The 123237-nt window shown below is 40.9% G+C and overlaps 1 protein-coding gene and 2 long non-coding RNA genes across 9 annotated transcripts in view; 2 read left to right on the top strand and 1 right to left on the bottom strand.

Annotated features, from left to right (window-relative positions):
* Nucleotides 1-9868: 9868 nt before the first annotated feature.
* Arhgap29 (Rho GTPase activating protein 29) lies at nucleotides 9869-81953 on the bottom strand. 7 transcript variants are annotated; one of them, XM_039102436.2, is made up of 25 exons: nucleotides 81788-81953; nucleotides 73706-73774; nucleotides 73164-73251; nucleotides 51717-51953; nucleotides 44158-44292; nucleotides 36383-36479; nucleotides 35991-36063; nucleotides 34604-34652; nucleotides 33767-33904; nucleotides 32918-32982; nucleotides 32418-32528; nucleotides 32237-32317; nucleotides 31914-32102; nucleotides 31151-31288; nucleotides 22928-23088; nucleotides 22190-22329; nucleotides 21271-21375; nucleotides 20151-20249; nucleotides 18986-19125; nucleotides 18195-18383; nucleotides 17842-17979; nucleotides 15876-16108; nucleotides 14392-14722; nucleotides 13775-13883; nucleotides 9869-11954 (listed from the first exon to the last, which is right to left on the bottom strand). In XM_039102436.2, the coding sequence occupies exons 4-25, from the start codon at nucleotides 51919-51921 to the stop codon at nucleotides 11065-11067; spliced, it is 3816 nt and encodes a 1271-aa protein (XP_038958364.1). In that variant the 5' UTR covers nucleotides 51922-51953; nucleotides 73164-73251; nucleotides 73706-73774; nucleotides 81788-81953; the 3' UTR covers nucleotides 9869-11064.
* Nucleotides 80923-90969, top strand: LOC108350286 (uncharacterized). The gene is made up of 3 exons (XR_001837021.3): nucleotides 80923-81255; nucleotides 89850-90077; nucleotides 90716-90969. It is a non-coding gene; the product is annotated as an uncharacterized LOC108350286 (long non-coding RNA).
* Nucleotides 90970-114386: 23417 nt separating this feature from the next.
* Nucleotides 114387-123237, top strand: part of LOC134485959 (uncharacterized) — a 44431-nt gene continuing 35580 nt past the window's right edge. The window contains exon 1 of the long non-coding RNA XR_010064414.1: nucleotides 114387-115106. This is a non-coding gene — a long non-coding RNA (uncharacterized LOC134485959). The remainder of the gene's footprint in view (nucleotides 115107-123237) is intronic.

Genomic DNA, 123237 nt, shown 5'->3' with positions numbered 1-123237 from the left:
GTTGAATTTAATCAAACCTGTGTGTGTGTGTGTGTGTGTGTGTGTGTGTGTGTGTGTGTGTGTGTGTGTGTATACATCCATGCCAGGGTCAATTTTGGGTCGACTCCACTTAAATTTTTTTCTTAATGCATATTAATATTTTGCCTTCTCGTGTGTCTGAGAACCAGGTTTGGAGGAGGCCAGAAGAGGCATTGGACCTCCTGGCCCTGAGGTTTGTGCACTGACAGGTGGGTGCCTGGAATGACTTAGGTTCTCTTCAAGAACAGGAAGTGCTTTTCTTCCCCATGAACAATTTACATTTATTTGCTGACAACTTTAGTCAAACACACTTCAAATACAGCAGAACTTAGAGACTGTAGAGTGGAGTCTGCTTGCCAATGAATAGGTGGTCCATGACAAGTGACTTGAAACACATCTTTAGGCTGAGGCCCCAGCTCCAGGCAAACAGACTGAATGGCCGACAGGGATGTGGTCCTTCTGGCTTCTCAGGAGCCGAGAATGAGTCTTTGTTCTCTTTCTTGTGTTTTAAGTGCATGAGCGAAGGTGCTGGAAGAAGAGGGGTTCATTGCCACAGTGAGGGCAGGGGTGTGGGGGTGAGGAGCAGCAGGGAGTCTTGGTCAGTGCTTTTAACCACTGGGCCATCTTTCCAGTCCCTTCCCACTGTTTTTTAAGACATGTTTCCTCACAGTCTGGGGCTCCTGATTAGGTGGGGCTGACTGGTCAGTGTGCTCCGGGGATTCACCTGTCGCTCCTCCGTGGTACCAGGATTACAGTGGACGACTCCGCCTGGCTTTTTACAAGGGTGGTGGGTAGGTCCTCATGTGTGTGCGTCAAACATTATACCGAACTTATACCGAACGAGCAATCTTCCCAGGCCTCAAACTCTTTTTATAATTTGCACGAATAAAGACATTTTTCTCTCTTGAAGATATGTGGGCAGTTACATACATGGAACAGTTTTTTCAAAAATGTATGGTAAATTGAACTAAGCCAGCAAGAATTCAAATGAGTTCTTATCTCACTTATTCAAATGAGTGTAGTCAGAAACTACACTGTTCTTTCCTAGTTTGCTAGTTTCTTTTCCAGTTAGCAGTGATGTAGGCCTTTCTTTGTTGTTGTTGTTTATTTATTTTTGTTTTCTTAATGATGTTTGATATTGAGGTATAAATTCTGGAAGAATTTATCTATAATTTCATCTTTTCCTTCAGACAGCATTTCTCTGTGTAACAGTCCTGGCTGTCCTGCAACTTGCTCTGTAGACCAGGCTGGTCCCATACTTACAGAGTATCTTTAAAGCTTTTAAAATAGCACACTCAAATTTTACTAATAAACAAGGACTGTGCAGATTTTCCATTTTTAAAATTGTGTTGCGTTGGAGCCCCAGAGCAGGCGCAGGCGTGCACAAACGCAGAGGCCAGAGCAGGACACAGAGGTGGTCCCCTACTGCTTTCTACTGGGCTGCGCTGAGACAGTTTCTCAGGGAACCAGAAACCTCACTCAGGGTAAGGCTCGCCAGCCAATGAGCTCTCAGGATATTCCTGTCTCTATCCCAGACGCTGGGGCTGGTTACAGGCAAGGGAAACCATGCCTGGGTTTTTATACGGGTATGGGGGATCCAAACTCAGGTCTTCAAGCCCTTATCCAAAAAGCCATCTCCCCAGTTCATTGCTATTGATTTTTGTCGTTTGTTTTTTGTTTGTTTTGTTTTGTTTTTTCGTCCTTAATTTTGTTCTTTTTTTTTTTTTTTTTTTTTTTTTTTTTGGAGCTGGGGACCGAACCCAGGGCTTAATTTTGTTCTTATTCGAATACTTAAACCTGGGTCGCTCATTCTCATATTCTCAACGGTCAATTATCTGGGGTTAGTTTTTCCATTCCAGGTGTTATTTTTTTTAAGATGTTAATTTTACTAGTTTATCCAGTTTCTTGGGCTTTTCAAAACCTAGCTTTATTGTTTTAAAGTTTGTGTTCTATTATGCCAACTTCTACTCTTTTATTTCCCTTTCTACTCTTTTCTTCTACCGTGTTGGGCATCTTGGAGTTCACATAGGCACTCTTCTGGGGAGCTGCCTTCATCCCCAGACCCTTTCTGGAGATGCCCTTCAACTGGTTTTTACCTTTTAAATTTCCTAGTGAATGTAGGTAGGTAGGGCTTTCTGTTTCTCTGTTTCTGACTCAGCTGCAGCCCCAACTTTCCGCCTGACTCACCTTAGCATCTGTTTTAAAACCCTGTTTCTTTCTTCTGTGAGCCATGAACTAGAGGTGTGTTGTGTTCAATTTCTAAGTAGTTTAGGCAACACTGAAGACTCTAGCTATCTTTTGTTACTAACTCTCAGTACATTTCCCCTGAGGTTGGAGAGCATAGTTTGAATTATGGAAATCTGAAATGTCCCGAGGCTTGTTTATGGTCTCTCTTGCCGGTTTCCTCAAGCTTTCAACACAAGCTTCAATGGAATACAGACCTGCCCGGTATGGTCTCAGGGTTTTGTGTTTTCACTGCTTCCTGTCTTCGGAGCTTTGCTACAGCGCTTGGCTCTGTGACTTTGGGTTCACCAAGTTTTCCTCTTGGCTGTCCTCCTTGCCTCATACACTGAGAAACGGTGTTATTTAGATTTATGGGGCTGTGGTAATGTGTTTCATTTAGAGTTTGGTTTACACGACACTGGTGCAGTTGAATGTGCTTTAGAAGCTATAACCTGCGTCTTTCTGTCCTCTCATTTCCCGGGCACCTTTATCTAGAGGGTCTCTTATGAACAGGTCTTTACCCCTCTCTAGTCCAACAAGCTTAGGTTATTGGAGTATTTACAAAACTTGATCAGGTTCAGTCAGTCATTTACGTGTGGTTTTCTCTACCACCCCACTATTTCTGTTCTATTTTCCTTTGCTTTGATCTTGCCTTCTTTTGGATTACCCAAGTAATCCCATCCAAATTAAAGTCTTCAATTTTCTATTACTTGGCAGCAAGAAGAACTTACTTTTCTCCTATTTCAACTTTTGAAATATTACAACACAAGCTTTGATTTTTAATACAAACCATTGCTTTCAATGCTTCCTTAATGATGACAGAACATTTTAATATTTAACCGTGTCTTCAACCTTTGCCATCATGGTTAATGTGGTGGTTTGAACAGGAAGGGACCCCATAAACTTGTGTGTTTGAAGGCTTGGCTCATGGGGGGTGGGACTATTAGGAGGTGTGGCTTTGTTGGAGTAGGTGTGGCCTTAACAGAAGAAGTGTGTCACCATGCACCATAGCTCAAGCTATGCCCAGTGTGGCTCGAAGTCTCTCCCTGCTGCCTGCAGATTAAGACGTAGGACTCTCAACTCCTTCTTTAGCACCATGTCTGCCTGCACGCTATCATGCTTCCCACCACGGCAATAATGGACTAAACCTCTGAACTGTAAGCCAGCCCCAACTAAATGCTTTCCTTTAAGGGAGTTGCTGTGGTCATGGTGCGTTGTCACAGAAATAGAAACCCAAAGTAAGACGGAAGTTGGTACCAGGAACTGGGATATTGATAGGTATATGACAGGCCTGACCATGCTTTTGTTGGAAGGAATGTGGACGTTGGGACTTTGGATTAGAAACGCCGTTGAATGGTTTGGCCCCCATAGACTTGTAGTTCATAACATAATGTAAAATGCATTTAGTCCAACTTCAAAAGTCCTCATAGTCTGTAACAGTCTATAACAATGGTTAAAAGTCCAAAGTTCAAAGACTGAGACTCATGTAATCACTTAAGATCCCTTGTAAAATCAAAATGAAATAGCAGATCATACACTTCCAACACACAGTGGGACATACATACATTACCATCCCAGGAGGACATGCTATACATTACCATCCCAAGAGGACATGAAGAGAGGGAGCATGGTGAGGAGATACTGAACCAAAGCAAGAGGAAAGTAGCTGGGCAAGCTCTAAACTCTGCATCCCCGTGTCAAATACTCTACAGATCTCCAACTCCTTTCGGCTTCTTTGGTGGCAACACGTCTCCCTTGGGCTGGTTCCACCCGTCGCTTTCTCTGGCAGGTGTTTCACAACTCTGGCATCTCTAATATCTTGGGAACCGAGGCAATCCAGGCTTCACTCTGACAGCGTCATACGATGGCTTCTCTAGGCTTCATGCAGAGACACCCTGCCACATGTCTGGCCGTAGGTGCTTTCCTTAGTTACAGAGGGAGACTTCATAACCTTTCTTCTACCCTTGATTCTAAAGCCAGAACCGTGTGGTTGATGGTGCCAAGTTCTGCTGCTTGCTGGGCTGGGACATGGCCCCCTCCTTGAAGTCCATCTTCTTCCAGCTTTCTGTTTTTTATGGTTTCCTTTACTGTCTAAACTTGGCTGTCCTGGAATGAACTCCGTAGACCAGGCTGGCCTTGAATTTAGAGAGAGATCTGCCAGCCTCTACCTTCTGAATGCTGGGATTACAGGCATACCTAGAACGGAACTGTTCTTTAATTCCTTTTCACAAAGCTCCTCTAAGAGTGAGGTCTTGCTCTAAGGTCAGCACTCCCATCATTCCATTTAATATCGGGCTTCTCTTAATCTGCTTATCCCCTTGAACACAGGACTTAGCTCTGGCTAAGGTACACCAGCAGCCTTGAATTCTTCCACTGACAATATCCTTCCGGTTCAGCTCCTGACTAGCTGGGATTATGGGCAAGTGCTGCATTTGGCATCATGCGTGACATCACACATCCTGGTGCCTCTTCCTCCTCAATCTGTACATTTTGTATTTTTATGTGCTCGGCTTGCCTCTTTTCATTATAAATCTTCCTGAGAATGAACTTTAATAACCACAGGACAATCAATACTAGGCTGTTTTGAGATTTCCCTCTGCCACTGGAATTAATCCAAACCTCTTCACTTTAGCCTCAGACAACTTTCAGACAAAAGCAAAAAGCAGCCATGTTCTTCATCAAAACATCACAGGTACAGTCTCTAGGTCACACGCTAAAATTCTCCTCTGAAACTTCTTTACCAGGTCCCCACACTTCAAATTATCCTCAACACCTGTCTTCCATGTTTCTAATAGGATGGCCCATTAAGCCCTACTTAGAACATCAACTGCTTTTCTGATCCAAAGCCCCGAAGTCCACCTTCCTACAAACACAAGCCTGGTCAGGCCCCATCATAATAAGACCCCAGAGTCCCTGATACCAATTTCTGTCTTAGTTTGGTTTTCTCTTGTTGTGAAGAGACACCATGACCATGGCAACTCCAGAGCATTTAACTGGAGCTGGCTTACAGTTTCAAAGGTTTAGTCCACCACTGTCATGGCGGAAAGCATGACTGTGCATGCAGCCATGGTGCTAAAGGAGGAACTGAAAGTTCTGCGTCTTGAGCAGCAGGCAGCATGAAGTGAACTCCTTTGAACTTCTGTGACCTCAGAGCACACCCCCACAGTGACACACTTCCTCCAACAAGGCCACGCCTCCTAATAGTGCCACTCCCTATGGGCCAAGCATTCAAACACAACTCTGTGGGGCCATTCCTATTCAAACCACCACATTTGTCATGTGCTAGAATTCAACATCAAATTCCAGTGTCTATTGCATTTATGTTTTTCTATAGATGTCTTTATTCTTTCCTGCTTTTCTGTATTTCTGCCTAGAGTTATTTTCCTTAAACCATTCGGTTTTAATCTTTTGCTTTCCTTTTTACCCCAAATGGAGTTCTTGCTACACGGCTGGCACCTGGCCTTGACTATTTCCACTGAGCAGAGTGTTTTAGGAGAGCAGCTGGGATCCCAGGCAAGTGCACCTGCATCAGGCATCACTTAGCGTACTTGAAGAGAGTACATTACGGGCTTCCAGGACACGCCTTCTTTCTTCTAACCCACCCAGTTTTACATTCACAATGGGTCACTAATTTCTGTTGAATAATTTATAAATAAACTATAATTTACATTGATTATCCCAAAGATAGTGGCCTACTCAGGGCTTTTCTTTGTCACTTGGATTGCTCTGACCCTTTTTCTTGTGAGCAAACATCCATCTTGGCATCTTGTTCCCTCTACGGTTAAGGCCTATTAGCCTTGCTTCCCAAACTACTCTTTGGGGAGAGAATGGAGGGGTTGGCTTATTAAGTCTGTCATCTGCTGTGTTTTCTGGTTGAGTATAACCTGCTCAACTCACTGTGACTCAGGAAAACTTAGATATTTTGAATTTTGCAATCATTTTTTTATATGTACACATTAAAAGTGAGCTCAGAGTTGGGATGTACTCTAATTTCAGTGTCTAGGAAGTGGAAAGAAAAATCATCTTTAAGTATGACCCTGTAGCTAGCTACCTTTGTTTTAAAAAGATCAAGTTTTAGAAATGAGACAATTTATTAGATACCTGAGTCCACTTTTTGCTAGCTATATAAACTTTATTGAGACATTTGTTGTCAATTTGCTTGTGTGAAAAGGCAGTTAAGCCTGTCTCCAAACTATTAAATAACTACAAAGTGGTTTTTTTTTTTTTAAAGAATGCAATAAGAAATAAGAGAACTTAACAGAGAGAAACTATGATAGCAGGCTCTGGGCCGCAGGCTCTCAACCTGAGTCATGACTCCCTTGGCAAACCTCTATCTCAAAAAAATATTGACAATTCATAAATTTGTAGTTGTGAAGTAGCAATGAAATAATTTTATGGTTGGGGGTCACTACAGCATGAGGAACTGTATTAAAGGGTTACAGTGTTAGGAAAATTGGAAAACACTGCATGCTTACAGCTATTACTAAGACCTGACTGTATAGTAAGGTACAGTCTGTACCTGAGCTCTACAGCTCAGAGCAACACTCACTTACCACTGAGCACTGCCTGGAAAGGAGAAGGTCTCAAGGCTAGTGGCGCTGTTATGGTTGGGACCTGTGAAGGTTTGCTCCTCAGTGTAGCCTTGTTCAGAGGTGACTGGACCATGGAGGCTCTTATCCACTGACAGCTCTATAGCTAAGCAGACTATTAGGAATCGTGACACAGAGGAGGAAGGGCCTGGTAGGAGGTAGTGCATCTCGAGGCATACCACTGAAAGACTGGCCCATTGCTCTCCGTCCTGGATGCCACAAGGCCAGCAGCCGCTCTGCTACATACCCTCTCTGTTGTGCTAGTATGTCCCAGCTCACACGCAACACAATGGAGTCTGTCAACCATGAACCGAAACCCCTGACGCCAAGAGCTCAAACCTTTCCTCTTTCGTCTGTCTCAGGCATTTTGTTACAGTAACAAAAAGCTAACACCTCCCATTCTTTTTCACATGGGAAGACTTAAACTAGGGCTTTCACTGAAAAGCTCTCTGCAATCAAAGGTTGTGAACTGCTTTCTTCCCTTCTGTGTGGGCCTGGAATTCCACTAACATTGCCTGGTGAGGTCAAGCATTCAGGTCAGTTAGTGTGGTCTGGGAGGATCTGGTAGAGATCAGAAGTTTTGTTTTTGACACATGGTTTCTTCTGTGTAGCCCAGGCTGACCCCGCCTCCTGTGAGCTGGGATTAAAGGTGTTCGTTGGCCATGATGCCCATAAAGTTTTGGCATGCTTGGGTTCAGTGTGGTCAAAACCAGGGCAGTCTCCATTGAGGATTTATTTAGCACAGATGAGATGCCTAGGGAGGAGGGATTTCCAAGTATGGAAAGACTAAATTAAGGGCTCCAAAAACTAAATTTTATCCAAAGGGGCATGAGATTTTTGAAAAATGCCTAATTTTTGGTCCGAGATATGGAAAAGGGCAGGCGAAATGATTATAAGGATTAACATGTCTTAACTTAAAAACCTGTACATGAGGCAGCAAAGGCTTCCAAAGTCACTTTGAGAAGACTCCCCCAAGTCAATTCTGAGGAAATGTCTGCTCTAGAATGAAGGATGGTTTCATAATCTGCTCTGTAAAGAAGTAATCCAAGTCTCTACTGATGGAAATGAACAAAAGAAGGACACCATCCTCACAGCAGAAATTCAAAGCCACAAACACACCATTTGGCAATGAAAATAGTGATTCAGGTAAGGACTATCAATGGACTCAATACTCACCACTGGCAAACCAGTGGAGAACAGAGTTTCTAGGAATCTACTGCCAAAGGACCTAGGGTTTTCATTTTTTACCGCATGGGAAGAGTATGGGTGAGGGTCAGAGGATGACTATGGAGTTGCTTCTCTACGTCCACTTTTACTTGGGTCCCAGGGATTGAGCTCAGATTACCAGACGTACACTACAAAAGCATTTACCTACTGAAGTACTTCCTAATGACTAGCCTACAAAGGAATAGCTTCCTGGGTATTAACTTTCACCAAGTGACCAAAGATGATAAATAGGACCAGGACCAATGGATATCACCCCTCTCCTGGAATAACCTAGATAGATAACCATTCCTGTGATGTTTTTGACAACACCTGTGTTCCTGACTCTACCTGTGAGGAAGCATCTTATGAACCCAAACTGAGATAACATACATCAGTCTGTGCCCCTTAAGGGTCAAGGTCATGAGGTCAAATGCCAAAGAACTGTTCCAGAGTGGAAACCAAAGAAACTAAGTGCACCAGCTGGTCTGGGAATGGGCTGTTGGCACGGACAGGAACATTAGTAGGGGGCAACCAATTGTGGATTGTTGTCTTTATGTGGGTGAGGGCTGGCATAGGATGGGGCAGGGCATACGACTGGACAGTAGAAAGGGGGTGGGAACAGAGTTTTGGTAAGGGGAGAGAAAGGAGAACAAAGATGGAGGCAGAGAAGGACCACCCAGATCCCTGTGGCCTTACATGGCCACAGGTACTTAGGAATATTTAAGGGATGGATTTCTATAGGTCAATCTATCTTATCTGGGTGGGTGGTTTATATCACTACCCTCAATTGGTCGTGTTTACTGTGTGACTGTTTTGTGGATTGAGAATTTAACATATAAATCTGATTGCTAAATTGCTAGCATCTGGAGTTTTGATTTTACCGGGTGGTTGGGAGTTGATACTATAACCATTTGGGGGTGGATCCGTGGAATGTGAGCAGAGTTCACAGTACTAGAGATAGGCAGTCTCTGCATCCAACTGGCGAGGTAGTGACCCGCCTTGGGAACTAGATGGAGCAGTCGCTGCTGGGCTCAGAGAGTAGCGGAAGCTTGAGACAGAGATTGGGAGCTTAGTGAGTGAGACGCTTGCCACCGCAACAACCAATATAACTTGATCTATAGAAAGATCTACAATGGAACTGTCACTTGGTAAGTGGGGTACAGAGGCAGCTTTCCGCTACGATATATTCATTGGCTGGGCTGTCTCCATATACTCAAGCTGGAGTTAAAACCACAAACCTTATGGGATAGTAAGGAAATTATGGAGATAGTAAATTATGCACACCCAATAACAATGAGAATATATTTACTGTTCCTGAACCACATGTGCAGAAGTGATCACAAAGTGATCTTATTTTCGCAGTATAAGGGGCATTTGTTATTAAGCACTTTTGATACTTAGTTCTATCACATGGTCACTGAATACACCAACCATCAAAATCAGAGAGCCGTGTGTTCTATATTAACTCTGCTGCTGACACCAGTGGGACAGCAGGCTCACCCACCCACTACAGGTTGCCAGGAAAGTATATGTAGGAACTTTAAGTTTGTATCATACAGAAGGGGCTCAATAAATGCTGGCTGATTTCATTCTAGGTTCTTACAATTACAAATAGGGTGTGTAATAAAAAACCAAGCTTCCATGAAAAGGCTGCTTAATTTCTTCTTACTTCTTAATGGCACAGAGACTCCGACACAACTTGTCACAAAACACTCCATGGTATAGTTAAGGGATGCATGGCCCTAAGCGCTGACCCCTAAGTCAACGGTTAATTACACTGAAGATCACAATGTAGGAGGCAATATTATCAGACAAGCCATGAGAACCTGAAATAATTTAAGAAGTGGATATATACATATATTTATCAAATATAACAAGGTCATACAAAAGCATAATATAATTCACACATACAAAAGGCTGCTGTATTTGTTGTCCCTTTTACATCCTATCTTAGACAAACAATGGTGCAGAGAATGACAGGTTTGCACAACATTCTGAAAACTAGGTTGTTGGTTTTTGTTTTTAACAAAACAGACCTGGTCATCTACACCTTCTCTCAAACTTCTGAAAAGAGGCTTACTGGGGTGTACCCTTTGGATCAACTTAAATAAATCTTCACTCCATCTGAAAGAACTATACATTTTCAGTGGTTGAAAGTCAGGTAGAAAAAGAATATAAAATGACCCATAAGTCAAAACATTTCTTATAAAAGAAAGTTTAAACAAACCCAGGTAGCAAAAAGGGGAAATGTACTGAATTTAAAAACTTCTGAAAATAGCATCTTTCCTGGACCACTGTACAAAATGTGTTCAGAACTGTTGGAAACAGTTTATACAGACAAGACTACGGGATTAAAAAAAACAAAACAAAACTCCCAACCCCTACCAAATGTATTAAATCCATTTAAAGTCAAATAAGAGGTAAGAGAACTACACAGTTCAAGTTTAAGTGCATTTTTGGGGGTACAATTTAACTGCCATATGTAAAAATTGGCAATTAAAATGTAATTAAACACAGACTGGCAAACCCTTTGGCCATTATGTAAATATTAAAAGGTGAATTTCCAATTGAAAAATCAAAGCTGACTTACGATTACAGAAGCACAAATGGTCAAAGACGCCCTGTGAAACTGTGGGGAGACACAGCACATGGACACCCGCCAGGCTCTCGTGGTCAGAAATACTTTATAAATATGCACTTGGTCTCTCTCTCCTCACTAAAGCTGATCTTCCCCAATCACACCTACTGCTAAAAACTACCATACGTCAGTGATGCATTTAAGTGGATCATTTTTTGGGAAAATCAACTCTAAAAAACATGAACCCACCCATTTTCTTTACAACAAGATTATTCCAGTGAGGCATAAAGGGAGCCTTGTCAGAACACTCTCCTAACCCACATGATCAACAAACAACACACCTGACAAACAGCTTTGGCAATCCTATACACAAGGGCCCTGTCCAAACATCCTCTCACAAAATGACACCACAGAACAAAATAAAACAGAAACATCTAAAATTTGACAATCCTACACAAACTGTGGGATTTCATCTTCAAGGTCTTCAAACTGCTGCATTCGTTTTAGTCGAGGTCTCTGGCAGGTTGGAGTCCCCTCAGGCAGGCCGGGCTCCTCAGAGCTCTCTTTAGGTTGACCACTTGTCTGCACAGGACAAGCCAATGTGGCCTCCAAATCTGGGTCTGACTTTGCCACATGACTCTGGGGAGCATGCACCAGGACAGGAGGCACAGCTGCTGAGGGGAATGCTGTTTTCTCCTCAGTGCCCCTGACATTGAAGGTGGGGTTAGGTGGTTTGTAAAACGTTGTCCAGTGCTGGGGCTGCAGTGTTCTGGGTGCTCTGACAGCAGCAACAGGGCAGGAGTCAGAGGAGCTGTGCTCGGACGTGTCTCTTGCAGACCTGGCGGGGTCTGCATGTGCTTTACTAGGCTGGGCAGCACCACTGGAATGGCCCCTGTTGTTCCCCGTGCTCACTGCCAATCCCTTCTCGGCATAGGCACTGGGGATAATCACCGTAGTCTTGGCAGTGAAACTGTTCCGCTCATTCTGTTTGTCCCAGGATTTCTGTACATTTTGCTGGTCAAAGCCATTAACTTTGGAACAAGTAGTATTTGAGTTGTCCTTTCTATGGAGTCCTTCAAAGGCGGCATTCTTGCCAAACTTGTCTGAGTCTGTGTTTCCTGTATTCCGGCTGCTTCTCTCAGTAGGAGACCCGGCAAGCAGCAGCAGTCGATCCACAGGCAGACTTACAGGTCTTAGCCTGGTCCTCGGAGTCGGTCTCTGCACACTATTTGCTACCCTATCAGATCTCAGAAGGAGCAGCTTAGGGCTTTTACAGGTATCTTCCGTCTTGTGGGATGCTGACTCAAGCTCTTGGTCAAAAAGCAAATGTACTTTGTTATCTGAAAAAGGAAGTGGCACATGATAAACACCAGAATCTGAGTAAGACAGACAGACACTGGACTACAGAAGGAATTCTATAAATGTCCCCAACACAGCACTGTCTATGCAGAAGACCTAACTGTTCTTTAAAGATAGATGGAATTTAAAAGTTCATTTAATTTTTGCATACATTTATGCAAAAATCCAATCACAAAACATTTTACGAATGAGTTAAAAACAGAACAAAATACAAAACCTGCTTGTCTAGTAATTTTTTCTAAATGTGCTCCCCATGAACAAGTGTTTTCTAGGTCAAAAAAGTCAACAGCCCTTCCCCTGCTCATACGTAGCCAATGTGTAGCTTGGTCTTCATTGTGGATCATGGACAATGGGCTCAGGGGCTGTCCCAAAAGCTGTGGGTGTGGGCCTGTCTGTGGAATCTGCTCCCCTAACTTGGCGGTCTTCTTGTCTGGCTTTAGTGACAGAAGTGCCTAGCCCTGCTTGATGTGCCAAAGTAGGGAGATAACGGGGTGGGGTGGGGGGGTGTCCCCTCCACTCTCTCAGAGAAGGGGAAAGGGATTGGGGGAGAGACTGAGAGAGGGTCAGGAGGAGTGAGTGATCAGAATATAAATTAAAAAAAAAAAAGTCAACAGGCAGACATTAGTGAGTTGACTCAGAAAAATTACACCACCTTCAGCCAACCAAATGCAGGTGTGCCCTGAATACCAAGAACTTAAGATACCTCACTTGATCTGTTTTTAGCCACATTCAATCTACAGTGAAGGGTGCTCATCACAGCTGCTCTGCTAAGAAACCAGAACGTCTGCTAGGTCAAACCAAGGCTGCAGAACTGAGCTCTAGGGAAAGCACTGTCATTTCCGGGTGCCGGGTGCTCCCACATTTACTTTCCTCTCTCTCCAGCAGTCTGGTCCCATGGCCCTGTGTGTGGCCTGAAGCATCTGCTCCTGGTCCGATCTCTCCCATTCCTGGGTGTGGTGTGTATGGATACAGGTGACCACCAGCGTCACCTGTCAGCCACCATCTCCTCGGACTTCTAACTCACCCTGGACAGCTAACCTGTTTGTTTATTAAATGTCTCTGTGTACATGGGCACAGGCGCCCTCAGAGACCAGAGATACAGGACCCCTTGGGAGCTCTAGTGAAGCTGCAGGCAGCTGTGAGTGGCATTCAGAACTACTCAGGTCAGTTCAGCAAGCACTCTCAACCAATGAGCATCTCTCCAGCTACCACATGACCTTTCTTCCCTGGGCTCCGAAAAATGTTCCTGTCATCTACTTGCCTGGGTTCTTCCCCACATTCCCAGAATACTCCAAGGACCTGGCTCATTGCAGTTGGCCTGCCAGAACTAAAGGACACGTATTCCTTCAGTGCTGCATAGAAGAATCATTAGCATAGAAGACAGTGTGGGATCTGCAGTCAGTTGCCCGGGTCCTAGTCAGTGCTTGACCCTGATGTGCACTGGGTAGGCCTTGCACTGTCCTACCTGCCTTCATCTGTCATATAAGAATACATGGATCTGAGTTGTCGTGTTGGTCTAAATGTTCTAACAAAAAAGGTACCCAGAACTCTCTGGTAAACAATACATACTAAAAAGTATCTACAAATTCTTTATGTTTATTACTATTTCTAATTAGGAACCTAATTTTATGAGGTAGTGAAAAACAAAAAAAGTAGGTTAAATTCGTAAGCCAGAGAGTACTGAATTCAAACCCTATCTGAATAATCTGTGGTAGTAGACTGGGGATTGAACCCAGTGCACTTGCCTTGGCCTTTAACAACAGTTTACTTCTGTACCCAGCTTTTTCACAGTGCTACTCACCAAGGATGGGAGCATCACATTTTCCCAATGCATTTTGTTTGCGTTCTGATTCTTCAAATGATGTAGTTAATTCAAAAGTTTTGCTCTCACAATCCATAGTACGGATATCCTGTTAATGGAAGAGAATTTTCACACTTGTAGAAACAAAGCATATTTCAAAAGAAGGAGTGCAAGACCATTAAATTACTGACACAAACACCACACAGCTCTAACACAATGCTGTACCGGTCACAGCTCTGCTCAGCAGGTAAAGGTGCTGTTCACAAAGCCTCGCAACCCCAGTATGATTCTCAGAGCCCATAAAACAAACCACCAAACAGACAGACAGACAGGCAGACAGGCAGTTGTAGTAGCATGCATCTGTAATCCTAGAGCTTCTCCAGTGAGGCATATACCTTGGAATTTCTCAGAAGCTTCTGGACCAGCTAGCCTAGGTCACTCTGCACAGTAGCAGAAACAAGACAGACCCTGACTCACACGGTGGAGGTGAGAATCAACCCTTCAAAGTCGTCCAATGACTTCTACCCAAGTGCCATGGCAAGCACAAGCCTGTCTTGTCATGTGTGTGCATGCACACACACATACACACATACACAAACAAATTAACGACGACTTACTTCCTTTGAAGAGAAGAATAGTTGTTTCAAAGAATGATCCGAGTCTCTCTCATCTGGTGATAAGAGCGGTTTTGGATGACACCCGTGATCGACTTGAGGTGCAATAGCACCTGTGTTAGCTATGACACCAGCTTGAGGCTGGAGGGACCCATCGAAGATCTTCTGTGCGTAAGTAATGAGGAACTCTACTACTCGTGCCTGACTGGAATATTCAGCAAGGGACGAGATGGTGACAGGAGCCGTTGTAGGCCTTGGCCTAATGAGCGTTGGGCCAAATATCACCCCCAAGTTCTTAGAATTCATCTTGTTCTCTTCTGCATGGTCCACCACCCTGCAGGTCAGAGCACAAAGCCTTATGAGACTTGGCCAGTAAAGTTCTTCAGTGTAGTTTACTATGGGTTGGGAAGAGCATTCATATTTCCATCCAATTTTCCCAGCCAGAGTCCGGCACACAGGAGGCACCTGAGGGACCGTGTTGGCTGCCTGAACACACAACACAGGGTACTAAAGTCTATGAAACTGTCAAGAGTCAAGTTGTGAAGGAGGTCTAAGAAAAATACATACTTAATTAAAATTTTAACCACAAACAAAATTTGATTTAGTCATATTTTTGTATTAGGATAAACACCAAATTGAAGGAATTACTGGCCTTTTTCCCGCAGAAACAAAGAGAGACCCTTAAAGATTACTTCTGTATAGAGTTTTAGGTCTTTATAACGGAAAGGGAATACTACTGTCAGTCTCCTTTAGCCAAGGCTATTGTCAGACCCAGGAGTCCCTGGTCTCTGTCTACACTGCTACTCTCCCACTTTACCTCCAGCTCTTATCACCTTTTGTTTCTATGACAACACCTCCCCTCCAGCCCGCTGTCCTTGTCTTTACCAGGAAGATGTAAGAGGCAAATCTGAACATGTAAAATTCCTGGCTCAAACATCTTCAGTGGGCACAGAAGCAAGACGGTAAACTCCGCTGTCAAGCATGCAAGGTTCTATCGGGCTCCACTGTTCTGCCGTAGCGTGGCCTAAGCACATTACCTTGTTTCCTGACCGTGAACTGCGCTCACCTACCTCTGCCTGCTACCCCCTGCCTGGGATGCTCGCTCCTCTGAGCATTCTCGGGCTACTAATCACGCCTGAGTTCTTTAAGGCCGACGAGGCTGCTTTCACTGACTTACCCCATCTTCCTTCGTATGCTGTGATAACCTATCGGACAAAATAACGCTCTACTGTGTATGCATGCAGGTCTGTGAGCCCTCAGATGACAGACTCCCTGTTCCTCCAGCTACAGCCAGCCTCACAGGACACATCTGAGGATGATGTTGGCCCAACAAACATTTGCCCTCTCTCCTCTAACCTTGTGAGAAATTAAATCCATTTCAAAAGAAAATACATGAATGAACTTAATACTACTATGCTAAAATGGTGAAACTAAAAATACACTAAAATGGTAAAAGCGCTATATTTTATTTAACAAAAAACTCTTACCGCTTCAGATGGACGATGAGGTAATGAAGACTGTTGAAGTTTGATGCTGGCAGCTGTCGCAGCAGGTCCTTGCTCCTCAGAAGGATGCGGTTGATTTCTATGCTCACGTGTGGGTGCTTTTTGTCTTCGGGGCTATCTTTTTTTGCCTCTTGTTCTTCATTTACATGTTGTATCTCTTTTGCAAGGTCTATAAATTCCTTGTACAATCTGAATAAAATAAATGGTTCTGGAAGCTAAAGAGATAAAATTACATTATGAATATTAATCTTTTTTCCCTGCTAATGTTAACGGTTATTGATAGCTACACAATGGTTCACCACAACCTCTTAGGTTAACAAGATTTAAAGCAGGTCTTTAATTATGTATGTTTGGAGCTGGAGAGATGGCTCAGTGGTTAGGGGCACTGGTTGCTTTTTTAGAAGATCCAGGTTCTATTCCCAGTTGGCTGCTCACAACTGTCTGGAACTCCAGTTCCAGAAGATTTGATAAGATTCTGGCCTCCCTGGATACCACCATGGATGTGGTACAGACATACATGCAAGGGACCATCCAGGTACATAAAAAAGTTTAGATGTTTATGTTCGCTATAGACATGACCTATTAAGGTGATCTGAAATCACTGTTATTAATTAAATAATTAAGACAGTAACTCACAGACAATAAAATTCTAAACCTAAATGTTCCACAAGGGATTTTAAATGCTCATCTATGTGCACAGTTACATTCATTATGATCCCGATGTTAGCACCAATGAAAACATACCCACTAATACAGACGGCGTCAGATGAGGCAGAAAGACCAGAGCCCCAGAGCTGGCAGACATTCAAGAGCCCCCTAAGGAGACCCAAGTTCCCAGCAGTGGGAAGAGTGAAGGCTGAGCACCAACTAGAAAGCCTGAGAATGGACAGAGAAAGGACAGGGACTACAGAGCAAAGTTAGGCACTTACTATCTGCTCCTTAACTCCATCGAGAGAATATAAAATAAACACACAGGTGAGTAAGGCCCACCTTGTTCAAGGATTAGACATGAGCAAAATCAAAAAAGACAGGAACAAAGAGAGGAAATTTTCTTCACAGAAAAACAAACAAACAAACAAAAAACCAGGATGACAGCTATATAAACAGACACAGGATCCAGAACGGAACCCTGGAACTCCAGAGACTGACATGTATGTTCAGCACTACCAGCACTAGAACGCCATTTGGGCATGACCCAAGTAGCTTTTGTACCTGACTCACAACATTGTGCTAAATTCTTATCACTTAACCATAAGCTTCTGCCTGAGGCCACTTACTTTACTCCATAGATATAGGTTTTTTGAATTTGCTAACACAAACTCCTGATCCAATACTGAGCACAGAAACAGACAATCTAGGCTGGCCCACTTCCTGACCATATTCCTGTATATCCAGCTTACAGGATAGCTCCACTTGTTGTTGCAAACGTGCACTTTAAATTTCCTCCCACTGACCATCCAAATCTATTCTGAAATCTTAGGGAAGACAAAATCAAACTGATCCAAACACTGCTCTGCTTGGGGAACAGTTCAACACTGGCCTTTCCTTACAGAGCTAAACTACACTTTCAAGCTAAGTTTCTAAAACTAAATATAAACACTTCATGTTAGTTTCTTCTTTATGCCCAGGAAAACTTGTACATGGTTAGGAAAGAACTTCCATATGCAGTGAGGAGGCTGTAACTTGGAAAAACACATGGAGGAGGTCTTTTGTAAGGTCTGTGTTCTCTTCTGTGAAATGAGCGGTGCTTTATTATTATTATTATATGTTTTTAATTGTATGACTAATTTGTACTTTTACCTATACATTAATATTTATGAGACATCAGTATGGTCTATATCAATGAAAATGTCTATGTACAAAGGTTATGAACTGAAAAACAAAGTATGAATCACGTTTTTACTGTATCAAATATAGTGGTGATTGGTTACAAAAATCAAAACTTTACCTGTCGCAGGTATAATTTCAAGACATCACAGATGTCATGTGAACTGAATTCTGAAATGTCTACTAAGTGCATTCCATTTTCCAAAGCTTGGCACAGTTTTTCAGTTTTTATTTTGTTTCCACAAACACGATAAATTCCCTTGAATGGAGAAACAAATTCTGCTTTAGTTCAAAAGGCCCCTGCAGAAGTGTAGACATAACAGATGTGTCTACTTTACTTATTTTCACTATTGCTGAAACAACAGAGCTGGGGCAAACATTTTTTAAAAAAATATAAATTGGAATAAAATCAGCTATCCCAAACTGGCAGAAGAAATTCTCTTCTCATTACACAAACGACACACACATAGGTACCTGGAGACACAAGGCTCTACTTTCAATTTCTGAGGCGCATATTTTTAGCACGAAAGGGATGCCATCTGGTTCCTTTTTTGCAACTTGTATGAATTCTGCTCCAAATATGTGCATTTTCCCCTGAAGTTTTTGATGACCACAAACAATGACTAAATTCTCCAAACACTTTCGGTGACAAACAAGGAGACACTAAAGGAAATGACATTTAAAATCAGTTCATTTTAGATCTAGTCACAACTGAGGAAGCTATGGACAGATTGGTAACATAATACAAAACAAGTTTATAGTGCCTTATTTGTAAGGTCTGAAATGGACCTAACAAGAGAACAAAATACAAAATAATAAAAGATACACTGTGCTATGACTTATTAAAAACATATTTGTAAGGCTGGAAGAGATGGTTTAGCAGTTAAAAGCACTGGCTGCTCCTCCAGAGGACTGGCTTTCGACTCTCAGAACCTACAGGACAACCTTCTCTAACTCCAGTCCAGGGTATCTGACATCCTTCTCTGGCCTCTAAAGGCATAGCAAACAGTTAGTGAAGAGATATGCATGCAGGAAAACCATCAATATACACAAAATAAAAAAATAAAACAAAATATATCAATTTATAAAAGAGCCTAATAAGTAAAATCCTAACAAAAATAAAATGTATTCGTGAAAAAAAAATCCCAATATTTAAATGACACAACACAATCTACCATTTTATATTCTAACCAAAAATACTGTAAGTGCAGAGAAACCAGCCGACCAACAAGTGTGAGGCCGATGCACTTGCAAACAGATCTCACCTCTTCACACTCGACGCCCGGGAACATTACGATGCCTTCACAATCCCTGCACTTTGTGGGGGATCTCAACTTGCGAAACTTGTGAGTGAGAGCTGCCTTCGACATCAAAGTTTTCTTAAATGTTCCGAGGGAATTGGGTCCTTGTAAGGGAAAAAACGTACACGAGAATGGAAAGATGAGAACATTCTTACATATTATAAGCAATCCTTAGACTTTTCAGCCATCTACATATTACAAAAAACTATTGTCTGGGGTTTCTAACATCAAAAACAACATATATATATAAGATATATATATATATCTCCACACTTCAAATGCTATAATGGTCATCACCAAGATGCCAAGACACAGTATCTGCAAGATAAACAAATGTGTGCTTTATTACTATGCTCTGTGAAAAACAGTGTGTTTACAGGTGGCATTACATGCCTAAGAAAACCCAATCACTACTTAAAGAGCTGGTTTCATGAAGCTAGCATGTGAGCAATATGTCCATTAAAGATAGTACCATCATAAAACTACAGATTAACACTAGCTAGTTATATTTTTAATCATAATGGAAGTCAGATACCCTATTAATTTGTGAAATTCTGCCAAAAGAACAGTATACCAAAGAAACAAAAACAAGTTTATATTGGTTTAATTCAAGTCATTAAGGTAAATGATTTTTATGTCTTAAACATCCATAACTTTCCTTGTCCTTGAGAAGTACATTTATCTGCTTTTCTTCCTTGGCTTCCTGCAGTTTCTTCATTATTGTAATTGTTGTTTCGCAGTACTTGGGCTAGAAGCCAGGGCTTCGTGCACAGCAACACAGTTTCACCACTGTGCTTTTCTGCCCATAGTCCCTGTGCTATTAACAATGAGCTTTTCCAGAATTTTTTATGTAATGCCATACTTTTAACAGAAAGTCACTGTATTGGACTTATGAAAGAACACCATACATGACCTGCTGTTCACACTACCAATATATTTTAGATCCAGCAGCTTTACTTCTTATTCTTGTAGACATATTTCTATCATCTCAACAATTCATTATCAATCCATATATATACATAAACGAGCAGATATATTTAAGATACATATAACAAACTAATGATTTAGCATTATGCACTGCCACTATTTCAACTGGTTTAGTGGGTCCTAACTGAGAAGACTATAATACCAGCTTCTGAAGGTGATGGTGGCTCTCGTTCATCTAGATCATCAGCAGAAGACATGGTTCCACTGGATGGAGTTCGTGGAAGTTTCCGATGAAAGTCTCCTAAAATGAAATTGTGGATACCAACCATTACCTGACTTCACACTGAAGAACAATAAAAATAGACAGTGATAACATTCTTGGAGTTACAGAATTTGTATTATTTTATTATCTTTGATTAAAAATTTTCTTCTATTCTCAAAATCTAGGTAACAGGGGACTCAGATATCAATTCCTAGAAACATAAAATTATGTATTCTTATGAGACTTTACTCCTCAGTTCTGACAGTAAGCACTTGAGGTTACAGGCTTTACAAAGACAGGCAGCACCTTCTATGTCTAACGTATGACACAGTAGCTAATGTAAGTGGTGGTGGGTAGTATGGCCTACCATAGCAATTAACTAAACACACACACACCCCCTAAATGATATTTTCATTACTAAGTTATTACACAATACAAACACAGACAGCTATTCACAACATGGCAGAAGGAAATCAAAATTAGTCCTTTGATTTTGCCAGGCCTACTGGGGAAGAACATAAGATTCAAAGCTTGTCTTGGCTATAGAATGAGCTCAGGCTCACCTGTGCAACTTATAGCCAGCCAATCAATCAATCAATCAATCAATACATGCATGCCAGTCAATCAATCAACCAATCAACCAATCAATTAATCAATCAATAAATGTAAAAAAGAAAATGGGCTCGGGGTAGAGCTTAGTGGTCAAATACTTGCCCAACATGCAAAAGGCCCTGAATTCAATCCCAATGCCAGATCAAGAGTAAGGAAATGACTATTTTTATAGCATCCAAAAGAGGGTAAATCCATGAAATATATCACTAAAAACATTTAAAATAGTTATAAAATGATTTGCTCTGGTGGGACAGGTGATTTTTCTGTATGTGTGTGTTGTTTATATATGTATACATACAAAGGGGCTTCTCATGTACTACTCATGTTCTGCTTGCTGGGTTAGCATACACACATTTTATGTATATTCTGTTATGTCTGAGGTGGCTCAAACGGATCATTTCATCTTTCACTGAATTTTCAGTTAGACTTAAATATTTAGTTACCGTACCTGGACTTATAGATTCTGAATCCAGAGATCTAGACTCACTGCTTCCTCCAGTACTCTCAGAGTCACTAAACATCCCGAACTTCCACGATCTTATGAAAGAAGGACCTTTAAAAAGAGAATAATTAAAGACTTGCCTACACCAGCCAGTGACTGCCCCACCTTGAGACCCATTTCCTGTGAGAGCAAGCCTCTGACACTATTCTGATACTCTGCTATGTTGCACACAGAAGCCTAGTGCAACTGTCTCCTGAGAGGTTTCATCCAGCAGCGGATGGAAACAGATGCTGAGACCCATGGCCAAACCTCAGGCAGAGCTTGGGGAGTCTTGTGAAGAGTGGGGATAGAATTGAGCGAGTCAGAGTGGTCAAGGACACCACAAGAAGACCTACAGAGTCAACTAATCTGAGCCCAGAAAGGATCACAGAGTCTGATCCACCAACCAAAAAGCATACAGAGACTGGACCCAGTCACATTTGTGGCAGATGTGCAGCTTGGTCTTCATGTGGGTCCCTAACAACTGAAGCAGGGGCTGTCTCTACTCTGTTCCCTGCCACTGGATCCCCATCCCCTACCTGGACTGCTTGGTTGGGCCTCAGTGGGAGAGGATGTGCCTAGACCTGCTGGGACTAATGTCCCAGGGTGGGGTGGTACCCAAGGAGTGCTCCTCTTCTCTAAGGAGAAGTGGAGGGGATAATGTGGACTTGTAAGAGTGGGACTGGGAGGAGAGGGGTGAGCGGGAACTGTGATCAGGATATAAAGTGAATTAAAAAAATACATTATTAAAAAAATCTGCCTACAGGTAGATTTTATAGGGTAAAATACTAAAATTATGTACAAGGAAATGATTCAAACAGTGACTAATGTATAGACAAGACAGGCATGGTGGTCAGAGCGCAGTGTCTGCTCTGTGTGAATGTACCTGTCATGTCTGCACTGTTGGAACACCTGTCCTCTTCAAGTTTGTGACAGCTGTCAGGGAGGCGTGCAACATCCTCTAAAGAGTCAGCAGGTTCATATCCAGATGTCTGCGGACTGCTGGCTATTTGTTTGTTTACATTCCTGTGAGGTAAAGATAAAGTTCAGCACTAAGTTTTTTTAAATTCTTAATTTAATGAATGCAGAACAAGCTTAATGAATATTAATAACTATTACGCAGTTCAACTTCTTCTAAAGATTTAAATAATAGTTGAAATATGGAAGAGGTATGACAATAGAATATTTATGTCATGATTAAACTTTTCTAATCTAACATTAGTAGAAAATATAGGTTAAGTTTTTGGTATACTCAAAATATGTAGGTCATAATTTGCTATTCCCAAAGGGTTTTTAAAACTCAAAGAGGTGAGGTCTGTGTGAAAATAAAAAGCATCATTCTTTTTTTTTTTTTTTTTTGGTTCTTTTTTTTTTCGGAGCTGGGGACCGAACCCAGGGCCTTGCGCTTCCTAGGTAAGCGCTCTACCACTGAGCTAAATCCCCAGCCCCAAAAAGCATCATTCTTAAGTATGTTGCATCTACATTCCTTAAGTTCACAAAATATGAATAATGAAAAAATTAAAGTTAATTCAGTATAAGAAAAGACACTTCCTTATAAGCATAGACAGGAACTCAGTAAATGTTCTCTCACTTGAAACAATTTCTCCTATGCATCAATTCTTACCCGTCAACCTTTTCTTCTAATTCACTTGAGCTTGTAGCCTTCACGAATTCACTATACTCCTGACCTGGATCATAGAGTTTGGCACTGTCACAGAGGGACTGTAAACTGTTGGCGAGGGAAGCAGCCTGAAGCTGCTGCATATGAAAGAGGTTAACTGTTACCTATAATCACAAAGACAAAAGACAGACATAACTCATGAGATATAAAACACTATGTGAATGTACATGTATGTTAACAAGCACACCAACAAAAGGCCATACATTTGACATACAGAGCACTGATTACCACCATCAGCATGCCAGCTATGTTGACTGGTGGTCCCAGCACACAAACACACAACCCCCATATACACCAGTAACAAGTTAAAAGATGATGAGGATATTATTCTCCCATTATGACCATGCTTGTGTTTCTGGAAGGGTATTTTCAACATGATAGGTTAGGGAAGACCAAAGAGCTGACATTTGAAATATGAGAGAGAGCCAGGACACAGCTCCAGAGAAGGCCAATTCAAACAAAAGGCAGAGGTAGTACAGACATGGACAGAACTGGTGCTCTCAAAGCACACACACAGGCAAAGGGCTAAAGCACACTCAGGGAAGCAGAACTTCTGTTTGACTCAGGTCAAGAAAGGTCACTGGAGGTGAAGTGTAAAAGGAAGCCAGCTAAAGACTAAGCAAAGTATGGCCTCATTTATTCCTTTCTGCCATATTTATGCCACTCCGGATCTGTGTCAGGTATGTGCGAAAGGAAAAGTTTGGAAAAAATGCCACATTTTGATTGTTATCTCAAAATGACTGTTTTTTCTTCATCAGTCATGTCTTATTAGATGATAGGATGAACTCTTCATTAACCAGAGTCCAGGTGGATAACACATTTCTCTAAGGATAAGTCGGTGAGCCTAAGTAGTACTTGTAATATATATATCCAAAGGAACAGTTTGTGTCTCAATCCTTCAATTAACAAATGACAGTCAGCCTTTACTGGTACAGTTTATGTCCATGAGGAGCTAACATAATTTGGGCAGACCAATGCTAAGCTGAACTTGCCTGATCTAAAAGGGTCCCTTATATGGGTGAGCAGCACTAATCAAGTTATTTATGATCTCTTTGTACCAGAAATTTGAAAAAGTTCAACAAATCATCTGAGAGTCTTGTTCAAATGAAGACTCTGACCTCAAAATTCTTGTTCAAAATCCAAACCTCTTCATTACTTATAGGCTACCTCAGTGACGATAAGGCGACTCCTTAGACTCCCTGAGTAACGATAAGGTGATTTGTGACCCAGAGACCATACACTGGGAAGATTTTCTAAACTTGTTTCTGCATTAGTAAAATGAAGCTAAAAATATGTTTATGTAATAAGACCTTCTGAGAACTAGGTAAGTTTATATAGAGATATAATACACAGACAGATTCATACCCAATCTTAGCTATTATCAGCTACAGTTTGGGTAAAGATCTTATAAATCTTTTGATTTAGTTTACAAATCTGCAAGCTAGTTACAAACATCAATAAATGATTTATGATTTTAAGAGCTCAAAACATTTCAATTGCTCTTCACTGAGATGAATTTTTTTCCCTCCATTTGAATGCCCTGGTCAGAACCATGTCCTGGTCAGAACCATGGATTAGTGCCACCTATCTAAAGACTCCCTGGAGTAAAAGGAAGCAGGCAGACTGGGGGAGAGATGACAATTTTGGGCACATTTCTTGCTTTCCCCACTCTCATATTCTCCAGCCTAGGCTGACCCCCACAGCACTCATTATGGATATAGACAGCTTCACGAGGGGTCTTCTGTGAACCCAAATGGTTGAGGAATAGAAAATATGACTCAAAACATAGAAAGGAAGCCCTGGTTTCTCTGATCCATCCTCTCTTCCTCCGTTACTCATAGGAGCCTCTACATCCTTGGGGCACAATCCTGTAACAGTGATGGCAGTTATAGAACTGAACAGATTTCCAACTCTAAAGTGAATGCTCCTTTATGATCGGAGAATGGTGGTGAACTCTTGAAACTCCTGTAGCTTTTATTTTTCTCTTTATTCCTGCATGGCTCACCCACCTCCTCCACTTAATGAGTAAGAAGTGATGTCTTTAGCTTTCTGGAGAGCAGAAGAGTAGCTAGCATAATGCTTCAGCTTCCCACTCAGACCCAGGTGACAGGCACAAAGCTAGGAGGGAGAACAAAACTAGATCAAATGCCCCTCAGCCCCTACTTTAAAACAGTATTAGGACCCAGAGTCCCACAGAACAATGTTGAAAATACCTAGGATAGCATTCAAATTTTGTTGTGGAATGCTGTCCTCCGGGCATGACACAGCCTTCTTGAACTCTCAGCAGCTGAGATTGCCCTCCCCTCCTCAAGGATACACAGGCAGTTAACAGTTGCTGGAGTGGGGGTGGGGTACCACCAGGCCCTTCTCTTAAGAGGATGTATAAGTAAGCAGTTAACAGCTGTGAGGCAGAGATGATTCCTTTGTAATTTAGCTTCTATGGCTGCTCATGCTCCTATAGGTAACCCCAACTAGACCCCAGTGCAATAGTTTCTTTGGCAGTTACTGGTATTCTACTGTTGAGCAAACATTTGCTGACGATGTCTTCCCAGCAAAATTACTTGTCATGTAAAAATCTTCACCACTCACAAAAGACCGATCGATATCAACACTGAGTTATCTCACACTAGGATGAAGCCTCTATGGCAATTATTACAGTGGGCTGAAGGAGGAAGGGAAGGCTGGGGGGACGGAGATGTATTTGACTTGTAAGAGTGAGGATCTGAGATTGAGCCTCACACGTTTTAAGAAACAAAACACCTCCCACCTCCGCAAAATAAATAAATAAATAAATAAATAAATAAATAAATAAATAAATAAATCTATCTATCTATCTATCTATCTATCTATCTATCTATCTATCTATCTATCTATCTATCCATCCAACCAACTAAACAAGCACAATAGGTATGGTGGTGGTGTGTGCTTATATCCCAGCCCTGGAAGGGAGAAATGGATCTCCAGGGTTCCATGGCTAGCCAGCCTAGCCTATTTGCCAAGAAATCCTGTTTCAAAAGAAAAAGTGGACGGCTCCTGAGGAATGATACTATAAGCTCCTTCCATGTGTATCCACATGCACACTTACAAACATAGTCACATAAAGGGGAGAATAGTTTGGAACATGGGAAGATAAATCTTCACAGAGAAACTGAAGACAAACAAAAAGGAGAGATTTTAGTAGAGAAAAATCTAATTTCCAAAAACAAAGTAACCAAAGGACTATGTTGGAAAAGAGAAACAGAGAGGCAGTGAACTTGAAGCAAAAGAGCATGACAAGATAATACTTCTCAGCTCACTATGACTAAATATCAATAAACTTAATCCTAGGTGGAAAATTTAATATTCTAACAAGACCATTGTTAAGTTGAAAAATCTTAATAGAAGTTTTATTAAGCTAGGGACTGAATTTTTATGAAGACATGTACATATGTATGTAAGTAATAATGAAAAAGAGGTAATGAGTTTAAAAGAGCAAGAGGAGGAGGCCTACCGGAGGGTTTGGAGAAAGGAAAGGAGGAAATGATATAATTTCAAAAATTAAAATAAAGAATGAAAGAGCAAACAAATACCCTCTTCCCTACACACACACACACACACACACACACACACACACACACACACGAAGACAGGTTTGGTAAGGTTTTTTAATGTATACCCTTTAGTAAACACATACCCAGCACAACTGAGTAAAGGGCTTACACGATGCTCAGTAGATTGGGTAGAATTTGGTATAAAGCCATGCATCCTGCCATGCTTCTACATTCCTAGAACTTGGACAGTAAAGGTAAGGAGAGTTGCTAGTTTAGGACAAATAGACCCTGTATTCAAAATAAAAGTTGAAGTATACAGTTATTTCTCAGTATCCACGAGGATCTGGGTATCCATTCAGGGTAGTTAAGTCTCTTATATGGAGGCAAACTGATAATCGCAAACACAGAGACACAAGCATGCATGTCTGCATCTTAGTTCCTAGGCCAATAACTACAAATTTAGAGAAAATTAACCCAAAATATGAGCAAGTAAGCATGTTAAAATGTTGATGAACAGTTCATAATTAAAACTTAATCCCAACAGACAAAAACAAATGAAAGGAAAGGAGTTATAAATAGGTAGGAAATAATATGGTATGTGTTTACATTAAGCATGAATTCTCCAAACACTCAAAAGACTGTCGAACTAGATGATTAAAAGCAATCAAGACTAAAGTAAATGCTATTTGCAGACTATAAGAAGCTCATTTTAAATGTTTAAAAATAGGAGAGAAGGGGGCTGGAGAGATGGTGTACCAGTTAAAAGCATTTGCTGCTCTTGCAGAGGACCAGAGTTCAATCCTTGGCACCCACAAGGTGGCTTACCACCATCATAATGCCTGTTCCCGAGATCCAATGCCCTCTTTTTGACTTCTGTGAACACTAGACACGCATGTGCTACACATACATACATACATATAAACAAAATGCTCATATATTTAAAAAATTCAATCTTAAAAAATAAGATACTATGTTCAAACTAACTAAAAGTAAACTGAAATAGCCATATCATTATTATTATCATATCATGTCATATCATATACAGCATATATATCTACTAATTAAGTAGACTAAAAATAGCAAGGAAATTGACCGGGCTAAAAAGAGACTGTTGGTTAGTTGTCACTTTGGCACAAACTGCAGTCACTTGGGAAAGGGAAACCTCATTTGGGGACGTGTCTTCATCTTACTGGCCTGTGGGGACATTTTCTTGATTGCTGATTGAGGTAGGAGGGTTCAGCCCACTGTGGTTGATGCCACCACCAGGGAGATAGTTCTGGCTTATAAAAATCTAGCAGAAGCAAGCTATGAAAAGCAAGCCAGCATGCAGTCATCCTCTATGGGCTCTGTTCCTGCCCTGGCTCCCTGTGGTGTTGGCCTACAGCCTCGGAACCTTTGTTCAGCCTTTCCTCCCTGTGTTCATTGCGGTCACTGTTTTATCTAAGCAGCAGAGTGCTCTCACCTCCGCGGCGGTGGGGTGGGGGTGGTGTCATCGCTCCAACCCCTCATGTAATTCCCAAAGAGAATAAAATGGTGCTCACATCTCATTTTCAGTATAAAGCAACAGAATCAATAGGGAGACTTCAGAAGTAGGTATGTACAAATATCGTCAGCTGGTTTATGTAAAGGAAACTTAACGGAAACAGCATGGTATTTCGACCTATCCTGACTGTGCACCACAACTGCCTGGCTCCTGCTTTATTTTTAAAAAGGATGTCTGTGTGCGTGAGTGTGTGTTTTCTGTTTTCATGCACACCAGAGGGGGGAACCAAACCCATAACAAAACCCATACACATCTTAAAGATGGTTGGTTACCATGTCGTTGCTGGGAGTCAAACTCAGAACCTCTGGAAGAGCAGCCAGTGTTCTTAACCACTGAACCATCTTTTAGACCCTTTTCTTTTTTAATGGTATTTTTTTTTTTTTTTTAAAGCTAGCCAGGGAGAACTGCACTTGACCAGACAAGAGCTTGTAGAGCATCTCATCTTCACACACAAAACTAGTAAGTCCAAGTTTACAGCCCAAGTCAATGTAAATCCTACAGTGGGCCAATTTCCCTTGTCCTAAATAAAACAAGAATAAAGCATAAAGACACATGTCCTCATTCCCAAAGCTTACTGAACTGTGCAAAGCAGCCAATCCTATGGGTCTGCAGTCACTGCTCATTTTGTCTTTCTTGAGGAAGCCCCAACTAAAATCTTTCTTGTTATTATTCTACTTTGTTTGAGACAGAGTCCCAAATAGTCCAGGCCTGGCCTCAAACTTGCCACATTGCCAAGGATAGCCTTGAATTCTGATCACACAAATGCTAGGATTACAGGTGTATACCACTACATCTAATTCCCAATAAAGATTCTTACACTCAGTTAATCTGACCACTCCTGTTTTCTGCCTGCCAAAGCTATCACTTTCTTCTATGTCCTATTGGGAAATGCCCTCTTTGTGCTAGTACTTGGTATCTACATACAAAACAAAACAAAAAAACCCCAGCTTCAATCCACACCTTGCACAGAAATGACCTCAATTTAGACCATATATACAAGTGTCAAACTATACAATTTAGCACAAAACAAAGGGGAAAACTCTGACCTTGGGCTTGGTGAAACACTCTTACAGACATAACATCAAGAGCATGATCAAAACAGTAAGATAGACTTAAAATGTCCCCTAGAAGATGCTGCTAAAGTACAGAAGAAAAGTTTTGAAATGAGAGAGAATACAAGTAAATTCAATCATAAGACAACAAAAACAGAACAAAAAAACCACACAACGAAAAAATTTAAAATAGCTAAATTCTAAATAAGTCCTTGAAACTATTTTAAAGTTATTTTAAAAATTCTAATTAAAATATAATTATATCACTCCCTTCTTCCCCTATTCTGGAAACGCAAATGAAAACCATAATTCAATCTTTGCCACCCACCTATTAGAGCAGCTAAACATGTCATAATAAGAGGATCCAGAGCTAGAGTTCTCACATTGATCAGAGCCACTTTGGAGAACTGTCTGATAGCTTCTTATTGAGTTAGTGATGCATCTGACAGTGACACTCCTATATATTCCTATAAATATAAAATCTATGTTCATCAAAATCTGTCAACAATTATTCTTGGAGCTTTATTCATAACGACCCAAACTATAAACAACATACATGCCCACCTGGTGAATGAATGGACAAACGCTGACACTAACACAGTAGGCTGTCAGCTACCAAGACAGAGAATGGAGCTACTGACACACCCACAACATCCAAGAACCTCAGAGGAGTCAGAGGTTAAAAGCAGCCTGTCTCAAAAGGCTGGGTACTATGAGTCCATTATGAGACACCTTGGAAAAATAAGGAACACTTACATGCAGAAAAGCTTCTGCTAAGGTCTTTACAGCTAATTACCAAGATGGAGAACACATGAGTGTCGCTAAGGATTCCGCATGGGTGTGAGGACTGACAACAGATGGGCAACACTCCTGAAATTTCCTGATTCCAACTGTGGTGGCAGTTAACAGGGATTGATATATGCATTTTGAATTGTTAACTCATGCCAACTAGGCCTATTAAATATAAACTCTATCCAATACTCAAGAGACGTGAATGAAAATGTGATGCAGGATGCTTTGTCTTTACATAAATCACTCAGTTCAGTTTCACCATCTTTTTTGTACTTAAATTCCCAAAGCTATCTCACAGCAAAGTCCGATGTTTTGGGGTTTAAATCAGTTTTACAAGCTAAGGCAAGAAAGGTAGTCAATTACCAATGCTCACATTTAAATTTAGCCAAGCAAATCATCATCAACTCAAGGTATACAGTAGAGAGAAAGAAGAAAAGTAACTAAAAAAACCACAAAAAAAACCACAATAAAACAAGGCACAGTGGTGCATACGTGTTACATACAGGATACTTGATCACACTGTGAACCCCAAGATGGTGTTATTTGCTGAAAAAACTGTTTCTAGTTGTGTGCCTCAGCCTTAGCACACACCTTTAATTCCAATCAATGAAGGTAAAGTTAGTTTGTAGAAGGATGCGGCCATGTTTGAAAGTGATGTCTAATTGAGTGGCAGGAAAAAATGACAAATCAGAGGAAGATCTGACATAATAGGACATTCCCCAACTCTCATGAGGACAGGAAAGAGAATTTCTATTAAAGAGAGCAGAGAGAGAAAAAGAGGATGCAGTTTTACCAGGACAGTTGAACAGAAACAGGTTACAGAAAGAGAGCAAGCTATACACAGGGGTAGATAGAACAAGCCAGAGAATAAGGAGGAGCCAGAAGATGAAAACAGGTGGTAAAGTTAGTATGAGGCCAAGCAGAGCAAATCAGTTAGAACCCGAAAGAGAAACCAGATTGACAGTCAGCATGGAGAAGCGTAGACTTATGAGCTGAAAGCCAGCACAGGCTTCACAGCAGATCCTGTCTAGAATCCGGGGGCGGGGGGTAGCGTGGGGGTGGGATGGGGGGTGGGTGGAGAAATAGAGAAACAGAGAAAAAGGTAGCTCAAATTACAGATTACTATTAAAAACGGAATCTGTCTGAATGTTCTTTTGAGTCTCAGGATTTAAATATCTATCTCAGCAATCAAACTCATCAGACCTCAGGACTTTCTCCTGTGCTTTCAAATAATGAAGAAACAACTCACAGCTTTAAGTGTAAGGTCACACTGGAAAACAAGTGTCCGGAGCTGTGTTAAAATTTCTCGCTTCGTATTTTCTAGATCATTCCGTCTTTCTTCAACATTTGTTACACAGACTTTGTAGTGCTCATTTGCTTCTTCTACCTTCAAAACACCACAGAAGAAACAACACTAATCACTAAATGCATACTTAAAAGCTTACAGTAATTAGAGCAGTATTTCAAAAAATGGGAAGTCTTTATGAAGAAAAATCTAAAATATTTTAATTTTCAATATAATACTATGAAATGAATTAAGTAAAATAATTTAAAGATAAATAGCATTTTATTTAGCAATTTAAGAACACTAGATTTTAATTGCTGGGGTAATTTATAATTACTATATTATTTGCACAAGAAATAGTCTCCATTTTTAACAGAATTTGTCAAATTATATTTCATAAATGATATAAAACCTCGCCTTATTATGGTTCAACAGGAGTGTAACACAGAAACTTGCTTAAACAGTAGACCTTATAAATAATCAAGTCAAAAATAACAAAGTACTATCCTAAGATACTCTGTTAACACTCCTTCGCATGCCCACACAGTGGCTCTCAAGTGTGGATTTAACCAGGGCACTGCCGTCGTGCCTAGGGACTTGTCTGCTCTCACTGTATAAGAAACTCACTGGGGAGGACCGAATATGCCTTCCTGGTGAGCCTGACTCCTGGAGAGTCAAATCTTTAGCAGAGTATTACTAATTCAAGTTTCAAATATCAAAATATTACTTTTTGAAGCGCCTCTTCTTCCAATCTCCGCCTTTTTTCTAGTAGTTTGTTGAGATTTTTTCCCAGTCCAACACTTGAACTCAGCTGCTCTTCTTCTGCTCGAAACATGGATGATTTTGCCTTTTCGTATTCATCTTGCCGTTGCATGCATAACAGTTTTGCCTTTTTAAGAGCCGTCTCTGTTTCAAGCTACCCAGAAAAGAATATTAAACAGATTATTAGATGACATTTTAGGGAACCCAGAGTAAGACAGGTGGTTTATATACCGCGGGTGACGCTGGATGTTCATTAACAGGCAAGTGAGACTCCAGTTCAACACTAACCAATTTATTCTGCTGCTGCTTCCAAAGTTCTTTTATTTCTTTCCTTTGTTTCTCCATTTCATTCTTCCTCCCAAGTAGAGGCTTTTAAGAATATTAAAAAAAAAAAAAGTAAGTTGTTTTATATAACCCATATTAGTATCTAAAAAACAAACAAATATATGCTGTATGTAATAATTTTTACCTGCACGAATTTGTTGGCTTGGAGAGCTGCGATTGTCTGTTGTAAAAGGTGACTGCTGTGTATATCATTAAGGAGAGCGTTGGTAAAGAGAGACTGCAAAGGCATAAACTCCTAGAATTTAAAGGTGAAAGGTAAGTTTTATAACAGCACAGTATAAGAGGAGGCTCAATCCCTAAAACTGGCATTAGAGAAAAATCTGTTGCTAGAGTTCTAGATACATCCCTGTTCTCCAAAATACAACTTTAGATTTTCTTCTCTAGTAAAATGACTTGTGTCTATATGACACATATATTGAAATTATGAACAGTTAGCAAAATTAGCATTAAATTAGGTATTTGTATAAATCTTAAATGCTCTAGTTTCATTCCTAAGGAATAACCATTTAAATTATTTTTTCCAATACAAAGGTCGACAATTATGTCCTTTTTTCTGTGAACTGACTGGATGTTTAACAAAGTAGTCTCTTATTTCCGAGCCCAAGGAGTTCACAGACTACTCACCTGTATTCCAATGCTAGATCTAGTTGCCTCTGCCAATTTTACAATATTTCTAGTGGACTCCAATTCTGAAAAGGTTAAAAAAGACAAAAATTAGCATTTTTCTCTAGATATACACTAAAGTTATCTGTGTTTCTTCAACTAGGAGGTCACACATAGTGTGCATCATGCTATTAAAGGAAATAACTTTTAATCCGACTGCTCATCAGAATCAACTGGGGAACTTTCCATACGTGCATGACATGGCTCTCAGCTGTCAGAACGAGACCTAAGCCAAGTCTGAGCACACGCATTGATGAATCCTACTTCCCTCCAAATGAGCCTCACGTTCACAAACAAATGATGTGTGCCCTTGAGGAAAATGGGCATAACAATCGTGCCCTGCTTACTTTCCAAGTGTCAGGGCTTAGGAAAGATAATCAATAGGAAAGCACCTTCTCGGCTGGGAACACCGCTCACTCACACTGGCTGCTCAACTGGGAACACTGCTCACACTGGCTACTCAGCTGTTTCTGCCATGCGTTCTCTCTCTCTGCTTATGCATCCACTGCTGCTCTTCTCTCCATTCACCTCACTCCCTGATTGTACATTTCTACCCATCACAGTAGGGCTTCTTCAAGGCAGACATAGTGCTGCCTGCTGTTATGTGCCTACATCCAGCAGTCAACAACAAATGTTTAGTATGTATGTCTAGTATATGAAAGCCTCGCTCAAGAAAAAACTACTTCTATTTATTAGTGTGAAATAACCACTAATTATAACTCATAATACCTATATTCTGTAGAAAATGAATCACAAACAATTTAGCTCTAACGTTTCAAAATTAATCAGATGCTTTAACAGAGAACTCACCCAAGTTGAGCTTTTTTTCAACCCAGGACACTATGTTCTTGGTATATTTTGACCAAGTTTTAGCATAAGACAAAGCCAGTTCTATAGAGTCAGAGTTCTTTAACAGCAAGTTGTCTAGTTCTATAGGAGAAAAGTTTCCTGAAAATAAAAGCATCAGTATATGTTAAGTATGAACACACAGTAATTCTTTAAAAAAGTACTTGGAGGGGTTGGGGATTTAGCTCAGTGGTAGAGCGCTTGCCTAGCAAGCGCAAGGCCCTGGGTTCGTCCCCAGCTTCGAAAAAAAGAAGAAAGGGAAAAAAAAAAAGTACTTGGATCCTTAGGAATTAATCAATAAAACTGGTTAAAAATTCAAAGGATAAGTATATAAACTGCCAGTGTTTATCTTTACGATGTACTTATTTTTACTTTATGTGCATGTATGTTTTGCATGTAGATGTGTGTCATTCATGCCTGGTGCCCACGGAGCTAGAAGCAAGAGTCAGGCCACAAGAAACTAGAGTTTGGATGGCTGTGAATTGCCTTATAGGTGCCCAGCACCCAATCCAGGTCCTCTACGAGAGGAGTGAGTGCTCTCAGACATAGCCACTGTGTCTCCAGCCCATGGTTTTTAATCTTAGTCCGTATTTCTATTATTTGTTGAGCTACGATGTGAATGTAATTATGATCGGTTTGCATTATCACATCATCTACTCAAATTTTATGTTTTACATGTAAAATTTTCTATATTTATAGTAAGAACGAATATACTAGATCACAAAGCACAAAGAGATTAAGCGTATCAAAATACTTAACAAAAGAAAACACAAAGCGTTCAATAAAATCTTAAACACTTACCTTTTTCATGAGGTAAGTCCACTGAGTCCATAGAAATGTTTTCAAAGGACTGAACACATAGAAGAAAACAAATTCAAGATTAGAGCAGAAAACAACAGATCGCTGCTTCCAAAAATTCTGTTCTGATTTTATTACTCTGACGTAATTCCTGCTAAAAAATTTCAAGTATTTACAACTCACAGGCCTAAGAAGTCTACTTAAATACCATAACAGTGCAAGAATTATAGTTCCCAAGATTCAACAATAAACAAATGCTTTAATCTGATTAGGTAAAAATCAATGAACCCATATTAAACTTCAAATCCACAAATCTAAAAAAGACTCAGAAGTTAAAGAAGTAGTTACAAACTCAAGAGACTACAAGCTTAAGAGAATGCCCAACCATCTTTTACCATTTTATCACAGGTACGTGTGTCAAGTACAAAATTTCCTGTGATAATAGAAATGTCATGCATATTGCATTTTATGTATGTATGTATGTATGTATGTATGTATGTATGTATGTATGTATCAGATACCAGCTACATGTAGCTACTTCAACATTTGGAATATGGCCATTAACCACATTAAGTAATGGTTACATCTATTAAATAGTGTTTAAAAATATCATCTTAATTGTTAAATTCTGTTTGATTGGTTTTTTTAGGTTTTTGTTTTGTTTCCTGGTTTCTTGGAAGACACACTCTGGCTATGAAGCTCAGGTTGGCTTGGAACTCACTATGTAGACCAGGCTAGTCTCAGAGATCTGTCTGCCTTTATTTCCCAAGTGCTGGGACTAAAGCATGTAGCTAAATACTTAAATAAATCTAATCTACATGGTTGGGCAATACAGGGTTTACAGATTCAATGCAAAAACACCTTTCAACTCTATTAGGTGTATTGGGCTAATAGGATTTACCAAACCTTAGTTTGCCCTTCTCTAAAAAAGGGAATAGAATGCTGTTTTCTATGCCTATGTCTGGCCTCCACCTGGACAGGTACCCAAACCCAAATATCCACCTCCCGTTATCCACAGCAAAAACAATCTTCACTAAAGTTTTGGACCACGCAACATAGATTCATGAAGAGTCAGGATGTTTTCTTAATACAGTATCACTTAGAGAGTATAACCAGGGGTTGGTGATTTAGCTCAGTGGTAGAGTGCTTGCCTAGGAAGCGCAAGGCCCTGGGTTCGGTCCCCAGCTCCAGGAAAAAAAAGAAAAAAAAAAAAAGAGAGAGAGAGAGTATAACCAAATTATTGCTCCAGAAACTGATCATTTTATCATATATAAAATTAACTAATCTGCTTTGTTTGGCCTCAAAAGATGAGGTAATCTATAATCAGAATAATACTAAGATCAACATGAGGAATCGGTTGTGATAGTAAGTTAAAAATAAATTGACCTACCTTACTCTCTCGAGAAATAGGCAGTCGTAGTATCGAATCATTGCCTACATCTCCCATAAGGAAGTTTGTGAGGCTATCCAGAGAGGTTAAAAAAAAAAGCACAGAAATAAAAAGGCAAATTATTACATTTCTTCTTCTCTTACTGTCAATCTTTCATCTAAATTAAATTGTTTTAGGAATTTCATTACACAAAGCACAGACACAGCCCCTAAAACCTCTACAAATACTTGCAAATACAGTCGATAAAGCAACACAAAGGCAGCTCTGGCCAAGATGTGACGGCCCTGGATACTGCCTAATAGTTTATTTTTCATTCATCCTACAGATTTATGGACTATATATTCTCACTAAGACATTCAAGGAGCACTGACTTAATGACAGTCTTCACTTACATGTTTCCAAAGGTAAATGCCAAAGTTTCAATGGAGGAAAAGACTTCTCGAAATAGATCGTTTTTGTTTTCGTCATTAACTTCTGTAAAGTTCACAGCTATAAGTAAAGATCAGTTGCAGTAAGTAGAGGAAAACACATTTAACACTACATTTATACAAAATCACTAACTCTTTTAATCACTATTGTTTCAAAGCATGAAGAGGTTCAGAAACTTAAAATCTAATATACAAAATGAACAAACATTTAATTTCTTTATTAAGGAAATCATGTAAAAACATCAGTTTGCAAAGAAGTGGCTGGGATTGCAAGTCCGTTATATATGTGTCACATAATCCAAGACATCCAGGTGAGTCAGTGTTCAATCAATCTTGGAGTCACAAAATCTATGCTGTCTGTACCTGACCTCTACGGAGTGTTCAGGGTTTTTCCCTCACTTACTATTCTCTGGCTTTTAAAAGAGAGAACTAATGATACTGGTCCACTGAAGTCCCTATGAAGTGTAAGTTTAATATAAACTTCAACAACTGGAGTCATAGATACATTTTGCATATCATAAACTATATAGCATAGCATCACATAAAAAAACCAGTGCTTTAGAAAAGTTAAAGTCCTAGTTACACAAAGCTTTACCCCCTATCAGCATGTTCTTGGGCTCTGAAGTACATGTTAACTGACATAATGCTTTTGTTTATAGTAGGGATATTCTGACATTTCGCTATTGTATATTATTAAATACAATCTGAAAAGGTTATTTTAGTTTCTTGAATTGGCCTTTTTCTTTAAGTAAGTCTTGTGACTCTGTAAGAAGCAGCTGGTCCCTTGCAGCACCAATCTCTTTACGAAGCAAGATGGGGAAGCTAGAAAGTCACCCTCAGTTTCTATCTTGGCTGGAGTTTGAAAAACGGCTCTATCAGCAAAGACTCAGAGCTCACAGGTCTGCCCTTACTTAGACGTTGACTGGGTATGTAAATACAGTGAAAAGCAGGAACCAGAGGTCACAACCAGAATTGTATATGGATATGCCTCTGTAGACTGTGGGTTAGTGACACTTAGATCCCTAGCTTTCATCCAAATCTTCTAAATGTCCCTTATAACAAAACAAAAAACTTAAGAACCAGTTACTGCAAACAATTTTAAGAATATTTTTACACCTTTGCCTTGATCGAACTGAAGAAACAGATTATACTTCTGCCTGAAATAACTAAAAACAAAGAAAGAAAAAAACCTATACAAAACTGAAGAACACATGATTTTTTAAGACATTAGCTTATTAGGCAGTAATCTTTTGTTGTTGTTGTTGCTGTTGTTTTGAGACAGGGTTTTTCTGTGTAGCTGTGGCTATCCCAGAACTCTCCTGGCAGACCAGGGTGGCCTCTAACTCAGAGGTCTACCCACCTCTACCTCCTGAGTTCTGGGATGAAAAGCATGTGTCTAGCTAAAAGGCAGTAATTTCTGACTATCAAGAAACTAACCATAGCTTACAGTTGCCTGAGTTTACTGCCTAATATTACACAAGTAGATTCCCAGGCAAGGACAGGTCCAGAGGCATCTTTAAAATATCCTAATACTGTAGTAGGAGGGCATAACAATTTTATAATTTGTGTACATACATTTATAAATGTACAGAGCTGGAAAATTCACAATGCAAAAACTGACAATAACCACAGTGAAAAGTGAATATATTATCAGTGACAGATATTTTACTATTACTCTCAATAAGTGACAGAAAACATAAAACAAGGCAAGATAGCGAATCCCGAATGACATCATCAACTAATCCGACAAGACAGATATTTGTACAACTTTACCCAGAAGCAAAATGCAGAAGACGCAAGATCTTATTATAGGATATGAACTACCTCTCAATAAGCATAAACTATTCAAATTATTCAAAGTATATCCTCTGATTACATGGAATTAGATTAAAATTAACAGAAAAAATTCTGAAAAAGTTCTTGAATACTTGGAAATTAAATAGCATACTGTTATATAACTTATGGGTCAAACACAAAGTGAAATTAGAAGTACTTTGAACAGAATGGAAATAAACACATAAACCATCAGAATCTGTAAAGGGGAGGAAGACACAGGCAGAGGTAGGAATCCTGACAGGGCAAGCATTATCCTGACTGGCGACAGTGTCACAGAATGTGCATGTAGGAACATTTAAAAAGTAGCACTGAGATCAGAGGAGCTCGCTCTCTATCAATCTGACCTCAGTAAGACCATGTTTAATTGTCCACTGCAGAGTACTTCATAACACCACTCCTATTTTTGTAACTATTTTTCCTTTCTTATAGGTATATCTTTTCTTGACATTAAACACAATTAGGAGACAAATATTTACTACCATGACTGTAAGTAGTAACAGGCCATCCTTTTGAACCATCTTCATTCCTACTAGACCAGGGTTTCAGTCACCTAACGAGAGTTCACGTAGGTGCCCTTCCTTCCCCGTCAGGGCAGCTCTTACTCCTACTGTGGTTCATCTTTTTGTTCCAACAATATATCCTGTTCTTTGAAACCCTGAGCCCTGGTCCCCCTTCCCTCTTTCACTAGATCTCATCCAATTAACATTTTTCCCAAGAAAATGTTCAATATCCTTGCTATGTGAAAGAAAAATTTTGTTTTACCATGTTTCTTCTTAATCTAATCTAATTTCCATTTCTCTCTACCAAATCTCTATAATAGGTAATGCCTGCTTTACTTTCACTGTGATTTACCTAGAATTCACCAAGATTGGGCTTTTTAACCCAGTTCAATGTTAACTTTTTCTATAGAGAGCCAGGTAGTGAATGAGTACAATCTCTAGGAAATGTCTGGGTTAACACTCTGAAGAAGCTACAGACCATAGAACAGGGTAAGATGCCTGGGTTCCCATCAAACTCCATTTGGCCCCCCAGCTCGCCTGGCTGACTCCTGAGACAGAAGACAGGTTCTACAAACAGCCTGCGCAGGCTTTGTGTCTACAGAAAACATTAACACCTCTAGTCAGTTTCCTCATTTACTCAGTGGGAGCAATTACAAGCTCCACAGCTGTGGGAATTATAGGGCGCTGGGACACTATCATCAGACAGCACTCTCGCACCAGCTTTCCGTCAGGGAAACTGAGGCTTCCCTACCCAGGTCTTCAATCTCCTTGACTCATCTCCACTTTCTACCAGTTAATATGAGTACAACCCTGGTCAAACCTCTCACTTCAGCTTCCACATTTACTGAGGGGAAGCTGATCCCACAGGTTTATTCTTCACCGGAGCTGGGATGATTAAGGGAGGTCATCCCTGCGAAGAGTCTAACAATGTCTGCCAAACAGCAGTCAATCCTAAATGATATCAGCTATACTTACTAATTACAGAATTAACCACTTTCTTCCATCATAAAATACTCTACTTTTGTAAAAGCTATTTGTTGAAATATATGGAAGAAGTAAGGCTTTGGAGTTCCAGAAATGGTTCAAGTCTGACCTTGACCACTTCTCATGTCAACGCAAATCTAAATTTACTTTTTTTACATGCAAAGTCGCATATCAAGGATGGAATGAGTCTCTAGGATACAGTGGCTGGAATTCAGTAGATATGTGCAACGCCTCAGTTCTGTACTATGGTGTAGACATTTTCACCTTGTACAGAGCTCATTTAAGTTGCTCCTCTATTCCTTACTAACCCCACAGAACCTCATCCCCTCCATCCTACCAAGGAACTGCTTGTCCATGTGCTGTCTGCTGCAGACCAACCCTTACAAGAGCCTCTTTCACATGTTCCTTCTACGTTCCACTTGCTGTTTCCTATCCATTGCTCAGCCCAGAAATTTGCTTCTAAAATGTTTTCTTTTTCTTTTTTTTTTTTTCCCACTCCTACTACTGCTGGCTTTCTCTAACGCAATGGTTCTCAACTTTCCTAACCGTATGACTCTTTAATAAAGTTTCTCATGTTGTGGTGACTCAAAACCATAAAACCATTTTCATTGCTACTTCATAACTGTAATTTTGCTAGTGTTATGAATCACAGTGTTAATACCTGATATGAAGAATATCCGATATGCAACCCCAAAAGGGGCTGTGGCCCACAGGTTGAGAACCACTGATTGAAAAAAACACATTGTGTTTCTCTAAATTTTAGACTTAAACTTAAAAATGAAAACATTAAAAATGAAAACTTTAGGAAAAAAGATCTAGAGAATGGTGAAACTTCAGGGTATGGAAGGCCATCCTAATAACTCAGATTCAAAACACAAAAAAAGACTGATACTTTAAGATACTTTCAAGTGTAAAAATAAATAAAAAGAGAATAAAGTTATAAACTATATCAAAAAGCTAATGTTAGAAATACAAAATATAATACTATAAGTTAATTATATTAAAATTATCAAATTATATTAAAAATATCAAATGCCAAGAGAAAAATCAGGTAATGAGCCAACTCAAATAAAAGGATACAAATGAATCTGAAACATACTCAATTGCACTAAAAATGGAGAATGCAGATCAAACTACCCCAAGACAATGGTTTTTGCTATGAGCCAGGGTGACAAATCTTGATAGCTAGCACTGCTGACAGAGGTGGGTAAACCAATTCCTTTTACACTATCGGAGGGCAGGGCCTGAGAGAGGATATCTGACAACATCAAAAAGCACAACTTCTCTCAACACCCAAGTCACTAGGAATTTGCCTGGCTATGCAGAAGAAGCATCAGCAGGAAAAGTAATTTAAACTTCTACTGGTTTAAACTTGAACTGGCTAAAGCACATCGACATTATGTATCACCAAACAGCTTTGAAAAATACCAAATAAAAGCCAAAGAACTGAGAAATGCTTTATGTGCGAATAAATGAGCAAGAAGGAGAATACTATCATTTGTATAGGAAAGAGTTTGTTAAAAAGGAGACTGCACCTGCATTCCCTTGTATGTGTGTGATGTATCTCTAGAAAGATGCAAAGGAAATCAGAGGCAGTCACTGTTTATCACAGGACCGGAACGAATGGCTGCATGTTGAAAAGCCAGGTTTGCAGAACAGAAAGAAAGATGAGGTTTTAACATCTTTCGTTGTGTGATTAAGGCTTGTTTTTCTTTTTCTATTTGCCAATTTATGAATACTGTGAAATATAGATATATAGATATTAAAAAAACCACACTTTTTCATTTATACAAATAAAACTGACTTAAACAGTTGAAAATACTAAGTATGTCATAAATAACACAACTGAGGATGTCTTTATCTGCTTCAAAAATAGGCTGTATCTCTCTTACCATATTGCAAATATTTTGTCAGCTCAACTTCCTGTTTGGAAATGGAAAGAGACACAGGAACTACAAATCACTGCCAGATGAACAGGAGAAAGCTACGGACTTTAAAGTTATCACAAGGTAAATTCCATGTTTCCTTTTTTTTTTTTTTTAAGGCAACAGATTCTGTTTCATGTATAAAATCTAGGTGTAGTGTAGTGACATAAGAGATTTTACAGTTCTGAAGTTATTCTGTATCATGTTTTTTGTCTTAATTTTGTTTTGAACAGTTTGGCAATTTTGAGAATTGCCTTTGGCAGTTAATGATCCAAAGAGAGCTAGCTGCTCTAGTCCCTGCTGTTTAAAATGGAATGAGGGGCTAGGGCTGTGAGGACAGTCTCGGTGGCTCCTCCATTCCTGCGGCTGATCCTATACAAGTTTTCTTTAAGTTTCTCCCCAAAATGAAGAAAACAGGAACTCCCTTTCCCAAAGATGGAAGGATCGACACATTTAGACGGTTTGGCTCCTACATTCACAAGTGGTTTCTACCTACAGCTTGCCTTCTTAGGTTCTGAAAATTAAACTGCTATTAAATCTAGCCTCTAATTTAGCCTCAACTGTGCAGGTCACTATTTCTGGAGGGTCTCAAGAACAAAAGCAGACAGTTTTCCACCAACAAATCAATCCTATCTTCCTCTTTCCAATTGCATCCAACACCAAAGTAACACTGTGACAATACTTCTGAGTATACAACAGCCATAGTGCTAATTAATAGTTAAAAGATTGCTTTACCTCAAGGTTAAAAAGATCTTGGAGGCAGCTCGCGCCCACTCTTGAGGTCTGCCTCTGGAATGTGGACACCAGCCACATGCTGGTGTGCTCCTTCCCCAGGACATCCTGACTGCACACAATAGTCACGGACAACAATCGCACTAAGTTGCTATTTCCAAGCATGGAAATTTTACTATCTATAGACACAAATTTCCCTATCTAAGTAAAGTTAAACGGTACTTGTAAACAATCTACTTAAAAACAAATCTGGTTACTAAGCACATTTTTAAGAGTCACAGAACAAGCTACCTGTTTCCCACTTAAAACTGTCTATAGCACCTTTTCCCTCTCAGTGCTTCAAATAGAAAAAAGGAAACCACGAAAACAGGAAAAGTCTTAAGTCAGAGAAGAGATGTTGTAGGGGGCGTGAGGGGTAGGGTGGGGTAGGATATAAGCTCCACTTTTATTGCCAGGTTCCCGTCCAGAGTGCTCACACAGGGATTCACCTACAGTACAGCCTTCCCTTTGACAGCTCAGTTAATGCCCATGCCTGACCTGTCCACCTTCTGGACAGGTAACCTTTCCTTCTGGTAAGTCTGTCCTTCATCACAGCAGGGAGCTTACTGTGCCACTTTGGTGCTTGTGACATCTCTGTCACTTGTGTGCCTCTGACTTTCCACACATCACTGCTACCACTTTTTATGGTGCCATTACTGAAGTGACATTGTCTTGTCAGTGACATTTTACTCTGATAAGTACCTTTTCCCCCTTTTTTTCTTAAAATCCTGCACCTCTCTAACTCCATGATTTCTCTTCCTGTTTGGCAAACACTCCTCCAGTTTGTCTTTCTTCTTTGACCCTGATTTCTTGTCAGCCTCTATTCTGTGATGGGGCCACCCTTCCCTGACCACGGGTCTCTATCTTCAAGCATCTCCGTAGTCCTGGCCCACAGCAGTTACCATTTCCCACCTTCTACTCAGGCTCACACCTTCCATTTTAATCTGGTGCATTATTTCTCATGGTTCAAATCTAGTAATCCCTTCACTTACTAGGTCTTTCTTACATATTGTATCCCAGAATAATCTGTAACAATTTCAAGTGGCTGTCACTCCAGAGGCCAATGTCCTAATTCCCTATACGGTTTAGTACATATATAATATATGCATACTAAAATATATCTCCACACATACCTGATAAAATTAAAATTGAATTTCATTTTCACATACTAAACTGAGCCTTGTTTTTTTCCCATTTGGAGTCACTACAAATGACCATTTTCCAATACCACTGTCTTCACATAGCGAAGAATACTTAGACAGTAATAAACAACCTTAAAGGGGGATGAACTCAAGCACAAAACTAAAATTTTAAACACTGGCTGTTTGATTTTTACCACGTCCAACAGTTTTGTAAAAATAGATTTATTTATTTATTTATTTATCTTATGCATAGGAGTACACTGCAGCTGTCTTCAGAAACATCAGAAGGCATCAGATCCCATCACAGTTGGTTGTGAGCCACCATGCAGTTTCTGGGAATCAAACTCAGGACCTCTGGCAATGCTCCTAACTACTGGGCCATCCCTAACAGTTTTTATTTTTAAGAGAAGAAATCTTTATGTGTGATTTGGTGGGAATATTTATCAAAATATACAAAATTCTTTTTCAAATAAATCCTACAAACTCTGAGGAGGTGACTGCAGTCAGCGTCACTGGGCCCTTCTCACCCTCAGCGCCCCCCCCCCATACAGCGCCTGACCCCCCTGATAACCCTCCCTTACCTTTCACTTTCGAAGCGAGCGTTTCTGCAGCGTTCTGAAGGTCTACAGAATTGAGGTTCTGATGCTTACTCATTACAGACTTTAAAACATGAAGAAGTTCATCCAGACGGATATGAATGACTTCTTTAAAACAGTCTTTAAAAGAAAAACAAGAAAAATTAAAAATGGATTTCCAGTGCAAAATTCTAGAAATCTAAGCTACAAAGGCATGAAGATGCTTTGAGTAGAAAGCACTGGTCCCATGCTCTGTCCTGCACATGTTCAGTTCTGTTTTTACTACAATTACAAACCATTTCTTTCTTTCTTTCTTTCTTTCTTTCTTTCTTTCTTTCTTTCTTTCTTTTTTTTTTTTTTTAGCACTTTCAGAAAACTGTCACTTAATTCACTGAGGATTTCAGGACCCACATGGTGGTGGCAAGTCTGTAATTCACGTACATGGGAGGTGGAGCCAGAAATTAAGTGGGGTTCAAAATCAGCCTCAGCTAAGCAGCAAACCTCCCGCCAGCGCCAGCTACAAGGACGAAGTCAGGTGGTATCGAGGAACACCTTTAATCCCAGCATTGGGTGGCAGAGGCAGGCAGATCTCTAGTTCAAGGCCAGCCTGGTCCAGGACAACCACAGAGAAAAACCCTGTCTTGAAAAATCCAAAAAACAAACAACAAAAAACCAAAAACCAAAAACAAGCAAAATAAAACAAAAATTAAAACCTACAACCAGACTAGTGGGGTGGATTAGTGGGTAAAGGTGTTTGCTCTGAGAACCTAGCAACTTAACTCAATCTCTGGAATCTCTGTAAAGATAAAAGGGAAGAACTGACCCCCCAAAGTTGTCCTCCAGATAATTTCCATGAAATTAATGCATAATCTCAAATCATCATCATCACCATCCCCATCATCATCATCATCACTATCAGCAGCAGCAGCACAGGATTTCAAGGCTATCACAATGTGGCCAATTTAACATGACTTTTTCATTCCTCCCAGTCTAAACATGCTCTTCAGACTTCCCAAGGCAACTAAACAGGGCCAGTCCCATCTCATGTCTCTTAATATACATGGTAACAAACTCAAAATTCCTAAAAAAGTTAAGTTTCCACATTAGAATTGATTCTCTGCATTTCTTATTTGTTATTAGAAACCAATAACCCACATGTATATGTATAAGGAACATTATTGGATCTACATTTTAAAATTTTGGTTAAATTTACTTATAAGACACCCAAATCTTTCAGTGAATTTTTTTGCTTTTTACAAAATGTCAATTAGTTGTTAAGGATGAACAATTGGCTGAATAGTGAAGAACCCAGACTTCTACCTGCTCCAGCAAGTTACAGCAGCTGATTCTCAGCAGTGTCCACTTCTGGTTAGAATGCGGATCAGACTGCCTCTAACCTCTATAACTTTGTGACCACGTAACATCATTTGAGTCAAAATGTTTTTTATTGTAAAAAAAGAGGGTGCTAGCTGGGTGTGGTGGCACAGGCCTTTAACCCCAGCACTCAGGAGGCGGGGGTGGGGGGGAGGGTAGAGAGGGTAGATCACTGAGTCTGAGGTCAGCCTGGTCTACAGAGTTCTAATTTCATGTTCCACAATCTTATTAGATAGTTGTTTGTTTTTTAAACCACTATACAGATGATAATACAGAAACATACCAAATTTATTAGGTTTATTACACTGTGGAGACAAAATCTGAACCCAGAATACAATCCCAGAATTCATGCTCTATATCATGTTTAGTGACATAGCTTTAAAATAACAAAAATTGTAGACAGTTGTTTCATAATTATATCAATACTTTTTTTTACAAACAATGAAAGATAGTAACCATAAAGAAAAACTATCTTCAGGATAAAGAAACAAAAATATTCTCCCATCTCATTAACTATTCCCTTACTCACAGCCCTATCAAGAAAGAAATGTGAGGATGAGAGAACTCTCTGTTAAAGGGGATCCCAGGACAGCACCACTAGGAGAGGACAGAGACTTAGGATAGCAGCTCTTAAGCTGTTGGTCATGGCCCCTTTGGGAGCCTAATGATCCCGTCACAGGGCTCACCTAAGACCATCAGAAAACACAGATATTGGGGTTGGGGGTTTAGCTCAGTGGTAGAGCGCTTGCCTAACAAGCGCAAGGCCCTGGGTTCAGTCCCCAGCTCCAAAAAAAAAAAAAAAAAAAAAAAGAAAAGAAAAGAAAACACATATTTACATTACAAACCACAATAGTAGCAACATTACAGTTATGAAGTAGTAAATAATTTTGTGGTTGGGGGTCACCACAGTATGAGGACCTGTACTAAAGGACAGCAGTGTTAGGAAGGTTGATAGCTACTGCTTTAGGAGGAGAGGCCTAGCAGACACTGAGCGAGTGCCATGGAAGACAAGCGTGAGACTGCAGACCTTTTCCTCTGCTCTGCAGTTTGTGAGGTGATGGATGCAGTGAGCAACTTCTCCTTACCATGCACTCCTCCTGTTATCCTGTGCTGCAGCAGCACAGAGCACAAGCCCCGGCCGGCCGGGGCTGACGATGGCCAGTGTGAGTAAAAGCTTACTATACATAGCTGCAGGACAGACCCTGCTGAGGGTTTTGTTTTGCTTTCTTTTGTTTAAATACTGTAGAACATTCAGCAACTAGCAGCATAGATGGTTTACCAACTTCAACTTCCTTTATTACTACACAAGAAGCCCTTACAGATAGATACTGAAGTTGTTCCCAATCAACAAACTGAAAGGTAGTAACTAAGTTACTTAAGATACAGTTCATAAGACCTCAAATTGTACTCTAACTACTTCCAGTTCCCTATGATTTAATATACACTTCTGAAAGAGTCTACATAGCAACAAAAATCTACAGGGAAGACTAATCACAAAGATTCATAATAGGACATTAGCATTGCCTAATGATTAACTTCACCAGAAACTTCACAATTAGCAGGCATCCAACTGTCTGTTCAGGAATTGTTCAAAGAAAGTCTTATTACACCAAATGTTCTTTCCCTTACAGTACAGCTCCCTCCAATGATTTCCATGGAGAAATGCTCTCCTATCCCACCACACAAATGGCAACTTTTCAAAACTTCCAGCAGTTAAAATGGTTCCTTTAAGCTACACCAACTATCTCCCCTTCAAAAAAACCAAACTAAGTAAAATCAAACAGAACAACAGTGGCACAATTAGGGGAAGCAAGAAGCTAAGACGTCTACATGTGGTAGAAACCTGAGAAGACTCAGACTAGGAAAACCAGCCCAGGTTGCCACTTCTTTGAAATGGCATGCTGGACTTTTGGAACCTGTGTTCATCCTCAGTGTAAGAGAATTGATAAGAACATTTCCTTTTCCTTCCTCATAAGGTTGCTGTAAATATCAAGTAATAAACATGAAACTGCCTTTGTCTTAGAAACAAGAGCCTTACAAGTAAATTTATAAGCCATTCATACAAAATGTCTTTGAAGAGATACACTTCACAGAGATTTAGTAACAAATACTTATAGCCTGGTCCCACAATACCTTGGTTAATAAAAAAATAGTAAAGATTGAATTTCATTCTATTGTAAAATCAATATTAGTAAATAACTTGGAAATCAAATAAGAGTACATTGCATTAAAATATTTCTGCATCTGTCAACTTACGTGTACTATCTTAGTACTACAACTAAATACAAAGCAACTTTAAACTAGGCCACACTATAAATGTAATGCCTGTCTTTGATTTTACTACAGATGGAAATATAAGAAGTTTAGTTTTCTACAACAGCAATATAATATGCTAATGTTTGGGTGTTTCCCCATCAGTGTGACACACTGCATTTTACTGTATTGTTTCACCCATCAGTGCTGTTCACTTTCTGCTACATTCAACTTATCAAGTGAGAACAGATTAGCCAGCTCTACTTCTTGTTTCTCAGCCATTCACACAATACCTCAGTGTTTAAACTGCAAACACTTTGTGGAAATGCTTGAGTGAATACATGAAAAAATCACCGTGTTTTCCTTGATTAAAAAAAAAGAAAAACTGACCAATTTAAAAAATGGTTTTGTTAACTCAGCTTGACCAAAACAACAAAGGAAAAAGCAACAGAACTTAGAAGCAGCAAACCTCTACTTTTGCTAGGATGACTTCTGAATTCACAGGACAACTGTGAAGCCTGAGATACAACTTTTTTTTTTTTTAAACTAGCTACCTGGAACTCTAAAACTAGTAACAGCTGATTTAAAGCACTTATGGAGTTTTATATGTAAGAACTCATTTGATAAACGAAAACCCAGTGATGGGCGTGCTAACACCTCCTTGGTTCAGGATTACAGATAACCAGCAAGAAGCGGAATGAGGGCTGCTGCGTATGCTAGCTTGGCAGTCTGCAGCTGTTTTATGAGATAGACTCTTGTTACATAATAACCTTGAATTTGCCATCCTCCTGCCTCAGCCCCCCAAGTCCTAGACCCATAACTAGGTTCTGAATCTCTATGATAAACTGCCATGTGGTTAAAGAAGTTACAGATTAATGACAGATAGTCTGCAATATGTGATTTACATAATAAACTTGTATCTTTTATCTTTGGCTATTAAAAAAAAACAAAAACCAGAAAGGTAAAGGTAGGGGAGAGGGGAGAAAAGTGAAAGGGGAGTCTGGATACTTGTCATCTCTAGTACGCAGAGGCCCAGAAAGGAGACACTGAGCACCACAGTAAGACTTTCAAACAAAACAGCACAACACAACAAAACAAGAACTAGAACAAAGTAATGGTAAGCTCTGATTAAAATCCATTTAAAATTGTGTTATATAAATAAGAGGAAAGTTACAAGAATAATCATAACTCACAACCTGTTTTTCCATCAGATATATTTTATAATGTCATTCTATACTTTCAAACATGACGTAGCAAAAAACCTAGAAATTTTGTGCTGTGTTCCTTCTATATCACTAAAAGGTTTTAAATCCTCAGATTCCAGAGGTATGTTATAAAGGCGTTACTTTAAAATTCCTTCAGGAAATGCTGGAGATGGCTTGGCAGTTAGTAGTATTTGCTACTCTGCAGAGGACTTGGGCTTGGTTCCCAGCGCCTCCATCAAAACTGTTATTCCAGATCTAGGAGCATCCTATACCCCTTTCTGGCCTCTGTGAGCACTTGATATATGCAGTATACACACTGGCAAAACAACTTACACAAACAAAGTAAGTCTTTTATTTAATCTGTTATTTGGAAAGCAGAATAGATTATTCCTGCTGGGGGCAACCAAAAACCTTACATTACATATATTCTAATCCACGATTAAACATATAAATTAAAGTGAGTATCTTTAGCCCCTTAATGTAAGATACACAATTTATCCCTATAATTATTCATAATGTTCCTTAATGATACTAGATAGAAATCTCAAACTTAAAGTTTCACACCTACTACTTGTGTAAAACTACAGGGGACCTCACCTTGGCAATGAGCACTGGAGAAGACTCACCAAACTATCACTTACCCGAGGCAGAGTATGGATTCAGGCCTCAGATCTCTCTCTTTAAGGAGTTCATTTATTTGTAAATCAAGAGCCAGCTACAACACCTGCACCAGTGTGTGTGTGTGTGTAGGGGGAGGAAAGAGAATACATAAAATAAGACTATTTTCTATCTGTTAGAAATACAGAGGTCTTTGATAATCACTAGTTCTTCAACTACTAAAATTAGTTTCATAGTTCTACTTAGGAAACTTCAATGCAGAATATGTCATAAAACTCACAAAACATCAGTCTTGGGGAAAGAGGATACTCTGAAGCCTCTTCTTGCATGCTCCTTTTTGTGGGTGCACACATGCACATGTATGCTGTGTGTGGAGGCCTTAAGTTGAACTTAGCTATCTTCTTTGAACTCTTTCCACTTTGAGGGTATCTTACTGAACACAGCTTACCAGGGTTGTCCAGTCTGCCAACTTGTCCCTGATGCCTGGTCTTCACAGAAGGAATTACTCGTTGCCTCCCAGAGTCTGCCTGGCTTCTACATAGGTTCTGAGCATCCAACTCTAACTTTCATATTTGTAAGGCAAACACATTTTTGTTTATTTTTGGTTTTATTTCTTTTGAGACAGGATTTCTCTGTAGCCCTGGCTGGCCTTGAATTCAGAGATCTGCTTACCTCTGCCTCTTGAATGCTGGAACTAAAGAAGTGTGCCACTACCACTGGACTACATGAACCTTTTATTTCTCCTCTGTATGTTATAAGTACCTCTCTCTTTTCTCACTGAGGACCAGTGAGAATCTTCTTAGTCTCTGCATTATCTACTTACATATTAAAGCTCATAAATTTTTTAAGATAAATGGTAATACAACTTGTTCTAAAATATTTTAAATCTGTAAAAGGATAACTCTCTAAGACTTGAAAGCATATAAATTCCCCCCAAAAAGCAATAGAAATTCTAATACTATTCTTATTTATATTAACTAAAACTTAAATGAAAACATTAAATTATACTATACTCTACTATAGGCTGAGGTAAATACTTTATTACCTAAAAATATTATTTTAAATAGCCTTTAAAATTCAACCAGTAATGGACTATACATCAAAAAGAACAAAAATAACAACTTAAAAGTAACCCAGTTAAAAACAGGGCTTTATTATGAAGCCATACTTCTTTGAATAAAGGGCAGGTTTGTCATTTTGTTGAGATGTATTATGTGTTTTTAGTGTCTTTCTAGATTTACTGCCATTCAACCATCCATGGCTAGACTTCCAGGTGGAGCGATTAAAACAAACAGGACTATGAGTAACTTCTTTAATAGTCACACAATCTCAAAAAAACAAAAATACAATGAAAATTTTACTGAAATTTTGAACCTTCCATTTCAATGCAATTATTCTGGGAATTTCAATTTGAAAATTATAATTAGGTTAGAAAAAATTAGTATAAACATAAGATGTGGTATTAGGAAATGCTCAAACATATTTATTTAAATCTGATAAATGTCTACGAAGGCCGAGAGACCTCATAGAAACACCAGAGATCTTCTCTCTATGTCTAGAGATGTCACTGTGAACTGGCATTTATGACTAAATAGGAGGAGGTCTTTGAACCACTAATTGTCACTGCCATCAAACGTGGACATGAAAGTAACACTAATAGTTGAAATACTTAGTCTCTCTAACCATGTCAGAGGTGTGCATTTTGGATTAAATTTTGGCAAGAATATGAAAAGCAAATTTTAGACTAAAGTGTCAGCAAGGTAAATTACAAATGTTACAAATGTTACAAAATGTCTGCTTCTCACAGATCTGTACCAGGAGTGTTTAGATGTCAGTGTTCTCAAGTAAACCAATGTAAAATATACTCAACTCTGCTCAAAATACAAAACTAGTTTTTCTTTTGTGCCCTTGTTCTCTCACACTTAAGGCTTTTATTACATATTGTACTGTCATCTGATTACAAATACTCTTACATTGTAAGCATTTAACATTGGGGGAAAGTCATAAACTAAGTAGTGAAGAATGGCTTGTTCTTGTCACGGGACACACATTGATCCATAATTAGGCGCTTAAGTTTTACAAACTACCAGTAAGAACTGAGAAAAGGTGACAAACCTGAAAGAATAGCTTCTTTCAAATATAGTAACACATGGGAGAACTTCCTGATATCATTCACCAGCTCCTTGATGTATTCCGGATCAAAAATGGAGTTGGAACTTACGGACTTGAGCCCCATTTCAGAAGTTGTAATAGCGGCAGAGAGTTGGCCTGATGCCCAAACACGTTTTTTCTTTGCCTTTTTCTGTTTGTGAGCAATCATCCTCTCATTTAACAGTCAGAAAAACTGAAATCCTTAAGGGGACAAGAAACAAAAGAGAGGGGAAAATAGCATATCAGCCAAGAAATATCATACTCGGTTTCACAAACAGCCCCCAGCCCACTTCAGCATTCTAATTTTAGATAAGGAAACCTTGAGCTACTAATGACAGCAGCTGCCACCAAGTGTCTGCAGTTCTACAACTTTATGACAAGCAAACCCTGGGATGTGCAAGCTCCTACTGCTCTTTTCATTTCATGCTGAAATGCCTCCATCTTCCCAACTGAAAGCTAAAGCTCAAACCTTAATGCTAAAATTTGTGCTCATAACTACTTTAATTCTTTCGACAAAAACCTTTTTACTGTAAAGACAGTTCCATCACTTAGTAGACAGTCATATTTTTCCTTCGCAGAATTGTCTTCAAAACTATAGATGAACTACATTGAGAGAAGTATCTTCAAAACCTTCCTCTACCACTTACTTAAGTGTTAATCCATCTCTTCACTGTGATATGCTCATTCAAGGGACACACACTGACCACACCTACAGCAGAGATTACTGTCAGAGTTAGATGAGGCAATGATACACAAGTGTCCATTCAGCACATCAGTCCAAATTAAGAGTAATTTCCTGAGAATGCACATACATGCACACATGTCTAGCTTATCCAAACCTGTCCAGAATATTTCTTTGTTGAAAGAATCTCTTAAGAATGTCTAGTAATCTCACATACCTTGACTGGACAAATAAATAATTTGATTATAAGAGCAATACTTTGTAATTTCAGGATGATATAGTAAAAGGACAATACTTGGCATAAGAAAAACTTGTATTTTTATCTCAGCTCTATTATTCTCCAATGTGTAATCTATATAACTAATTTACAGGCTTACATGAAGATTAAAAGAGATCACAAAATAAAAAGGGTTTTCTGTTAAGACATCTAATTCTGATCTACTGGAATTCAATTGTTTTGTCTTTTTACCTTTAATTGTTCTAAAACTGAAAGTCCTTATTTTGGTTGTATCTCTTGAAATCAGAAAAGAAACAACAGAGGAGGACCAAGCAGTGGTGACATATGCCTTTAATCCTATCACTCCTCAAACAGAAGCAGAATATCTCTGTGAGTTTAAGGCCAGCCTGGATCACATGTTAAATCCCAGGATAGCCTTGACTATGTAGAAAGACTTTGTCTTATTAAAAAACAAACAATATTAGGGCAGTGGTGGCGCACGCCTTTAATCCCAGCACTTTGGAGGCAGAGGCAGGTGGATCTCTAAGTTTGAGGCCAGCCTGGTTTACAGAGTGAATTCCATAACAGCCAGAGTTACACAGAGAAACCCTGACTAGATAAACCAAAAGAAGGGAGTGGGGGTGGTGGAGAATTAGCACGAACATCATTAAACATTTCCCAAATAGGCTATGAGTATTTGGGTACTTTCACAATGACAGAACCAAGGACCTCCATGAAATCTATAACAGAAAGCTTCTTGTAATAATAACTTTGTTGTATGTAAGAGACACTTTATTCATACCACACATGGCATAAAGATTTTTGGTTCCCAACTACAATTCTCTACTATATCATTCTTACTTTACTGCTACCATACTAATGAACTACCACCACTTTCTGTTCAGCTACTACATTAATTTCTTAAGGATTTAGTTACTACCATTTATGTGTCATGAACTCTAAAACATATGCTCCTAGTGTTCCTTTTTCACTCAATACTTTCCCAAAGGACAGAGGTAAATGGAAGGTTCATGAAGTTCAAAATGGTGGTGGCATCCCAGCTGCCTCTACAAAGAAATCTGGACTCACATTTCATCACACACACCCTTTTCATTTTCAGACTTTTCCTCTTTCTTTTTTTCCTTTTCTTTCTTTTCTCTTACTGCAACCTACAGCACAAAGTAATTATACACCATGACTAATATACACATTGAGTATGTCATTTTTGTGTATAGTGCAGGTACAGATGCATTTGGGTTTCATAAAACACATAACCTAAGGACCTGTGATATACTTACATATTTTCTTATTCTAGCTCATTTTGTTTTATATTAGTATTATTTACTTTCAGTTATGTGTGTGTCTATGTGTATGTATATACCTATGAGTGCAGATGCCCCAGGAGGCCAGAGAAGCTGCCTGGATCCCCATGGAGCAGGAGTAATAGGCAGTGCTAAGCTACCTGGCACGAATATTAGAAACCAAACTTAGTTCTACAAGAGCAGCGCGTGTTCTTAGCCCTGAGCTATCTCTCTAGCACCTAGTTCATCTCTTAAAATGCTAGTGGCAGCTCACTGAACTGGCTTTGCATATGGTTCTACCCCTTGAAAAGGATGGCTTTGCTGACGGTCCTGGCTACTACATGAGGGTTCACATGTTTGAACACTCCTTCCTCCTTGATTTACTTACTCTGTCAGCTCAAAATCACCCTCTTAAAGAAATCTTTCTGGTGGGGTGCATACCTTTAATCCTAACACTCAGGAGGCAAAGGCAGGTGGTTCTCTGAGTTCTAGCCCGGCTGGGTCTACAGAGCAAGTTCTAAGTCAGCCAGGGGTATGCAGAGAAACCGGTCTAGAAAAGAAAAGAAAAGAAAAGAAAAGAAAAGAAAAGAAAAGAAAAGAGAAAGGAAAAAAAGAAAAGAAAAGAAAAGAAAAGGAGAGAGGAGGGGAGGGGAGAGGGGAGGAGAGGGAGAGGGGAGGGGAGGAGAGGAAGCAGACAGAAAGAGAGAGAGAGGGAGGAAGGGAGGGAGGGAGGGAGGGGGAGAGAGATCTAGAGATCTTCCTGTGCCACTGGCATCCCTTTATCACCACCACCATCAAACCAGAGCAGAATCTCCAATAGTCCTCCTGTAGTATCTAAAATTTTCACTTTGTATTTACTATAGTTCAAATATAGAGTCTTAAACTATGAATCCCTGTCCAGATCTTGACAACAAGACCATGACCACTTGCTGACCTTAGTTTTTGCTTATATCACAGTAAGCATGTAAAGGACAGCCTACTTGAAACTACCTGCGGAGCTGGAGAGATGGCTCAGCGGTTAAGAGCACTGACTGCTCTTTCCAGAGGTCCTGAGTTCAAATCCCAGCAACCACATGGTGGCTCACAACCATCTGTAATGGGATCTGGTGTCCTCTTCTGGTGCATCTCAAAACAGCTATACTCTACTCATATAAGTAAAAATTAATAAAAAAATATTTAAAAAAAATAAAAAAAAAGAAACTATCTGCAAAATGAATGACTTAGCAAGGTTAATAATGAATGGACTTGTAAGTTTACTCCGACAACTTTTATAAAAACATAAAAATAACTCTAGGATGCAATATTTTGTAGAAAAATTGCTTAAATATCTATCTCTACAATATTCTCAAAAATAAGCATATGAAATAATGAAAATCAAAATTATATTTCTTTTATCTTGTTTTGTTTTTTGAAGACAGGGTTACTCTGTATAACCCTGGCTGTCCTAGAACTCAACTCTGTAGACGAGGCTGGCCTCAAACTCTGCCTGCCTCTGCCTCGGCACTGGGATTAAGGGCGTGTGCAGCAGAGCCTGGAGTTGTATTCTATGATCACTTAGGCTATGTAGACATGGAGGCATCTTACCTTTTTTTTTTTTTTTTTTTTTTTGGTTCTTTTTTTTCGGAGCTGGGGACCGAACCCAGGGCCTTGCGCTTCCTAGGCAAGCGCTCTACCACTGAGCTAAATCCCCAACCCCGCTTCTTACCATTTAATAGTTTAAGAGATTCATTTAGGCAATGTCTTTTGTTGATTTCAAATTATTTAAGAATATACTTTTTATATTTAAACTAACTTACAACCTCAAATTATCCCTTATAATCTCCAAAAAGAACAGGACAACTTTTGGTCATTAATATTAAAGTATCCCCTTCAACTAACAAAAATAAATAAAATACTCAAGTACCTTGTTTGGGCAGATCTTTTATGTATCACCGAGGTTATTAATTAGCCTATCAAACCCTATCACTTTTGCAGTTTACATAATAAAGCCTTTCTGTTGTTTACGGCACCTTTAAATTTAGTAAACTAGACACAGTTATAGTCACTGATAAAGATGATCTCAAAAATTAAAAGATTAAGTTTAAAATCAACTCACGAGTAAAAAAACTGAATAATTTGCGTCAAATAAGCAATTCGAAGTTGTAAACCCTGTTTCAAAAATATTTCTGATTTTTAGACAAGACTTAGAAATCCTTTTAACATACCAATGAACACAGAGGGAAAAGGTATGAAATAGGCATTATGCTAAATGTACTTATTTTTAGAACATTTTTACAATTTTTCTCACATTTAAAACTTTTAAAGGAGCAACATTATAATTGAAAAGATGTTTAAAATTAAAATCACACTTTCTAATTGAACTATGACAATGAGAAAGTCTGGACAATATGCACTTTGCAAGGTCCTGTACATTACTTTCCCATGCGCCAAAATAAGTATTCTCTGCTTAGTGGTGATATAAAGTATAGTTAATAACAGATTGAAACTGGTAATTTAATTAAATTAGATAGTGATGCATGGAAAGCACTTAGCATAGTGCCTGGCTTGAAGACTCAGTAATTGTGAGCTATTATTACTAGGCACTTTATTGTGGGAAATTGTTTTTAAGCATATTTAAATAATAAACAAGCTGTGGCTTCCTAAGTCTGTGGGTTGTAAACAAGAAATATAGGACTGGAAACAGTTCCAGAAGCTTAACTGATTTCATGGAAACCTAGAATCTGCTTCCAAGTGAAGTTTGAACTGTGTAAACAGACTGTTGAGTGAAATATTTGTGAAACTAATTCTCATCTTTTCCAACTCTAAGCCATAAATATTAAAAATTGTATTATCTATGTCTTAAGGAATTTAATAGAAAGTAGAAAATGAATATACAAAGACAACTCTAAGCTCTAACTCATATGTGCTTTACAAATGAGGGCTCAAAGCTCAGTGGAAAAGTGCTTGCTGCCTGGCAAGGGGCCCTCGGTCTAACAAACAGTAGGGGAAAAAAAAATGTTCAGACAGATTTCCTAAACTCCCAAATGGTGATTTTTTTTTTACAAGACTTCAGCAGTTTGTGTCAATCAAAGGTCCCCTCTCACATTCCATAATGTATAAGACAGAAGCAGAGAGCTAACTGGAACGCAAAACTGCCCAAAATATCTGCACTTTAGTTCTTACTACTTATATTTCAAAATTGCATAATTTCGAAATCTGTTATTTCAGCATAATTTCTGAGTTTGTGAGAATCTATTAAAAGACACTGGAAAAAAAAACACACAGGAATCAAGTGTAAAGGTCTTTAATTACACTTTTAAAAAACACTCTACAAAAACAGAACGGGAACATGGCAGGAACAGCTTTACCCTTAACAATTTCTAAAGTAAGATATACAACACACATTTCATTCCTGTGCAGTCTGAACCCAGCATGATAACTAAAAAAATGAAAAAAATAAAAATAAAAAGGAGGGAGAGAAAAAGCTGCCCTGCCTCCCATCCCACGCCTCCAGAATGTCTAGCATTCCTGGCAAGGAGGGCTCTCCTCTGAGCAGCCAAAACCACCCAATGCCAAAGTGCACGTTCCCTATGCCTGACTTCATACATTCAGAGGAAAGGAGAAACAAAAAAGGACAACCAACATTGATAGTGTCAGACAAAGGATACAACTGGCAAGAGATAGTCACAGAAGCCTTAACAGGTAACAATCCAGTCTCCAAAAAGGTGTTTGGTGAGTTATCTCTCAAAGGTGAAAAACTGATAAGGAGAGACTATCATCAGCCACTAGAATTCTACCTTCAAAATTCTCATTCTTGAGCACATGTATCCAATCCATAAATGTTTAAAAATTAAACATCAAACCTCCAAACATATTCAAAACAGAATGAGAACACACCATGACACTGAGAAGTGCTCAAACAAAAATATCTTCTAAACACAAAACATAGAAGACAACAATACGCAGGCTGGAGCTCCTAAAATACCTTAGGGCTGAGCACCCTACCTGGAGTGAGAGTTGCAGGCGGGGTTGGCGGGAGCACACTGCTCAAGAACAAGAGCGCGGATTCTGAGGCAAGGGCGCCTAGGTTTAAGCCTTCATACTGTCAATTACTACTTTGGGCAGATTTTTAACCTCAGCTTTCCTGTGTGAGAAATGAGTTCAAGGGTCATGGACCTGTCCTGAGAATTAAAGGAGTTACAAAGTGTGAAGTTTCAATACACGGTAGGTAAGTATGAGCTAACTACTTGGAAATACCATCTGCTCACCCCTGCAGGTCGGTACTCACAGTCCGTCCGGTCCCAAGCTCAGCAAGGACTATGAGCACCGATATCTAGTCACATATTCGGACCCAGATTCGAAAGCAACTCAGGGGAACCCCAACTCAACAGCCTCGGTGGGAACGAGCACCACCACCCTCACTCACCGTGGGGCTCCATCCTGTATCCCCCGTGCCGACTCCAGATGAACACCCACAGCCCGGGACGGGCGGCTGGTGCCGCCTAGGGCTCAAACTTGTTGCCTCCATCCCCCATGCCGGGCCAAGCCAGCACTGCTGTGAGGCAGCTGCAGCAAAGGTGCTCCGCCCTGGCCCACCCCTGTCCCGCCCCAGCCCGCCCCCTGGAGCTCATCGTATTGGCTCAAACTTGCAGGGGCGGGACAGCAGCACAGAGAAGGCAGAGTTGTTCAGGGTGTGGTAGTCTGTAGGCAGCTGCTGGGTTGACAGGGTCTCCACACAGAAGACAGTGTTAGGAAAAGTCACTACTTAGGAAAAGTCACCTGAGAACTGGATTTGGCAAACAGGAGTTCTTGAATGAAGAATCTGTATTTCCTGGACCACTTTCACCTTCTGTCGCCAAACCCCAGGAGTTATAAGAGCAGAAGACGAAGGCTCCACTCAGGTAACATGCAACAAGGCCGAGCCCAACACCTTTCCAAAAGAATGAACTACACCAAAACAAGACAACCATTCAGCCCCGTATAAATGGCAGAATTTTCCACGAAGACCCGTGTTTGGTCAACTGCCTTTCTCAAACTCAACTCAGGAAGAAAGGATATGAAGGGACGATTAAAAAAGCAGTAGGGCCCTCAAAATACAAGGGCTCTTGAATTCAACACACAGAAAGCTTAGATAGAGAAAACATGGGAAGTATGCCTGTGGGAACAGTACAGAGACAGAAAAAATGGGAGGAAAAGGATCCAGGGTAGTGTGAGGGGAGGTGGGAAGGAAACGTGGGTGTAGATTTACTGCAGCAAACACCAAGGGAGAAACAAAGAAAGAAGAAAGAAGAGAATGGGACCCAAGGAGACCAGAAAATAAGACATAAATAGGGCCAACAAGTGAGGCATTGAGTCAGGAGACGATTCTGAAAACTAGACACTTAAATCCTCTAATTATCACAAAAACAGCCCCTTTAGTGTAACCTGAAAGGATAAATATGGAATTGCTTGGTTACTTTAGCTCTAGAGTAGACTTTTTTTAAGATTCACACAAATGTACCCCTTCTCTACCCTCCAACACAAAATACCAAATTTGTGCTCCAAAAATTCAGGAACCTCAAAAACCAAACTACCTTTCAATTGCATTGGGAAAAAAAATGTAATAAAGAATAAAGGGTCCAAGAGTAGGATTACAGTTAAAAGCACATATCTGGGGGAAATGGTAACAAGTGGCTCCATCTGCTCCACCTGGTTCTTAGCTGCTCTGTAAGTCTATTTAAAAATATGTATCAATTCTCTCTTTACGTATCTGCCATTACACTTAATAAGGAAAACTGTGAGTTGAAGTTGGAGGCACATTTCTATAAACCTACAATTTAGGAGATGGAGACAGATGGATCAAGATTCCAAAGCCAGTGTCTGCTACCCAGTGAGTTCCAGGCCACTTAGGCTAAACGAGAGCCTATCTCACTGAGCTCTCACCCACCACTGATCACCCCCACCCAACCAACAAAAACGATTGTGTTCTGATGAAAATGGATCTGATTATGTCAGTGAACAGTAAGAACAAGTAATTGGTAGAGAGAAAGGGGCATGAAGAGCTGGGAGAGAGACAAAGAGAAGTATAAGGAGAAAGACCACTATGGAGAGGAAGGTGAGGAAAGACACAGATCATGAAAAAATGAGAAGGACTTAGAGATAAAAGGCTACAGCAGAAGGACTACTTACTGCTAGGGGGAGTAGAGGAATACCTCAATGTAAACAGAGTTCTGGAGAAAGTGAAGCCAATTGGCCTCTGAACAAAGGTAAGTTGAGAACAGAGGCTCCTTGCTTACTTAGCTCCACATTTTTTTCTACAGATTTAATTGTTTAAAATGTACTCAATAATGCTTTAAATATAACTATATCAAAATTGAAAGCAATAATATTGAAGGCATGTAAAAAACATTCCTTAGGGCTGGAGAGATGGCTCAGCGGTTAAGAGCACTGACTGCTCTTCCTAGAGGTCCTGAGTTCAATTCCCAGCAACCACATGGTGGCTCACAAACATCTGTAATGGGGTCTGGTGCCCTCTTCCGGTGTGTCTGAAGACAGCTGCAGTGTACTCATATACATAAAATAAATAAATCTTTAAAAAAGAGAGAGAGAGATTCCCTTTAACACCACAGCAAGAGAAGAATACACCATGAACAACCCATGAAACCACTGGCTACTCGAAACTGCAGGACACAAACAGGAGAAGAAAGGATTCTGAAGGTCAGGAAGGAACGTGTCAAGAGAAGAAAGTGTTTGGCTCCATCTGCTCCGAGTGGCTCCTAACAGATCTGACTCTAACCCTCCTACCCATATCCAAACAGCCAACTCCTGTCCACAGAATCTGAACAGAACAGATCAATGAATAGGAGATGCTTAAAGTCTAAGGAGGGCTGTTTATGGGAAGTTTTGGTCTTACAATCTCAATCCTTCGATTGTCTAAAAACATAGTAGCTACCATTCTTCATACAAAGGATGGTATTTGCAAATATTCACAAAAATAAGTTCATTTTTAAATTAAAAGAACTCAAATATCTCCTGATTTATATTTTAAAGTAAGTTTATATGGCACAAATAAATTTAACTATGAAAAGCACAATACTGAAGTAAATAATCTTTGTACCTAAAATTACTGGTTTATAATAAAATTATAAAGCCTTCCCCTCAAAAGTAAAAGTCATTTTGGATCTATTGTAGAAATCCAACATCTCAAATTGTTCAACAAGCTGCAGAAAAACATTTCTGGAAACTACCTACAACTAAAAAGAAAGAACCAGCCGAAAGTGGGGGTGGGGGTGGGTGGCAGCCACACACATCTTTAATCCCAGCACATGAGAGGCAGGAAGCAGAGGCAGGCAGATCTCTGTGAGTTCAAAGCCAACGTGGTCTACAGAGCGAGCTCTAGGACAGCCAGGAGTGCACAGAGAAACCATGTCATGAAAAACAAAACAAAACAATTAGCCGTGTTTCTACTATGTTCTGTTGTGATTGCTTCTTCCATTTCCCTTTTAAATGGTAACCTGTACTCACTTTATGTTACCCATGAATCATTCATCCTACACAGCATGAATTTACAAACTTTATACATTCTCCTTAAAATGTCTATGGTACCAGACTGAATAATTATATTCTTATCTGTAGTATTGCTAATTTTTTTAAGCAGATGTTTACATATCCTTGAAGCAGGCTGTGTGGGTTAGGCAGCCTGTATTTTTCACAGCAGAACATGGTCCTAAAAGCATTTGACATCTGGAGTCATTTCTGGTTGTCACAATTGAGGAAGGGGTTCTACTGACATCTAGTGGGTAAAGGCCATGGGCATGCTAAATGCCTTCATGCACAAGATAGTCCACTCTTTAAGAATTAGTCAGCCTCAAAAGGTCAAGATACCTTACTCTAGATTTAACTACTTTATACTTTATAAGCTGTAAGACAGAAAATACATCAAATTTTATTTCAGTACACCCTCAGCAAAACCTGGATTGTGACAACAATTTTTTTCAACAAAAAAGTATATGAGAACATTTTTTTTTAAATGTCTAGATTTAAGCCTTAAAAGAAGATAGTGCTGCATGCAGGTATACCCATGAGTTCGAGGCCATCCTGATTTGCCAAGGGAGACACTATTTCAATAGAAAAGAAATCATTAAAAGAATAAAGTGCAGGAATAAATAACAACAGATTTGTTCATTCATTGTATTTTTAAAAAAACCTAGAGAAGTGTGTATATGTGGGGGGTATAGATAGATACTGTTTTCAAATGTTAGATTACACAAAGCAAGGAACAGTAGTATTTGAAACATGGAATCTCAAACCAATGAAATAAACTACAATCTCTGAACTTTCAATGAAGTAAACTCTATGATCTCCCAACTTTTATTTTATTTATCTATTTACCTACTTACTTATTTATTTTTTGATTTTTCGAGACAAGGTTTCTCTGTGTACTTCAGCTGTTCTAGAACTTGCTTTATTGACCAGGCTGGCTTCAAACTTAAAGAGATCTGCCTGCTCCTGGTCCCAAGCACTAGAATTCAAGGTGTGTGCCTACCCACCCATCTTCTCATAACTCCACAGTATCCCAGCTTTCGCCAAATGGCACTTTCTAGACCAAAGTAAAAGAAGAGAGAAGCCAGGCAGGATATGGAGCTCTTGCTGAACTGAGGAGAAAAAGAGATCCTACCTAGTTCCAGGGGGTAGCACAGATCTTTGAAGGATTGCCAGGGGTGAAAAAAAAAATGGGCTTGCAGAGGGAACCCCTCAATTGTTTCTGAATACTAAGATGTGCACTCAGGGAAAAACTCAAAAGGGTTCAAAGAATTTAAAGGGAGCTGGGGATCTGGGTTTCCTCAATGCCTGGAGAAGGACACACTGAACACTCAAGGGAAGATCCTGGAAGGCCATGCCTTGTAGCTCATTACTCAGTCCTAACGAAACATCAAAACAAGCATATTTTTAAAAATCTTTTCCTTTAATGAAACAACAAAACAAGCATATTTTAAAAAATCTTTTCCTTAAAACGTATTATGTTGTAGCATTTACAGTAAATGAAGAAGTAAAATAAATGGTAATGCTGTAAAGAAGGGAAATGAAATTTTACACTGAGTCATTATGTGTGAAATAACAGTTGACTTGAGGTGTAAGTTAAAAAAGTATTAAAGTCTCTGGAGGTGTAACTAATAAGCTAATAGCTATCATAAACAGAAGTTTAAAAATTAATCCAAAAGAAAGTAAGATAAGAAAAAGAAACCATTAGCGAGTGGGACAAATAAAAAGCAGCAATCGGTAGCAACATTAAGTGTACTCTATATACCCCAGAAAAAGCCAGATGTAGGCCAGAATCATAGCTTCCTACCAAAATAGTAATCTACCATGCATGAGACCAGAGAGGATGCAAACTAAAGTACCTGGGAGAGGTGAGTTATATTCTCAAATTAAGGAAAATAGCAAGATCTAATGCCAACAAAACAGATTTGAAATACAGAGACATATAATTGAAAGAAAAAAACCAAAAGATACAACATCTAAATATTAACCACAAGAAAACACAAGTAGGTCTATGACACCAGACAAGAAAGTCTACCAAACATAAAATGTTGTATTTAATGATTAAATGATTATAAAAGGCAATTTCATCATAAAGCTGTAACAATCCTAAAAGAATATGTACCTACGATAACAACTAAGATACATGAGACAAATCCTGACAGCATTGCTAGTTAAAGATTTCAGTACTCTTCTCTCAGTAGCAAAAAAGTAAAACAAAAACTATTAGGGCTATCAAGATCTGAAAATAAAACAAAACAATGTTAACAAATTTGACAAGACAGACTTTTACAGAAAACTCTACTGCTAAATAGCAGAATACACATTCTTTTCAAATGTACTAGAACAATCACTGAGATAGCCATGTCTGAGATAATACAACTAGTGCCAGTGAGTAACTGAAATAACGCAATATCAGCTTTCTGACCTAGATAAGATTAACTGTGAAATCTATAGCATAAAGGTATATGTGAAATCTCAAGATATTTGTTAGTTACAAAACATGAAAGGCCAAATTTCCACATGCTATGAAGACTACAAGGTAAAAACTATGGCTAGAGAAATATACAGTTTGGGATGCTTTATTTTCAAGAGACTAAAATCAGTCACACCAGCTTCTACTTTAAGAACTTAGAAAAAAAAAGAGTAAATTAAAATCAAAGTAAGTCAAAAGAAATAATAAGAACAAAAATTAGCCTGGTGGTGGTGGCATATGCCTTTAATCCCAGCACTTGGGAAGCAGAGGCAGGTGGATCTCTGAGTTCAAGGCCAGCCTGGTCTACAGAGAGAGTTCTGAGCTACACAGAGAAGTCCTGCCTAGAAAAAAAGTAAATAACAACAACAACAACAACAACAACAACAATAGCAAAGTAAGTGAAGAAAATAATGTAGAAAATATAAACAAAAGCTAGTTATTTGAAAAGATTAATTAAGCTGATAATTATCTGGCTAAACCAAGAAATAAAGACAAAAGTAATTAACATAAGCTGCTAATATCAGTGAAAGAAGAAACATCATGACAAACCCAACAGATATTAAAGTGATACAAAGGAATTTTACAGTCACTTTAAATTGAACAACTCCAAAAAAACCTAGATGAGAAACAAAATCGAAGTAGGCTTATAAATGTTAAAAAATTGAATTCATAATTTAAAACTTCCTGGAACAAAAATTGTAAATTTAATAGGTTTTAATGATAAAAAAGTCCACTGAACCAGAAAAAAATATATATGTATGTGTATATAATATAATATAATATAATATAATATGATATATATTATTACACACACCCAAAATAGAAGTAAAAATCTTCTTAAATCTTTTTGAGGCAGTATTTCCAATATTAAAACCAAACAATGATACTACAATAAAATTACAGATCAAATATCTTGAATGTAGTATTTACACATAAAATAGAATAATATCAGTCAAAACGAACTTGTTCCAGGAATTTAAATTTAACACTCATTAGAACTTGTGACCATTTCAAAAGATTCAGAAAAAGTAACAAAATTCCTTGCCCATTCATGATCATGATAAGGTTATCAAAGTTAAAATAGAAGAGAATTTCTTCAACTCGATAAAAGGCATTTTATTAAAAACCTACAACCACCCTCATAGTTAATGCTTAAAATACCATTGTTAATGTTGTTAATGAAAATTTATAGTAAAAACTTGCATTCAGATTAAAAGAGAAGTAAACTACTTTACTCAGGGATGACAAGTTTGTATACTAAAAAAACCCTGAAGAATTTATAAGCTACTACACTTAATAGAACAAGATCAGAAGTTAATAAATACACTCAATCAACTTTATAAAGCAACAGTTGAATAATGAAAATTTAAAGACCAATTGCATTCATAATATCATCCAAAAAAAAAAAAAAAAAAAAAACCAAGACATTTCAGGGGTAAGCTTAACAAAATGCGCCTTAAACAGGAAACCCATAAACTACTACTGCAGGCTGGAGAGAGCTCAGCAGTGAAGAAAATGTGTGTATTGTTCTTGTAGACACCCAAGTTTGGTTCCCAGCACCTACAGCCAGTGACTTAACAACTGCTTCCAACTCCACCTCCAGGAGACCTGATGTTCTCTAGCCTCTGCAAGTACCAAACATGTGCACATAAACAACACACATACGAATAACTTAAAATAAATATTAAAACAGAAACACCACTGCAAAGAAATCAAATAACTGGTAATAATAATAATAATAATAATAATAATAATAATAATAATATAGCACTTTCCTGAATAAGACTCAAATTGTTTTAAAAAAAAAAGCCTTCATACTGTAGTCTAGCACTAGTCCAGTTTTAAAGATCAACTTGCAATGGCTTAAAATCACCTGGGAAGAGTCTCAAGTAATCTACATCGAGTTTATCAGGGTTTGTCTATGGACGTTTCTATAAAAGCCTGTCTTGACAGTTAATTGTTCTGGGAAGATCCTGCTCACTGCAGGCACCACCATTCCCTGGGCAGGCAGGGAATCCTGAACCCTCTAGGACAGGAGAAAGCTGGAGTAAAGTGGCAGGCAGAAGCAAGCAAGGATCTGTTCAGTTTTCTGCTCTTGACTATGGATGTCATGTGACTAGTAGCTACCTTGCTTTCCTCTCAATGATAGAATGTAATTTGGAATTGTAAGTAAAGTAAACCCTTTCCTAAGTTGCTTTTGGTCAAGGTTTTATTAGAAAATCAGAAATGAAACTAGAGAATACAGCAATCACTTTGTAGCCGACTCCAGTCTTGAACTCATGGCAATTCTTCTACCTCAAATCATATGGTTTCAAAGAATTGCCGTGAACCTTTTTTTCTCCTTTAAAAAAATATTTTTTTAAATTTTTTTGCAGAAATTTCCAAGCTTAGATCTCCCTCTGTCCCCCTCTTTGAGCTAGGTCTCACTAACTATCTCTAGGTGTCCTAGAACTCACTATGTAGACTAGGTTGGCTTCAAATTCACAGGGCTCCACCTGCCTCTGCCTCACAAGTGCTGGGATTACACTCGGCCTGAGCTTAAATTTTGTATTAAAATGTAAGTATATGAAACAACCAAAATAACTTGGTTTTTTTTTAAAATTGGACTTAGGACTGCTTTACTTCAAGATTTACTATTCAACTACAAGAATCAAGATAGTGTGGTTTCTGGCCAAGTGATTCATATACCAGCAGGACAGACTCCAAAAGTAAAACCAAATATATAGATTACCTGAGCTTTCACAGAAAGAAAGCTAGTCTTTCAAGAAGTACTTGATACCCATACACAAGGAAAAGACTATCAACCCTTAGTTCCCAGTATAGCAATTTACTAGAAAGGTAAACACAGAAAAAAGCATAATATGAACATAGAATCTAAAACACCACTTCTTCAAATTTAGGGGAAAAGAAGCAGATGCCTATATTTTTAAGGTTATTCTTAGGATTACAACCACATTTATGTATTATATATAATTTCTTTTCACAGAAACAGTGTTAAGCAGTTGAGTCAGTATGGCTGCCAAGCTTAAAGTATTCACTATCTGTGCCCAAAAATTCCAAAATATTCTTTGAAACTATAGGCAAAACCCAGGAAATCATTTCCCTGACAGACCCAGAAAAGAACCAGAAAAGAACACACTGGCAAACTGGGGGACAATTAACTTTTACTCTTGTAAGAGCTCGCTAAAATAGAAAACGCAAGATAAAACTGAGGGAAAATGTAACAAAGTTTTATCAAGATTATGTCAAGAACTCTTATAAAATAAGTAAACTCATAATAAGTAATGAAGGAATACTTTATAGAAGGAGATAGGGAAATACAGACTTGGAATAGTGTTTGATAACTGAAAAACGCACATTTAAACTAAATCAAGAAATTTAAATTTCTGCTAAATCAAAATGTTACATGTTGTTGAGGGTGTACACCAACAGAAACTGCAGTACAGCACTGCTACACAAGGCACACAAGTCACAGGAAAACAATCTGGCAGCTTCTTAGGTAAATTTTCTCACTTACACACCTAAAAGAAATGAAAACACGGGCTGGAGAGATGGCCAGTAGTTAAGAGCACTGACTGCTCTTCCAGAGGTCCTGAGTTCAAATCCCAGCAACCACATGGTGGCTCACAACCATCTGTAATGGGACCTGATGCCCTCTTCTGGTGTGTTTCAAGACAGCTACAAATATGTAAAATAAATAATTCTTTAAAAAAAAAATGGTCCCATGCAATAGAAGAAGACACTTGGTGTTGATCTCTGGCCTCCACATATACACATGTATGTGCATCTAGGCAACATATTACACACACACACACACACACACACACACACACACACACACACACACTCTTACATTTAAAATGTCTTTTAACAAATTCTTTTTTCTCTAAGGCCAGAGAATAAATGGCACGTCTTGCATCTGATTTTTAAAATACTGTGAAAAGCCAGATGTGGTAGAACAAGTATATCTCTGTGACTTCAAGATCAGCTGATCTACAAACTATGTTTCAGGCTAGCCATGGCTAAAATGGAGACTGTCCAAAGCTAGCTACACTGTAAGCAAAAGCATGACAGGTGAATTAAAGCAAACCTATATAATGCTGTGTCTGAAAGTCCCTGGAACTCTGCTTACCCTTTCCCTAGTATGTTTACAAGGGCTGGAGAGATGGTTCAGCAGTTTAGAGCACTTACTGCACTTGAAGAGGACCTGAGTTTGGTTCACAACCATTTGTAACTCCGGTTCCAAGCTATATGTTACCTTGTTTAACCTTCACAGGCTCCTGTACACATGTGATACACAGACGCACACCCAAACATATGTATAAAGTAAATATTCTGAAAGCATGTTAAGTATCCATTATCCCTCAAAAAGGGTGACTGGTATTTAAAAACTTTTTCAAGAACACACACTGACACATGTCTTAAGAGAAAGATTATTACCTAAGGAGGTCGCATCATCCAATGTTGACTTGTAAAGAGGTGGTTCATTTCCTTCTCACAGCAGTAATAAACATTAACAATAAAGTCCTAACCCTCCACAGAAATCTTTATTATAACAGAATGACCGGCTAACTAGCCTTGTTTCTTTATCCACAAATATAGGTGGCTCGTGACCACACTGGAGGTGAGTGGGAAATTTAAAAACGAACCAACAAAATACTCAAGCAAAGGAAACAGCTCTGGATGCTCTAAAGCAGAACTGGATCAGTGGCATCCTGGTATGTGGAGGAGATAACTTGCAATTCTGCCCAGGAGGGTCCTTCCACTCTGTATTTACTGAAAACTCATTCTCTGGGTCTTCAAACTCATACAGAATACTTCTTTTCATTCTCTCCACTAAAAATAACCATCCCTCTACTTTCCCACAGGACATTCAACACACTTCTTTCTTTCAGTGTGCCCATAACATGGTGCCTTGGGCTATATTCCATATTGTCTATTGTTACTCAATAAATGAAAAGGTTCTACCGGGCTCTATCTAGCATGATGGAATGTCGTTGGATTTTCTCAGGGAATGCTGGATATTTTATCAGTGTCACAAAAATAAAAAACCTTCCACAAAGTTTTCTGTGCAAAAGCAGCCTTTACAGAGGAGATATGAGGCTGGTAATTTGGGTATATGCTCTATTTCAAGAGAAATGGAAATAAACAGCATATATATATATATATATATATATATATATATACACACACACACACACACACACACACACACACAAACACACACACAAACACACACAGTGTTTTCTTCTCAGCCAAATTTCCACTTTCTACTATTTTAGGGATTGAAACATTTTCTATCTGGGCCTGCTTACTTGAGTTCACTCTTAAGCTTCTCCAATCGTGAGAGCAGAGCTACAAGCTCTGTAGGGTATTAAGGCTTAAGTGTCAGGACACTTAACTTGTACAGTACTTGAAGTATTTCTAAGTAGGCATTTCTGGCAAACTGCCTCAAGAAATCACGAAAGAAAATGACCTAAATCTCGTGTTGGGCCTTATTTATTCCTTTTAACTATTCCTTCATATCTAAATCTGAAATCTTTTTCATAGAGAGGTAACCCTTTGCCCAAATTCAGTAAGATGGTAACATGAATTCCCAAATGAAAAAAAGAAGCAGGTAAACAAATCCTGCTCCACTGTGGTCTTTGAACTTTTGAAAAATACTTAACATTTCCCTTCCCCTTAAGACACACTGTCAGAACATGTTAAAGACCCAAAAGAACACTGTGTGAAACCCAATCCTTGATCCCCACAGACGGATAGTGGGTTTTGTTTTTGTTTTTAAAGAGAGATAAACTCTTGTCAAAAAGGCTCCAAGACCAGGAGCCTTGCACGACTCGGTTTTGTGGAAACAAGTTCCTCCAGGGCACCGGGTTTCCATCAAAGACTAAGTCCTGGGACATTCTCAGCAATAAAACTTTCAGGGGCAGGCTCCCCTGGTGGTAACTGTAATCTCTCAGTTTATCAATTCCTAGTCTGCAAGGCGCACGGTTTACCCTAGGGCCACAGCTGGAATAAGGGTGACCAGAGCCCAAGGAATGCAAGGAGGAAAGTGACAGAAACGCCTGGGAAGGGGGCAGGGCATCAGAGGGAAGCGGGGTAGGGGGTTGTCTGACAAACAGCGGGCTCCAGGACAGAAATGCCAGAAGGAAAAGTGAGGACAGGGCCGGAAGAGTTCCTCACGGTCCCTCAGCCTCCTGCATCTGTCACAGTGGAGTTTGTGAGAACGCCACCAAACTTCCTAACCCAGTCCCCGCAGGAAACACAGACGTGAAGAAAAGCAATGGGGAAGCTCTCGCAGTCCTAGTGCCTCAGGCAGGCACCAGAGGTGGCTGGGAAAGGGCCCGGGGCTGCTGAACGCCCGCTGACGAGACCTTGGATAAGGACGGTCAGTTCGGCGAGCCGCTGCCCGACCGCCGACGCCGATCCCCGCACGGGCACGCCGATCCCCGCACGGGCACACCGATCCGCGCACGAGCACCGGGGTCCGCAACGTCCCTTCCCGCTCTTCAGAGCCCTTCGTCCCCTCCTGACTCTCACTGGTGGAGGGAATTTCAAGCCCAGAGCACCCGGCCCTGCCCGCAGCCGCCTCCGCCCTGCGACTCCCGGACCCCCCGACCCCAAAGCTCCTGCCAGCCCCGAGGCACGGCGGGAGACCGCGCCGCCTCCCCTCTCTCACCGTGGGGCTCCATCCCGCGACCCGGACGCCTATCACTCACGGCCACCGCCCCCTCAGCGGGCTGGAGCTCGCTGTCCCCATCCCCCACGGCTGGCCTGAGGACTTGGGTCGAGGAGCCGCCGCCGCCGTCGCCACCCCTGCAGCTACCGCCACGACCGCGCCAGCCGCGGACGCGACGCCCCGCCCCCGCCTCGCACCCCACGCCTCACGCCTCACGCCCTCCTCGGCCCGCCCCTGAAGCCCTCCCATTGGTCCGCGCCCTAGGGGGCGGGGGTCACCGCTGAGGGGGCGGGGCCATAACAGGTGCGGGTGGGGCAAGACGTGCTCAATTCCTCGGAGAGGGGCCTTGACCTGACCGAGGTCCCAAAGTCCCAGTGTACTGGTTGGCAATCGGACCCACCAAGGGAAAAGTCACTCTTTCTTAACTCCAAATGAGAACCACTCCTCTGTCCTGGTTTAACTTGGCCAATTTTTTCAGGAGTGCACTATGAATACTTTCCTGTCAGAATTTTAGTCTTGAACTCAGTTTAGTTGACTTTCTTGCTCCTCCATCCTTTCTCGTTTCAAAACCAAATTTATGACTCATTTTGAAACTTCCCTACCCTTCTTTCTTCAGCTGTCATTTTCTGAAAACTAAATTACTTAATTACATCAGCTATTATGCACAGTATCTGGCTACATAGATGTGTTAGATAAATGTTAACTACACATCCCTCTAATCATACAACACATTTCTTATCATCAAATGCTCTAGAAAATAGGACTATTAACGTGGTTGATGGGGATACGCAACAAAAAAAGAATGTTGCTAGATGTTGTGTTATATATCAAATATGGGGAGGGAAATGTATAGAGTGTTGCGCGTCTAACTTACACTTAAATATCAAGAAATGTTTTCCCTCTTGTTGATGCAGAGACATAATTCTCCCTGGATATTAATCGACAAATAGGTAAACTTACAAAATGCATCTTACCTACTTTTCCTGTTGCTGTGATAAAATACCCTGATCAAAGCAATGTAAGGAAAGGTTTTCTTTAGCTCACACTTCAGAAAAATCAAAGCAACAGGTGCTTGAAGCAGTTTGTCATTTACATTCACAGCCAAAAGAAGAGAACAAAGAATGGATATGAATCCTCAACTCACTTTCTCCACTCTTCTACAGTTCATGATCCCTTGCCCAGGGAATAGTACCACCCACAGTGGGCAGGCTACCCCACTTTGGTCAGCATAATTAAGATAACATCCCACAGGTACACTCAGAGGTTCATCATTCAGGTGATTCTAATTCCCATCTGTGGGATCACAGTCTCCAAGAATGGAGTCATGTGAGGCAAATTGAATGCTCTTGAGAAAATTCCCAAGAAACCAAGAATCTTGTGACCTCAGTTTCTATAAAAACACAGAATTGAAGCCAGTGGTGGTGGCAGCCTTCTTTAATCCTAGCACTCAGGAGGCAGAAGAGGGCGGATCTCTGTGAGTTCAAGGCCAGTCTGGTCTGCACAGAGAATTCTAGAACAACCAGGGATACATAGAGAAACACCATCTTCAAAAACCAAAACCAAACAAACAAAATATACCACAGAACTGTTCTTGGATTCTACTTTCATACTTCTAAATGGACCGAATAGGAGTAAGCTCACTTCAGTTTATTCACTATAACTGACTCGTTGTTTGTTTGTATGCCTCTGTGGAAAAAAAAAACATGTTTGCCACATGTGTCATGTCTGCCACATGCCGCTTGCCCGTGTATGATTTGCTCTGTGTTTCCTCTTAGCCCTCAGAGCATAAACTGATGTGCCGCATAAAGTAGGCTATTGCCCGAAACTTTAGCTCATTTATCCACTCAATTCTCCCAAGTCCCACTGCCTCCAGAGTAGTGACCCTGACCTGTCGATAATTAACTAGCACAAAAGGTATTTAGAAAAACTCCTCAACTTCATGTTTCTCTTTAATCTTCTTTCTAAACACATAGTAGATACATTTGCCTGTCTCTTTCTCTTTCTTGGTTTTTTTGAGACAGAGTTTCTCTGTGTAGTCCTAGCTGTCCTGCAACTCTGTAAAACAGGCTGGCCTTGAACTCACAGAGCTCCACCTGCCTATGCCTCCGGAGTACTGGGATTAAAGGCACGTGCCACCACCATCTGTCCATAAAGTCTAATAAGTAACTGACAAAAATGAAGATAAGAAATCTGATGTCTTATAGGGATGACTGTGTTTTCAAAAGCATCTTAAACATTAAAGGTCAATATCATACCTCCATTAGATTCTCAAAAATGTCCCAGAATATGCCCTGAATCATACTGTAAAATATTATAAATATTTGCTGGTTAAAGTGACTCATGATCATGCTTTGAAGGCCAGGAATAAACAAACAAAATTAGAGGAATAACTGGGTATCATGTTTTTAAAAAGACAGTTAACCACCATATTACTATTTACAATTTCAGTATATATGGATAACTCTGCTCATTGATTTGTTCTTTGTTTCTTTTATGATAAAGGATAGCTACTCCACTCGGAAATCATCCTTTTCTCCACCTTAAAATCAAGTTACTTACTGCTATGATGTCTTTTTCCTGTAGTCCCAGCAGTAGAGAGGTTGGAGGTGTGGAGGCAGTAGGATTGGAAATTCAGGTCAGCCTGGCACTGAGGAAGAAAGAGATAAGGAACGTTGGACTGTTCATTTGGGGTTTTGGTCACATATTTTTAGAAGCGCTTGTATTGAGTAGATGCAGTTTGGGTCCCCACTAAGTAGCCTCCGGAGAAGTGTTGAAAGAATGATCAGAGGATCCAGAAATAAAAATTCTTCTAGGACTATCTAGATTCTATCATTTCCTCAAATATTTATTGAATACTTCTAATATGTCAGGCATTGTTCTAAGTATGACAGGTATATTAGGGGACTTTAACTCCACTTTCAGTTTCCCCTCAACCATGATTAAACACTTGGAAAAGAGGAAGAAGCAGGAAGGGGTGATCTCACCAGCAGGTCCCCTATTCTGCTGCTGCCTTGCTACTTGAGAATTTAGAAAGAACGAAGAAAACCTGACAGGCCACAGGGCACACAAAGGCTTCAGATTCCAAAGTGGACAAAACTCACCAAACAGGTTATTAATCTTGATTCGATGATGGTTGTAACTGAGAAGCAAGGAATCAATCAGCTCACGTGCTGGAAATGAATGTGAAAGACATTGCGAATGTTCACAGATGCTGCGCCATCATGGGGAGACATGGGGAGAGGAAACAGACTAAGAACAATAAAATTAAATAAAACTTAAGAGAGGATTCACATACACTCACTTTAGGTTGAGTTATTAGCATTGGGATTAGATTACAACATTATTTTTCTGTTATATGCATTCCTGTAAAACTTAGAAAACAATTTTAAAAATTTAAATTGTGTGTGTGTGTGTGTGTGTGTGTGTGTGTGTGTCCGCGTGCCTTTGTGTGTATGAATGTAGTACTCATGGAGTCCAGTAGGGGGCATCAGTTTCCCCTGGAAGCCTGAGTTATAAATTGTGTGTGTGTGTGTGTGTGTGTGTGTGTGTGTGTCCGCGTGCCTTTGTGTGTATGAATGTAGTACTCATGGAGTCCAGTAGGGGGCATCAGTTTCCCCTGGAAGCCTGAGTTATAAGTTATTAGCTGCTAGACGGGGTGCTTGGAACCTAACTTAGGTCTTCGGATATTAAGAAGTGCTCTTAACCTCTGAACCATCTCTCCAGCTCCTTTTATAGAACTTTCAGTGACATAAACCTCTATGTTCTTGCTTAAACCTAAGTCCATGTATAATGGTGTACTATTCCTAATCCCAGGGCTTGGAAGACAGAGGCAGATAGTCAGAACTTAAGGCCAATCTTTACATAAGCTAGATCAGTGGGCAAAAAAGTTATATATATGTATATATATATACACACATATATATATATGTATATATATATATGTATATATATATATACACATACATATACATACATACATATGGTCAGTGGCCTTAAAATGCAATAATTAACAACAACAACAACCAAACAAAACAAAAACAAAACCACACCACACAAAAAGCAGAGTGGTGGTGGTACACGCCTTTAATCCCAGCACTCAGAATGTAGAGGTAGACAGAATTCTGAGCTAGCCTGGTCTAAGAGTGAGTCCAGAACAGCCAAGGCTACACAGAGAAACCCTGTCTCCCAAAACAAAAATAAAAGCAAAAGATACAAACCAAAAGGAGCAGTTATGTAACCTTTGTAAGCAATCATCACTTAACCAAACATCCTTGCTCTGTGCTAGACACAAAATAAATTTTGCTTCTCATTTCGTAAATTATGGTCTTCACAATCTAATACAATTTTTTGTCAAATTTTAGGAATGAAAAACTGAGGCAAATAGTAGAAGCCTAATTTTTTAAATTTCTTCTGTGTTGTTGGGACTCAGACTTAGGACCTTGTACATTCCAGGAGATAACTCTACAATTGAGTATACATCTTAATTCCTGCATAAGGAAAGGATTTCTGGAGCTGGAGAGGAAATGGCTCAGCTGTTAAGAGCACAGTTGCTCTTCCAACGGACCCTGGTTCAATTCCCAGCACCCACATGGCAGCTCACAATTGTCTGTAACTCCAGTTCCAAGGCATCAACACCTCACACCGATAAACATGCAGGTAAGACACCAATGAGCATGAAAAAAAAATTAAAAAAAAAAAAACTTGAAGAGGATTTCTGCCTGACTTGAGGAAAATTGATACTTTTTTTTTTTTTTTTGGTTCTTTTTTTCGGAGCTGGGGACCGAACCCAGGGCCTTGTGCTTCCTAGGTAAGCGCTCTACCACTGAGCTAAATCCCCAGCCCCAAAAATTGATACTTTTATAGAGATAAACGAGATACCTTCTCCTGGGAAGTCACTCCTATCCTACCTTTGGCATCCCGTCCTTCCTGCCCTTCTGCAGATCCACACTAGGCTCCTCTCCTGTAGTTATGTGGGCTGCACCCCTGTCCTTAGCCTGTCCTCCACGTCAGTGACATGCTACATTGGCACTCAGTGCTTCTGTCTCTGATTCAGTGAGTGGCGCTCAGTCATGCCACTCACTCCTTTACTGATGATACAAAGTTGCACATATATACATAATGTCTACTAGGCGAGGATGTGTGATTGGGAACTTCTGTTCCACGATAGAAGCAACTCTGTCTGTTTTGTTATTGCTGTGTCCCTAGATCCTGGAATAACACTTGCAATTAACCAATCAGTGAGATGTTTTGTGGAAAATAGTGTTTTCCTTTGGGAAGGATCAATTTTAATCATTTAAGAGAGTCATATTGCTGTGATAGGTGATTTTTTACGCTGGCTACAATCATCAGTGTAATAAATAACACATGCCAAGTTTATCTGAAAGAGCCGTAAATAACTCCAGAATCTGAAATGATTTCCTTCTTCCTTAAAGCAGAAAGGTGAAACTGTACTGCTATTGTCTCCCTTTCACCTACTCCACGAAATGTTAGCTAGCTCAGAAGGCAAACAGAGCTACCCCTACCCTGCGAATCTATTCGCAAATCCTCTGGAAGATGGTCAAATGGCACCTGTTTTTCCACAACAGAATGTCACAGTTTTCTGACTCAGAGGCTGTGAGACTACATCTATTCCATCTCCTGTTATTATAAGAAAGCCCCCGTTCTGCAGAGATCACAGGTTAGTAACTAGACTAAGTTGACTCCAACCAAGAATGGGACTCCTTCAATACTGACTGACTGGGTAGAGCTTTAAAATCTCTGTAAGTCTATTATACTACAGCAGAGCACCCATCTGAATAGTTTAATGTGTAGGCTATATTAACATGCTTAAAGATAAAATTTGTTCTATAAATTGATTCCTATTAATTTGGAGGTCTGACTTAGTACTTATAATTGTATATAGGTTCATTATGTTGTATAAACAGAGTCTGCTTAATTTTGGTGTATGATTTTTTTATTTGTTAGAAAAGATTTTTTAAATAACAAAGCTTATTTTTTTCTTTTTACTGAAAAAAGACTTTTTTCTTATATGTTTTATCCACATTATAGTTTCCCACTCCCTCTACTCCCACCAGCTCCTCCCCACCTCCAGTCCCATATAGATCAGCCCCCTTTCCATCACTCATTAGAAAACAAACAGGTTTCTATGGAATGATAAAATAAATAAGATAAAACAAAAACTAACACATCAGAACTAAACTAAACAAACTGGAAGCCATAATAGATACACAAAGGCCATATAGGGTAACAAGAGAGAAGAAGAAGGAGAAGAGAAGGAGGTGGAGGAAAAGGAGGTGGGGAGGAGGTGGAAGAGAGGGAGAAAGAGAGGGAGGAAGAGGGGGAACAGGAAGAAGAAGGAGGAGGAGAAAGAGGAGGAGGAGGAGGAGGAGGAGGAGGAGGAGGAGGAGGAGGAGGAGGAGGAGGAGGAGAAGAAGAAGAAGAAGAAGAAGAAGAAGAAGAAGAAGAAGAAGAAGAAGAAGAAGAAGAAGAAGAAATATGTAATAAAAATAAAAAACAAGATTTTTTTAAAAGAGCACTTGGGAGGCAAAGGAAGGCAAATCTCTGAGTTTGAGGCCACCCTGGTCTATATAGCGAGTTCAAGGACAACCAGGGCTACATAGAGAAGCCCTATCTCAAAACAGAAACAAAACTCCCCTTAAATACAACAACAACCAAATGAAGAAGAAAGAGGAAGAGGAGGGGGAGGAGGAAGAGGAAGAGGAGGAAGAGGAAGAGGAGGAGGAGGAGGCCTGAACCCTGCCGCAGCATTATGAGACAAGGAACTGAGTTCATTTTCTGTTGGAATCTACTGCTGGGCAGGAAACCTACCCTTAAGAGTAGTTTGTTTCCCCCAGTGAGACCCTCTAGAAGAAACTAATAATAAAGATTATTTTTTAAAGTAGTACCAAAAAAAAAAAAAAAAAAGTCCTAAGAAATGGGTGGCTTAGCATAGAAACAATGAGAAGCTGGATTTGCTGTTAAATCAGAAAGTTCCCCTACAGCATTCTGGAACACACACACAGCACCTACCATCTAAGGGCAGGCTGGCTAGCTGCAGGAAAGAGTAAAGCCCAGTGGAAACATTGCCAATCTCTTTATCTACTCACTGAGCAAATACTGCTGAGCCTTCTGAGAAACAATGCTACCACAAGTGATTTCAATGAGTGTTTATCTTCCGAACTTTATATTTATATAGGGGTGACTGCCTGTGGTGTGCTTGCCAGAGGATTGGGAAGTAACTGACTGTAAACGCTGAAAACTGTTTGATTTACAAATCTGCTTTTGAGTTAATTCAAGAGAACATTACATTTGATCACATAAAAGAATTATTGGCATGATTCTTACTCTACCGTCAAGGTACCTGGGTTTAGATTATTTTGTTCTGAACTTATCTCCATAGTTGACAATGTGGGACTTAAGTGAGAAGAAAATGTAGGAGATCATGGTGCCACATACCTGTGAGGCCAGGACTCCAGAGGTTGAGGCAAGAGAATCTAGAAGTCAAAGCTAGCCTAGGCCACATGGCCTTGTCCATTTTGGGATATAGTAAGATTCTACTTTGGGGGCTGGTCTGGGGTCGGGGTAGGGGGAGAACTATTATGAGTTAATAAATTAAAAAAAAATTCTACTTCAAAGATACTAAAAATCTGAGGTTTTTATTTCAAGGTTGTGGCTTTAAAAAAAGCAATCAATAAAAAGAAGCAAACAATACTGATTGGTTTTCGGGGGCAGATTGGCATCCTTAACTTCATGGTCCCGGTGCTGTATTTAGTGGGAAATGTTTGACACTGTGCTGAATTTTGTCCAGGACTGCATAGTCCCCGAGTCTATGAGGTCAGAGACATACATCCTGCCAGCCAAACGCCTGATGAAACAGCTGTTGGGTAACTTCGCTGAAACCGTCTGCCAAGCATATGCAGGGTGGGGAGCAGATGGAATAGCCAGGCATCTAGACAGCACGCTGCTTCACTCAGGAAGTGCCCTGAAGCAGACAGCAAGGTAACAAGAGCCTTAGGATTGAAAGATCTCTCCTGGGAGATCATCTGGGTTCCTTCTGGGTAGTGACTAAAAGGCAAGAAAAGTAACTAAAAGTAATCTACCAAGAAATTAGACCTAAGAAAATGAGTGGACTGGTAGATGCTTAAAGACTTAAAAAAAAAAAAAAAAGTATAAGACTAGTCTTGAACACCCAAACTCGGTGTAATCAGCTGTTGATGCCAACAGTGATGTTTTATTCATGAATTGGAGTTTGAGGTGCCAAGGGGTTTGGGAAACTGGGGGTAACCATTTATTTATGAAGAAAGTACTATGAGCTGAGCTGTACTCCTTCAAAATTCATATCCCATCTCATTCTCTAGTACCCCAGGATGCTATGATAGTATAGCTGGAGGTAGGGCTTTTAAAAGAGTATTTACTTGAAAGTGGGGTCTTTGTGCATCCTAATTCAGCAGCTGCCACAAGAGCTCATTGGGCTCGTATGACATTAGGACTCAAGACACCCGGAGAGCAGACCCAGAGAAACTCATGGAGAAGGCAGCCATCTGGGAACCTCAGAAGAAACCAACCATACCAGCACCTGAACCTTAGACTTCCAGCCTCCAGAGTCATGAGAAGACATGTTTCTGTGTTTAAAGGACTCAGGCTGGGATACATTATCATGTCAGTACAAAGTCAGTTCTAGTCAGTAGGGCTTTAACAATACTAGCATCTGTGGTGTCTGTCTACCTGAAGAGACCCTTCCCTACCCTGTAGAGACATTAAGTCCAGTTGCACTGGATGTTACCATGATCTAACCCTAGAAATGGGGCATGTCCTCTGTCTAATATGAGCCACAGTGAGAGGGCCAGGGTGTGGCCCTCCTACTCTGGGGTGTGGGCCAGGACACAGCACCATGTGCATAGCAATGCTGTTATTTACATCAGAAGGCATGAAGTTTACCAGCCTGGCACTCCGTAGGTCTTGGCATTTTGCAGGGCGAGGGAGTTGAGTTTCCGCTCAAACCTGAAGAGGTGCCCTAGACTCTTAATTTGTATGCAACTGAGGAAGATGTGACAACTTCTTCCTGACACTGAAATGGGCATGTGGCTGGTTAATAGAAATATTCTAATAGCCAAAATAGAAACTCTATTACAGTATTTGGGTCCTAATAAAACTCAGTAAGTATTAGATATTTTTAATCTTTTTTTTTTTTTGGCTCTAGGGAACAAAGTCCTTTTATATACATTATCTCAGTTAATCTTCAAAGAAATCCATGAAATATCACTAATTGTTATCATCCTTATTCAATTCAGTATAAAAGAATGAACTACTCACTCAGTGTTGTACAAGTTAATAGCATAGATTATTGTCCTAGACTTGGTTACCTGTCTTTTTCTGTGGGGCTTTCCCAATGTACCCTAGATTGTTAGTTCTATTTCACTCTATAAACTTGAAACGACCCATTTCAATCACCCAATGACATTTTTGGTATTCACCAAATACTGTAACAAGCAAGCTTTAATATGTTCATCCTAAAAGATACAGGAATGAATATTTTGTACATTTAAATAGTTGTAGGAGAACACTCTAGAGTCTCTTCATTAGTTACATCCCCATCACCTCCTGATCCCAGCCCTGGGTTCAGAATTCCTTGAGGGTGAACGGTTAAAATGGACTTTCTCTTCCATAAATGCCGTTTCCATTTAACCAGTACCTGAGAATATACTTAACAGTACCGATCTTCATATCGCTCGTGATTTATTTTACCTTAAATGTGTATCTGTAGGGGTAGGAGACAAGAACAAAATGCATCAAAAGCATTTGGATTCACGGGAGATTCACAAGCATACCTTTGGAGCACAGTCCTCTAACTGAGTGGACGATACTGCTCAAGACTGGGAATTTTCAGAGACTCAGTTTACATCCCTCTGAAACCCATCCTTTCGGGATTCAGAAGGCATTTAAAGAGTCTTACAATGTCTCCAACTGTAGCTATGACATATGTGACATAGCCTTGTGATACATGCCTAAAAAAGATGAGTAAATAAACCACGAGTGATGGTAGATCACTAATGACATCGCATGCCAGATTGTTCTACTGTGAATTACATCATATGCCTGATGACGACTGAGGGAGCCCCAGATGTAATAACCTATTCTGCACCCCTTTTCTTCTTAGAGAAGGGGGAACGTGATAGAAGCATGTATCAGAGACATTAGATTCTAGAACATTCTCTGATTTCCCTGCTTAGAGAACATGGCTGCCATGTAGCCCATATGAAAGGGCTTTTGATATACTACAATAGACAAGAACTCTAAGAGGTTCTAGGGATGATAAAAACAGGAACCTAGGGAACAATAACCTGAAACAATGGGTCTGGGTTCCGATGAACTCAGCCAAATATCCAGGGTAACAGCTTAATTCTTTACTCATCACAGTCTCAGCCAGCCTGGGCTATAAAGTTGTTACTACTCTACTTTTCTCATGGGGGATCTGGGGCCAGTCTGGACCAAGTCACCTAGTAACTGGCAGAGCCAGGACCTGAAGTCTTGTCAGTCTTGACTCAAAGACTCCACCCATCATACACACTGCTTCCAACACAAAAGGAACCAACATTCTCTGTCCTTGGGCATTCACCAAGGGTTCCACCAAAATTAACCAATTTTTCATTGGGTAAGTCATTTTGAACCCTCGACACCAAGAAATGGCAAACTTTTGACCCTGGGTTTATAACAAGACATTTTCTTACTGTTTTTCTTTTATTTGGGGTTCTAAACCAGAAGCCTGGGTGACTAGGATTGAGAACAGCCATTTAGAATCAAAGTGTCAGTTAGTGATAAGCAACGTTCATCTACATTTCAGAGATAAAAGTAAATTAATATATCATCAGAGGGGGGTTTTACTATTATATATTTATTCTCTGTCTCTCTCTGTCTCTGTCTCTCTCCATCTCTCTCTGTCTCTCTCCATCTCTCTCTGTTTCTCTGTCTTTGTCTCTCTGTCTCTGTCTCTCTTTCTCTCTCTGCCTCTGTCTCTCTGTCTCTGTCTCTCTCTCTGCGCGCGCGCGCGCGCACACACACACACACACACACACACACACACACACACACACACACACACTTGCCCTGTCTATCTGACCAGCTGTTGAATCCTTTGCTCTCTTGGAATTATTATTCCAGTTTTCATTTCCTGGTCTCATTTTTACCTCTGGCAAGTGCTCTTGCTCCAGATTGGGTGGGCTGTGCACTGGAGAAGAATCTCTCACTCTTTCAGTTCCTGGAATACTCATAGCTGCGAAGAGTTGGCTTCAAGCCCCTCCACCCTACCATTGCCAGATTCAACCAGATCTCCATGTGTTCCAAGGGGAGTCCATCCACAGGATTGTCAGGGTTTTATGACATAATCTATTAAGTAAGTTCTACCAAAGAAGAAGGGTAGTTACCAGTAGCAATAAGGACTTGCATTTAAATAGAAGGGCTTGGGTAGGGATATTGTAGCAGAGACACTGATATGAGTGAAATATAGAAATCAGGGACACGGACACAGGCAGTGTTATTGAGCAGAAGCCATGAGATGGAATGAAAAATAAAGAAAGTTGTCTGTCAAGTCAGGCACAGTAGCAGCATAGACCAACAGCAACTGCATCATCATAAAAATGGCACAGCAGGAGTCAGGGCAGCTGATGCTATATCCAGAGGCCCAGGCTGTACTGCATCCAAAAACCACTTCTACTTGTCAAAAGATGTGATGCCTGGGTTAGGACAGGCTATGAATGCCGTGTCAAGTATTTCCTGACTTCCATAGGGTCTCATGAGTCCTTCATCCCCACCCATGTATGTCCACGGTCCTGCTAACCAAGGCAAGAATGTCTCTGTTCTTGAAACACCAGATCACGAATTCTACCTTCTGCCAAATATCTTCAGGGTTCACTTTTGCAACCCTCTCAATGATCCTAAGTATACAAGTGGTTAAGGCAGTAACTCTTGGCCACTCCTTTTACAATTCCCCACCACACACACACACACACATTTTGCTGCCCACTGTAGAAGCCCCGCCATGCTTCTATGTCAATGTACAATGGCACCAACCACATTTAGTATAGATTCATTTCTATACTTGAGCACGATGAAGTAACGTATACTTACAGATGTGTGTTTGGCTTTACTGTGCTACGTGAACAATATGCACACACTTCTACATCAACACGATTAAGGCAAGAGTGAAAGAAGAATTCAGTAACTTAAAAATACAATTCTGTGTTCTGTGCACCTTGCTATTATTTCCTGAAACCAAGAACAACAGTATTCCAAAGGCATTGAAAACCATGTAGACCATACGCACATGCCCTATATGATTATGAAGTGCCATCGAAGGAGGCAGAGCCCTTCATGTAACAAATGCCATCCCTTCTCTATTTCCCCTTGGGTATTTACACAATATGCTTTTATTTTCCATTTAAAATTATACAGATTTATCTTAGAAAATTGGTGAGCATTCTAAAGTAACCCATCATATTGCTACTTAAAATAGTGATTATTAAAGTGTTACTATGGTTACTTTAGAACTTATATTTCTCCCTTTGTGGATATTTTTAATGTCTCTACAAAATTATTCTTCATTTGTCCTATATGACATGTTTTGAAAAGTGATGCAGCGGGAGGTAGTGCCTTCACGGGTCAGGTCTAGTATAAAATGAAGTTCATTTGGAATGTGGGGAAGGGAGTAGAGGCAGAGAAAGAAAGGGGACAGAGAAGGACAGTAAGAGAGGAGAGAGAAAGAAGGGGAGAGGCCAGTGTGGGGAGAGAGGAAGAAAATGCACGGGGTGGGGAGGGACAGAGAGAGAGGAGGAGGGAGAGGGGAGGGGGAGGGGAGGGGGAGGGGGAGGGAGAGGGAGAAGATGTAGAGTTCTTTTATAAGCCAGGCTTGTACCTGACAGTTGCTAGGTAACTGATGGGCAGAGCCTAGAGGAAATGCTAACTATATACATATACATATACATATACATATACATATACATATACATATACATATACATATACATATACATATACATATACATATACATATACATATACATATACATATACATATACATATACATATGCCATGTAGTCCTTCTCTTGCTTCTCGTGGGCTCTTGAGTTTACTCTGGGTAGTCGCACATTATAATATTCTGTTAAGATGACATGTGCTTTCCCTGCATCACCCATGGACGCTCCATTTCCAGGGCCCATGCTGTCTTCACTCATTTCTACTTCCTATTATACTTCCTAGATATTTAGTGTGTAGACTTTTAAAGCTCCAGTCGCCCTATGCCTGGTCTTTGCCGGAGGCCACTGACATGATCCTTTTCTGCTTTTCTGTGACTTTGATAGCTATGACGTGGCTACACGGACCGCCTTTCCTTAGCTCAGCTCTCTCGTTGCCACTTCCGCCCAGCTTCGCTCCAGACTCGATAAAGCCTACTCACTTTTACTCAGCGTCTCTTCCCAGCATGCTCTGGGCCATACACTGCAGTCCGGTGAGAAACTGACACTTCAAGTCCTTGCTTCAGGATATTGAGAGAGTGTGTTAAACGTGCATAGAAGGACTATGGCAGTCTGCCAGTTTCATCTTAATAAACCCATTTCACTCCCCCAGACATACTTTCTCTGCCCTACTTCTAGTTTGTCCTTCCTGCTTTCCATTTATTTAAGCTCCATTCCTGGCAACTTGATAGAGCTGCCCTCTGGCCTCTGGCCCGCCATGATATCCCAGCTTCACGCTTGGCTCTTCTCTTCCTTGGTGTTGTTCTCTTGGCCTGGCTTCCATGATCTATCCATAATCAATCTGGTAAGCACGGCCTGGCATTCCTGAAGGTTCTGCTTCCTTCTACGATCTGGCTCTCCTGTAGAAGGTGTATGGATAGGCTGTTTTTAACTCCATCAAGTTCTGTTTTCTCCTACGAAGGTAGGACACCTCTTGTAAAAGAATGTGGAAAATGGGGAAGGTTTACCTTTGAGGAAACCTTGAGAAACAAGCCTTCAGTGACTGCATAAAATGCTTCCCGAACTCTAACGACCTCTCTTAGACCTTCAGTTAATTCTCTCACCCCTACTCCTGACTTTCTTCAGGAGCAGAGGAAGCAGGTGAGGAGATAATCAAAATCCAAAAAGCTCATCTCACTGAAAATAAAGTGGGAAGAAGTCGCCCAAGGCGGGATCAAAGCTAAGGTAGAAATGGTTACTCAAAGGAGAAATGGCAAGGGGGAGCCCAATGCTTCAAACTGCTATGTAAATGTATATTTACAACCACAGACCTGTGCTCCTCTCAAGCTTGGTCAGCTAAACTTAGGTTTACAGCGGGCAGCAGTTAATGCAGAGAAACAGTGGGCTGAGGTGCTGAGCATAAATGACTGGCAGGGTGTGACCTTAAATGGGACATCTCTCTGAGCCTTTTCACCCTCCATCCTGGCTCTAGGACACTGGGGAAGAGGAGGCAGAGAGAAAAGTAAGATCTGGAAGAATGCTGTGAAATGTGGTCTTCTCTGACATAGCTATTGCTTGTATGAACTCACGGCATGTGTGATTGTCTGCGAAAGACCTACACAAGATCTAGCCAGTTCAATTGTGTATCCCTACTTCTACCTGAGAAGCTACTGACAGTTGGTAGTTGTTAGAGGGGCAAAATGTATTGTTATCTGGGTGTGCGGCTCCATGCTCCAGTGATTGACCGCACACCCATGTGCATCTGAGAAGTACTGCTTTCTCATTAGTTGGTTAGGTTTTTTTAGAAAGAATAAGAGGAGATGAGGTTGGGAGGAGGACGTGTTGGAGTGTCTTATTTAGGTTTACTATGGCTGTGATGAAACATTGTGGAGAAACAATGTTCCTCTTGGGAGGAACAGGTTTGTTCCACTTACATTTCTAGGTAACAGTCTATCACTGAGGGAAGTCAGGAAAGAGGTCGAACAGGACAAGCGCCTGGAAGCAGAGGCCATGGCAGACTGCTGCTTACTGCCTTGCTCCTTATGGCTTTCTCAGTCTGTTTTCTCATAGAACTATCAGCACAGGGGTGGTCCCACCCACAATGGGTTGGACCCTCACCCATCAATCATGGTTAAAAAAATGTTCTACAAACTTGACTACAGTCTGGTCTAACGGAGGTAATTCTCAAGTGAGGTTCCCTCCTGGCTCATGACTATAATTGGTGTCAAGTTGACATAAAATTAGACAGCATAGAGGGGGACTCAGAAAGAAATGAAGTTGGATGTCATTGTATTTCATTGTATTGAAGTAGGACTTTTTTTTAAAACTAAAGAAAAAATCAAATAAGTAGAAAGACGAGGTGTTTCCAGTGGAACAGGGTTCAATTCCTAGCATCCATATGACAGCTCACACTTGCCCATGACTTTAATCTGAAGGTTTTTTATGGCCTCTGTGGGTATCAGCCATGTACACTGTACACAGATACAGAAAAAAAATGAGCACATAAAACTTTTAAAAGTAAATAAATTGGGGGGAGGGCGGTAATGGGGGGAGGATGGGGAGGGTAAGCCCATATAGAAGGGGAAGGGGAGGGATTAGGGAGATGTTGGCCCGGAAACAGGGAAAAGGAATAACAATCGAAATGTAAATAAGATATACTCGTTAATAAAGAAAAAAATAAAATGTAAAAAAAAAAAAGTAAATAAATTGAAATGGAAGTCAACACACAAACTTCATCCCATGAAGCCATTGTTACCATAATACCAAAGACTAAGAGAAAATTATAAATCAGTTTTCCTGTTGAACATAGATGCAAAATTTCTCAATAAAATTCTTACAAGCCAAATACAAAAATACATTGAGATCACATACCATATTTGTGTTGGTTTTATTCTAGGGGTCCAACATCTACAAGCTAGGGAGGGTAATACAACACTTAGACTTAAGGGTAGAAATCACATGATGATCTCAACAGATGTGGAAAGACCTTGAACAGAGTTCAACATCCCTTCATGATGAAAGCCCAAAGAGAGTAGCACTAGAAGGCCTCTCTCTCTCTCTCTCTCTCTCTCTCTCTCTCTTTTAAAAGATTTATTTATTTATTATGTCACTGTCTTCAGACACACCAGAAGAGGACATCAGATCCCATTACAGATGGTTGTGAGCCACCATGTGGTTGCTGGGATTTGAACTCAGGCCTCTGGAAGAGCAGTCAGTGCTCTTAACCGATGAGCCATCTCTCCAGCCCTAGAAGGCATATCTCAACATAGTTCTGGTGATAGATAACAAATACACAGCAGAGCTTTCAATGGGATTATGAGTCTCTCTAATGATAGAGGGACTCTGAATACTGAGCTCAGTGTGCTAACCTGAGACCTGACAATAATAGCTCCTTGTCACCCTTTCTCTTCTCAACTCTATTCTTCTCTCTCTATTTTGTGAAGAGAACTCGTTAGTGCTATGGACTTAGCCTCTTTCCACCTGTGTCCTGGAAGACCAGAGTGTGGGGCAACAGGAGAGGTAGTGAGAACCCCGATTCTAAAGAAAACCCTGCAGGTAGAGTATTTGTTAGCCCATCTTAGTACATTCACAGTAACTTACTTCTTCCTAAGTCAAACTTTGTGGTTGCTGTCAGCTTCCACAGGCTCATGCAAATCAACTATTTATGGCCAATAACCAATCCTTATCTCCTGGAGGAAGCACTTTCACTGACAGTCTTTAAGCTTTACAGTTTCAAGCAGACTAGTAGATGTAAATTGACTTGCCTAAGTCACATGAGTTAATGGTAGGGCCAAGCTAAGAGTTCAGATGTTCTTCCCTCAGTCCAAGGTTGATTCCACAATTCCATCACCCCTTCCTCAGATTTACTCATCCTTGGTTTATGCAACACTGTCTCTTGAGTCAAAATTACTCCCATAGCTTAGAAATAGATAGGATATTCCATTAGCATTTCCCTTTTTGGCTTTATACAAAAGGGCCTAAAAATAATATAGCCTATTAAAGTGCAGGGCCTTCCTGGGGCGATCTTCTGCCCTCAAGAATTGTGTTAGTAAACCAGCATCCCAGGAATCCCCAAGTAATATACCCTCAATTGAGATGCATCTGCAATTGGATAGTGAAAGTATAAAATCCAGTGGGAGACTCCATGGATTCAGAATGGCAGTTCTAACTAGATAAAAGTTCATTGAGATGTATAGACTTTGGATCCGGTTAATTTCAATGTGTGGTGGTTTTTATTTGGTGTGGTGGTTTGAATAGGAATGCCCCCCCCCCAACAGGTTCATATTCATGAATGTTCACGGCATGATGCTACTTGAGAAGGATTGGGAGGTGTGGCCTTGTGGGAGGAAGTGTGTCACTGGAGGTGGGCTTTGCTTTTCAAAAGCCCAAGCCAGGTTCAGTGATTCTCTCTTCCTGCTGCCTGTGGGTTGAGGTATAGAACTCTCAGCCACTACACCAACGTCTGCCTCCTTGCTTCCTGCCATGACTAAATCTCTGAAACTGTAAGCAAGCCCAACTAAATGGTTTCCTTTCTAAGGAATGGTCACGGTGTCTCTTCACAGCAATAAACCTTTAACTTAGACGTTTGGCTTTATAATAAAGTTTATTAAAAATTTTGAAACATGCACCCATAGCTCTGATTCAAAGGTTATCATGTTACACATCTGGAATGTGAATTATGGTAATGAATACTCTGGTGTGACTCATACTATGTTCTAGAAACAAATAAACAGTGTCATTGTCAAATCCGACTGACGGTTCTTTTCCACTCACATGAAGAGTCACTTCATATGTGTTTCACCTCCCGTTCTACACATGAATGGATTAATAAAAGGTGCAGAAGTAAGCAATGTAGCAAGTTAGATAGTAAATCCTATGCCCATTAATCTGGGTTCACAGCCTGAGCTAACCACCTGTGAATTGGTGAGCTTGGGTAAATTATGTAACCTCTTCTCATTTACATATGAGTGTTATTTAAAATTGTCACATGAAATAATCTATGAAATACATATACATACATTCATATGACCCAGCCTTAGGTATTTTGCTAAAACAATATAAAATGGACTAATAGATAATACTTGATATATTGAATTCATAGATATCCACTTAACTAATTTCTTCCACTTCAAGATTTTGTTCAAACCTCACCATCTCTAACCATATAACTATCTAACTTACTATGTAATTATATTTTTTGCCTGTTTTATATAGTCAAAACTCTCTGTCTTTGTCTCTCTCTGTCTCTCTCTCAGTCTCTCTCTCTCTCTCTTTCTCTCTTATGTCTAGAAAGTATCTGGATCTTAGAAGTTCAGTAAGTTTATTAGCTATTGGCTGAGTGAATTAATTAGTATATTTAATTAAATGGTTTCATGTGATACAAAAAAAATAGAAATCACCAGGCCATACCTCCATCCATTTTTTCATATTTTCTGCTACATTAAGCTAACGTTTAGTAATGGCTATGTTTTCATATGTGCAAAATATAACTATAAATGCATACACATACACTATGTAGGAAGGTTGTATTTTCTTTATGCAATAACTTAATCCTGTCAACAGAGTATAATCTTTTTTTCCTTCCTCTATTTTGAGGCAATGTTTATTTCTAAAGAAATACAAGTTTCATTACATATTCCACAGACCAAGAATGCCCCGGGGTGAAAGTCCAGAAAAAGCTCTTTCTCAAAACTCCCAGAGTCAATTCGAGTTTTGGCCCCAAACCCAAATGGCCTCCGTCCCACACTGAACCATTTGCCACGGAACTTGAAAATGGTTGAAAGTGCTTTTGAGCTGCACCCAGAAGGAAGCAGCCTTTTATCTAAATCAAACCTGTGGACTACTACTTAGCCTTGGAAGGGGACTTGATTCACTTATTCATAAACATTCACTCAATTAGCTCACTTCCTACTCTTCCACAGGCATGGAGCTACGTCCTGGTTATCTATGACTGAAGGACAAATTTCCTTCTTTAAAGGATTCTAAATTCAGGGTAGTAATCAACAAGGAAAAGGGACATTACGGACCCTCCTGGACTCTGTCAGTGTTTGCCCCCTGCTGAGCCTCGATGATGCCTATGAAAGACTTTGTTCTCTTGTAGGAACATCCTGGCCTTCCTGTCTGCCATAGGAGGTAACTAACACCTGAACACTAGATCTTTTGATCTCAGCTTTAGTTTCAGTTTCCATTGCGTTTCTACTTAGTGGTTGCGGTATATATTCTGTGTACCCAGTAAAAGCTTTGGCAATCATTTTCTTGAAGCATGAGTGACCTGAGTCTGTTTCTATTTAAATCTCACAGGCCTGTGCCTGGTTCTCAGTATCCTGATGATGCAGGCATCGTTAAATGGAGGTCCCACCGAGATCAGGTAGAGAGGAGTACCTGAAAAGATCGTCCCAGGAAGCCGGCCGGCGAAGGAGGGACACATTGGAGAAAAATGGGCCAGGAAAGGCCTCAGTTGGCAGGATACAGAAGGAGACCGCGGGAATTGAAAGCACATGCAAAGAAAAATAAAGATTTGAGCTAGTGGTGAGTAAACCTTGTGAAAAGGGACAAGGTAATAATGGTAAAGTGTTTTTGTGTATGTGTTCTTTTATGCTTTTAGTCTTTGGTCCCTGACTAGAGAAAGCACTCCCAGTATCAGGCAGCAACTAAGCAGGTGCTGCTCTCCTTGGCAGGAGACAATCCTTCTGCCCAAATCTGGCTCAGCCCTTATGAGAAGCAATTAACCCAAGACGGGCAACTCTTTGGGACCAATCCTCACCTAAGACAGAGGGCTCTGAGACTGGCAGAGTTTCTCAGAGACGGACAAGAGATTGGCATCTCAAAGTGTCCTAAGACAGGCGCTGCTTAATAAAAAATAAAAAAGGGGGACTTGTTGGACTCTCCTGGACTCAGTCAGTGTTTGCCCCCTTCTGAGCCTCGCTGATGCATGTGAAAGCCTTTGTTCTCTTGTAGGAATATCCTGGCCTTCCTGTCTGCCATAGGGGGTAACCACCTGAACGCTAGATCTTTTGATCTCAGCTTTAGTTTCAGTTTCTGTTTTTCCATTGTGCTTCCACTCAGTGGTTGGGGTATATATTCTGTGTACCCAGTAAAAGCTTTGGCATTCATTTTCTTGAAGCATGAGTGACCCGAGTCTGTGTGTTTCTTTTTAAATCTCACAGGCCTGCTCCCAGTTCTCAGTATCCTGACGATGCAGGCATCGACAATGCAGTGCACGTGTCTTTCCAAAGCTGACCAGAGGATACTGAAGGAGCTCCATAGGTTAGCACATATTCACTCTGTAATTCACTCTGTTTGCCACTTAGTTTGCCTGTGGACAATTAAGTTTTCAGGTTCCAACCAATGCTGTTGTCTGCTCTGAGGTGGCAATTGCCTGTGACCTAAAGGGAAGAAATCAAGTGTATTGCTGATGTTATTGCTACTATTATCATCATCATTTTGTGTGTGTGTGTGTGTGTGTGTGTGTGTGTGTGTGTGTGTGTGTAGTATATGTACAGGTGTAAATGTGTGTGTTGACCAAACTGTCAACAGCCCTTGTTGTATTACTATTTTGAGACAGGGTCTTGCTCTGAAGCCCCTAGAACTGGCCTCCAACTCTCCATGCAGCTCCATCTTGTCTTGTACCTGATGTAATTCTCTTGTCTCAGCCTCTTAAGTGCTGGTATTACAAGTTTAAGCCACCAGACCTGGATAATCACTGTAGTTTTATAATGACCTGAAGAAAAAAGAACAATCTACAGAAAGGTCTTATTCATAAAGTAATGTGAGTTAAAATAATGTGTAAAACTCAAACTAACAGAAGAAAAATGAGGGCAGCATCTCGAACACATGGGCACTGGAAAAAAAATTCCTGAACAAAACACCAATGGCTTATGCTCTAAGATCAAGAATCGACAAATGGGATCTCATAAAACTGCAAAGCTTCTGTAAGGTAAAGGACACTGTGGTTAGGACAAAATGGCAACCAACAGATTGGGAAAAGATATTTACCAATCCTACAACAGATAGAGGCCTTATATCCAAAATATACAAAGAACTCAAGAAGTTAGACTGCAGGGAGACAAATAACCCTATTAAAAAATGGGGTTCAGAGCTAAACAAAGAATTCACAGCTGAAGAGTGCCAAATGGCTAAGAAACACCTAAAGAAATGTTCAACATCTTTAGTCATAAGGGAAATGCAAATCAAAACAACCCTGAGATTTCACCTCACACCAGTGAGAATGGCTAAGATCAAAAACTCAGGGGACAACAAATGCTGGCGAGGATGTGGAGAAAGAGGAACACTCCTCCATTGTTGGTGGGATTGCAGACTGGTACAACCATTCTGGAAATCAGTCTGGAGGTTCCTCAGAAATTTGGACATTGAACTGCCTGAGGATCCAGCTATACCTCTCTTGGTCATATACCCAAAAGATGCCCCAACATATAAAAAAGCCACGTGCTCCACTATGTTCATAGCAGCCTTATTTATAATAGCCAGAAGCTGGAAAGAACCCAGATGCCCTTCAACAGAGGAATGGATACAGGAAATGTGGTACATCTACACAATGGAATATTACTCAGCTATCAAAAACAATGACTTTATGATATTCATAGGCAAATGGTTGGAACTGGAAAATATCATCCTGAATGAGGTAACCCAATCACAGAAAAACACACATGGTATGTACTCATTGATAAGTGGCTATTAGCCCAAATGCTTGAATTACCCTAGATCCCTAGAACAAACGAAACTCAAGACGGATGATCAAAATGTGAATGCTTCACTCCTTCTTTAAAAGGGGAACAAGAATACCCTTGGCAGGGAATAGAGAGGCAAAGATTAAAACAGAGACTGAAGGAACACCCATTCAGAGCCTGCCCCACATGTGGCCCATACATATACAGCCACCCAATTAGACAAGATGGATGAAGCAAAGAAGTGCAGACTGACAGGAGCCGGATGTAGATCGCTCCTGAGAGAAACAGCCAGAATACAGCAAATACAGAGGCGAATGCCAGCAGCAAACCACTGAACTGAGAATAGGACCCCCGTTGAAGGAATCAGAGAAAGAACTGGAAGAGCTTGAAGGGGCTCGAGACCCCATATGTACAACAATGCCAAGCAACCAGAGCTTCCAGGGACTAAGCCACCTACCTAAAGACTATACATGGACTGACCCTGGACTCTGACCTAATAGGTAGCAATGAATATCCTAGTAAGAGCACCAGTGGAAGGGGAAGCCCTGGGTCCTGCTAAGACTGAACCCCCAGTGAACTAGATTGTTGGGGGGAGGGCGGCAATGGGGGGAGGGTTGGGAGGGGAACACCCATAAGGAAGGGGAGGGGGGAGGGGGATGTTTGCCCGGAAACCGGGAAAGGGAATAACACTCGAAATGTAAATAAGAAATACACAAGTTAATAAAAAAAAAAAAGGAAAAAATAACGCGTAAAGATTTATTCAGCAATGGAGTCCCTACCGTGCAGCACACACGGTTAAAGATGCAGAGGTACTTGAATGAGAAGGCACAAAGTAGTTCTCAGATAGCTTACAGCACAATTTGCTTGGCATAAGCAACCAAATAAAGGGTAGTGCATGAACTTACAACCTAATCCTGACCGGGTCCCACTTACGGGATTCACCTGGCCCACACAAGTAGACGGAGGTTAATTTTTCTAGGCTCCAGCTGCATAATTAAGATCAACAAAAATGGAGGCTGGAAATGATCAAGGTGGACAAGGGGACAGAAAAGACACATTCTCTGTATCATTAGCTGTTTTAGCTCTGGATTTCTAGGAACAACACCTTTTATATACAAGAACACTGTGCCACCCTATACCAGTATGACAAGAGAGATGCCATATTTGAGGGCATTACCCAGGATAGAAAATGGATCCACAGAAGGTCCCCTACAGTTTACCCTAGGGCTGTGTTTATTCTTCTATCACTTCTCATAATACTCTTTGAAAAAGAGATCTGAACTATCTGACCTCCCTCAGAGCACTGCTAGTATTTTGCTGATCAGGTAAAAGACTAATTAAAAGGAATAAGTAGTTAGCTGGTAACCCTGGGCAGATACAAGCACTCAGAAATGGGAGGGGAAATCTCTGGAGATTCAGGAGTTTGCTACTTCAGTAAAGTTTGGTGTGTGAGGGGGTCTTCAAAGAATGAGATACCTGACTTTATCTCTCATTCTCTGCCTCATTAGGAAGCCCAAGTCTAAGAAGCCTCTTGGGTTCCAGAAGCAACACATTCTGCTGTGTATATAACAATGTCATAGTATGCGGTCAGAGATGGCACTGTTCACCATGGCAGAGAAACTTCCAGAACAGGAGGCAACTAGTCATATTGCATCTGTAGTCGGGAAGCAGAGAACAATGAAGGTTGCTGGCTAGCTCACTTTCCCTTTTTTATTCAATCTGGTTTCCCTGCCCATGGGATAGTACTGTCCACATTCATGACGAGTCCTTCCACCTCAATATTAACCTACATCTAGAAACTCCACCCAGACATGCTCGGAGCTTAGTTTCCATAGTGATTCTAAAGCTCATCAAGTCAGGGAGATTAACTATCACAGATCCCAGAGGATCTAATAATTCTGTAGGGCTAGAATTCCTGGTCCTCAAAGGAACAGAACAGGGAGTCCTGTTGCTTTGCCACATACAGTTTCAACTCAGACCCTTTGCAACCCTTATGTCCAGAGAGCAGTAGGCAAAAAGTAGAATCATTACCGAGGCAGGGGTAACTGATTCTGAGCAGAAGACAGAAAGGCCTGTTTTTGTACAGTTGAGGGCAAGGATGCTCATGAATAGAAACCATGTATCCACTTACCCGAGCACCCCTTGGTAATTACCTACCATCGGCAGATGTGAGCTACTTCACCGACATTCTCTTTTGGAGTTTCTCTTTAGAACAGGGACTATAGAAAATACAGAGGACCTGCTTCTGACCTGTGTGGGACCTATGGGGCAAGAGATGGGTGGACAGTGATCATGTGTATTGCTCTCAGCTCTCTTCAAGAGAACTGGATGCAAGGAGGGCGCTGGTCAATAGTCTCCAGCTGCTGTACCTTTGGATGCATCCAAGTGTTCAGAGTCACAGTACAAGCAGGCTGGCCCCAGCCAGTGATTAAAACAGAGATAGGTTCCTATAGCTGGGCCATTTATGCCTAAATGTGAAAGTCCTTGGGTGAGCAGCTGTAGTGGCTCCTGGTTGTCAACTTGACTATATCTGTAATTAACTACAACCCAGTATTGGAAGGCTCACCTCTGATCCTGATCTCGAGGCTGGGAGATACAAGTTTCTGACCTGGATCTTGGTATAGAGATTTTGAGGCAAAGTGGCTATGAATTCCAGGAGCTTAAGGCAAGGAGATCTCTGAGTTCAAGGTCAGCTGGGACAAAGCAAATCCCAGACCTAGGTGCAGTGCTGCATACCTTTAATCTGGGACACACCTTCTGTTGGAGACTTACACAAGGACATTGGAAGAAGGAAGAGGCTCTCTTTTTCGCCTGCCTGCCTGCCTTGTGGGACTGAGCCACTGCTAGATCCTTGGACTTCCATTCATAGCTGCTGTTGATCATTGTTGGAGAGTTGGACTACAGACCGTAAGTCATCAACCAATTCTCTTATTATATAGAGACTACCCATAAGTTCTGCGACTCTAGAGAACCCTGACTAAGACAGCAGCCTTAGATCTGGATCTCTACTAACCTTACCAGAAGGACTATGGAGTTTCCCTGTGGACTAGGATCCCATCCATCTGGCCCTTCCTTCTCTCTCCTTTTATGTGTGGCAGAACTGCACCATAGCCTGAAAGCTCTTCCCGCCTACTTCTGCTTTGTTCCATCCTTTATGGGTCTTGCCCTCCCCAAAGTCACTGCGTGTCTTGCCTCTTCTTGGTGACTGCTTCTTGAGGGACTGTAAGTGACACAGAGCAGAGAGAGCTCATTTCTTGGAATGGAGGATAAAATTCTATCTATAGATTCTAATCCAGCAAGTAAGAATACCCAGCACACAAACGTGAACCTGAGGGAACCGGCTTAGTATTAACAAACCAGTATAAATGTCTGTGGGGGCAGTTAGTCCCAATGCCCCAGCAGGTAATGCCTTACATGGAGAATACTTAAATTCAGGAGTCGTCTACAACTCAACATCCCCAAGGCAGGGACTCTCGGTCAATGCCGAGGCTGAAGTACTGCAGGAAAACTAAATTCCAGTTAAGTCCCGAGGTCAGAAAGAGAGATTATTAAATAAAATGTTGGATGAGTCAGAACGCAGGCCTTCTTCATCGCATGAGCTTCAATCTGCTCTCCCCCACGGTTTTCTGACTACAGGGCGTGAGCATTTCATTTTGTAGAGCCAGTAGGTTTTTCAGCAAGGAGGGCTTGTGAGTTAAGAAACATTTATCCATGCCAAGTTTTGGCTTGGTCTCTTATTTATCATTTAGATTTTTCTTGTTACAAAAAAAAAAAAAAAAAGCATTAGATATTTTTCGTGTGCCTTTCCTTCCAGACTTGGTGTTTAGAAAAGGCATGTTCTAGAACTGCTGTGGTTTCCTCTGAGAGGCAATGGGATAGCATGCATGAGAGATATCAAAGTAGAGGCAAACACATGTATAATCGAGCCTCCTTCAATCACAACTGAAGATCCTACAAACCCAATGCCTGATATCAAGGTATGTGCGTGTACCAGGCAGGCGCTCAAAAGATCTATCCTCAGCTTTGTATTGTTTCCCCCTAAATATAATTTTAGAGTACTCATCACAGCTGAGTAGCTTAATCTTCAAAAGTGACCGGGCTCAAAGTTCTTTCATTAAGACTAGATAAAGGTGAGATTTTAAATTTTTGATTAAATATTTAAAAAAAATGATAAATAGCAGAAGAAGGAAAACGAAGCAGGATATGCACATACATTTGTTATAAGTTATAAGTAAAGGTAGACTGAGTGTGATGGGGCTGGCATGGGAGGATTATGAATTTGGGGCTAGCCTGTGCTGCATGGGAATACTAACCCATCTCAAAACGAGGCATGTCAATATTATGAAAAGAACAGCTAATGTATGCTAGTGAGTTTGTGCAGGCTCTCCGGGATTAATCTCACTTATTCCAGACAAGAACCACCCTGTTAGATAGGATGTCACTGCTGCACTCTGACATTTATGTTCTCCTTCTTGTTTGCCTTCTTGTCTCCCAAAGAACAACCTGGAGAGAGAGAGAGAGAGAGAGAGAGAGAGAGAGAGAGAGAGAGAGAGAGAGAGAGAGAGAGAGAGCAGAGAAATGTGGAGAACTCCTATGGGTTCTGCCACAGGGCTAGCCTCTATTTATTTAAAATAGAATTTGAGGATCCTGATCTTAGCTATGGTGATTTCGAAAGTACTCACTAAGTGCCAAAGAAGCCAACTTTTTAACAAGTTCCACAAGTGTTCCTGATGTGCGTGCACCATGTTTGGAAACTGCTCGGCAGGAGGATTTCTGAAGTTGCTTTTAACCTTCCCAGGCAGCTATTCTGTGCTTATTGCCATGACGACATTTACAAACATCTCGCTAAGGAGCAAGGGAAAATCTAAATGGTTTTAAAGATGTTTCACTTAGTTTACAAAGTTTACAAAGTCCCGTCACTCCCATATAAGGACACGAGCTTGTCTCATAGGTTGTGGTGTGGGAGTCAACTTTGTTGACTAATAGGTCTGGTCTGGAGTTTCTCTCTAGGAAACAGATCAACACTATCAGTCTTGGATGGGTCAGGCCTGCAAGCTTACTTTAGACTTGCTTTACATAGGAAAAGGCTGGCAACTGTAGAGAAATGAATACACAAGCAAGATTCTCCCTGCTTCCAGCTACACCACAAGCAGTTGACAATCTTTTGAGCTCTCAGTAAATGTCCAGTGGGTCACTGAGGGCCAGTTAGGTTATAGCAGAGGGAGGGAAGAAGAGGAGAAGGAAGATGAGAAGAGAGGGCTTAGAAAACAACCAGAGAAAAGTACACAAGGGGCAGTCTTTTTTTTTCCTGAATCTACTTGAAAAAATAGGCCATTGATAGGATCTACGGTTCTTTTATTAAACTTTTGAAAAACTACATCTCTATTTATTTTGTGTATAATGTGCATGTGTGTCTGTGTGCATCTAGAAGTCAGAGGATAACTTATGGGAGTCAGGATTTTTCTACCATGTGGCTTCCAGATATGAAACCTGAGTCAACTTTACTAGCTAAGCATCTTGCTTGCCTAAAATCTGGGGTTCTTTGGTACTCCAAAAACCCAAGATTCTTGGTTTCCATCTCAATTTGGGGCAAAAATTTGGGTAGAAGCAAAACTACAAGATCAGCAGTGGGGTCTTCAACCTAAAGATAGTTTATGGGACTGGAAAGACGGCTTATCTGTTAAGAGCAATTACTGCCCTTCCAGAAGGCTGGAGTAGAGCTCCAGCACATGGTTTGGTGGTTCCTAACTCTGTAGAGCTCCAAATCCAAGAGATCTGATGCCCTCTTCTGACTTCTGAGGGCATACATTTACACACACACACACACACACACACACACACACACACACAAATACAAATTTACAACAGTTTTGGAAGGGAGCCATCTCAGGATATTAAATTACTGCAGTTGTTGCCTCAAAGTACAGGGTAGGGGCCTATCTCCTTTGAAGCTCCCCCCTAAAAAGGATGAAAAGAAAAAGTGAGGAGACAAAGGGTTCTCAAATTGGATTTTGCTCAATTATTTTTCAATAACATTTTCACCCTATTTCTGAGCATTATAAAATATGGGCGTTACCAAACACCTACATAGTGAGTGAGCAGTCTATCTACCACAGCTTGTCCCTCAGATGTTGCTGAGGCCTTTATGGACAGCGAACTGAAGACAGACCCACATTCAGCCACTGCAAGGTCTTTCCCAGTTAGTCTCCCCCCCTTGGAGCAGACTGCTCCATTTCATCTTACTTTGGAATGTGTTTGTATTTTAACATTTGGATATGGATGCTTCTAAATTTCTGGGAATTAAAATGGAGTTTAATTTGTTTTTTTGTTTTTTTCTTTTTAAAATGTTGCTCTTCTGGGAAGATCTAGCTTGGAGGAAATTGGAAAGCAGGCCAACTTCTGAAAGACAAGATAAATATGAACAGGGAGGGAACAAAGTCACAAAGAAACTGAAAGGCAGATTTGTCATGGATTTGGATAATCAATGCTTGGGCACCTGAACGAGACAGTTCAGACAATGGTTTTCCTCAGGTCATGCTCCCATAAAACAAGAGACAAATATCCATTTGGTCAGTGTCATATATATATATATATATGTATATATATATGTATGTATATATGTATATATGTATATATATATATGTATATATGTATATATATGTATATATATTTAATATTGGGTATTTTTGTAGGCAATAAGTAGATAAGAGTTGGACTTTTTCCTCTAGCCTTGTTTTTATCTTCCCAAGTCTTCCTGGGAACAAGGAAGGACTATTCAGTTGTAGCAAATAAACCAGGTAACGTTTTAAATTCTCTTTCATTTTATCTGTAGGATTGCTCTAAAATGGTTGATAGGAGAAAGGAACAGAGGTACAGGCTGGTGAATTGTTTTGCCCCAAGATCACTACTTCGGGGAGCTAGACTGGCAGGAGGAGACTGTTGATGGATCCTTTAAGGTGTAGCTTCTGACAATAAAAGAATTCAAATTCTTTGGCATGAAAGGGTTAAGCAGGTTTGAGACAATCAATACATCTTGGTAACTGTAAATGGTTTGCTGTATTGATTGGTAAATAAACATCATTTCAAGGAATCATTCTGTATACTGATGACATACACAAACATTATTGGACAAAGTTGTCAGGTTATTTAAGATTTGTTTAAATGCGTACACACACACACACACACACACACACACACACACACACACACACACACACGATGACCGGGGGAGCAGACAGACAGACAGACACAGCCAAACACCACATATTTTGAAGAAGCCAAGGACCTCTGCCTCCCTAAAGGAAAAAAAAACTAATAATGCTGTTGTGTGAAAGGTTATTCCTGGGATCCACAACACACACATCTATACCACCCCAGATAGGGAGCCCATGTCAAACCAAAGTAGGGATATCACAAACATCCAACTTGGTGAGCCAATGAGTTTTATTGGGGTTACTTAACAGAAATATGGATGAGGGGTTACTTATAGGAGCAGAAATGACTCAAAAGACACCTGCATCACCAAAGCCCAACACAAAATGGGTGATAGCTCACAAAATCTGGGAACTTTGAGCATACTACACAACAAGCAGCTTGACATGTTAGAGAGTGTCCCTTCTAGATGACTCAGTTGTTCTAAACTTATTCCAGACAGCTGGGCTGGTTTCAGTCAGCATCTTCTTTGCAGCTTGGCTTGTCTCAACAGTTTGACTGGTGTACTTGAGTGACATAGTGAATGTGGTCAGCTTCAGGAACTTCCTGAACCTATTTTTTTGAGTTGTTTACCTTCAAAACAAGTTCCCAGATTTTGTGAGCTATCACCCATTTTGTGTTGGGCTTTGGTGATGCAGGTGTCTTTTGAGTCATTTCTGCTCCTGTAAGTAACCCCTCATTCATACTTCTGTTAAGTAACCCCAATAAAACTCATTGGCTCACCAGGTTGGATGTTTGTGATATCCCTACTTTGGTCTGACATGGGCTTAACTTTTTTTTAAGAGGTTTCCCTGCAGGGTAGAAGGCAGAAATGTTTCAATCTCAGAGGAAAAAGACATACAGCAACATCTACTCTACTGTTCATTTGTAAAATGCAAGAATTGGAAGGATCTTTGAAAGGTTTGCCTAAATCTCTTCTAGAGTGGGGGAAAAACAATAAAACCAGAAAAAGCAAACAAAAAAACCCAAACACCACCACCAGCAGTAGCAACAACAACAAAAAGCAACTAAGCAAGCAACCAAACAAACAAACAAATCCCAGAAGCTCACTGAATCTCCCAAGCTTTCACGGTTAGCACTGGTCTTTTATCATCAAAGGTTAAATCCTTTATCTGGTGTGTGCACCTTCACATATGGTTTTCACCCCATCTTTGGAGGAAATATATACTGAGAGACCTTCTGAGACTCATTAAAGAAATTAACCTAATGGAGGTTGAAGCTGAAGGTGTCTTAATTGGTTATTACGTTTATTAAACTTAACTCTGCTGAAGACCTTCAGGGCATCCTCATATTAAATATTTTAAAGCCATATAAAAACCCCAACTTTAATTACTAAGTATGTGTGCAAGTCTGGAAAGATAGGTTTTCAAATGACTTAGCTGTCAATAAAAAGGTCAGCTCTTCTGGTATTGCAACTTGTTATATCAGGACCCTCAGTGAAAGCAATGAGGGTTGCCTTTGAATCTATTAGATAATGGGATCTGAGGAACCTCTAGAGAAAACTAACCTCTGATACATAGGACAACAAGTAGATGATGATTGCATTGATTAATTTATTCCTGGAAAGAATCACATAGTGACGAGCAACTTGTTTAGCCTGCTAATACAATATGAATGATGGGAAACGGTGTCCCACTTGCTAGCTTCTGTGGTTTTTTTGCTCAAGTCCGCATTTCTCATGGTTTCTTTTGCTCTATGACTACAGCACTCCTTAAAGAGCAGCTGTGAATGTGCTGCAGATGGCTAATCTCCAATAGCATTGGGATTTCTGCACAGATTAGTGGGCAGCTGCTAGAAGTATACAGTGATGTTTACTGGCCTGTCCATCTCATGCCCCTTTGTCTGTGTTATACCCTAGGCCTAGAATGCCACGATCCTCTCCTCCAACTTCTCTGCCTAGCTTCTGTTTCAATGTCATCTCCTCCATGGGGTTTGCTTCCTCCACCCAACCCCAACCCTCCCCGACTCACAAGACGTTCGCAAGTCTTTCTTTGCGCATGCTCCATTGTTTTTAACACATAACCTCCATGGCAACTCCTTTCAGATTATATCCTAAGTCACTATGGTTCTTTCAAAGCAGAACAGAGTCCCATGAAGACAGTGTCTGCCTATCTTTCACCCCTAAGCCGACTGCCTTCAGGAGGCATGACTCACATATTGGGTGAGCATGCCCCGCATATTGGGTGAGCGTGTACCGTTGCTCCTTGGTCTCCTAAAACAACTTTGCTCATAGTTTCTCTTCTCTGCTCTACATTTCTGACTTCATTCCCAGGGTTCACCTCTCCTCTCCTTCCTACTCGGGAGCCCTGAAGGACCTTTTCGCCTGAGGGAGGCTTGACTCCAGGATCTTTCTATTCATCCTGTAGCGAATTTGCTGAGACCGCTCTTTGGGGTTCCTGTTAGGGTTCCAGCTTTGTCTCACGTCGTCTTAGCACCGCCTCCTCCATCCATCCTGGCCACGGCTAGCTACTACACGTCATCATTAGGATTTCCCCTGCACTTTCACAGCCCTTGGCCTTCGCTTAAGTTTGACTCTCAATTGTTTATTCAGTAAACACTGATCACTTCCTATGTGTCCGGCACTGCTTTTGCTCCGTGGCATAAGGGCTCTGTCTTTCCCTTCAGAAACTCCTCTCGTCTAATGTTGCCTCTTTAATTTAATTCTTGCCTCTCCTTCCACCGCTTGGGGTTTGTTACACTTGCAGGTTTTTATATTTCAATTTCACTTGGCATTTTGTTCCCTGGCATTTCATTGTGTTGTTTTCTTTGGGGGTGGGGGATGGTCTGGCCTGCTCCTCCACCAAATAAATAGCAGCCTAGAAGCCGGAAGCTTCTGCAGTGCAGTATTTCCCTCTTAGCCCAGCACAACCCTAACCAGGTAAGTCTTTCACAGTTAAAAAAAAACCAAAAGCCAAAAAACAAAAAACAACTCTTCAATTGAAAAGAATTTCAAGGGACAAGGAAGGTAGAATGGTTGTGCATATGGTGGGAGGGACTTCCGGAGTTTTCAATTATGGCACCTTATTAATGTTTCTCTATCTGGCCACTGTAAGTATTTACGGAGCCAAAGGAATTTGCCGTTAAAAAATAAGAGGAATTTGGTGTTGGGGGTGTAGCTCAGTAGGCTGAATGCTTGCTTAGTCTGCACAAAGCCCCAAGTTTGACCTTTAGTACGCTTGTTTAGTAAACAAGGTGCCATGGTAGACACAGGTACCTCCAACACTTGGGGGTAAAGGCAGAAGGACCAGAAGTTCAGGGCATGCTCAGCTATCTAGCAAGTTTGAGGCTAGCCTGTGATACATGAGGCATTACCTGAAAGGGAAAAAAGAGATTTAATGCTTTGATTGTACCTTTACACATAGCCGAAACTATAAACATGTTTACTTACCATACACAAAAGAAATACAGAAGAATTTTGGCCTGGAGTTAAGGAAATAAAGAATAAAGGTGGAGAAGTTGGGGGAAGGGGCACTAGCAGGAAGGGAGGTCATTTCTAGGAGAGTAAGAATGCCGGGAGCTTACCCCAACTCTTTTATGACAACTTCAAACTCTTACCCAGACAATTTCTGCCCCAGACCTGAGAGAATGATCAGAACGGTCCTTCTCTAGGTGAAGTACACTGCAGTCCACCTTACCTGCCATCCTGTTCCTCAGTCTTGAACTTGTAAGTCTTTACTTCCCTGGACAAGTATTAACTTACTGTTAGGGAAAATCATTCAGTCCTTTCAAGAGCCAAGTGTATCTCTATAGGCAATCAACTTGTTATAACTATTAGCCAAAGAAATGGCCATGATGCTGCTCTTTGAGACATGAAAACAGTGAAACCTCTATGTCTTAGAGTCACACGAATATGTACATGCATCCACGCACAGGCATTTATCAAATACAGGTTTATGTGTATGCACCTTTAAACTCGATAAAACTCCAAAATTCCATAAATCCCTGTGCTGGCCCAACATGACAGCATGATAGGGAAGGAATTGGGGGCCTTTTACTACCATATCTCACTGGGCAAGCCCAAGGCAGGAGGTATGCCGCAGGCTGCTCTTTCTGGGAACAGTCCAGCACTTACAACTGACCCTGAGATCAACAGCGTCAGTGAGATGAGTTACAGGACTTCGTGGCAGAGCCTCACCGAAAGTCAAGAGCATATCAAAGCATTTGTCACTCTGGGGGCAGGAAATAAGCTAGAAGAATTCTGAGAATTGCAATCACACATAATAGTGTTATCATAGGGGATTTCAGAATTCGAGTTATGTACACATAGGCTTCTCTTACTGAATAATTTCCCCTGGCAGGTACTGCTTAGGAGCACTTAAGGAAAAGGGGCTCTGGATAGAATCAGCCGTACTCATGAGCACTCAAGGAAGAGAGGTTCTGGATAGAATCAGCCAGAGACCAAGTCCATAAGGTTGGACAAATGGTATACAGTGTAAACGATAGAATGGATTCCAGCTAGAGAGGTGAAAGTCAATCCTGAACCAGAAGGACAGCTTGGGCGGCATTGCTGTAAGGGATCCCCACCCTGGAATGTGAGAGTGTAGTGCCATCATGGTGGACAATGCAGCCACTGAAGTCTCCACATGGGCATTCTGCGGCCTCGGATTTGCATACCTCTTTGTCTATGGGAGCATGGGGTACCTCTCAGGAGTAGAGAAAGCTATGCTTCTGACCTGATTTCCCACTGCCAGAATGACCCAAGTCCCAGGTGTAGCCCAGTTTAGCCCAGGGCGAGAACCCACATAGCTCTGTAATGTTATCAATACTTCCAGAAGATGGCAGATAAGCAGAATCACAAAGGAGTATAGAAAAAATGTTTCCAGCCAACCATGGTACATACCCATAATCCCAACAGAGACAGGAAAATTGCTGTAAACTTGAGGATAGCTTAAGCTACATGGCAAGTACTAGCCTAGCCAGGGCTGCATATAAAGAACTATCTCAAAACAAACATGGGCAAGGAGGAGGAGGAGGGGGAGGAGGAAGATGAGGAGGAAGAGGGAGAAGAGGAGGAGGAAGAAGAGGACAATGACCAATCAACAAAAATTTCTATAGAATTCTAGCCCCATCATCTAAAAGATTTTACACATATGTCTAGGTAAGCCTAGCACTTCAACTTTTTTTTTTTAAATAAGCAATGAGCTGGGGAGATAGCTCTGTAAGTGTCTGCTGTTTAAGAATGAGAACTTTAATTCCATCCCTAGAACCCAGGTAACAAAATACTACCCTCTTAGAGCTCCACTGCTGGGGAGGCAGAAGCAGATGGATCCCCAAGACTCATTGGCTGGCCCGCCTAGCCAGCTTAGCAAGTTTTCCAATGATTATAGTCCCTGCCTCAGAAGGAGAGGTCTAAGCCTTCACAACAGCATCCGAGGTTATACTCCCGCCCGCAGCATCCGAGGTTATACTCATCTGGCTTACAGACCCACACACAGACACTTGCACATACACTTGCACATATACACATATGAACATACACACATGTATATACATTTTAATATATAATTTTCCACATGGTTTGTTTCTGGGCAGAAATGAAGATGTTTGATCAGATTCAATCTATATGGCATGACATCTAATTCACTTAACTAGATCTAGGGACATGTAAATCACTCATCTAGCCCAGATGAATATTTTTACCTCTGAGAGCATTGCTACCTGTGAGGTTGGAGCCCAGGGTCAGTCCATGTATAGTCTTTGGGTAGTGGCTTAGTCCCTGGAAGCTCTGGTTGGTTGGCATTGTTCTTTATATGGGATCTCAAGCCCCTTCAAGCTCTTTCAATCCTTTCTCAGTTCAGTGGTTTAATGATGGCATTCACCCATGTATTTGCTGTATTCTGGCTGTGACTCTCAGGAGAGATCTACATCCGGTTCCTGTCAACCTGCACTTCTTTGCTTCATCCATCTTATCTAGTTTGGTGGCTGTATATGTATGGGCCACATGTGGGGCAGGCTCTGAATGGGTGTTCCTTCTGCCTCTGTTCTATACTTTAGCCTCCCTATTCCCTGCCAAGGGTATTCTTGTTCCCCTTTTAAAGAAGGAGTGAAGCACCTGCATTTTGGTCATCCTTCTTGAGTTTCATGTGTTCTGTGCACTTAGGGTAATTCGAGCATTTGGGCTAATATCCACTTATCAATGAGTGCATACCTAATGTGTGTTTTTCTATGATTGGGTTACCTCACTCAGGATGATATTTTCCAGTTCCAACCATTTGCCTATGAATTTCATAAAGTCATTGTTTTTGATAGCTGAGTAGTATTCCATTGTGTAGATGTACCACATTTTCTGTATCCATTCCTCTGTTGAAGGGCATCTGGGTTCTTTCCAGCTTCTGGCTGCTATGAACATAGTGGAGCATGTGTCTTTGTTATATGTTGGGGCATCTTTTGGGTATATGCCCAAGAGAGGTATAGCTGGTTCCTCAGGTAGTGCAATGTCCAATTTTCTGAGGAACCTCCAGACTGATTTCCAGAATGGTTGTACCAGTCTGCAATCCCACCAACAATGGAGGAGTGTTCCTCTTTCTCCACATCCTTGCCAGTATCTGCTGTCACCTGAGTTTTTGATCTTAGCCATTCTCACTGGTGTGAGGTGAAATCTCAGGGTTGTTTTGATTTGCATTTCCCTTATGACTAAAGATGTTGAACATTTCTTTAGGTGTTTCTCAGCCATTCGGCACGCTTCAGCTGTGAATTCTTTGTTTAGCTCTGAACCCCATTTTTTAATAGGGTTATTTGTCTCCCTGCGGTCTAACTTCTTGAGTTCTTTGTATATTTTGGATATAAGGCCTCTATCTGTTGTAGGATTGGTAAAGATCTTTTCCCAATCTGTTGGTTGCCGTTTTGTCCTAACCACAGTGTCCTTTGCCTTACAGAAGCTTTGCAGTTTTATGAGATCCCATTTGTCGATTCTTGATCTTAGAGCATAAGCCATTGGTATTTTGTTCAGGAAATTTTCACCAGTGCCCATGTGTTCCAGATGCTTCCCCACTTTTTCTTCTATTAGTTTGAGTGTGTCTGGTTTGATGTGGAGGTCTTGATCCACTTGGACAGTTGTTATTTTTATTGAGTCTCTTTTAATGAAATAGCAAGCACGAATTGCTCTTTACCTCTGTAACCAAGAACAGATCATTAGGTTGCAAGGCTCTCTGGGTATTGTTACTCCTATCTTCAAAGCATTACATAATCACCAACACCTTCCACGCCAGATGACACTGGTAAGATGACCTGGTTGTCATGGACATACGATGCCCAGGATTGTGTGGCTTGAGGAAGCCTGAATGGGTGCCACTCATGTGACTGTATAGTATCTCACTAAAGGCAGATTCTTCATAGGTTAAATGAGAACAAGATTCAGGCTATATTTCAAAGCTTTACCCCAACTGCATAATTACATCTAAGTTATCTGATAACTCACATGGTTACCAAGTATTTGAAAGGACTAGAACAAATTATATCATGAAAAAAATGTTTCAACTCTTTATATATGAAATATCTTTTAATCATTCTAAAAATAAAAATCAACAAAAATAATTAGCATTCCAGTTATTTTTCAATCAATCAACTAAGATGGGATATTACCAGTATCCATATAAATCTGAACTTTATATATTTAAATTCACATATATGTGCTTTTTGCTCTGACATTACTTGGTAGAAAAATAGTATGTGATTTTAAGAAATAAATGAGATGCACGTAGAAAATAGAGCTACAAATGTAGAAAATCAGTGGATATCAGGAAATGATAGCATAAAATTTCAATTGTATTCCTAAACATCCTTAGCGATACCAAGAAATTCTCGTGGTGGGAAATTGTTCTTACTTTTCCCTCTTGCCTGTAGATGAAACTCAAGGCTTGGCACCTTCTGGGCCAGCACTCTACCACGCCATCCTCTGGCTCTGGCCTAGTTTCCAGGGATGCAAAAAGTTTGAAACGTGGGCCCGGGTCCAACTGCTCATGGCTTCATTTGGAAGGCAGACCTCACATAAAAAAATTATCAAACGTGTATCCACTCCAACCTATTTGTTCATCATCTCTCTGATTCTGGCCAAGTGTTGAAAGGCAGAGACAGAATGCAAGCTAATGCTGGAACCATAACTTAGTCAGCTTAGTGGGCCTTCAAAGAAAACATCAAAGACAGAGAGAACTGAATTATTCTTAGTGATTAGTGAGGTTTTTTTCCACAGCAGTTTTTTTTTTTTTTTTTTTTTTTGTACTGAGTATCAGGATCTCTAAATTTTTGTTTTGTTTTGTCTGAGGCAGGGTTTCCTCTGTGTAGCCCTTGATGCCCTAGAACTCGCTCTGTAGGCCAGGCAGGCTATCCTTGAACTCAGGGACCCACCTGCATCTGCCTCCCGAGTGCTGGTACTAAAAAAACTGTGTGCCACTGTTTCCAGATTAGGATTTTTTTTTTTTTGGTTCTTTTTTTTTCGGAGCTGGGGACCGAACCCAGGGCCTTGGGCTTCCTAGGTAAGCACTCTACCACTGAGCTAAATCCCCAGCCCCCAGATTAGGATTTTTAAGTTTAGGATCTTTAATAGAGTGTGTAAGTGTGAATACATGATGCATGTTTGCATGTGTGTGAGTGTGTTGTGTGCTTTAAACCCACGTGTGCACATGTATATTTGAGTGTGTATGTAGAAGCTCTCCACCTTATATTTGAGTCTCTCACTGATCCTGGAGTTTTGGCAAAATCAGCAAGATCGGCAAGATCCCCCCTCCCCCTCCCCATCCCTGTCCCCGTCCCCCAGCATCCGTACATTTCCAATCCTCATACCTTAGATTACAGGCATATGATACTATGCTCAATGTTTTGCACTGATGCAAGTGATGGAAGCTCAGGTCCTCATGCTTGTAGAGCAAGCACTTACACACTGAACCACGTCCCCAGCCATCGATCTGCCAAGAGAATTCATGATTTGAAGCCTCACCTTGGTCTTCAATGCACGCATCGTTGTTAGCGTCTTAAAGATGATAAGAATGGAGAGCCCAGAAGGCTGGTTATGGTAGATGATTTCCTTGTTCACCTTTTGGCCCTCTCCGTGGGGGTCCAGATGTGGTCACCTGAAGTGTAGGCAGAGGTGATGCCTGTGGTTTCTGGGCAGAAGTTTGAAGAGCTGTGGTTGGCTGTGCTTTCTCTCTGCCACCAAAGCAGCAGTATTCAGAGTGGGGGCCTGGAACACAGAGCACGCAGAGAAGAGATACTTATAGTCTGCCATGAATGTGTGATATAAAAGAGGACAAAGACGGAGTATGGTAAGCTACTGACATTTTTAGATTGTTTCTGCAACGAAGCCTATCTTCTCCTGCTTGATACACATGATAAACGGCCAAAAAAAAAAAAAAATTCAATTTTGCCTTCTAGATTTCTAAGCTTTTGGCATTGAATAAAGGTGCTTGGCTCAGTGTAGGCACTCCATAAACATTTGTTGAAGGAAGGAATGCACGGTTGTTGCCCAGAATTGAACATAATATTTCAGATGTGATTTGATCCGCACAAGAGGCACCGGGAATACAAATACTCTTTTACACTGAACATCTGTTAATGGGGGCTTAGAGTGCATTGCTTTTTGACAACCATACTGGTTTCTCTGACAATAATGTCAACAGAATTATTGTCCTCTTAACGTGTACAAAAGCCCTGGGCAGGGGAACGTCATGGTTGATACAAAAATAAAAGATGAAAAATCATTGTTTTCCAGATGTTCATGATTTTATGAGTGAAGGTCAAACACTCAGTCAGCTGCGTCACCAAGTCCATCCTGGAGAGTGTTTTAATGAATGGATAGAGCATGGGACTAGGGTGTCACAGAGTCCAGCCTGAAGAGCATTTTAGTGAATGGGTAGCATATGGGACTAGGAGCCCTGGGCTTCAGTCATTCACTTCACACCCCATAAACCTATGTTGAGTGTCAACAGTGAGTTGCTTGCTCTATTCACTTCCGTAGACTCACATGTACAACACACACACACACACACACACACACACACACACACACACACACACACCTAGATGAGCTCACAAGAGACAGATTGCTAGTGGAATGTTACCAAAAAGAGTAAGAGCCCCGACCAAGTTAAGCTCAGAAAGCTATGGGTTTGTGGATAAAGGACTCAGGAGTCACCCAGAAGAGTCAGGGAAGGGTTTCCTGGGGAAGGGATCTTCCAGATGATTGTTAACAGCAGAGATAAAGAGAGGGAGAAGTGGGGAGGAGTACACAGCTGCCATCACTGTAGACCACAGGAGCTGACGAAACTACAGAAATGAACATCGTTACAGTTTTATAGGCTCAAAGTCTTGTATTAGGATTCCAGCATGGTGGGTTTGGATGAGGGCTCTTTTCCTGGCTCCTAGACAGTTGTTTTCTTATTGCATCCTTACATGATGTGCCTGGCATGTGGGGGAATTCATTTCTCAGAAGGCCGCTCATCACACCAAATTCCTCCACCCTCGTGACCTCATTTCTCCATAATTACCTTGAATGATCTCCAAACATTATCACACTGAGCTTCAGGCCTTCAACAGACAAATTTTGTGAAGACCCAAACATTCATTCCCTAAAAAAAAAAAAAAAAAAACAAAAAACAAAAAAACACAGTTCAAAGATTGATGGAGAAAGAAAGCTGAAAGGTAAAACACGCAGAGCCCAGAAGACTCTTAGACATGCAGTCTGCTCATAGGGATTCCCACTCGCCATAGAATGCCCACACATAGCAGGCAGAGATCCTTATGGCCACATCTGTGCCTTGTTTTCATTCCCCACCCCCATACTTTATCTAGAGATTAACCATTCGGTCAGTTTGAGCCAATAAATATATTGTTTCTGGAAATTTGAAAATGGCAGTGAGGGACACAGACTCTGAGAGTATTTTTAGTTGACCCATATTAACAGGTACCCCACAGAGAGAAGAGCTACCTCAGACAGTGCACAACCAGCACAACATAGACGAAGGACCCTGTCAAGGTCTTCAAGCTTCGGCTGCTGGCATTGCTATCTCTTTCCTACCTCTGAGTCTTGGTGCTTTGTTGTTCAGTTCTTCCTTAACCCCCTTGAACTTCCCCAGTATCTTCCCAATAAAAATGCCCTCACTTCCCTTGAGTTCATCACAGAGAGGTTTTGTTCCTTGCAAACAAAGGCACTTGCACTATTTTGGGGTTTTTATAGGCAACTGACGTCTATGGAATCCACCTTCCAAGCGATGTAGGATTGCTGAGATTTCTGATAAGAGAATTGGTGCAGGGCTCTGGTTTTGGAATCATCATTTTGTTGTTGTTGGGGAGAGGAGCAGATTAGAGACACAACAGGGCTTGGTTAGAAGGCTGTTGTAACATCCCAAGCACAGTATGCTTGGGATGTGCCTGTATCCCAAGCATATCCCACAGTATCCCATAGTATGTGCCTGTAGTCCCAAAAACTTGGGAATCTGAGGCAGGAGGATTTAAAGTTTAAAAGTCTGTCAAAAAATGAATTGAAACAAAACCACCAAAACCAAACAGAGAGGAAGAAATAGAGAGAGGGAGAGAGAGAGAGAGGGAGGGAAGGAGGGAAGGAAGGAAGGAGAGAGAGAGAGAAAGAGAGAGAGAGAGAGAGAGAGAGAGAGAGAAAGAGAGAGAAAGAGAGTATATGAGGGTCAGAGGAATAGAAAGTGAATAAGTTTCAGAACGACTAAGAAGGAAACAGACAACAAAGACTTAATCAGAACCCTTTGATTATTGTTCAAAACCATTGATCAAATAGCAATGCACCTTTAAAGCACTAGAGAGGCAGAAGCAGGTGGATCTCTCTCAATTCAAGGCTAGCCTGGTCCACACAATGAGGTCTCAAACAAAGCAGAATCAAAAACCAAACAAACAAACCAGTCCCTAAGAATTACTACGTTAATAAGACTATTCAGAAAGTTGAGTTTCAGCGACTAGAAAGTGGGAAAAGTTGCCCTTCAATAAAAGAGTAAGGTTTGAAGATAGGATGAAGAGTGCTCAACTTACTGTAGACCGGATTGCATGGGGATGACGGCCAAACATGCAATGAAAAGCCTCATCAATTAGGTACAATGATTTAGAGCTGAGGTATACCATTTGATACTTAGGTCAGTATGCAGGTATATAGGTTGGGCTATGTAATATATGCTAGTGACCACAAGCAGTGATAAGAATACCTCAAGGAGGCAAGAGTGTAAAGGACATCATATAACCAGGGTCTGTCTCAATGATTGACTTCTTGTCTACCACCTGATTCCTTGTGAAAGAAACCTTGTAGGCTTTTCTTTTTGTTAACAAGTGGTCAGGGGTTGGGGATTTAGCTCAGTGGTAGAGCGCTTGCCTAGGAAGCGCAAGGCCCTGGGTTCGGTCCCCAGCTCCTCAGGGGTTGGGGATTTAGCTCAGTGGTAGAGCGCTTGCCTAGGAAGCGCAAGTGGTTTAAAGTTGTACGAGGGGAAGTGGGAAGGATGAAGATGAGGTTAGAGATCTTAGTGGCATCACACCTACAGACATCCATGGCTCTTTATCAGTGTGGGACAAAAGGCAGAGGTGAGCCATTGTAGTCACAGTACTGGGATTTCCCCTCAACAGACATGTAAAAGAACAAGGGGAAAGAGATGGAAAGGCGGATCTCTTGTTTCTAAGTTGCCTGGAGACAGAAATGAAAAGAAAAGGGGTCAAAAAGTAAGTGACATCTGGATGCTCACTGCCTTAGATACAACTCGGAGATTCTCAGTTATAAAAAGGTTGTGCTTAGACGATGGAATTGAGGACTTCAGAGATGGAACCGTTCCAACTGATGGTGAGATAGAGAATGTGATCAAGGCTACAGGCTACTAAAATTAACAAACAACAGGAAAAAATTATGGATGTGTGCGTCTAGGATGCTTGAGCATATTTATAGGCTGATGCAAACAATTCGTCATAGCAGAGGAGTCAACAGGAAACAGATGAAATGCCTGCTAGGATTCTAACTCAGAATGCCATATCCTTTAGAGTTAGAAGTCCACATTAGAATTAGGAGGACAAACTACTTATGATGATGTAGTAACTATATAGGGACTCAATAGAGCATTGTAGAGTGTTCCAGGGTAAGAAAAATTGAGTGATTTCCTTACTTGTGTTTTAAATATTAATTTATTCTTTGACAGTCTTTTTCTCTGTGTGTATATTATACATCATACATATTTACATGTATGCATATACGTGTATCTAAGTAATAATATGACCACACTTATCTCTCCGCCCTTTTTAAACCTCTCCCAAGCCTCACTGGCTCCCCTCCTCCACCAAGTCCCCATCCTCCTTTCCTGTGTCCTTTTGTTTTGTTTTTTTGCTTTGTATTTTGTGACCCACTGAGCTTAACCAGGGCCACCCATGTGGGGGCATGGGTGTGGAGCTATCTGCTGGAACAAAGATAACTCACCAGTGGCTATACCACTGAAAAGGAGTGAATAGCAGGAAAATTTTATAGAACTCAGGAGCTGGCTGTCTTGAGAAGGCAATAACTTGGGTCAAAGAAAACTCAGCCAAACCAAGAAGACATTTCAGGGAAGGTTCCAGAGGCAAATATTATCTCAAACTCCCCTCTGTCTAGATCTGCTGCCGGGAAGGGATGTGAGAGCAGAGAGCAAGGGAGTCAGTTTGTGGGGTTTCTGGAGAAGAGAGAAGGATAAAAAGATGGCATTAGATCGGTAAACCATGAACTCTCCAACTTGATGAGATTGGAGGGTGGGAGGGACAGGCCAGAGAAGGGCAAACTGATAGTGCAGATTTCTAACAAGTGGAGAAGAGTCAAAATTCAAGTCTTACATAAATGGGCAGGACACAAGCACAAGAGGTAAGCTGGACGTGGTGGTGAGTTTTCACCATCCATCACTTGAGAGGCCGTATGCTCAAAGTCCTCCTGGACTACACAGTGGGACCCTGACTCAAACAAACAGACCAACAAACAAAAAGCAGGAAGAAAAGAAAGAAACACATACAATGAGAAGAGAAGATAGAAAGTATGTAACGTTCAGGAATAGCTTCGTGGATTCCATTTTGTACAAAACAAAGAACATCCGTAACTGAAACGGTGGGGATGAAGATAGCGGACTGCTTGCAAACAGTGGGGATAAAGATGGCGGGCTGCCTGCGAATGGTGGGAAAGGTCTGACGTTTCCCCTTGGAGAGCACACACAGAAAGACTACCACCAGTCTCCCGTACCCCCACCACTGTACCCCCCCTCCCGGGTGAGGGATGACCATGAACTCTGAGCAAAATCTATCTGTCCTTTGTGTGATTTTTTTCTCCACTGTTCCTTGGCTATTCACGCTCAAGAAGGGAGAAAGGCGGTTGTGGGTTCACAAACCTCTATAAACTCTTTTTTTTTTTTTTTTTTTGGTTCTTTTTTTCAGAGCTGGGGACCGAACCCAGGGCCTTGCGCTTCCTAGGCAAGTGCTCTACCACTGAGCTAAATCCCCAACCCCACCTCTATAATTCTTATCTCAGGAGATTCATTCCCCTCTTTGGAGGTCTAGAAAGGCATACACGTGGTGCACATACATCCATGCAGACAAAATATACAGGCATAAAGTAAAAATAAATAAATCCTTTTAAAAAGTCAGCTTGACTTTGTCCATCCTCAACTTACATGACCTCAGGCAGAACTATCAGCTGTTCTCCTCCCTGAAGCCTTCTCCCCTCTCCTCTATTCTCAGACACTTTCCTGGGATTTGTATTTATTCATGTTTATAACATTTTACACAAAACAAGGAAACAATTCTTTAAAAATCATCTTTGCTTGTTTGCTTCACCTCAGAGCAATCATAAAAATACCAAAAAGCAATGAAATAAATTTCTGTCCTTATGATTCAGAACCTGTGAAGTGAACTCAGTGTGGTAGTTCATATCTGTCTTCCCTACTTGCATTTGAAAGGCAGAAGTAAAAAGACCATAAACGGGGTTGGGGATTTGGCTCAGTGGTAAAGCGCTTGCCTAGCAAGCACAAGGCCCTGGGTTTGGTCCCCAGCTCCGGAAAAAAAAAAAAAAAAAGACCATAAACATGTTCGAGGCTATCCTGGACTACTGTGCGTTCTGGAGGAGCCTGGTCTACCAGAGAGAGCTTGTTTTGGAAAACCGAAACCAAACATCAGCAGCCAAAACTACGTCGCCATTTGTCACAAGAATAAAAATCTGAGGAAATAGAAAAGTAAGTGCACATCTAATAAATTCATTTATATTGGCTCCCGCAGCTAATCTTATGAAATCCAACTCATAACAAGAAGTCGATGGAAACAAAACAAATACAGCATTTTTAAAAACCTTCGAAAATAATAATAAAGCACAAACACAATGTTTCTAAAACTCAGCCACACCACATCCTCTGCTCCCATTTGGATGTGACACACTGTTTTAAATGGCATTGGGTGGAGGCCCAGCAGGAAGGAAGCATCGGATTTGCTGGAACATATCTTTGTTTGAGCAACAGTTAATGAGAAAGGTCACCATTATGCTTTGCTTTCAAACCCCGGGTCTGTTTTGAAATTAGTTCTGAACATTTCATCACAAATACTGGTTTATAATCGCTGAAGCTCATAATGTTGTAGCATTCATCGTTTTCCCCCCTCCCCAGCGAAGTGACGGGAACAAGATTATTTTCGTGCCACCGTTTGGATCACAGTATGTCACTAGAAGGTAAAATGCCCTTCACTTATGAGCTTTAGAATTCCCGGTTAATTTTAAAAGTGCAACAATAAATTTGGAGGAAATTTAGCTTTCTAATTTCCTCTGTAATTTGGGGGGAAACTTGTTAAGCTCCTTGCCAGTGTTTGAGATGCAAGGGTCTTCAGTTATTGTTTCCCAACATTTATTGCCTTCTTGTGCTGGGTCAAGAACAAGACACTGAGATCCTAAGCCAGACTAACTTTTCTTTTGTGCAAACTGGTAAATTCTATAAACTCCAGAAGCCCTCCTCCCAGGAAGGGCCGAGTTACATCAAGAACAGTAGAAGCAGTTCTAGCAGACATTCCTGGTGCAATTTGGGAAGAGAGAACAGAAATCTATCAAATATCTCAGTTTATATTTTTGGTTTTCCCGGTTGGCCCCGCTGCTGTATTCCCATGTCTGAGGCACGTTCCACTGTGCAAGCTGGAGCTCTCAGAATAAACGTTGGGAAAGGCTGGGTCCACCCTCCAGGGATAAGAGAGCCAGGGGAGGAAGGGGAGGGGGCAAAGGAAAAGGGAAGGGGACGCTGTCTTCCTGTGTTTGGATGACCTTTCCCTGTGTTTATCTGGAGAGACTGGGCAGCCACAGTGTGTTTGGTGTTAGGCTGCCATGCTGCCTAGTTTTATGTGGCCGAAGGACTTTTGTCTTTGCTTAGAAGGAGTGGATTCAGCTCATTGAAAAACATTAACAAAAAAAGCTCACCAGGGTAAGGGCCTAAAAAAAGAAATTGTTTTCTTTAAAAATGTTTTTTGAGAATATCTATTTTTTTAAAAAATGTGTATGGATAATTTTCCCTGCGTACTGTGTACATGCCTAAAGCCCCCAGAAGCCAGATGAGGGTATGCGATTCCCTGGAACTGGAGTCACAGATGATTGTGAGCCCCCATTTGGATGCTGGGAATCGAACCTGGGTCCTCTGTAAGAATGACTGTCCCTAACCACTGAGCCATATTTTCAGCCACAAGAAATCTTTCTAAATGTTCATATTAGTTTGTGTCTAGTCGATTCCCTCAATTCACTAAGATGGTTCTTTGAGCCAACCTGGGTTTCTGCCTTCCAGCTGAGGTCTGACTGGAGTGTCTTCCTTCACCCAGATCTCTCCAGATCCTTTTTAGTTTAATTAAGCCTATTTATCTATTTCTTTAGAGACAGGTCCAGCTACGGAGCTCAGGGTTGACCTTGAACTCAGGATGCGTCTGTCTCTGCCTCCCAATGTTGAGACTACGTGTGTGAGCTATCAGCTAAACCTTCAACTTTCATCATCTATGAATTCCATGAAATAAATGTTTTTTTAGTGAGTGATCGCTTTAGTGAATAAACCCACAGAGTCTTTGCAGGGTGACTCTGGAGTCCTTAAACTGCCTACTTTATCAGTCTGTGCTCTGCGGACGATGTGTTTGGAAGCCTCCCAGCCTTACATTCCTCACAGTGATTCACGTATTTCTTAAGGGCGTGTGAGACCAGGTCCTCTGGTTTCCACCTTTCTCTCAGTTCGCTGGGCCCCATTCAGGCTCAGAGCTACTTCCTAGAGAAGTGATGCCTTAGTCTTCCCACTCTCTTCCACATAAACTAGGTGTCCCAGGTCACCACTCAGGAGACACTTCCTGTTCCCTTCACAGCACTTAACACCGTTTGAACCGTGTTCGATCATAGGCTACTCCATTCTGTGTCTGTTTTCTCCACTAGTTAAAAACTCCTTAAACACGAAGGACCATTTTTAGTTTTTTCAGCAGCATGTGCTGGCATAATTCCTGACGTGGCATAATTCATGACATAGTCATGGGAACCCCTGACAAATGTGTAGATGAGCAGATTGACGAGGAAATTGTACTTTGAGGAAAAACTCAAAGTAGCTGACTGAGTGAGGCTGGGGGCTAAAGGTCAGAGTCCAAAAGCTGCATCGGCCTTAGATACATTCCCAAGGCTGAGATTCTGTAAGGAGGGTAAAGCAGCTTCCGGCTTCAGAAGCTGGCTCGTTCCCTATGTTCCCGGGAATGCCAAACACCTTCCAGTCTGAATGTGTCCCCCACAACAATGTCTTCCACCTGTTTAGTAATAGCATTATCCTTTGTTGCCACCAGGTATCAGGAGGACATTTGATGTCTTTCCCTTTCCTTGCATCATGCAGGGTCATAACACTTCCTTCTGTCTCTGATCCACAGATCTGACGAATCCATTAGTCAGGTCTCTCTTGGCAAGTTACACTCACTCAACCGCAGCGTGCTTAAAACCAAAGCTCAGAAATACCTCACACAGTGTCTCTGGGAAGCTGATGGAGGCAGATGGCTTCAGGCATGTCTAGATCCAGGGACTCAGATGTCACTCAGAGTGGTCACTCTCTTGCCCTCTCCCTACTGAGACTTTAAAGTGGGCGTACCCTTCTCAAAGTACTGGAGAGGACTCTGACCATACCCACATGACCATTCTGTACTCTGTAACTGTTGAAGGACGAGGCATACAGATCTGATTGGTCTCGCATGGTTAGCCTGCGAGTTTCTCAAGGAAGAGAATAATTATGGGCTGGTAGTGTAGTTCAATGGCAACACATGGCTTAGCACGTTTGAGGCCCTAAGTTCAATACCTGGCACTGATAGGAAGAGCAGGGAGGATGAGGATGGGGAGAAGAAAGAAATTGGGGGAGGCCGAGAGGAGGTGTTATGAAGAGCGAAGGCAGAGGAGATAGCTCAGCTGATAAAGCTCTTGGCATGCAAGCGTGAGCACCTGGGTGTGATCCTCAAGATCTATTTTAAAGAGCCAATGTGGTGACACATGCTTGCACTCTCAGCCCTGGGAAAGAAGAAACAGGCAGACCCCTGAAGCTCACTGGCCAGCTTGCCTCATCCCCAGACCAGTGAGAGATCCTGTGTCTGAACACAAGGTAGATGGCATTCTAGTTGTCCTTTGCCCTGCACCTGCACATGCTTGTGCGCACACACCTCCCCCAGCCCCTGCCACACACATACATATGCATGCACATGCACCCCCACACACACAGACACACACACATACATATGCATGCACATGCACGCACACACACGTGTACCTATCATTTTCATAAGCCAACACTTAAAAGAAGAAAAGCTAGAGAAACAGTGTTGCATAAACAATAGGAAATGTTCCTACAGTTGCCTCCTTGTGCCAGATATGGTGGTGACAGGTCGCAGACTTACATGAAGCCGCCGACACGGGGACCGTGGATGGGCTAGAATCAGGTCGCATCAATCTAGACCCTTGTGCTCTATCTGGCCAGCTCTGTGATTTGGACAAGTTAACTTCTCTAACAAAAATTTTGGGTGGAATATTTGATAGAATATGAACCAGGTTTAAATGGGAAAAAAATTCCAAGACAGGCTAAAATACACATGAATATTGAAGACACCCTAAATGAAATAAAGCCATCATAGAAGACACAGACTGTATGACTGTTCTTCTATTAAGTGGCCAAATCCATACAGACAGAAAACCCAACAGTTGCTAGAGGCCAGGCCGTAAAGGAAATGGGGGTCACTGTTTAAGGGGTACAGTTTCAGTTCCCAGAGGTCCAGTTCAGAACAGGAACTGTAATAGCTGGGGACGGTACCTGCAGAGCAATGTGAACCTAGTTGACCCATGAACTACACTCTTAAGAGCATTTGTTTGGGATGGCGAGTTTCTGCTGTCTGTATTTTATCATGATTTTAGAACAGCTAAGAGGCTGGGACATGGATGGTGTGAACCCATGAGTGCTCACAATGCAAAGACCCTTCCTCCTGAAACAGCCCCAAGGGTAGAACACTGTGCTTACAGGCCTGAAGGTTATTACATGCTGCCTAATTTTTTAAATGTTGCTTTGATTACATTAAACTTCTGTTCAATGACTTAAGAGTGTTACAGAACTCTGCTGAAGCGCTTAGATGCTGCTTTGGGTTACATTTCTTTGCTTTTTTTTTTTTTTTTTTTTGGTTCTTTTTTTCGGAGCTGGGGACCGAACCCAGGGCCTTGCGCTTCCTAGGTAAGCGCTCTACCACTGAGCTAAATCCCCAGCCCCATTTCTTTGCTTTTTTAAATTCTACTTATTATGTATGAGTGTTCTGCTGCATATACATCCGTCTGCCTGAAGAAGGCATCAGATTCCCCCTATAGATGGCTGTGAGCCACCATGTGGTTGCTGGGAATTGAACTCAGGACCTCTGGAAGAGCAGCCAGGGCTCTTAACTGCTGAACCATCTCTCCAGCCCTGAGTTACATTTCTTATTTGCAGACTGATATGATACAACTGCAATTTTAGCTTCATTCCAGTTTTGAGGACATCCCTACGTTCTCTTATCTACTAGTGCTGCTGCTGCTGCTGCTGCTACTCCCTTGCTCCCAAGGAGCGAGCCTAGGGCCTCTCACACACCAGCCCCTCTTCTGTGTTCTCTGCATCGGTCACATATGCTGATTCTTCAGATGGGTTAGAATGGACGCTATCTATTAAGACCAATTTTGCATGTAGGGAAAAAAACAGGCTAACTACTCCTCTTCATCTTCCTCCTCTTCCTCCTCCTCTTCCTCCACTTCCTCTTCTTCCTCCTCTTCCTTCTCCTCCTCTTCACTCCCACGGTGTCTGTTATTTGAATGCAATCCAGACTTCGACTCCTTTAATAAAAGTTATCATTCTAGCTATTCATGTCTTAACTTCCACATCCAGCTTCTGGAGACAGCGATTAGTTCTTTAGAATTCCCCTAAGGCCAGTTTAATGTTGAGTTGAGCAGTAACTTGCTAAAAACCCTTTAATGATGCTGATGCAGGAAATACGATTATGATGACTGGTCCACATAGCCATGATTCAGACTGGGGACAGAAAAACAGCCCATGTATTATTTTCTTTCTTTCTTGTTAGAAAAGATGCTGGAACTTTTTCCTCGTACTTTTAGGTCAATTCAGGACATAAGGTTTCCTAGTCAGTGGGAAAATAAAAAAGATCAAAGCTGGTCACAAAACTGATCTGCTGGTGGGCCCGTGTGCGAGGTAGATGTCTTTTACTGATAAAATTCTGAGGAACAGAAATAGGCGAAAGTGTTTATAGAGCAACCAGAGACGAGGCAGTGGGTTTTTCAAGAATATCTTAGAAAACATAAGAGGTCCTTTCAGGTCTTCAAACAGTGCTGACACGCAAATGTTTCATCTCTGCACGGGTGCTGGAAAACCCAGGTCTGTAAGCCTTTCTAAGAGACACAGAGGCACGCTTTCAGCCCTGGCTCAATGGCTGGTCCTCTGGGAGCTGTTTACAGCAGGGCAGAAGCTCACCAGGAAGGTGATCCTGCTCAGGGGATTGGAAGTGGACAGCTAGAAGTGCTGGACACCAGTGTATGCCCCTCCATCATGACAGTTTGAGTGGCTAAAGTATCGCCTCTAAGAGTGGACAGTGCTCACATCTCTATGAAGTAGGAAGACAAAGCGCCAATGGATGAACAAAAGAGGCAAGGCAGGAAGCCTGGGGAAGGACCAAAAGCTGGAGGAATTCAAAGCAATGATCTGGGCCAATGAGTGGTACAAACCCATTATGCGGGTAAATGTGACAAGTAGATTTACATATTGGCAAGATGAGAGAGTCTACTGTAACAGATTCTTACTGGGGACCAGATGAGAGATGAAGACTTGAGCCAAGAACCAGTGGATATAAAGAAACGAAAAAGATGTTTTTGGATAAAACTGGTTTAAGATGAATGGAGAAAATGGGAGTAGTAGTGTCAAGATGAATGAACATCTATAAAGTGCATATTCCTTTTATTTCTCTCTCAATCTCTGTGTACATATATGAGTGGTGTGTGTGTGTGTGTGTGTGTGTGTGTGTGTGTGTGTGTGTAGGTGTATATAACCAAATGAAGGCCTTGCATGTAGTAGGCAAGTGCACTACTGAGCTAGACTCTAGCTCTCATCTTTTAAGGTGTGTGTGTGTGTGTGTGTGTGTGTGTGTGTGTTTCCTGCATGTGGAAGCCAGAGGGCAACCTCAGCTTGCATTTCCTAGTTGTTTTCCCTTGTTGTGTGTGTTCCCATGCTTGAGGAGGGGTCTCCTGCTGGCTGGAACTCCCAAGGAGTCTAGGCTGCTTGGGCAATGAGGACCAGGCATCCTCCTGTCTTCACTTCCTCAGCACTAGGATTACAACTGGGTACAACACACCCAGCTTTTCAAAATGGAGGCCCAGGGCTCTTCTAAACTCAGGTCAGATGTTCATGCCTTCAAGTCTAGTACTTTACCCACAGCAATCTCCACAGTGCCAAGCCCTGGATATTTTGAGACAAGATCTTGATCCTCTGGTCTTTGCCTCCAGAGCTCGGGGGATTAGAGGCAAGTACCACCTTACCCAGCTGAGATGCGAGTAGTCTACCAAGTGGTATGTTCTAAGGCTGCCTCCATACTTCATGTTTATTTTCACTGTCTCACCTCAAGATTCAGATAATGCGTTGTGGTTGACCATACGTAAGATGCTTGATAAGAGCAGTTGAATGGGTGGCTGCTGGCAGCTCTTGTATAACACAGTTACCACATCTGCCCACTGTTGGGTCTAGACTAAAAAAACAACTCATTTAGCATTGCCCGGGTCCAGCTTTCTGTGGCTGAAGGAAATACAGAAAGTGTTCTGAACGCTGATGAGGACTGCAGAAATAGCGGCCAGAAGCCTTTGGATGAGACCAACCCACAGCCAGTGTTCAGAGTATCATCTCTTCTTGGTTGCAGTAGCTGAGCCTTGGGTATCGTTGGGGTTTGCACAGTTTCTTCGGGGCTTTCCCTGATCATCAGACAGTCAAGATGGGAGAAACTTAGTGTGAATCGGTAGCATGCGGAGCCTGAGAAGCCCCAGAGAAAAGCCTTAGAGTTATTCCCAGAGTGGATAGGGATGGCCTTGCTGAACCCTGGATTCACAGAGGAGAAAAACGGTAAGGATTATCAAATGTGGGTTGGATAGATGGCTTAGTGGTTCAGAACACTTACTGATCTTCCAGAGGACCCAGGTCAGGCTCCTAGCACCCACACGATGACTCACAATTCCAAAAAATTCAGTCTCCTCTTATGGCTTCCACAGACACTGCATTCCCATGGTACATAGACATCCAGGCAAGCAAAACACCCATACACATACAAATACAGAACAAAACTATATCATTAGTATGGATTCATCTTTTTTTGAACTCCCTCTGAAGCTAGGGTTGGTCTTGAGGTCCCGTTCCTCTAATCTCCACCTCCCATGTTGTGTTAAGATGATAGGTATGTGTCAGCACACCCAGCTCTCAAAAGTTTACTTTATAATACCATGTATTTACCCCCCACAACCTCTTCTTAAATAGTTCTTTAATGTTCTCCGCCTAAGTGAAAGAAAAAAAAATAATCCAAGAGGTAATTTGAAACATTCAGACTGCTTCATCTGCGTTTTAGCTCTTCCGTTTTCAAATGCAGGCTTTTATTTCAAGGGGTATTTCTTTAAAGGCGGAAGCAGTTTCTTCTCTAAATGAGCTCTAAGACTCTGGTGTCTTTACAGTCTCAAAAGATAAACTTTGCTTTGGACCTGTAGAGAGATATTTAAATGTCATAACCTGAAAATAACCCCGGAGTTTCCCACACTCCAACACAACCTTCAATTACCAGATGGATGTGCACCAATGTTTCCAGAGTCTCTGGGGAACTCAGTTGGGAATGCTAAATTCCAAAGAAAGAAAACGCTACGGGAAGATACACACACTCAGAAAACAGGGCTTTGACCCAATGTGCACGCCCTGCCACAAGGAAGGCTTCTAGCACAACACACATCACAATACAGAGGGCGGCTATGACTTAGCCTCCATTTTAGGAAGATATTTATAATAATGACAAGACCAACAAAACATTAGCATGTCTTGTTCAATTAAGAGAAGCCAGTTATTTCTGACCTGACTTTACTGAATAATAAAAGGGATTTTTTTTTTTTGTCTCCTTCTCTACCACCCACTCCCTTTATTTGCACTTTGCAGTGTCAGCCTAATTTCAGCCAAACCATTCTTTACGCTCCTGACGTTATTAGTTCTTGTCTCCTCACCTGCAGGGCAGTGTGATTTTGCTCTTTTCAAACGTTTCTCTTTTCTGTTGTGTTATAACCAGGCAAT

The sequence above is a fragment of the Rattus norvegicus genome, chromosome 2, assembly GCF_036323735.1.
Source record: "Rattus norvegicus strain BN/NHsdMcwi chromosome 2, GRCr8, whole genome shotgun sequence".
Classification (NCBI taxonomy): Eukaryota; Metazoa; Chordata; class Mammalia; order Rodentia; family Muridae; genus Rattus; species Rattus norvegicus.
Note: the sequence above shows the minus strand (reverse complement) of the source record. Positions and strands in the feature narration are given on the sequence as shown.

Coding starts and splice junctions, on each gene's coding strand:
- Arhgap29 (XM_039102436.2), bottom strand. CDS start 51,921: ATGATTGCTCACAAACAGAAAAAGGCAAAGAAAAAACGTGTTTGGGCA. Junction 36,480..44,157: donor GCTCGCTTCGAAAGTGAAAG/GTAAGGGAGGGT, acceptor CTTTACTTATAG/CTGTGAACTTTACAGAAGTT. Junction 21,376..22,189: donor CAACAGTGCAGACATGACAG/GTACATTCACAC, acceptor CTCTTTTTAAAG/GTCCTTCTTTCATAAGATCG.